A 144,179-nucleotide genomic window follows, 5' to 3' on the forward strand; every position below is an offset into this window, starting at 1 on the left:
AACAGCAAATTCAGACAGGATGCAGTACAGACAATATACTGGCCTGCTACGTTTGCAGCCGGATGTTTATAGCTTTTGCAAATTTCAATGCTACAGCTCTTTTGCACAATGTCTATAGCTCAAATGTATATTGACTGTATAATGTGGGGGTGACTTATGTCTGTCAGCTCTCTGCTTTTCTCTTTTAGAGAAATTGCCAGGGGTTTATAGCGGAGTTTATAGCTCTTATAAGTCTAGCTCTTGGTAATGCTTTTTATGTTTAAGAGAGCTAGTGTTTATAGCTTTGGTGTGACTGGGGAAAAAGAATATGTTTATACCTCTGAGTTGTTTGTGAGGGGTGTGATGCAAATGGAGTATTTTCAGGGTTTGCACTAGTGATCTAATGCAGCTGCGGGTTGTATGTGTGAGTGGGATATGCCCGGTGGTGTGTGTATCGGGTGAGTAGAAACGTTCTTTGTGCAAGTTGCTCTTGGGTAGATTGTAGGTTTGTAGGTCTTACACCAACGCGTTTCATCAGGAGACTTCCTCAGGGATATGGCTGTAGTGCTGGGTGCTTGTCTTTATAGTCCCTGGATGTGGTTCATTGTCCAATAGGATAGGGATGGGAGGGGAAATGGGAGTGGAGAGGGAAGGGGCGGTGGACATTGAATGATCTTTATGTCGGGGGGGTGTAATCTCATACTGAGTTTAACGGGCAAACTATAATATATATGAGAATGTATGGGCATGTTTTACTTTGTGGACAGTGGGCAATATGTTGTTGCTGACTGAGGGGGATGGAAATAATCTAATTACAGCATGGATTTCCCACAGGTTTTGCAACAGTTTAGTTGGTACGTGGTTTAGATGCCTTTGTGGCAGGGAAATATGATGTGACTATAGGTATTTTGCAGGGATACGGGGCGGGATATTAGGGGCATATTGATTCGTAAGGTTATTTATTTTTGGGGGTGGGAGGTGGGGATGGGGGGGTGTTGGGGGCGAGATGTATATTTATTTTATTTTATTATTATATAGACTAACACGGATTTGATTAGGTGGGACTTGGTATAGATTATGGATATTTGTTTTAAAGTTGCGAGTGATTTCTGTTTTGTTTAGTTATTGGGTTTCGATGTAGGGGGGGCTGGGGGGTGAGATAGGATTTGTATTATGGCGCTATTATTTTGTGGATTTTTTTATGTGTTTGTTTTTGCGGGGTGGTTGTGGTGCTTGTAGCTTGCCATCTAATTTTGATTTTAGCGGACATCTGATTTTAATTGGATTTATAGATTTTAGGAGCATAGGGTATTCTGTGTGGTTTTAAGGATGCAAGGGGTTTGTTAGGATTTTGAGGGGTTTTTGGGGGGACTGAATTGAGTTGGGGTTGAGTTAGACTAATTAGAGTTATATATCCAGGACTTGGTATAGATTATGGATAAAATGGTAAAGGATTGTTGGTATTGTTAGGGTGACTCTTTTATTTTTAGGGGATTTTTATGGGTAATATATGTGGGGGTGGGCGGGTTGGGGGGTGGGGGTTATATAGGATGCCTTTTATGGCACTGGGGTTTCGTGGTTTTTGGGTTAGCTCTTTTTAGCAGGGTAATAGGTTAAAGGTTAGGGTGTTTGTTATTAATGGCGGACAAATGATATTTATTGAAATTAGGGACATTGGTTTTGGCGGTTTATTGGAGGGGGGGAGGGAGGGGTATATACTTACTTAAAGGAATGTTCCAAGGTCAAAGTCTATGTTGAGGCCTTTAGGGGTTAGGGTTCCCATTGTGTGTATCCATTTGGCTTCTTCTTTTGAGATGAGTTTGATGAAGTCACCTCCTCTCCATGGTTTTGGAACTTGTTTGATGCCTGTAAATGTCATTCCTGTGGGGTCTTGGTTATGGTTTGCCCTGAAATGTTCTGAGATGCTGTGATTCTGTACTCCTTTCTTTATGTTTCTTATGTGTTCTGGAATCCTGGTCTGATCAGATCATCTCTGATGAAGTTGTTTGCTAGAACGAAACGCGTAAGATAGGCTGCCTTTGTCTTAGTGTGACTGTGACTGGATCACTGATAAATAACTTTTGTTAAAAATGTATTTAAAGGAAATAGCGCAGGGCGCATATTTATGTAATTGCATTTGCACTTATTCTTGTTTAGTGTAAGATAGGAAGTCGTTATTTCTGAGACCAGGGAAGAAATTTGTCCTTGCTAAAGGATATGCCTTATTTCTGATGCATATATCTGATACAATAGGCCTTTGTGGATGGAGGTCTTGTGTGTATTTGGATGTATTTAGTATGGAAGTGTCTTTGTTTAGGATTTGTAAGGTTGCTTGTGGAAACCTGCAATTAGGACATGGGCAAGGAAGTCTGATAGCAGAAAGTGCTAATGAAGTTTTGTGATGAAGTGTCATGCCTGCTCTGGCCAAAGACCTCATCAGGGGGTCGTTACTGTGTGGACTTTGCCAGAGTGAATTTAATAGATAAGTGTAAATTTTGTTAGCCTTGAAATGTATGTAAATTCATGTTTGTGTCAATAGAGTATATCCTGTTTCTAAAAATAGACTATTTCTGAACTGTATAAAAGAGGAACTCTGTGAACATGTTAGTGTTCTTCTGAATTGTCATCTGACCTGATCACACTGGGACCTTCCACCAGTGTGTGTGAACAAATAAACCATCTTGCTTGAAAGACCTGCTTGGAATCATCTTCAATATTGCTGTTTTCCTGTGATCTACAGATTAGACCCTAAAATCGAATCCTTTCTCCGGCTGTCTCTGCGGTTTGGACCCAAGCTATTCCAGTGCCAACGCTCTGCGCTACCTAGCAGCCCTGGTTAGTGTGATAGGCCAGGGGGGATCCATTCACAGCAATCCGGATCCATAGTAAGAGGTCCGGAGTTACCAGCCAGGTACACCATCAAGGAGACACGCTAGCAGCGTCAGTTACGCAGAAAAAACCTGGTTCTGGGTGCCGGTATAGGAGCCCAGTGGTGGAAGCAGCTTAAGCCCCTCCTACTGCGGCAAGAGGGCGCTTTTTGGATAACGAAAGGGAACGGTGGAAAAGTAAGTCCAGCCGGTTCCCAGCAACAACAGACAGGGTGGAATAGGCAGTCCATCCTGTCACAGTGACCGATACTCATATGCTGTCTACATGATCGGAGAGTTCACATGTTTATTGCAGCCGGAATTGCCTGCATGAGCATTTTTTAATAGGTCTCGAATTGGAGACCAGCGAATACTATTACTGCCGCAGGAGGTTTCAATCATCTATCTTAAGGCTACAGCACTGGCCGATAGGAATCCGTGAGGAAGACTCTTGGTACACTTACATGTATAGGAACCTGGATTCAGGCTATTCATTATTGGAGGAGGACTTTCGCTGCAACACCTACTGTCAGCACGTATACAACGAATAAAGAAGCATTGATCGGGTGACACACCGCATATTCTAGCATCTGGTAAGCAAGTGCTTTTTATCGCGGACTGCCTATACCTCCTTAATAACTGCCTACAAATATACTCTGTGTTGAGTAAGATTACATTAACAACAGACAACGAATTGTACCAAAAAAAATATAAATACTGGGCGAAAGACTGTCTAGCCCAGGTGTTGGGGATCTAAAGTGATTGCTATACTGACACTTTGCGGACTGTTTAAATCTCCGCTATCAATTACCCCATTGAGTCGGAATCCTTCACGATATTATAAGGATATATTGACGTGAGCTCTGCTTTCACGATATTATAAGGATATATTGATGTGAGCTCTGCCTTGAGTCTTTCTTGGACCAGGAATACTTGAATTAGACACAGTCTATACCATCATTATCTTTGGTGGAGCTTATTTAATTGGATTAAAAAAAGTTTTTTATTATAGGTGTACCTATTTAATACTGTTTCTCCTCTTATAGATGGCAACTTATGTGCATGCATATTGAATATTATATATATTTTATGATATTTGTTTTAATAAAAGGTTTTTTATACATTTCAATACCAGTTTTGTGGATGACCTGAAGAACTACTGCAATTTGCTTATTCTTTTCCTAGCAGTAGTTTACTGCAGTATATACATGTCACTTTTGCTTGATAGGGGTTATTCCGTTTACATGAGGTACATACAGGGCTGCCAAGAGGAATTCAGGGCCCGGGTACAACAAATTCATGATTCATGCCCCCCCCCTCATAGTCGAGTGAGCCCCCCAAAAATTTTCGGCGCCACAAAAAATTCCGGGGTTGTCGACATACATTCAGGGGCGTGGCAATGTGCCGTTGGGGTGTAGCTAGCCTAAGGGCGGTGCAAAAATTTTCGAGGGTGTGGTCATACATTTGGGGGCATGGCAATGCGCCGTTGGGGCGTGGCTAGCACATCAAAATCACTAGGTCCTGAGTGTCACATATGTCCCAGCACTCCTGACTTTTAAGACATCTAGCACCACAGTGTGTACACAAAGAGTTCAGTCTTTGCCTGCACCTTACATTGGGCACAACACTCACCAAAAAGTGGCATTGTCCCTACTAGAATCACAACATTTCACACACTCTGCTGCTCTTTCCTACCTGTTCTTCTCACTTTCACCACCTGTGACTGCTGCTTTCTTTAGTTGCGGCTTGTCCGGATCCTGGAATGTTGAAGGACCTATTTGGAAAAAAAAATGGCTACATTTAGAAAATTACAGCCAGCCCCGGCGTTAAATCAATAGCACCCACGATTAATAATTAAGCCTTCCTCCAGCCCCAACATTAAAATAATAGTATTCACATTTAATAAATAAACCTATTCCCTTCCTGCAAACAACAATACCTATTTTCCGCAATCATTATTACTGCCATTAAATAACTCATTCTCCCTAAACTCACCCCCATATTCAATAGATCCCAAACCACCCCATCTTAAATTAATAGTCCCCACTATTAAATTGCCCCACCATCACCCTACAAACAAAATAGCGCCCATTAATTAGTGCTTCTCTCCCCTTTTTTAAAAAAAAAATAGTGCTTCTCTCCCCCTTTTTTTTTAATTAGTGCTTCTCTCCCCTTTTTTTTTAATTAGTGCTTCTCTCCCCTTTTTTTTAATTAGTGCTTCTCTCCCCTTTTTTTTTAATTAGTGCTTCTTTCCCCTTTTTATTTTAATTAGTGTTTCTCTCCCCTTTTTATTTTAATTAGTGTTTCTCTCCCCTTTTTTTTAATTAGTGTTTCTCTCCCCTTTTTTTTTTAGTGTTTCTCTCCCCCTTTTTTTTTTAGTGTTTCTCTCCCTTTTTTTAAATTAGTGTTTCTCTCCCCTTTTTTTTTAGTTTGTCTCTCCCCTTTTTTTTTAGTGTTTCTCTCCCTTTTTTTAATTAGTGTTTCTCTCCTTTTTTTTTTTTTACTCTCTGCCTCTCTCCACTGTTTTTTACTTGCTCTTCTTTATAGCACTGTCCCTTTCTGTTTCCCTCCCCTTGCCTCTCTGCTTCTTTACTTACCTTCTTTCTTTTCTTCTCTTCTTTCTTCTGTCTGCTCTGCTTTCTTCTGGTCTTGTCTGGTGCTCCTCACTGATTGCCAAGTGTGACTTGATGACGTCACGCCCGGCAGTCAGTGTGAATGAAGAAGAGAGGAAAGAGGGACGCAGTGCCGATCACGTGAGTATGAATCATTTTTATTTTTTTTCTCTCCAGCTCCCCTCACCAACAACGGACCCCCCCTCCCCCCCGCGGAAAAATAAAATAAAAAAAATAAATAAAAAAAATCACCAAACAGAAAAAAAAAAAAATATTTTTTTTTACAAATTAGGACGCGAGGGCCGGGTAAAATGTACCCGCTCCCCCCCCCCCCTCTCGGCGGCCCTGGGTACATACTTTTGGAGCTTGATTAACCATTTTTTCTAAACTTACAGGACAAATAACAATTCCACAAAATCATCAGAATCAAAACCACTATTATTACCAATATTGGATGGAGCATTACCCTAAAAATACCTGTTGCAGTGGGGCAGTTACCTGTGAACACATCCCACCAATGGTGTTGCAGGTTATCTTTTAATTGATGAGCTACATATTTTAATTCCTGTGCTTCTATTATTGTCTGCATTTGTGCATGATTAGCTGAATAGTTTACCTGTGCCAAATGATCTGCCAGGCACTGGGTGTTGTTTATAGCATTGATTATCCCCTGAAGATTATTAGTCAAGTTATGGGAGCGTAGTTTAATTGGGATAAATTGCTGATATATATTGTCTTTCCTATCCTTGTAGAATATATAGGTCTCATTTCTCCATATTAGATGAGTAACATTTTGGATGTATCCTGAGAATGGATTAGTCAAGTTATACATTTCTGTAGTTTGTTTATCATGAGTTACTAAGCACACTATTTGTGGTGCTAATTCTATAAACATATCAATTCTCCTGTTATGGAACTCCCAATTACAGACGCTTAGTCGGATGTTCTAACTTTCAAGGTTCAAAAACTAGAGCGTTTTGAGAGCATGCTATTCCATTATCTGTATTTGAACACAATCCTAACTTATGTGTGTTGTTATTATCATCTTTATATAGCCCTTTTATCTGTGGGGCCATAATTGTGTTCCACCGATCTTGGCATAAAGTGGGACAGGGTAATATGAGGAATTTACACAATATCTCGGTCCTCAGTATAGTGTATGTCTGAAAACCTCCCGTGCACCAGTTTTCTGTACACTTCACACCCATTCCATTGATATATAACTGTGTAGCTACATTAAACATATTTCTATATACCAGTTTGTTGTTAGTCATTTACTGTTACTAGTGCTATGCACATTATCACAAGAAAAGAATTCTTGGTGCTTCAATTTTCACCATAATTTTTTTTGCAGTGAGACGCGTGGACCCAGGTGTCTCTTTATCCTAACTTAACAGAAGTGGGAGTGGTCAAGACCACTTGATATGGACCGTCAAATCTGGGTTCCAAAGTTTTCATCACATGCCTTTTTAGGTAGACCCAATCTGGTTGCAAGGAATTGGTTCCTGTATCGTTATGTGGATCTGGAATGGAGGGGAAAACTTGAGAGTGCACATTAGTCATTATCTTTGTATTCTGTATTAAATAATCAGTTAGATCTGCATGATTATGTTGCAATTGCTGAGGAACATATATTTCATAAGGGGACAATATTTCATAAGGGGACTACTTATGCTTCTTTCCTGGTGTTGTTCTAACTGAATATAGAGCTAAAGGTAAACAATCTACCCAGGATTTTCCTGTTTCTGCAATCATTTTCTGAATTTTTTTACTTTAATGTGCAATTCAATCTTTCCACTTTTCCATTTGCCTGAGGCCTATACAGAGTATGAAAGGTTTGCTGTATCCCCTATTAAAGTAATTCTATCATTTTCAAATAAGCATTGCATAGGCGATTGTATGTGTTTCTAACGCACAAAGTGATTTATTTTAGCAGATGTAAATAGTCAACAATTCAATACATTATTATATTATGATACAGTACAGTACAGCCAATACCAAAAGATAAATACATACCGCTGCTATCGCATGCGCTCGCTGCGCTCCCACGGGAATATCTGTTAGAATACTGTGGTCAGTGAAGACTGAGGACTGGGTGCGCAGCTATGATCATATATACACATTCAGTGTTACAGAGAACAATGCAAATTACGTGGCTTGCTTCTATAGGTCCAGACATCAGATGGGTCCGGGCTAAACAAGTCATAGGCTGATTCAATCTAAGGAATCCAAAGGTGGGGGTCGTCTCTCCAGAGGATGAGCTCCTTTCTTCCCGCCAATGCTCCAGTTACATCTTAGTCAATTAGCATTTCATAGCCAGCATGTCACGGGCACTAGGAGTCTTGCTCAGGATTTCACCAGATGACTGGGCTTACCAGAGTAGTGAAGTTCTCACAACAGTTCTCTGGTAGCGGGGTGACTAGCGGAACAGATATCACAGCAGATGGAGAGAGAATGCCAGTAAATAATAGGAAAGTCAGTGACTTGCAGCAATATATGGTTAATGAATCAGCCTCTAGCTGATATAGTGGAAAGGCAGATTTGAACACGGAGATCAGGATGGACGTGAGTAGATGCAGGGAGGTGCAGGGAAGTCAGTGGTCTGCGTACAGCAAGTTGTACCACTGCTTATGGTGAAGAGATTTGTCCAGGTGCAGGTAGGTAGCAGGGAAGTCAGTGGTCTGCGTATAGCAAGTTGTACCACTGCTTATGGTGAGAAGACATGTCCGGGTGCAGGTAGGTAGCGGGGAAGTCAGTGGTCTGCGTATAGCAAGTTGTACCACTGCTTATGGTGAGAAGACTTGTCCAGGTGCAGGTAGGTAGCGGGGAAGTCAGTGGTCTGCGTATAGCAAGTTGTACCACTGCTTAATAGGTGAGGATGTGTACAAGTGTAGATGAGTGGAAGCATACAAAGATAATAGGATGCAGGCACTGAGAGCATAGAGGAACTTGATCCCAATAGGTATGCAGCGTATCAAACAAATTCTATATAATGGTATGTGTGGCGCTGCGTGGTAGAGATTTGCTCAGCACAGATATAGGGAGAGGTAGAAGGTCGGATAAATCCTCGCTGGAGGTTCTCCTTAATGTACTCAGATGTTGCTTGAGTCTCAGGTAATGAAAGTGGATACACACGGCCCCTAGGAGGACTCTTGCCAGGTTGTAAGTCAATCGGACAATCCCATGCCCGATGAGGAGGAGGGCGTTCAGAACCTTATCGAACACATCCGCAAAGGAAGCATACTGAGGAGGGAGGCCCGGTGGACATGGTGAAATGGACGACTGCTGTATTTTGAGTGGAACAACATGAGAGAGACAACGATGACGACATTCGGGACCCCAAGAATTGACTTGAGGAGTGCTCCAGTCAATCTGAGGGGAATGAAGTTGAAGCCATGGAAGGCCTAGTACGATGGGACTGGTAGTAACAGGAAGGATCAATAAAGAAATTTTTTCTTGGTGTAAGGCTCCAATTTGAAGAGTCAGTGGAGACGTACTTTGAGTAATGAGGCCATTAATTATACGTGATCCATCAATAGCAGTAACGGCAATGGGAACCTTTAAGGAAATCACTGGTAGAGACCATTGATTCACTAGGGAACTAGAGATAAAATTTCCAGCAGCTCCAGAGTCTATAAGTGCTTGAGAGACAAAAGATTTGGTAGCAAAGGAAACGGTGACATCAAAAGCACAAACTTTCACATTCGTAGAACATGGAGAGGACTCCAGGGACCCTAACCTTACCTCTCCAGAACTGGTTAGGGGTCTGGCATTTCCCGATTTCCTAGGGCATGAGTTAAACATGTGAGTAGAGTCAGCGCAATAGATACAGAGTCTATTTTTCACTCTTCGTTCTCTCTCCTCAGATGTTAGTTTAGAGCGACCTAGCTCCATAGGTTCTACTGGAGGTGGAGAATGACGAACTTGAGATACTGAGCGAAGAGGCGCTTTGCAGGAAGTTATTCTCTCGGAATCTCTCTCACAAAATCTCATGTCTACACGATGGCAAAGGGAAATCAAATAATCCAAGGAGGAGGGTAACTCTTGAGAGGTCAGTGCGTCTTTAATTTTATCGGAAAGCCCCTGCCAGAAGGCGGCGATCAGAGCCTCAGTGTTCCACTGAAGTTCAGAGGCAATTATCCGAAATTGAATGACATACTAAGCCACAGTCCAAGATCCTTGGCGTAGTCGGAGGATACTGGAAGCTGCAGAGATAACACGACCAGGTTCGTCAAAAATACTTCGAAACGTAGAAATAAACAAGGCACTATCTTGCAATAAAAGGTCATTTCTTTCCCACAGAGTGGAGGCCCATGCGAGAGCCTGTCTGGAAAACAAAGAGATGAGGTAGGCCACTTTGGAAAGATGAGTAGAGAAGTTATGAGGTTGAAGTTCAAAATGAACGGAGCATTGATTAAGAAAGCCCCGACAGGTTTTGGGATCTCCATCAGATTTAGAAGGAGTAGGCAGGTGTAGCGTGGAAGCTATGGACACCTGGGATGGCACTGGGGAAGGAGATGGAGATACTGGAGGCTCAACGGTTGCTGCTACATTTTGCACAGGGGTTTCTTGGGAGGCTAGAGCCTGACAAAATTGCAACAACTGTTGTTGACGAACATCTTGTTGTTCGATGCGGGTGACCAGATACTGCAGCATCTCTATAGCTGTTGGTTTCGATCCTGGGTCTGTCATTGCCTGATCTTACTGTCACGGGCACTAGGAGTCTTGCCCAGGATTTCACCAGATGACTGGGCTTACCAGAGTAGTGAAGTTCTCACAACGGTCCTCTGGTAGCGGGGTGACTAGCGGAACAGATATCACAGCAGATGGAGAGAGAATGCCAGTAAATAATAGGAAAGTCAGTGACTTGCAGCAATATATGGTCAATGAATCAGCCTCTAGCTGATATAGTGGAAAGGCAGATTTGAACACGGAGATCAGGATGGACGTGAGTAGATGCAGGGAGGTACAGGGAAGTCAGTGGTCTGCGTACAGCAAGTTGTACCACTGCTTATGGTGAGAAGACTTGTCCAGGTGCAGGTAGGTAGCGGGGAAGTCAGTGGTCTGCGTATAGCAAGTTGTACCACTGCTTAATAGGTGAGGATGAGTACAAGTGTAGATGAGTGGAAGCATACAAAGATAATAGGATGCAGGCACTGAGAGCACAGAGGAACTTGATCCCAATAGGTATGCAACGTATCAAACAAAGTCTATATAACGGTATGTGTGGCGCTGCGTGGTAGAGACTTGCTCAGCACAGATATGCAGGCCAATAATGGATAGTCAATCACAGTTATGCATATAACGACTGAGTAGTATGGTAATTCCAAACAGGTATGCAGCGTAACAATAACAGTCTATAGCCGGTATGGATACCGCTGCTGAGCGTGGAGACTTGTCCTAGCGGATATGCAGAGTAAACATAGAAAGTCAATAACAGATAGGCATGCCGCTATTCAGTAGAACAGTCTGTCCACAGGGAGATGCAGGAACTGCAGAGACGCTGGACGGCAGAGACGAGTGTAGGAACCACAGGTGAGTAGATCCAGTAATCAGAGTCCAGCTGAGGACACAGGCAGGAAAATGGAGACTGTAGCAGGTATGGAAACCAGCGATGAGTAGCACAGGGAATCCACAGGAACTGAAGACACTAGTAGTACACAGGAGATAGTAGCGGGTATGGAAACCAGTGATGAGTAGCACAGGGAATCCACAGGAACTGAAGACACTAGTAGTACACAGGAGATAGTAGCGGGTATGGAAACCAGCGATGAGTAGATCAGGAATCAGCAGGAAACTGGAGACACTAGTAGAACACAGGGAACACCTTCAGAGACTCACAGGGAATGAGACTCCAAGATCAGGCCATGAGGTAATGCACACAGGTGCCTTAAATAGGGAGTTGCCTGATCAACCAATTTGGATTAAAAGCAACAGTCACAAGAGTTCTTGGGAGCTGCGCATGCGCAGTCCATTAAGATGGCGGACGGCCGCGGTTTAGGACAGGTGCCGGCAGGAAGACTAGGGAGCCACGCACCAGCGCAGAGGCACTCACAGTCCGGTGAGTGACACAGCATCATACAAAGGTTTATTCCGTAACATCAATAATCAATAACTAGAGTATGCAATATGCGATCTCTTCGGCGATGGAACCGGACAGCTGCTGATGAATAGGGTTTTAATATGATACTAGGCATGACACCTTTCCTATAACCTGAACCTTGAATATCACTGAAGTGTACATATAATCATAATATATATAGACTAAATACTATCTGCTCATAAATTACAGTGTAACGGAACCAATATGAATATGAATTACATAAATGACTAAATGTTGTAATGCGAGTGTGTACGTGCGTATTTTACCGTGCGATCGTACCATGCCACGCGTTACGTGACGTACGGATCTGTGTTACGTGGCGTACGGATCGCAATCGCACGGCAAAACAATATTAACCAATATACTTTCGCTCATCCAATTATACGACTTCGACACCCCACAGGGGCAAACACAGGATTTGTAGAGGAAGGTTTCCATGCCACGCCACCAGTGGGCGTGGCCAGCATGCATGGGGGGCATGGATATAATATTAAACAGTGCTTGGCTGCTCTCCAACTCTTCCTATCCTTATAATATACATGGGCAATGCTGCGTGCACTGCAGAGCCGTATGAAGCTGGGGCTGGGTCCAACCACCTCAATTATACAGTGCCCCAGGCTTGAAGGAGGGTTTCCAGGCACTAGGGAACCCCCCTCGGTTTGCCTATGCCTCATATCCTTTACTATACTTTGCATTACTTCCCCTGTAAAGTGCGATCCTTGGTCTAATTCGATTGTTTCAGGTATTCCATACCTGCAAATTTCTTCACTTATCAGTGTCTTGGCAGTGTTTTTAGCTGTTGCCTTAGCCTTTCGCCAATTTGAGAATAGATCTGTACACACAATGACATACTCATATGTTCCTACCCTAGGTAGCTGTGATGATGTTAAAAGAGACCGTATGCAGTCTGCATTTTTTATGGGGTTATCCGCAGAGCCTACAAAGTCCCTGCTTTTCGCTATAGGGCCGGAGTTGTAAGCGACCCCAAAAGTATAACGTGAGTCAGTGTACATGATGATCATCTGCGTGAATACTAGCTGAGGTCAGAGCTGCCAGTTTGGCCTGTTGGGCTGAACAGGCTGCAGGAAGTGGTTCCTGTATTAGTATGTCTGTTTCTGTGGTGACTGCATAACCTGTGTGTGGGGTGCCTTTTGTGTATTACCATGAACCATCCACAAATAGCTGCAAGTCAGCCTCAGGTATAGGAACATCACGTATGTGGGGAGTACTGGCTGTTTCTTGATTCACTAACTCAGACAATAATGACTGTCACAAAAAGAAGAAAGAGAGATTATTTTCGGTTTCTGCATCTTCTCCTGTGACCTCTAATTTAATCTCAAAATCCTCCCCATCATATGTCCACCCTGTCACTGTTCTCCCCTCCTTTTAACTCATCGATAATGATATAGCTGTGTTAAAAGTAGTAGACCCTTTGATTGTGACATTGGAGGGTGTTAGCAAAAGCTACCTTATACTTAGTTAGTCTAGTAGCAGGAAAGAAGTTCATGTGGTGTACGTGGCCATTCACTTTCAGTTATGGATTTTTTTCCTATCTGTTGTCAAACGTTTTTTTTCCCTTCAGAAATGCAGTGTCCTAGGAAGTGCATTTTAGTCTGTACTAACTGTAACTTATCTTTGCTGGCCTTGCAGCGAGCTTGTCCTAAAAACTTTAAAAGAGAGATTGTGTCTTCCACACATTAAAACTCACTGTCACAACACAGTAGTAAATCTTTTACATCCTGCAAGAGTGTTTTGTTTTTATTCAACAGCTGCTGGAGCCAGTTCTATTAATTGTATACAATGTATTAAACATCTCTGTAGCCACAAGTTCCCAGAATCTACAGTTTTTTGTTCTGCTACTCCAGCGGAACCAGCTACTTCATTTATTTGAATCTGTGAAATAGCCTGTGTCAATGAATCTGCTGCTGCTACATCCGACATATTGTTGTATGCGGGAAGGGCAGGAGGTTCTTTTGTTTTCAATTCACCTGGTCTACGGGTCTCTCACTAAATCACACACAAAGGCTAAACTAACTGTCAACAGAATATACTTTCAGCAGGCATACATTTATCCATAGAAGCAACACCAAAAAATAAATAATTTACACCTACAATAGAACTAAACGACCTAGCTGGAATCCTAACACTGTATCACAAGTCAAATTACTAACAAAAATCCCTCAAATCAATATCCAGAAATGTAGTAAATTTATACTAATACAAGTTTAAAAATAGAAAAGCAAAAAACAAAGATTGTTCTTTCAGTAATCCACAAAACACTCTCTTTCTTGCAAAAATAGGAATAAAAATAAAAATATAACTGATATGTTACAGCATACAGTTATGGAACTACAAGTCCCAGCATTCAATTAGCTTTAATGTGTTGCTACCACTCCAGAGATATTTCAATTATTCTTGAATTCCCGGAGAATCGCTGTTTTTGGCAAGAGTTGGCAAGTATGCATATATATTGTCAAATAAGTCCTTCTCTTTCACACTGAGCAAACTGGGGAGAGAATCTGCAACTTCATTCCCCCTCTGCTCATAGTCCCCCTCCCTATCTCAACACACTGAAGTCTTTTACACAGAAGAGAAGTGTGTCCATTAGACTAAACGCAGTTAAAATCATGCGGATGAGTGACTTGCCAAAGAACCTATGATCTGTGGATTCCTGGAATTTCAGCCAATGGGAGCAGGAAGGGGTTGGGACTTATACACAGTTATAAGTCAGTGCTCAGAGGTTACCGTTCTTCCTGCTTCCGGATTCGTGAGAGAATCAGGCTGAGTAGTTATATTCTCCTTTGCACTGTAATACTGTGATTGAGGGTTCTGTACTTTCTTTTCTTTTCATTCATTTTATCAGTTATTCCCTGGTTTTACCTGTATTTTGTCTCCTTTTTTACCATCCCTTCTTCCCTCTTCTCTTTTCCTTCCTCCAGCAGCGCGGGGCTCCGTGTGTAACCACCCCCTCCCCCTCTCCCATCTCCGATATCCTTCCAGCCTCCTCCCTCCTTTCTTTCCCCCTTCTTTAGCTTTTACCTTGGGTGGCTATGTCTCGTCCTGCCCGTGTTAGGAGTGCCCCTGCTAGGTACAAAGATTCTGTCCCGGTCGTCAAGTCCCTCCCTTCCTCCACCTCGGCTCACGGGGAGACAACGCTGTCTCTTTCTTCCGCGGTGTGTCCGCTGGAGGTTCCAGGAGTGCTTCCCCATTCAAATGGCCGCGGGGCAGATCTGCCTCGGCCGGGCGGCGGGCTGGGAGCTCCGTTCTTCCGCCAGCGGGGGGTGGGGGCGTTACACCCGCGGCGGCTAGCGCGCGCGGGGGGGGGTGAATGGTTATCTGGCATCGGGGCATGCAGGAGTCTCCTGCCGTTCAGCAGGCATCACTGCCCGCTGCTCGCAGCCTGTCAGCCGCTGGTCTTTTCAGAGGGTGGGAGTCTGTGGGAGGTGCGGCGGTCGGCAGCACTGTATCCACGGGTGGGTCTGTGGCGGTTTCCTCCCCTTACAGGGGGTTAGGGCCTGTCATTTGGGACCCCTTGGTCCCGGGGGGGGGGGGGGGGGGCTGGTTTCTTCCCTGCATCCAGGGAGCCTTGGGCATAGGGGGGTTGGGTTTGAGGGGTTTAACATTTCTCCTCTCATTCATGGGATGGGCACGGTTAAGGGGGATAGTTTTTCCGTGTTGGCCCCCAATCAAGGGGTTTCTGCTGGGCCAAGTGGGGGAAGTGGGTTGGATTTGGGGGGGGCCTGTTTTTTCATCGCAACCACCCCTGAGTCATGTTTCGGGCTCTCTCTCCCAGTTGCCATTTGGGTTAGGCATACACCGCAAGATTCCACGTTTTGCGTCTGTCCCTGTGGATAGTCTTCCGGGTGATCACCAGCCTCGTGGTAATGCCAACATACTAGGTGGCGGAGTGGGGTGGAGTTTGCCTTATCCCCCGTGGGGGGAGTTCTGCCCACAGGGAGATCGGTTCCTGCTTCCCCACTCTACCCCATCCCATCAGGATCTTATACCCATTATTATGCGGTCCCGGGCCTTCAGGAAGGAGCTAGTGGCGCGGGCCATCAGGTTTCACCTTTGTTTAGTCCTCCTCCTACGGGAGTTGTCGGATCAGGTCCCAGTCACGTGAGGGGCGGCGCAGGAGGGGCAGGGTGCGGTCTCCCTACTGGTGTAGATCAGGTTGTTTCCGTGTCTAACGTGCTATGGTTACAGATTCCCAAGCGGCAAAGGAAGTGTCATCTGTGCAGCCTTTGAATCTGGTCAGGAGCACAGACAGAGCCGCAGACCGGGCTGAGGTGGCAGAGGAGAGTCAGCGGTCGACTGCAGCAGGGTCGGCGGGATTTTTGACGGGTCTGGAGTCGCAACAGGCGGGCATTATGGAGGCTTCATCGATGCCAGGACCTTCCAGGGAGGCAGGAGCCGGGCAGCAAGCTGTGGCGAGCGCAGGCGGTGAGTTATTGGATGTTAATATGCCACACGAGATTACACTTCACCCACCTATGTCGTCCACTGACGAGGACTCCCCCTCTTCATCGGGGGATGGTCCTCGGAAGTTGATTAAGATTCTTAACACTCATTTTGGTAGATCTAGATCAAAAGGGGATAGACGAGGAGCAGCAGTCAAACCGTCAGCAGTTAGAGCCCCTATGGTACAATGTGAGAACACCGCCCTCTTAGCGGGCATACGCCCTTGCATTAGAGACAGGATAAGGAAAGGCTGGTTCGTAGACATGTTTCAGATCACAAAAGCGAGTAAGAAGGCGTTAGAAGCGGCCTGCGGGAGAGGAGGTATAGGGGAAGATGCCTATAAAACCTTCCCTAACTGGCTGTCGGGTTATTGTTCCTTCGCGGCATGCTATATTGAGACGAGACCGCAGGCCACCGAAGAAGTCTGGAAATACTTACATATGATAAATAGGATGTTTATTAACGATCGTCCAGGAACGTGGCGCAAATACGACGAATTGTTTCGGGAGAGAGTAGACGGGCGAGTGGACATGCCTTTAGGTGTTAAAGATGTTGAAATTTGGATGCAACTGAACCGGGCTAGCTTAGCCTTCAGTTCAGGGGCACAGTGGAATCGGTTTCCGCAAGGGGGGAGACGTGGAGCTCCCCAGTTTGCAAAAAACAGGTGCTTCGCTTTCAACAACGGGGCGTACGGCAGAGGTGAGTCTTGCAGATACAAGCACATCTGCTCCTATTGCCGTGGCGCGCACACAGGCAGAGAGTGTCCGAGGAGTGCCCCCGGCCTCTCCAGAAACCACGGCAACGATAACAGCGCTCTGTAAAGCCCAGTCCCCTATATGTAATGATGCACTGGAAAGATGGGTTAGACTGTACCCAAATGCGGATCAGGCTTCCTTTCTAAGCGAAGGTTTTCATCACGGGTTTAGGCTCCCTATCAGCACATCAGTTAGTGCCAGGGCCTCTAGGAACTTAAAATCAGCATACGTATTCCCTGATATCCTGGACGAGAAAATTCGTGGTGAGATAAGCCTGGGCCGCATGATTGGCCCATTTGATTCCCCCCCCCCCCCTTTAGTCGTATCCCCAGTAGGTATAGTCCCTAAAAAAGTACCAGGTAAATTTAGATTAATTCAGCACATGTCACATCCCGCAGGCAATTCCGTCAATGATGCCATAGACCAAGACATAAGTTCAGTGGTATACCAGTCATTCGGAGGTTTAGGCCAGGGGCACTTATGGCCAAATTAGATATCGAGTCGGCTTTCAGGTTACTTCCCCTGCACCCAGAATCATTCCGTTACATGGGTTTTAAGATCAAAGGCAAATATTATATTGACAGATTGAATTCTTGCTTTTTCCGTGGCGCAACCTGGGATGGAGAGAAGGAGGGGGAAAGAAGAAGGGGGGGGAGAGCGAGACAGTATACACAGTACAGCCAAACTTAGTGCCGTTTTGTTTATAGCTAAATTTGCAGATTTGGTCTATAGCTCTTTTGCTATGTTTATAGCTCTAATGCGGTGTATACTGGGGTGGTATGTGTGTATAGCGCTTTGGATGAGGGCGGGCAGAGGGGGGAGGGGGTTAAGGTTAGCTCTGTGTTTATAGATCACATACTTAAATGCTTACGCTCTTGGGCTTTGTAGTTTTACACTACACGATGGTAAGCTTATAGCTTACAGCTGAGGGTGTATGGTAGTGCAAACGTTTTATAGCTCAGAATGTTTAGCTCAACAGCTTGCAGTTTATGGTGTATGGTACTGTAGGGAATTTAATGTGTTAATGGTGTGGTATACAATTTATGGGGATAAATGCTGTACTTCCTGGATTATGTGCAGTTTACAGCTAGGTGGTGTGTGATAGTTGGTGCAGAATGTAAATGAGCTGATATAGGGACATCTGTGTTTAGCGTGGTGTGTTGGTAATATTAATAAATACCGTTTTGTGCTCTCTTGCTCTTAGAAGAGCAGTTGTGGAGTGGCAATGCTTTTGATGGATTCCTTATCCAGATGCCGTGGGTTGGCGGGTGTGTGTTGGATAAATCTTGTAGGTTTGTAGCGCTGGACAAGCGGTCTTAGTGGCTGCGGCCGAGCGGCTAAACCCCTGCTGTACTTCCGGGTGACAGGTGGAGCGCACAGGCGCCTGTGCGTTCCACTTCAGAGTCGGGGTCTCTCTCCTGTCTTGCTTGCCTTTGGGTGAGCGGGATCTTTCTCGTGGTGACTCGTTAATCGGTGGGTGTCTTGTAGGTATACCAGCGCGTTTCGTCCGGAGACTTCCTCAGGGATGTTACTGGATTGTACGTATCTTGGTCTTCTTATCCTGGTTTCCCGGTGTAATGTCCAATGGGATTGGGGGTGGGAGGGAAGGAGAGGGGGCGTGGTGGGGTAGGATCTATATATTATTATTATTTTTGCATTATTTTAGAGGCTCTATTAAATTGGTGTGTGTGGTGTTTATATAGGGGAATGGGACTATAATTATGATTAGGGGGATCTAATGATATATTGGGTGGCGGATCCCATATATTGAATATCGCCGGGGAGCCTGACACGGGCTAATTATGGGGTTATAAATTGGGCGTGCGGAGATAACTCTGGTAAAATGTGGGTTTTATTTATTATTATTATTTTTGGTTAGAAGGGGGAGGGGGGGTTATATTATTTTTGAAATTGATTATTATATTATTTCTTTTTATCAGGTCTAAATGCAGTATGGGGAATGGGTTGCGGGCATATGGAGAGCCCCGCTGCTGATCTTTGGTTTAGAGGCTGAATGTGGATCTACTTTGTAGATAATGGATCTATTTATTGTTGGTGCCGGTTAAAAGGGATGCTGGTGAGACAGGGTTAAAGGGGGCGAGATGCTTAAAGTTATCTCTAACCTAGTTTGAGCACTGGATGTGTAGTTGATCTGTGTCTGTGGGGGCTGGGGAGGGGGGAGGAGGGATTTAGCTAAAATGGCTTTGATTGGTGAAACGGGAGATGGGGCTTATATATGTGGCAGGGGCAAATGTGTTTGAAGAAATTCTTCAACAAATGCAACAAGGAAAGAAAAGAAGAAACAACAAAAGAAGATTTTGAAAACGTCTCCCAATACGTCCACACCGACCTAAACATCAAGTCAAATTTCTTTCTGCAACACATGAAAGGATTATACATTAAGACCTTCGAAACCCTAGTCGAGAAAGACCTCGGTAAGTTGGAAGATAAAAAGGTAAGACCACCTAACCTCTCTCTACAGGAAAAACAAGCTCTCAAAAACCTTAAAAGAAATAAGGACATCGTTCTGAAACCAGCTAATAAGGGAGGAGGAATAGTCATCCTGAACAAATCAGACTACCTAGAAGAGGCTAAGAGACTCCTCGACGGCAAATTTAGCTATAAACAAAACGGCACTAAGTTTGGCTGTACTGTGTATACTGTCTCGCTCTCCCCCCCCTTCTTCTTTCCCCCTCCTTCTCTCCATCCCAGGTTGCGCCACGGAAAAAACAAGAATTCAACCAAAAAGCACGGGAACTGGAACACCCGAACAATCCATCACGGCAGCACCAACTACCAAAATACAAAAACCAAGCTCAGACGCCCAAGGTAAGCCCTCCCAGAAGGGTCACTGCCACCTACTCCATTATATTGACAGATGCCTTCCCATGGGGTGTTCCTTGTCATGTGCCTACTTTGAAGCCTTTAGTTCATTTCTTCACTGGGCTCATTACCTGGATGATTTTCTGTTCGTAGACCCGGCTAGCTCTTCAGTATGCTCGGATATGCTGTATTCAGCTCAGGCTCTGTTCTTGGTTATGGGGGTACCGGTAGCCAAGGATAAGACAGAAGGCCCAACATCTTGCTTGTCGTTCCCGGGGATAGAAATAGACTCCATGGCAGGCTGCTGTCGCTTGCCAGCTGATAAAATAGAAAAAATGGAGTTTGATATCCAGCACTCTGGCCTCTCCTTCTCGTACACTTAGGCAGATGCCCTTGGTTTATCATCATCAGAATTCGGAACTCATTCGTTTCGGATTGGAGCAGCCACGGCGGCTGCAGCAAGTGGGGCTTCTGTAGCTTCTATACAAAGGCTAGGAAGATGGAAGTCTGACTGTTATAAATCGTATATTCGTCCTGATGTTTAACATGTGTTTTTTTCCCTTTACGCAGCTTTTCTCTACCTCTTTTCTCCCTCTAAGCAAGTTAACCCAGGGCACTAGGCTGCTCGACGCTATTTGTGGGGGCGTTGAAGGGCTTTTTCCTTACAGGTTTTCACCTTCACCTGGGTTGCTGCTTTTCCTTTCATTCTGTTAGGTTTAAGGTTGGAATTAATGTTTTATCCCAGTATTCACCTCACTCCCCCCTCCTACTAATTATAAATAGGTGTTTTTTGTTATTGTGGATAATATCTTTATTTCATGGGTCCTTGAGTCATTTCAAGATAGGTTATAATGTGTTTCTTCCGTTCCTTGTTGATTTTCGTGGTCCCTTGCTTATCCCCCCCTTTTTATTATCTTGTTTTAGGATTGAATTCTTCTAAGATCTCCGTTTGGGTGTTGGGTCACTCCTACATTTTCTGGGCTAACAGACACTCTTTATCCCGTATGTGTCCCTGGTTATCGGATAACGTTGCCATTAGATGGATAGGGAAGCGAGGTTTAAAATGGGTAGATTTTCTCCCTGTCCTGTCAGAAGAAATTGTCTTACATGGTGTTCCTGATGTGTTGGTCGTTCACGCTGGTGGGAATGATGTGGGTCAAATTAAAACCCTGGAACTCATAATTAGAATTCGGGAGGACATGTCTGTTATTACCAGTAGATGGCCTAATCTTAAATTATGCTGGTCTTGTATTGTTCCTAGACGTCATTGGAGATCAGATATGTCCGCTGTTAACATTGCGGCGGCTGTCCGCAAAATAAATCAGGTGGTTAGTAAAATCTTTCGTTCTGTGGGTGGTTCTGTTATAAAGCACCCTTTGTTGAAAGCAGAGTTCCCTTTCTTATACAGATTGGACGGTGTTCACTTGTCAGATGAAGGGGTTCGTTATTTTATTGACCAGTTGTGTTGGAGATTAAGAGGAGTTGTTAGGTCTATAGTTGGCGGGCCGCATGTATAAGTTCATGCGGCGTGGTAGGAGAGCAGTGCAGTCTGTAACTGTACATATGGTGCTCGGGTGATCTTGTCATAGGTCACTACCCCTCTGTGGTTATGGCGTCATACCATGGTTGGTCCGTATGTTAGGAGTACCATTGGGCCAGTTTTGTATGGTTTATACTGGCGGAGTTAATAGGGGGCGTAGTCTTGCCGTTGGACTTGATCTTTGCATCGGCCAATAGATAAGGTATGATCCTGGGTTGGTGGTACTATGGTCTGACCTTTCCACCTTTATTGGTTTTGCGTTCCTGACTGCCCTGCTCTCGTCCGCCTTACAGTCCTATTAGTTTAATATTAATAAATACCGTCATTCATTCCAACTTTAATTTGGTGTCCGTGTCTTTATTTGGTTTGTTAAAGGTTATGTCACAGGTTGTGTTATTTGGGGAAAACTTCCCCGCTATGCATTTTATAGGGGGAAGACATTCCATTCTCTGTCTCTCACTCACAGGTTTCAAAACAAAAACAAAAAAAAATAGAATATGCACAATGTATAATGTTCATTTTGTACAACCAATAGCCAAAAAGAATGACCCTCTGATTTTAAAAGGCTTTCTCCAGTTTCTACCAGCACAAATACTGTTAACTCTAAATTCTTCAGTAGTTAATTTAAATATTATTGCACACTTTTCTTAAACAACATACATTTAAAGCAATATGACAAAATATAACAAATACAAACAATGAATCTTACCAGAACCAGAAGGGTGAGTATTCTTGAACCTTCACATCAAACTGATGAATCTTAGAAGACACAGAAATAACAACAACCTTTTTAGAGCAGAATAAAACTTCTAGCCACCGCGGTTTTGTCGTTCCTTGTTTTGTTTCTCCTTGACTCCTTCGCAGTTTTCAGGAAGATTTTCAAATCTCCATGGGACCCTCCAAGTATGTTAAAGGCAATAGACATTTTGCCACCAGTAAAATCCCTTCTAATACAGTGCACACTGGAGAATTGATCTGAGACACACACAGTTGTCTGGAATAATCAGTTCTGTTTTACTGAAACTGGTATACTTATATTTATACAGAAAACATGGCATACCCAAGAGGGTATACATAGTATAATAATTAACACAATCCTTTACATTGTAGTTATGCCCTTCAATCAATTGTACAAAGACATCTGTAAATCTTTCTTACTTAGAGCAGGACCCGACAGCTTATCTTGCTTATCTTTACTGAAAGTGAGTTATATCTAAGTTTTTGAAGCATAACCACTCATCCTTAAAACAGTTAATCTAAATGGAATTTCTTTAGCTGTGAAGGTTTGTAGTTAGTCATTTTTAACTAATTGGCTTCTACATTAACTATTTCTATGAAAGTTATATATTGCTTAATTAAAAAGATCATAATTTCTTTTACAGGGAATAATTGTCCTGACGTCCCTTCTAATGGGTGATTATGGGGGTCTGATAGTGCACTTAGGGGTGGCTGAGGAGGCGGGTTTACAGTTGTATGTCCCTGGATGTCTCCTAACATCTCCTCCTTTACCATTTGTTCTTGTTCTATTTGTCTACATGCCCTTACCCATGCTTGGTGTTCTTTCTTATTCCTAGTAATCCATATACTATGTTTTTTCTGAAAAGTCTCCCAACTTCTAGGATCCAAAAACCCTATATCTGGCATTCCTGCCTTCCTGAAGATGATATGGATTCCTCTAAAAGCCACATTACCTTCTCTTTCCTTTACTAGATCCACAGGAGTGTATGATGTCTGTACCATCATACCTTTACTGCCCTGGGCCCCCATTATTGCAGTTTTGGGAATACCAGCCCCTAGTGTGCCTGAGAAGTGACTGTTATTCTAATTTTATACACCTTTACAATTAAATCCTGTTTGTATGGATTGCTTGATCAACTTGGGTACATTGTTTCCTGGTATTTTATTTATTAATGGATATGTAAGTGGCCCTATCCTTCTAATGTTTCTGGTTAAAAATGATTTTTTACCATCCCAATCCTATTTGGGTTTTCAGATAATCTGGACAACCATGACTTCCAACTATTGCTGTATATATTGTAGGATTATAAATTCCCACCTTATGTTTACCATATGTTACTGAACAATTAGTGTCAGTTCCTATCACCGCTATCAATTTACTAGTTTGTTTTGTCAGTGTCTTTTGAATTATAACAACACATTTACAGTCTGGACAACTAAGATTACTTTCTGACATTTATACTCCCCACAGCATGTCTCTGATTACCTCCACTCCCCTTGATGTTCTTATGAAACAATATATTAAAATGAGTACAATTATTACTATTACAATAATTCCACCAATATACTCAGTTATTTCTTTTGAAGGTGCAATTTAGTTTTTCTTAAGACAATAGAAAGACAGTAGACAGACCTATCCTCCGACCTCAGGGGCCCCTCAACAGGGGTACCTCCAAGGCACTGCGAAGTACCCTTTCCAGAATCAGTGAGCAACCTTTCTACACTTATACCGTGTTACTCAGTTGTTACTTCTTTCAACTTCTAAGAGAGCTGAGGACCCTTGTAGACTGACAGCTGGCCCAGTGATCGCACATTACTCAGGACAAGGTCAAGCCTCAGTAGCGGGTGCAAGGCACAGTCCTTGATCAGGTCAGTCTTTTCAAGGTTATGTAGTCCCCTTATACATCTCTTATCAGTACAATATCACTCAGTCTTTACAAGAGCGAAGGATTTCTTATAATGACCTCTGAAACCCAGGGATAAACATCTAAACAGAACAAGGTCAGCAGCGAGTATAGAGGTATGCCCTTGATTATCAAGGTCAATTAATAAGTTATGTATTTGTATCCTTTTATTTATATCCTGTATAGACACAAACACATGCATTCACTCTTATCTATTTTTCACCAAAACAATTAATTGATAAGTCACAAAAACAGGTTATTCAGTAATTGTTCAAATACCCATTATACCATCCCCTACATTATACCATCCCCTACTGAACCCCACCTTATATCTTACAGGAAGAGCAGACAGAGAGGTGCAAATGCACAAAACTTCAGCTCCTCACCGTACGGATTTGTCTGCTGTTCCCAAAAATTGAGAAGATATCCGGCCAGTCCTGGGCTGGTATTTTGGGTATCCCGGACGAAGTCCCCAGTAAATGCCGGGGTACCGAGGCTTGGTGCCCCTATTATCGATCTCTGATAACCTGATTTCCTTTTAGCATACCTCTGTCGACTAGCTATAAGTGTCTCTGATCACTTCCCGACCTTTTGGCTAAGATGAAGTGCAGTATTTTCTTCCTTTAGTCCTTGTAAGGACTATAAACATAAACATGAGAGAAAAAAGAAATGATCTAAGTGGGGCACTCAAATGGACAGAAATTCTTTAATTTATATACATAATATTCTGTTAAATACTCCTTTATTGATTCATTGTTAAAACATTCCATTAGCGAAATATAAAACTTGTATATGAATAACACCATGAATAAAGATAACTGTTAAAAAGACAAATGCTAGTTTGTCTAACCGCGACACTGCTCTGAATAGGAATCTACTTTGATAGTTTATTGTGTAACATATATAATAAATGTTCTATTCATACCATATCCCTCTGGAAAGACTTGGTGTAACATAAAATAGTCTTTATTCTTACATCTTATTAACCAGAAACAAAGGTGGAATGAACTAATGAGGATTATAGAGGAGCTGCTGGTATTACACACTATTATGTGTTGAATATATTTCTTCTATCCACTGTGTGCCAGCTTATTCCCTCTAAAACAGCTAGAGGTCATACCCCTGAATTAACCTAAATAACGGGTTAGCTATTTTCTAGATAGGTTTTCTATTAGATTTTGGTGGGGTAATAGTTACTAGGACCATCCCGCTAAATATTCAGTGTATATCAGGATTGTCACTGCTAGCTATTACTATCCTTCCATCTGGCTGTCTCGCTTCTCTCAATTTCTCACTCAGCGAGCAGCATAAAAGGATTCCTAACTAAACAACCTCTATATCGCTAAATAGCTTAAATTTAATTTGACAGAGCAGTGAGCGCGGCGTCCGCCGACGCGCGTTTCGCTAAGGCTTTTACTAAGGCAAGCCGAGGGTATGGCCAGATCTATTATTTATAGAGGAGAGCCCTCCCCTATGATGACATCATCGTTAGCAACGTTATGGCAACAACAGTTGCCATGTCTACCGCTGGGTAAGTAGCGTGAATTGTCGATCCAAACAGTGGATTATCCCCTCTGACTTTTCAAATGGATCCTATACACGATTCTAACTACAGGTAAGTTGAAAAATATACAGGAAGCTCCCTCATTTAAATATTAAAGACCCATGGGGAGATTTGAGGTTCGAGATGTGTTTATTAAATGTTTATAAGATACATGTATCACTAAAATCAATTTGACTCATCTTACATATTGCCAATCTGAGATTTCTAAGAGTAATAACGATAAGGCCATCTTACATATTATAAGCCAGGTCTCTTAGATACAAGGGGCTTACATTGGTGAAGACAAAAAACAGGTTATGTTGATGTTGGACACACACACTGATGCCTCATATCCATTGTATTTTACCACAGACCCAGATTCAATTAACTAAACATTCATATTAAGTGTCATTGGTGTAAAAGATCCTAATTATTAACCAAGTAACAATATAGTAAATTTTATACCTAATATAAGTGAAGCAAAGTGAAAAACTACCTGTGCTAATCTCTTCAATTTTTTGGTACTAGAGATTCTAAATCAGTTTTGTCTGATTAAATTATTCTTCATTCATAAATTGGAGTGCATAAACATAAAACCAAAATTATTGGATCAATCTGGTCCATATTCACTATATTCGATATACGAATCTAAAGAAAACCACCATTCAATTATTATTATGTTTATGCACTCCAATTTATGAATGAAGAATAATTTAATCAGACAAAACTGATTTAGAATCTCTAGTACCAAAAAATTGAAGAGATTAGCACAGGTAGTTTTTCACTTTGCTTCACTTATATTAGGTATAAAATTTACTATATTGTTACTTGGTTAATAATTAGGATCTTTCACACCAATGACACTTAATATGAATGTTTAGTTAATTGAATCTGGGTCTGTGGTAAAATACAATGGATATGAGGCATCAGTGTGTGTGTCCAACATCAACATAACCTGTTTTTTGTCTTCACCAATGTAAGCCCCTTGTATCTAAGAGACCTGGCTTATAATATGTAAGATGGCCTTATCGTTATTACTCTTAGAAATCTCAGATTGGCAATATGTAAGATGAGTCAAATTGATTTTAGTGATACATGTATCTTATAAACATTTAATAAACACATCTCGAACCTCAAATCTCCCCATGGGTCTTTAATATTTAAATGAGGGAGCTTCCTGTATATTTTTCAACTTACCTGTAGTTAGAATCGTGTATAGGATCCATTTGAAAAGTCAGAGGGGATAATCCACTGTTTGGATCGACAATTCACGCTACTTACCCAGCGGTAGACATGGCAACTGTTGTTGCCATAACGTTGCTAACGATGATGTCATCATAGGGGAGGGCTCTCCTCTATAAATAATAGATCTGGCCATACCCTCGGCTTGCCTTAGTAAAAGCCTTGGCGAAACGCGCGTCGGCGGACGCCGCGCTCGCTGCTCTGTCAAATTAAATTTAAGCTATTTAGCGATATAGAGGTTGTTTAGTTAGGAATCCTTTTATGCTGCTCGCTGAGTGAGAAATTGAGAGAAGCGAGACAGCCAGATGGAAGGATAGTAATAGCTAGCAGTGACAATCCTGATATACACTGAATATTTAGCGGGATGGTCCTAGTAACTATTACCCCACCAAAATCTAATAGAAAACCTATCTAGAAAATAGCTAACCCGTTATTTAGGTTAATTCAGGGGTATGACCACTAGCTGTTTTAGAGGGAATAAGCTGGCACACAGTGGATAGAAGAAATATATTCAACACATAATAGTGTGTAATACCAGCAGCTCCTCTATAATCCTCATTAGTTCATTCCACCTTTGTTTCTGGTTAATAAGATGTAAGAATAAAGACTATTTTATGTTACACCAAGTCTTTCCAGAGGGATATGGTATGAATAGAACATTTATTATATATGTTACACAATAAACTATCAAAGTAGATTCCTAATCAGAGCAGTGTCGCGGTTAGACAAACTAGCATTTGTCTTTTTAACAGTTATCTTTATTCATGGTGTTATTCATATACGAGTTTTATATTTCGCTAATGGAATGTTTTAACAATGAATCAATAAAGGAGTATTTAACAGAATATTATGTATATAAATTAAAGAATTTCTGTCCATTTGAGTGCCCCACTTAGATCATTTCTTTTTTCTCTCATGTTTATGTTTCTAGTAAGCCTATGATCGGGTGCACCTAACCTCAGGTGGTATAGTCAATGCTATGTAGCCAGACTGATATATATATACCTAGAGGAATTATATGGACCACCTGGTGCGGTCTTTTTTCTAGTTGTAAGGACTATAAACATCCTGCTGCGAATGCAGAGGAGTTTTACAAGGAATCGAACAGTTATTCTCCAAGGCTGAAATACTCATTGTACAGAGCTACCTGAAGGGAATCTTTTGCATCAACTTTGTTTCCATTGCAATCTGCAAGAGGAAGATAAAGCAGTTAGACCTGAATAATTTTCCTCTTGCTTTGTTGCTCTGACCTCAGCATGTTCTAAATCTTTGTTTTGCATCTCTACAAGAACTAACCTAGCCTATTTTATAATTATGTCTCAAATTACTGCCAACATCTGTTCTGGGGCTATTATTCTTGACTTTGGATCTTGCCTCTAGCATCCTCAGTGTCGCTGCATTGTCCCTGTCTTTATCCTGCTCCCAGTTGATTTCCTGTTGTGTTCTGTCCACACCCTCAAATTCCCTAAGCTGATAAGCCCCTACTATTGCTGGTGAAGTCCTAGAGGCAACAGAGTATTTGCAAACAGATAGTAATCTATAAGAAAGAGGGCTGCTAAAAATGAAGGCCCTGAAAAGAGGTTCTAGGGGTCTTATCAGCATGCCATGGTTTCCTGCTTCTTCCTAAACCACAGGGCCATTCTCTTTCAAGGAATCCTTGGCAATGGTTTTCCTCCTTTGACAGAAATGGAGACATTTGTGAGGGAGCATTATCATCTGGAGGGAGGTGTGGAAACCAAAGACTATCCATTAGAACTAAGGGCTCCCTGCTGCAACAGCAAAGTTTGTCTGGAAGACACAAAGAATTTGCATGGATATTATCCAGGGGGTTTGTCCTTCAGGACCTTCATGCACTCCTGGCACGTAGGCAGATATAGACACTGTGCTTGGTGCCCCATTAACGAGAAAATATCTAAGCACCTCTTTTGGGACTGTGCCTCTGCACAGTGTGTCCAGGAACTGTCTATCACATGAGTCTGTACTTTATATATAAGTATACATTTTTCAATCAAATATAAATGTCTGTGATCGGAGAAATACACCTAGCACGATGTGTGTCTCTGATCTGAGATGCTCAAATTTTTAGACAAGTTATGTGTGGCAGAGATCTTGCACTGCTAGGAAAAGGTCATTGATGAATGATTGTGCAAAAAGTTGGGAGGAATTTTTATTCTGGGTAAATAGATTTGCTCTCTGTTAAAAAAAAGTTGGGGTGAGTCTCAGCAATGCAGCTTCTTTTACCAGCTGAGACCCAGGCTGCATTATAGACTGGATTCTGGCATAGGAACAGATGGCATGGGAGAGAGGTCAGAGCTCTGATCATGCCTTTTGAATTTTTCTTAAATGTAAGAAATCTTCACATAACATAATGTGTACAGACAGGATGTCTTCTGATAATGAATAGAAGCAACCCTTCATCATCATCATCATCATTATCATCTATTTATATAGCACCAGTAATTACGCAGCGCTGTACAGAGAACTCATTCACATCAGTCCCTGCGCTATTGGAGCTTACAAGCTAAATCCCCTAACATACACACAACAGACTGAGAGAGACTAAGGGCAATTTAATAGCAGCCAATTAACCTATCAGTATGTTTTTGGAATGTGGGAGGAAACCGAAGTGCCCGGAGGAAACCCACGCAAACATGGGGAGAACATACAAGGACATGGTTGGGAATTGAACTCATGACCCCATTGCTCTAGGGCAGAAGTGCTAACCACTAAGCCACCATGCTGCCCTTCAAGGTAAACAACATACTTGTTGTTTCAAGGCATAGTATATTGATAAGGTAAATTTAACAAAAGCCTGTCAAAACTCTGATTTTTCTTCCCCCATCCAAAAAAATAAGACTACCCTGTGTAGTGTGTAACATTGTAAAGATAAATAAGACATAAATAAAGTTGTTTTGTTGATACATTGTATCCTAAAACTAGAATCAAAGATACTCTCGTGTTTTGCAAAGATATACATATGCGTGCTCATTAATGTTTTAAAGCAGTTCTGGCCTTGTACAGTCATGGCCAAAAGATTTGAGAATGACACAAGTATTGGTTTTCACAAAGTTTGCTGCTTCAGTGTTTATAGACCTTTTTGTCAGATGTTGCTATGGTATACTGAAATAAAATTACAAGCATTTCATAAGTGTCAAATGATTTTATTGACAATTACATTAAATTTATCCAAATAGGCAATATTTGCAGTGTTGATCTTTCTTTGAAGACCTCTCCAATTCACCCTGGCATACTGTCAACTTCTGGGCCACATACTGACTGATGGTTGTCCATTTTTGCCTAATTAATACTTGGAGTTTGTCAGAATTTGTGGGTTTTTGTTTGTCCACCCACCTCGTGAGGATTAACCACAAATTCTCAATGGGATTAAGGTCTGAGGAGTTTGGGTCCATGGCCAGGAATATCCCCAGACCTTAATCCCATTGAGAATTTGTGGTCAATCCTCAAGAGGCATAAGGACAAACAAAAAACCACAAATTCTGACAAACTCCATGAATATTGTGAAAACTGACTCTTTGTAGAAACTTAATGTAGTTGTCAATAAAAGCCTTTGACACTTATGAAATGCTTGAAATTTTACTTCATTACACCATAGCAACATCTGGCAAAAAGGTCTAAAAACACCAAAGCTGCAAATTTTGTGAAAACAAATACTTGTGTCGTTCTGAAAACTTTTGGCCATGACTGTAACCTCACATAACTTGACTTTTCAACCATTATATTTGAAGCTGCAGGTGTTCTAATAGTTGGCATTGAAATAAGCTTTTCTAATTAAATGACTCTAAAGTCAATACATTATAATCTAAATGCAAGATATTACAAAAGCATGTGCATTTAATTAAATTTAAAATTGTTATTTAACAAACATGAAGAATTTGTGTAATTTGAGTGGAAGGAATTTCCACTAAATTATTTTATTTTTTATGTTTTATGTTTTTACGCAAAAGTAGCAATGCTTTATATTAAGAACCACAAACTGTAAATGTATTTATAACATGGAATTCTGACACCTTTTATACTGATGTGGTTTGTTGCCCCAAATAGCGAAAAATTATGGTTCTAAACCCAATGCGCCTCTATTCAAAAGCATTTGGGCAGTGTCGTAACTAGACATTTTAGTGTCCCGGGCGAGACAGGGCACCTGCGCCCCAAATCTAAGTGGGAGTGACATTTGCAAAGTGGGTGTGGCCACCGTAATGTGGGGGTGTGACTAGCACTTTACTGAAAGAATTCCGTTACACATATTTGCTAAAGCAAGATGTGTGTGTATATATATATATATATATATATATATATATATATACACAGTGGTGGGATTCAAATAAACTCTGGTGTGTCTCACACTAGTTACCGTGTATGAGGCAAGGAAAAGGAGAGTCCAGGAATTACTCTGGTGCTCCCTTGTGTATTTTTTCTTAATGAAAAGCTATAAATCAATACTTTACAAAGTAGGTTATGCAGAAGTCAATTCTCAATATTTCTCACCTAATGAGAGTTGGGGCTGAGATCAACTAACACGATTGAATACATATATTTACGTTAGAATAGAAGAAATATTATTGCATAAATTGTGTTAACCTTGCACCCTTTTGCTTTTTACATTAATAAATCCATGAAAAGCTATTTAAAAATAGGATATATAACAATCAGGTGCCGTACACATATATGAGCTGTGATAATGGGTAAAAAGGCATGTAAAGTAATGTGTATTTTAGATGCCTAGTAGACATTTTCTACGCACTGTGTTTTTCAATGAGAGAGAGAGACTAAATAGCTCTTCAGAGCGCTCTGCATGGCATACCTATGTACACAGAGAACCTTTTAAATGTACACAGTATGTCATCTCTGCCGGCAGAAAAGCTAGAGAAGGAAATAAGAAAAATAAAGCAATGTATTTAGTAAATATTGCAAGAGCCTATATAAAAGGTACAGGTAAAACAAATTGTATAAAGGTGGGATTTCGCTTAAAACTACAATTATATATTTAAAGCCTATGTGTAAATAACAGCCCGCGTACCAATAGTTTTACATGGATATATATAATATATTCAGGCTGTGAGAATTAATAAACAGCGTAATCGCAGGGTTCCCCTTTAAGATTTAATACATTCTGCATACATACTTCTAGGGAGCAGGACTTCTAAGCTACAAAATCAGGCTTGGACACCAATGCTTTCACATTGCACATTGTGGTCAATAGGCAGATTGAGAAAGATGAAGCCCAGGTCCCTAATGATATAATGATGTAATCCCGATTATTCAGGACATTTTAACTTTTTTTGCAACCTGTGGTTTATTGACATATATCATATTACAAATGTTAAAATTGGTATCTATAGGGGCATAGCAACAATGCATGCTTGTTTTATGCTAAAACAAGCAAATGTATACTGTCCATTTTAATAGGATTCTTATCTTGCACAAGAAAAGCAAAATATATCATTTATATATACACATGAAACTAGATCATGGCATTATATAGTGTCATTATATACTGTCATATCCATACAATGAAAACCTTAGTTATGTAAAATTTTATCTAGTGTATATAGTTAAAAGAACCAAAAACACCTACAAGGAACAATATAATTGATTAGATTTGTGCAGAACCAGGCACAGTATAGAGTATTTATCGACCATTTCAATGCTTTACGAGAGAGAGAGAGAAGAGAGGAGAGAGAGAGAGGAGAGAAAGGAGAGAGAGAGGAGGGGAGAGAGACAGAGAGAGAGAGACAGAGGAGGGACAGAGAGCAGGAGAAAAAAAGAGAAGGAGAGACAGAGAGCACTAGAGAGAGGGGAGAGAGAGAGGCAGAGACGGAGAGACAGAGAGCAGGAGAGAGAGAGAGAAGGAGAATATATGTGACAGGGAGAAGCTGTAAGTGCTTTGGTTTCTGTTGCCCGCTGTGTGTGCGCAAGTACATTACTTATTGGTGTCATGCCTGTAGGTTGCTGCATAATGTAGGTCACCTCTGCCCTCATGATGTGCTGTGCTGTGGGGCGAGGGCAGCGAGACTCCCAGCAGATGACATAGCGTTCCAAATGCCAAACTTTCTGTCAGTGGAACGCACATGCGTTCCACTGCGGAAGTATAAGGCAGAAGATACAGAGCCAGGTAGCGGGCGACTGCTGCACCCCCTTGGGCTTGCACCTTGGGCAACGGCACCGCCCGCACATGCCTAGTTACGGCTCTGCAGTTGGGAAGTAACTTATTATGTTTTTTGTTTTTTATGCACTACTTGTGAGTCTGAGAATGTTTTCAGCAGTACCTGACACTATACCGTCACCATGGCTAGCTGGCTACTGTGGTTGTTATGTTTATTATGTTTATAGGTAATTGAAATTAAAGAGAAAGAAGCATGGCACCCTTGTGTGTTTTTATAAAATAGGCTAAGGATAAAATTATAAGGAAACATCAAATCTCAAAATTCATGTAATATGGCAACCCCTGGGTAAATAAGTAAAATTTAGCAAGGGCTTCTATACAAGTGTGGCTCATGTATTAATTAGCCAAATAATATTTCACCCTTGGCACATTTGCTAGTGCAAAGAGCACAGACAAATGACTGCTGAGCAGTGGAGGAAGGTTATTTTGTTGGATGAATCATCCTTCACAATGTTTTCAAAACAAAGACGAATGCACATATGGCAACCAACAACCTAAAGAACTCTACAGCCCTGAGTGCCCATTTCAAAAAGTAGGTACCGTGGTTCTAGTATGTTAAGGGATGCATTTTCCTTCAATGATTTGGGTTCAGTAATTCCCTTAGAAAGCAATATTAGTGTAAATTTCAAATTGTTGAGCTATAATCTTTACCCCATTGTCAGGTTACCAGGGTGTTAGGGCAGGAGTCCACCTTTTAACCCTGGTACCTTAGTATCACACAGGCATAGAGAGAAGAAAATAAGAACTTTATTTCATAAGGATTTATACAACTGTAAACAACAGCAAATAATAACAAAGGATAGTTAAAACAACACTCAAGTGATCACCAAGCTTCAAACATCACCCAACAGCATCCCAGTGTTCAACATTTTTTTGCCATTATATACTTAGAGCTATAGTTCTTAACCAGGCAATGTTGTACAATACAGTTCTCAGGCCAAGTTTTAGTTTTCTAGTAGTCCTGATGTAGAACAAACACAAGTGGTTTATTTTAATACTATATTTTAATAGGACTCACTATACCTGATACATTATTAAAGTCAATTGGAGACTATGTATGGCTAAGTTGTGGTCATCAGTGGTGATGATGCAGTTTCTATGGAAATCCAACAATGGTACACCAACATGAAGAGAGTCTACATTCCAGTCACCCTGCTCTTTCAGGTACGTCAGGTGGGCAGACCCATGAGCAGCTCTCGATGGAGCAGTTTCCCCATTGCAAGTTGTTCTGATGAATATGTGACTAAGAAGCAGGAACTATGATTGAACTGATAAGAAACAGAATTCTAACATCAGAATCAGTAGAACCTTGAACATCTCTGGGTGCCCTCTGCAAGGCCATCTTAAACAGTCCAGATTTCCCACAGTGGAAATGTCACTCTACAAGGTTAGCCCAAGTTCAACATAGATGCCTTTGTCCCTAAATCCTTATGTGATGGAGATTGAAGACGAGATTGGTCCTCTCCTTGTGGTTTCTCTTCTGCTGATTTGGTGGCTGGGAGTTTGGTGCAGTCCCAGAGAGAACAATAGCTGCTCAAATCAGTTGTTGATAGACTTAATCCTGGTTGAGTAAAGCTAGGCAAAAGCAATTGAAAATTACTTCAGATACAATTTCTGTAACAGTTTTGCCAACGACTGAAAGTCCCAATGAGCATGCAGATTCATGTGTACACACCTACATGATTTACCATCAGATCGGTGATTTTCATTTATTATAACTATCTGCTGAAATGATTGTGACTACATACACACTCTACAGATATCTGAGATCCCTGCAGCAATATGCAAACCTAATTTAAATAATGGGCAGCAACTCAGGCACAGAAATACACACACAAACGTCCAGGAAGAGGAAATAGCATCATCACCATTTATTGCTTTGTTTAACTTTCTGTATAGTGTACTTATGGTTAGCTCCCTTCAGAACTGTACACAAGCTAGGATTTATTATTATATAATGAGCCTGGCAACTGAAAGAAAATCTTTTGCTTATTTGCTTACCACCACTGCAACAAAATTGCAAACAATAAACAGAAGAGAAAGGAGAAGAAAAAATTGCAGTTGTTGACCCCACATATACACACATGACAAAGTAATATACATTTCACATGGGAAGTGAAATGTATATTTCAGAAGTGATCAGGGGAGAGGAGATTTGGAGGTCCAAGGCAGATTGGAGTGTATCTCATGACTAGAGATGTAGGGAGTAGCATCAATGAGTGCTTTCAAGGTTAGGGTGAACAGTTTGAAGTGGATTATGGAGGGAATAGGGAGCCAGTGCAGAGCTTTACAGAGAGGTGCAGTGGAAGTGGAGTGACAGGAGAGGAAAAAAAGATATGCTTCAGTATTGAAGACAGATTTATGAGGGGAGAGACAGGTGAGTGGTAGGGCAGTTAGTAGATTACAGTAGTCAAGATGGGAAATGGTCGAATTCAAGCAATGTTACTAAGGTGTAGGTGTCAGGATTGCAGAGTCGAGGAGGACTCCAAATCAGAGTATCTGGGAAACAGGAGAGAAAGTGAAGTTGTCCACCATGAGAGAGAGGGAAGTAGGTGAGGAAATCCCAGGAAGGAGGAAGATGATAACTTTGGTTTTGGAAAGGTTCAATTTGAGATATTGTTGGCACATGGTAAAGAGGAAGTTGGAAGCCTGGGAAAATAGAGAAGGGGAAAGATCAGTGGTAGGAAAGGCCGATTTGAGTATCATTGGTGTAGAATTTGTAGTTGAGGCCCAAGTAACGAATGAGTTTGTCTTGACAGGAGATGTAAAGAGAGAAAAGCAGTGGACCAAGAACTGAGCCCTGTGGAACCTCAACAGAGAGCGGAAGTTGAGGGGAGTGTTATTCAGAAATAAACAAGAGTGTCCAGAGGTAGGAGGTGATTCAGGAGAGAATAGTGCTGAGGTGTGAAGGGTGGTGGTGAGAAGAGGATATTCAAGCTTGTCAAAGGTAGCACAGAAGTATGCGCAGGGAGAAGTAAACGTCCAGTTTAGCCCTAATTAAGACATCACTTTGGTGGTCGGTTTCAGAGGAATGAGGAGGGCAGAAACATAATTTAAGTGGGTCGAGTGAGTGGAGAGAATGTGGGTCAGCAGATTGTAGACAAGGTGTTAGAGGAGTTTGGACGCAAAATAAAGCAGAGAAATGCGGTGGTATATAGAGAGGAGAAAGTATCAAGAATAGGATTTTCGAGAATAGGAAAGATGAGTGCATGTTTGAAGTCATAGGGGAGGGTTCTACTGGAGCGTGAATGGATAAGGTCGGCTAGGCATTGGCAAACATTAGAGAAAAGGAAATGGAGAAGGGAGGTAGCAGGGTCAAAGGGACAGATAGAGGGGAAAGTGGAAAGGAGCAAGAAAACCTCAGATGTGCTGATAGGGGTTAACGAGATAAGGATGTGGGGGTGGGAGGGAGGAAATCAGGGCAGGTGGAGAGTACCTTTCTTGTCACATGAGCAGGCAGGGAATGAGGCATGGGTGGGAGGGAATGTAGAGAAGTGAGTTGACGGTGCTGAAGAGGTGATGAGGGTTGTTGCACTGAGTAAAGAAGTTTGAAATAAGATTTCTTTGCAAGAGAAAGACATTGGCAAAGTAAGAAGACAGCAAAAATTTGTGGATGAAGGCAGCAACAGAGCATGATTTCCTCCATTGGCGCTCAGCAGGATAGGTGCATTTTTGCAGGAGGTGAATTTGAATAGCATGACAGGATTGTAGTTTTGATCTCTGAAGGCAAAGTGTGGTTACTGCGGCTGTCTCATCTAGGGCTCTGCAGAGTGTAATGTTGTGAAGAGTAACAGCAACAGTGGGGCAGCACCTGTTAAATATAGGAGAGTGGAATGGCTAGAGAGGAGAAGAGGACTTGGAGGTAGTAAGTGAAATAAGTAAGGAGGTGGCAGAGCACAATGGGATGTCAATGGGGATCTAGAAGTTCCCCGATAGAGAGGGTTTATCAAAGGATAAGAAGTGGAATAGCCTGTTGAAAAAGATGGGAGGGGGCAAGGGGTGATAGATGATGGCAATGCAAAGTTGGATAGGATAGAAGATATGTATAAATAAACCTCAAAGGAGAAGGAAACAGAGGGTTCAGGAAGTTCGCTCTGAATGAGCAAGTAAGTGACAGAAGGCAGATAACTTCTCCACCTTGGTGGTCATCAGACTGTTGAGTGTAGGTTGAGAGACCGCTGGACAAGAGGGTAGCAGGGAAAGTGGTGTAAATTAATTTTTTGCTAATGGCACGTTAACTGAAGGAATAAGAGAGGAATAGGTTATGGATGGAAGAGTTTATGGCAGAGAAACTGAGCATTCCAGAGTGCACATGAAAAAGGTAAGCGAGTGGAAGGATGGTGATAAGGTTAAAGGGTTAGAGGTGCTGTTTTGTAGGGATTAGAGTGACGGATGAGTGTGAGTGGATGATGGATATTGCAGAAGGGCCAAGATTGGAGTAGATGTCACAGGAGTGTGGGGAGGATTGGAGAAGGAGGGGAAAGTCTGAAAAGCTGGGGAGAAGGTGAGACAATAAAGGGTAGAGAAAATAAAAGTGTGAAGAATGGGAAGGGAGTGAAGGACATGCAATGGGGTGAAGAAGCTGAGACAATGATGGAGCAGGGAGCTGACACAGGAGAACAATGGGGGGGGGGTTTGGGAGCAAGGAGGTGGTAATTAGATAATATATGGATTGTCATTCAGGCACAAGCAGGTGTTAAGGTAGTGGGGAGAGACAGATGGAGGGGATAGGGAAAAAAGGATTGATGTACAGTATGAGGAATCAAGTAAGGCAACATGTTCATTGCAAGTAATGGCACTTTTAAGCGAGGCAGGTATGTTATGTTGAAGTCAGCAAATTGGATAAAGTCATTTCAATTAATATCGAGCAAACTTGGTTGTCTTTGTCTGAAAATATGCGTAGAGCACGCTACGGCATGGAAGGGCGTGTCCAACCGCAACACGTGGCAATAACAGTTTTTACACTTTTGTATACATTCCCACAATCACACACATTTGTAAATAGTACACATTAATTGTAGCTGCAACACATAGTTATTTATGTCAAAATATAGTAGTGTTTATGTGTAATACTATAAGTTATATGCATATTAGTAATACATATGGTACAGGTTAAAGGAAAGGTGTCATGTCTGGTATCATTAATCCCCTTTACATCAGCAGCTGTCCGGTTAATTCGGCAAATAGATCGCACATTGCATACTCAAGTTATTGATGTTAGGGAATAAACCTTTAATGCTGACTATAAAATGCTAATGGACTAGTTGTAACTGGAGTCTTGGCGGGAAGAAAGGAGCACATCCCGTGGAGAGATGACCCCCACCTTTGGATTCTTTAGTTTGAACTAGCCTATGATCTGCAACCCCCTGGACCGTCCTGAAGCCTGGATTAATAGAAGCAAGCCACACCATCTGCATTGTTTTACTGTATTTCTGTTTGCATATAAGCAGGAGCTTTTCATCTAGTGTTCAGTCATATTGACCACAGACTTCAGACCTGAATGACTGTTCACTGGATCCAGAGCGCCTGCGATAAGTAACGGCTGTACTTATTATTATTTCGCTTGAATTATTCTGCTACTTTTTGAGAATAAATATTTGTGCGTTGGAAACACAAATCGAGATTCGACAATCGTTATTGGATAGCGACAAAACGTGCATAACAATTTGGGGGCTTGAGCGGAGGTTACGTTACCGGACGACACGCAAGACAAACGGATTTCAGTTCCGCAACAAAGGGTGGAGACGCGTCATATACGGGTAAGAACGCAATGTGTTCAAAACCTGATTTTTACTCTGGGATGTGAAACCGAATGTCCGTTTTGCATAATCTGAAGGTGCGCTAACTTGAATATAGGGACAAAAGAGAAAACTGTTTCTTTTTATTGTCATATTGCGTTTTAATATATTGTATTGCTTGGCGTTTGTTTACTACCTGCCTAGCGTATGTGAACTTCCGGTAGATTTTCCACGTGTTCAAACAATCGTATTGATAGCTATTATACATGCATAGTATAATCAATTGTGAAAGTCTCTGAAACGTTATTACTATTGTTGGGAACTTTGCGCAGAAAAGGTGTATATTGTGTGATTTTGTAACGTAGATACACTGTTTTATTGTGGATTGTGCAGGTTGCCCAACTGAAGGATGGTATATGGGGCAGGTATACCGAATGCGAAAACAAACAGGGTGTAACAAAAGGAGGCATTTAGCTGGCAATATGCAGAGAAAACAGGGAAGTAAAGTAAAACATTTGTGCAGCAATGCACCTAGATTGAATGTAAAGACCTATGTGTAACAAACAATAGTTTAAGTTTGGTTAACTTACATGATAGAGAAATCCTTCCTCTCAGCAAACAGACAGGGTGGGTCTGTTTAGTGCAAACAAAGCCAGTGATGGGGCGTTTCCTTTTAAAGAGAAGGTTGGTGTGTCACTTGTCCATCAAGCTAAGGCTGGGGGAGGAGTATCAGGTATAAAAGCTTGTTTGTATCATTTGTGCACTGAGACCAACGCTGGGTAAGTTGGCTGGTCCTGAGAGAGAGATGGTCTATGTATAGCTAGCGTTTAGGGTCTCCAAGTATTGCTGTGAAATCTGTACGGTGTCAAAACATTTACCATCCTGACAATAAAACTACATAAAAAGGAAGAATTTGTTCGCGTGTGCTTCTGCAGTAGCGGGCTCTTTCCACAAGGGTTTTCGCAAAGCGCCACCAATAGATCGCAAGGTTTACTGATAATTAGTATTAGTAAGCGGTGCGATCTAACCGCACAGTGAGGACAACCGTGAGTGCGAATTGGGAGAGCAGCTTGGAGGAATTATATTAGAAAGGCTGGTTGATTGTATCGACTTTGTGCTACCAGTGATAATGAACTCAACAGATTTTTCTTGGCTGCAGCAGCTCCTACTAACTTGCTGGGAAGAGACTTGTTATGTAAAATGGGATGTGTCATATACTGTACCTCAGATGGTGTATTCCTAGACATACCAGAGAAGGTTGCGCATGAGGTACAGGATATATTGGACACCCCACAAATGTTAATGTTGCACTCTACCGTTATAGAACAAAGTCCATCTCAAGTAAAGGGGATGTTGCTGGAAATACCGGGGTCCCTATGGACCAGAGATGGACAGGACACTGGATTGATGGCAAATGTAGCTCCTGTGATGGTACATCTAAAAAGTTGTAGGATAGCTCTAAAAATCCCACAGTATATATTAAAACCGGAGGTGGAACTAGGGGTATATCCTGTTATTGAGAGGCTGTTGCAACAAAGGATTTTAATTCGTATATCCAGCACAGCAAATAGTACCATTTTCCCTGTGAAGAAGAGTGGTGGGAGGGGCTATAGATTAGTCCAGGACTCAAGGGGAATTAATAAAGATGTTGAGAGCCAATTCCCCCTAGTGCCCAATCCAGCTGTCATCCTCATGCAGATTCCACCGTCTGCTAGTCATTTTACTGTCATTGATCTATGTTCTGCTTTCTTCTCAGTCCCTCTTCACCCTGACTGCCAATACCTTTTTGCATTCTCCTACCGGGGGGGATGCAATATACATGGACCAGACTGCCCCAGGGGTTCATTGACAGCCCCAGTATTTTCTCTCAAGCCTTACATGACTGTTTACAATCCATCCAACCAAGCAATGGGTCTGTTCTAATTCAATATGTGGACGATTTGTTGTTGTGCTCTGATTCTTTTATGTCATGCTTACATGATACTAAATTGTTGTTGCTCCATCTCTCGCAAACAGGGCACAAAGTGGCAAAGGACAAGTTACAGCCATGTCAGACTAAGGTCAAATACTTAGGACACTGTCTCACCCAGGGGCTAAGACACTTGACGACCGACAGAATTAAGGCCATACAACACATGACTCTGCCGCAGAGCCAGAAGCAAATTCATACCTTCTTGGGGATGTGTGGATGCTGTAGATCCTGGATCCCAGGTTTTTCTATTCTGGCATTTCCATTGCAGGAGCTAGTCTCTTCCTCAAAACCAGAACGTGTCGTACACACAGAGGAGTCAGAGCAAGCGTTCTTTAATCTTAAAGATAGTCTGACTAAAGCACCTGCATTAGGAATACCTGATTATGAAAAGCCTTTTGAGCTATATTGTACGGAAACTGATGGTTGTGCAGCAGGTGTCCTCACACCGAAACCTGATGACGCTTGCAGACCGGTAGCTTACTACACTGCACAATTGGACACTGTGGCAAGATCACTCCCAACATGTCTCAGAAGTGTAGCAGCAACTGCTCTTCTGGTAAGAAAGAGCGAGGACGTAGTATTAGGACATGATTCAACTGTCTATACACCCCATGCTGTATCAGCTGTTAAATTCAGCTCGAACCAGACATGTTTCTTCAGCTACATTCGCAAAATGGGAACTAGCTCTGATGGCACCCTCAAACATCACCATCAAACAATGTAGCACCTTAAATCCAGCTACATACCTTCCATATGTGTCTCAAGAGACACAAAGGGTGGGAGGTGAGGAGACACTGTGTGGTGATGAGTTTGGCAAGAGTACTGATACGCATGATTGTATGGAATACCTGAACCAGACCTATACTGCCAGGCCCGACATACGTGACACCCCCTTAGAAAATGTAGATTTTACGTTTTATACAGATGGGAGTTGTCATAGACAGACAGAGACGGGAGAACTATGTACTGGTTATGCTGTTGTAGACGATCAGGATGTTGTAGAATCTAGACTCCTTGGCCCACCTCACTCAACCTAGTAGCATTAAGGAGAGCTTGTGAGTTTGCAAAGGGTAAGTCAGCTAATATATATACTGACTCTAGGTACGCCTTCGGGGTAGTGCGCGATTTTGGGGCCCTTTGGCATATTAGAAACTTTACGACAGCAGCAGGCATGCCAGTAGCACACTCACAACACATAAAAGGACTTTTGACAGCGATACAGTTACCCAGGACAGTAGCTGTCATAAAGTGTAAAGCCCATACCTCTGAAGAAGACCCGGTGTCATTGGGCAACAACAGGGCAGACGAAGCTGCTAAATGGGCAGCAGGGCAACCTATGACTGTATCGACCGACACTATGATGGTTTTTCAGACATTAGACATGCAGAAATTAATTGAAATGCAAGATTTGTGTTCCCTGCAGGAGAAGGCTGTCTGGAAGGCAAAGGGATGTGGGCAAGAGTCCTCAGGACTCTGGAGAGATGGACAAGGTAAGCCTGTAGCTCCCAGAAAATACTATCCAAGCCTGGCTGAAGCAGCACACGGTCTGACTCACCTGGGTAAAGAAGGTATGTGTCATCTAGTGAGAGCATACTTGTGTGCTCCTGGATTTTCCTCTCAGGCTGGTAAGAAGGCAATGTCATGTCTTACTTGTTTGAGGAAAAATGTCAGGAAAACTATTCCAACTGAGCCATCACACATCCCTCCTACAGAGGGACCTTTTCAGGTAATACAAATTGGCTATATCCAATTACCACCTTGCAGGAATGTAAAGTATGTGTTATTATGTCTTGATGTGTTTTCAGGTTGGGTAAAAGCATATCCGGCAGCCACTAATACTGCTGTGTTCACGGCAAAGAAAATTGTACAGGAGTTTGTGTGTAGGTTCGGTATCCCTAGAATCATCGAAAGTGATAGGGGTACCCACTTTACTGGTGATATCTTCCAAAATATGTGTAAGCTCATGGGAATCAGTAGCAGACTTCACACCCCTTACCGACCACAAGCCAGTGGTAAGGGGGAAAGAGTAAATGGTACTATTAAGAACAAGCTTGGTAAGATAATGGCTGAAACTGGGTTGGCGTGGCCTGAAGCTTTGCCACTAGTCCTCCATAGCATCCGAACCACTCCTAGACCTTCTCTTAATCTGTCCCCCTTTGAGATACTGTTTGGGCCGACAACCTCATTTGATCGTAAGTCCGCAAGACGACTTAATAGTGTAATAATGAAGTGACTGTACAATATCTTATAAAAATGAGCAGACAGCTAAAACAACAACAAAAACTAAAAATGCTGTCACCTGGTATGCCAGAAACAAACTGTCATGATGTTGAACCTGGGGACTATGTTATGATCCGCAATTTCCTATGCTCAGGTTGTTTAACAGACCGTTGGGAAGCCTGTACCAAGTGCTGCTGACCAGTACCACATAACTGAAGGTTGCAGAGAGAGACACTTGGGTCCATTCCACCCACTGCAGGAAAGTCAGTAACCCGGAGAAAGTGCGAGATAAAACTGAGACCAACGACACCGATCTGTCACTCGTAAACCTGTTCCGGGAGACCTAAAGCCTTCAGTCAAGACACCTGAACCAGAGACGTTGCCTCAGAAATATCTTTCCAGCGATGGAGTGGCGGTTTTTGTTTTTCTTTTGTTCCAGGATTTTCCTTGTTTTTACTTTTTCTAGGACACTCTATTTTTGTGAAGGAGGATGGAGGACAGAGACAGGTTCTGGTAGTGATACCGATGAGATGGAGATCGAGGAAAAGTTACTAGAGTACTCAGAGCAGCCCATTATCAAGCTTGGTCCAGGGGTTATGAAAAGGTCTGCTAGTCACGGAACGCGGAGACAGTGTGAGGGGCTATTGTCTGATGAGTATTGTATCTGCAAGTTCTGTGACTCCCTAGTTGAAGAGAAGTGCATCCAGCGATGCCAGTCCACTAGTAATCTGGACGTGGGCGGGCATCCTCTGGAGGATTATCACTTAGTGGGTAAGGTTCTAAACCAAACTGAGTGCTGGGTGTGCTCGCATGTCCCTCAGGGACAGCATAACATAGGACTAGTGCCATTCCCACTAAACATCTCTGAGGTACTAAAATTAAGGGGAGGGAGGCCCATAGAAGGGAGGTACAATAACACTATGTCCCCTAGTCTGAAGCTTCGACAATACTCCTTAGACAGATCTTTACTGTGCCTAAACATCTCTTATGCAAAGCGTCTGGAGAATTGGGAAGCTAACCTATCAGATCAGACAATGGCTCGCCACACTCATTTTGGAGGAAGACTTGCAAGGTCACCAATAGGTAGGACTGTTGATGGACACCACAAATTAGGGTGTGTAACTAAACATAAGAAAGTATCCATTGGAAAGGTCTCTATAGGTAATTGTAAGAATGTCATACATGCTGACACGTGTCTTGAACAAATGGAGGCACTAGGCATGGGTAGTTTGTCAAAACCTTATGTGATATAATTAATGGGCATTCTGTTCCTTATGTTCTCCCTGATGATGTGTACTTGGTTTGTGGGAGAAAAGCTTATTCCTGGGTGACTCCGAGTTCCAAGGGCTTGTGTTTCTTAGGTAAACTGGTTCCTGAAATCATGACTATTACTCATGAAGCAACAGTTGGTATTCACAAGACTACATCACCACCATACATACACACACAGTATGAACACCGTGGCAAGAGAAATATGATTCCTGGTGAGGAACCCATAGCTAAAACATTGATTAGTGAAACCGCTGGTTTTCAAGTTATGGTTGCTCTAGACCTCACCAGGACCGCTCGGGGAACTTTAAATATATTCAAGACCTAGCTAAATTGATAGACAATATCACTGAGATGTATGATGACACTTTCAGGTATACTGGAAGGGAGCTACAAGCGTACAAGAAGGAGTTGGTGCAACATAGGTTGGTACTGAATTATCTCACCTCTATTACTGGTGGATACTGTGTGACTTTGGCCACCCAGTATGGTGTAAAATGTTGCACATACATCACCAATAATACAGATGACCCCAAAGAGGTTAGAGCCCGGAAGATGGATAAAATTCTGCAACTGAAATGGGAATTTCGAAGGAACCATAATTCTTCATTATATGAGGTCGGGGAAAAGGTGACAGCTTGGTTCTCGTGGTTGAACCCTGTGAAATAGTTCTCTGGTCTGGGGGAGTGGGTACAGGAAATGGTTGCTAGTGTAGGTAAGCTCCTTCTCCTTATACTGGGTGTCATCTTAGCAATTGGTTTATGTGTCAAATGTGTTCCTACTGTGTTGAAGTGTGGAAAACAGTTTTCTGGGAGAAACACTGAAAACGAGACTAAAAGGGTGGTGAGAGATGCCGAGATCATGGTCTGTGAAGAAGTGCTGTATAATCCTGAACTTGAAACGGTGATTATGTGATAGTTTATTACACTATCAAAGGGTGGAGCTGTCGAAGTCAGCAAATTGGATAAAGTCATTTCAATTAATATCCAGCAAACTTGGTTGACTTTGTCTGAAAATATGCGTAGAGCACTCTACGGTGTGGAAGGGTGTGTCCAGCCGCAACACGTGGCAATAACAGTTTTTACACTTTTGTATACATTCGCAAAATCACACACATCTGTGAATAGTACACATTAATTGTAGTTGCAACACAGTTATTTATGTCAAAATATAGTAGTGTTTATGTGTAATACTATAAGTTATATGCATATTAGAAATACATATGGTACAGGTTAAAGGAAAGGTGTCATATCTGGTATCATATTGATCCCCTTTACATCAGCAGCTGTCCGGTTCATTCGGCGAAGGGATCGCACATTGCATACTCAAGTTATTGATGTTAGGGAATAAACCTTTAATATGATGCGGACTATAAAATGCTAATGGACTAGTTGTAACTGGAGTCTTGGCAGGAAGAAAGGAGCACAGGGATGACCCCCACCTTTGGATTCTTTCGTTTGAACTAGCCTATGATCTGCAATCCCCTGGACTTTCCTGAAGCCTGGACCAATAGAAGCAAGCCACACCATCTGCATTGTTTTACTGTATTTCTGTTTGCATATAAGCAGGAGCTTTTCATCTAGTGTTCAGTCATATTGACCACAGACTTCAGACCTGAATGACTCTTCACTGGATCCAGAGCGCCTGCGATAAGGAGCGGCTGTACTTATTATTATTTCAGTTGAATTATTCTGCTACTTTTTGAGAATAAATCTTTGTGCGTTGGAACCACAAATCGATAATCGTTATTGGATAGCGACAAAATGTGCATAACAGTTACAGCACTAAATGTGAGGTACAGACTAAATGTGGGGTACAGGACTAAATGTAACAATGGTTTAGCACAAAGGTTTTGTCTATTATGACCTATGACAAATGCTGTAGTATGGGGGTAGTGGGCACTTCAGATAAGGATTCCAGACAGAGAAAAGTAGGATAGGTGGCTCATACTTCATGTAGTTTAAAAGTCCCAAGAGCAGCAGGTGGAGTTCAACAGTAGATTGCGGTAACATAGAGTAGGTAGCGGTGGCAGCAGGGGGCTTATTGTATAGTATGTGGAGTTGATTGAGAAGTAGCATCCAGGTGAATTGCAGTTGTGGGAGGGTTGCTTGAAGAGGCAGCAGAGTAGCAGGAGGGATGAATGAGAATGTAGAAGAGCAGCAAGAAAGAAATGGCAGGATAAGTGGCGGGGAGGATAAGTGGTGGAAAGAAAGGGGGGCTTGGCAATCAGAGTGGGCAGTGGAGGCAGGGACCCGGAGATGGCAGGTTTGAGGCCGCAGCGACAGGGTGGTCATTGACTGAGTAGTGTGGTGCAGGGTGATGGAATTGCACTGGTTTACGGAGGTCCAAGTGATAGGCTACAGGCAGTAATCCAGGAAGACAATCACCAAGTCCAGGTTGGAGAGGGAGATCACACCAACAGTATGTGACTATGGAACAGATCCAGCAAGAGGAATCACTTGCTGTGCAGCACAGGGAACCCCAAGTATCAAGGCAAGCACTGGCTGCAGTCTGAGTTCTGGGAGCCAAGTGTCGGTAGAAGCCATAATCAGGTTTGGGTGCCTGGTGTCATAACGTGTTGAATGGACTGGGCAGTAGCCGGGAGGGATGGAGAGTTGTGAAGGCCGCAAGTGATAGTTAGTGATGGGTAAGGTAGGTAGATGTAGTACATCTGGCACAATTCGTGTTCAAATTCCGATGCGGTGGCCAGATGCAAAAATAGCGCAAATTCAGTAGTTTGGAGGTTGGAGGACACCAAGTCCATGTCAGGTTGCAGGATCAGCAAAGCAGCAAGTAAAAAGACCAGTGATCTTGTAAAGGGGAGAGGGGAGGCACGGTGCATATGTATTGGCCAGCTCGAGGGAGGGAACGGGTAGAAACATGTCTGCTTTCGGGTGCCATCATCCTTGTGTCCTGATCCTCTGCATTATAGAATGGAGGAGTCCCAGGATTAAAAGGTGTCTGGAACTGCCCCTGGGGCCCTGAGTTTGGTACGACGGTATGGTGACAGTAAATTTGTCGATGGTTGACTCCAAAATGGTGAGATTCATTCTGCCGACATGTTTAAAATGATGACATTACAGCTGGCGGTCCCGCCACTAAATAGTTAATGTTATAAAACAAAACAAAAAAAATTAACCCCATACCTCCCCCCCTAAAAAAACACATAAACCCTACTGCTGCCGACGCAATCCAGCCGTCAACCCGCCAGCACAATAATACAAGGACGTAAATTTTTAAAAAAAGCATGCTAATTTGCACCCCTTGCATTGTAACATGGTTTTGTCCAGGAGACTGAAATAAGAAGTCTCTCAAGTTAAGATCCTTAATAAATCAGGCCCCATGTTACTACTTCTTTAAGCATGCCTGCTTTTGATGTTATTTTTGAACCTTCTAAATGTCACAAGACATATGTTGATATACATCATCGATCAGCATCCTTTTTGTATCCAGGAGCAGTGGAGGGCTGGCACATTTTAGCCTGGGGGACAAGACTCAACTCAGCAGCCTATTTTATTGGAAAAAAATGCAGGTGGCCCAGTGACCCAGCCCAAGGTAGCCCACTATGGGACCGGCCCAGCCTGCCCCTGTCCAGGAGTATATCTCCCCCAAGCACATCAAACTCAAAGTACTTTCTATCAAACATGCTTCTATTTTTTATTTGACCCATATGAAATTATGGAATTTATTAGACATCTGACCTATTTTGATCTCTGTGTCAACATATAAATACCATCCGTATCTCTCTCCTCAAGCATTTTGTGATAAATCACAAGAAATCTCCTCACAAGCTATTTCTCATTGGCAGTCAACAACAGATTAGTGGAACAAATTTCTATTTTTACGGAAGATTGTTTAATTTGGTTGATTGGAAAGCCTGTATAATTCTGAAGAGAAATCATGGGTCAGCGTTTTGATGTACATACTCTGTTTCTGCTTAAAAAGTTTTCACATATGTAATTCCATAAAGCATGATCTATGCTTCTATGTGCTTATCTTAGTTACTGGCCTGGCTATTTCATGACTCTTTCTATGCACAGTCTGCTTGTGACCCTGACATATTACTAGCATTCACACTTCAAACCTGTACTACATGTCCATTTTCCTGGCCTGTCTCTAACTATCTGTTTCCTATCATAATGTCACCTCATAGTGAATCCCATAAACTTTTTGTGTGTACTATAGTGAAGACCAGACATTCATTGAACCCTGCACACCATAGGAACCAGTGCTAACCTCTAGTAACAAGGTGCATCCACTGATAGCATAACAAGTTTTTCACAGGTAACTACACTGTTTATTTGATGAAGTTCTGCCACATCTAGTATACCCAGTCATACCACCTCTTTCCAGATTGTGATACCTGAATGTTGATGGGATTGTGCCATATTTGGTGATTATGGCACTTTTTGGCAAGAAACATGCTTCAATAGAGCATGCTTCTAAAAAGTTGGTCTTTGACAATAGCCATCCCTGTCCTTTTGGAAGTGGTGAAGCATAAAGTGTTGTTCACTTCTAATACTATTGCAAATGTAGTAAAAGTACACCATATTCTGCTAATCCTGTCAGCCATACACATTTACAGGTGACCACTAGTTCCTGAGTCCCTCAGTGTTAAAAGACAAATTAATTTCCAAACTAGTGTCACAGACAGATAAAACAGTAAATAGGGCATTTGCAACCCCTCCCCCACCCTGTAAAAAAATTGCTTTATCATACACCCTACATCCAAGAGTACGCCACCAATTAAAAATGGTAATAAGAACTTGACTTTTTAATATATGGTAACAAAAAGCAGTTCAAAAGACCTATTTGCCAAAAATGTTATATTTATTAAATACTGTAAAAAGAGATGGGATTGTGATATTTTTCTATTACAACATATATGGCACATAGAAAGCTTTTAAAATATGTTAAGAAACATATGTGAAAAATTACCTGTATAAAAGTGCTTACACAATCATCAATGCCGTTACCCCATAAAAAGTAAATACAGAAGGTGATTACTGTAAAGTTACTGATTCGATTTCTATCAATTTCATGTGAATTTCAATCTATTCTCCTTGTTTGAGCCTGGATAGGATTTGAAATTATTATAAAAAAATGTAGATTTTGACCTGTAAAAATGTACACCATCCACACCCACAGTTGTATGTTTGTAAGTAAATACAGCTTTCCCAGAAACATGCCATTACATTTTTTTTCCTATTTAAGACCAGCTTTGTCGAGTATTACTTTAGGTGTTCTACAAGTCTAGTACAGTTTGCTTGAATATCCGTTTACATCAGATTAAGTGAAAAAAATGACAATGAAGATTACCATGAAGTTAGGTCTCATTTACAAAGGATATGGACCATGCATTTAACGGTTAATAATACACCATTATGGAAATGTCTACTATTTTTTTTATTGGCAACCAAATCAATGTGGTTTTACAGGGAACAGTGTTGCCCATTCATTAAAATGTCACACTCGGGGCCATTCTGTCACTTTGCAAACCAGCCATTTCCTGAGCAGAAAACCATGGTATTTAAGTTCCCTTGTGGCAACTGTAATGCAAACACTTTCAACAGAATATTTTCTGTGGTACATGGAACTCACAAATAGAGGCTTTTTGTTAAAAAAGTACAACATATAATTTACCTTTATTAAGGATTATTTACCTCACCATCTTTCATACTCCATCTAACCCACTTTTGCTTCAACCCCTCCTTTCTGATTTTTAGATCCCCTTACACTAACTCATCCCCATGTCCCAACTATTTCTTTGCCCCTTTCCATTTAGATAATTAGCTCTCTTGAACATGGCCCTCTTCCTCCTGTTCCTCATCTTTTCATTATCTATGGCTTCAGCTCACCAGCTACACTTTGCAACTCTCTGCCCCTTGATTCCATTTCTCCATTGTCTTCACACCTCTGTAAGTGGCTCTGGTCATGTAAGTCATGCCCAAGCTCATGGGCACAGGTTTCAGCTTGAACCCCATTGGCCATTTAGGTTATTATTAGCTGTGCTGAGAGTGGTATTGTTATTTGTTAACTGTATTGTCCAGTAATACTATGTATTGTTTTGTTGCCTTTGTTGCTTATCAACTGTACAACATTGCAGACCATTTGTTGCACCCTATAAACGATTATAATAATATTTATTTGGACCACACTTCTTTTTTTTATCTCTGAAAGTGTGCATACCTGTCTGCCGATTGTATTTAGACCAGAAAACATCACTTCATATTCCACTCTCTTTCAACTTTTTCTTTTTTTTCTTTTAAATACTGCTTAGTTTATCACATTTATATTGTACCTTAATTTAGGAAAGTGAGAGGATATTATATGTATCACTTTTGTGTCTTTTTTTACAGTTTATTACATTGGTTAAACTATGCCTAGAAGCGCTCTTTTCAACAAAAGTTCAACAGGAAACTGGAAAATGCATCCCATTAAAATTATTACATGAATAATAATATCAGTCACTTGAGGTGGTGGAAAACTCATTTAAATACTTCTGTTCCACAAAAATAGTTGGGTTTTGCACTTGGCTGCATAAGTGTGGCAACTAATCCAAACTCGACAGCAAACTCCCACAATCCTCCTATTAGGTGGTGCACACTTTTGCACCTCTGCAGACGTGCAGGCCTGCAACTCCGTTTGTTTACACATAAACATTATTATTATTGTTTATTTATAAAGTGGCACAAAAATCTGCAGTGCCAGTGGGAAGTAGAGCATATGAAAGTTGTAGAGGACCAATAGGCAAAATACTGGAAATTCAGGAAGCATAAAACTGTGCATATGACATAATAGACAGGGTACATTACAGTGTTGTAGAACACATGCAGGAGGCAAGAAACAAGGACACACAGGTGGATGAGATGTGAAAGGAGGGTATTTGAACAGACTTGTGACACCACAATAGCATTTGCACTGTGGATTTGAAAATGTTAATATTTAACTTGCTAGAATAATCAAAACAAATTGTCAACAGGTTTTTATCGGTTACAGCACAGTTAAACATTTGCACTTATAATATGTAATATTATGCATACTTGCCAACTCTCCCGGAATGTCCGGGAGACTCCCGCATTTTGGGGGAGTCTCACGGACTCCCGGGAGAGTATGGCAATCTCCCGCATCTGCAGAATTAGGGCCAAAATACCGCGATTCTCCGGGAATCGCTGCATTTGCCCCCCCCCCCCCACTGTACAATGACACATTTGCGTCATTACGTCATGGGGGGCGGCTCCAAAATGAAGCAATTTTGGAACCCCGCCCCCCGCACGCCCACCTCCCCCACGTCAGCTCCCGGAAAGCAATCGCAGAAAGTTGGTAAGTATGACATTATGGTTAATAAATATATTAGAATGTATAAAGTGAGTTCACTTGTTTGTGGAATAATGCAATCTAACATTTTAAATGTAAAAGTATAACTCATGTTACCATACATAATGTTAAGCATTTGAAAGTTGAAGCTTTACTAACAGTCATATTGTTGTTCCTCAAAGATCCAAATAATTTTCTATAATATAATGAACCATCATATATAATATAATGAACCAACCAGCATAAAATAAAACATAATTTTTAAACAACAAAAAACCACATGTTACATGTTGATATTTTTTTTACATTATGAGTTCTTTGGCTTAGTGAATCCGTTTTAATCTACATGATGTGCATTTTGTTTTTTTAAGGCTTGGCAGCGAAAGAACAGGATATACATAAGAACAGAAATGGATTACTGATTGAAAAATAGCAGAGCCCATTCACACAAGCACCTTTACACCATGCATGATGGAACTAAGAGGCACACATAAAGACATTAACAGCACAAAGCAAAACAAAACTTCAATGTAAAGAGGCATTGGAAGACAAACTTACATCTATAATTATTATATATAGACATAACTATGCCTATAACTGTGACCATTGAGGCTTTGTTATAAAATTCCCATTATCTGTCTCACTGAATCTCTTCTGTACTTTACATAGACATTAACACAGCACAAGCTAATCAAAGGTTACTTAACATAATGCCAATTTAAATAACGGAGGCAATTCCATGTTCCTGATCACTGTGCACTGTTTTCTGGTCAGAGGAAGGGCAAGAAAACAGTTTCTTTTGTAGATTTTTGTAAGCGTATCGAAAATACATCATGTGACCCATGGCAACAAAAGACACCGACAGAAGAACAAGCAAACCAAAAGCCTCTGGGTTAGGCCCTAAGATCACCATAATGAAATGCAGAAGGTCAAGCAGATAATTCATGGAATTCTGGACACCATTTATAATGCCTCTTTCAGACTCAATGACATTTTCTTGAAGGAGTTGTGTTACAGTCAGATCAAAGGACCAAAGGCCTGAAAAAAAATGTTTATTTATAATACATTAAAAGATCATTAAACATAGTACACAAATGTGTCAAATATGAAAATGTTTTGTTTAATCTTGTTATTAAGCCAATTACAAGTTGTTGTACTCTTAAGGAGCCAAGCTTCATACAAACAGGAAGTCTGATGCATAGAAAAAAAGGCATATCTGAAATATGAGTAATTCTATTCCAATACTCTAATTCTACTTATGTATTGTATGGGCAGCATAATGTTTAGGTCAACAACACAAAAATGTTTAATTCAATTGACAAAAAATAAAAGCTTCATTGTATAAGCCAGTGGTTCCCAAACTTTTGCAGTTCGCGGCACCCCTAGAGTCTCCATAATTTTTTCAAGGCACCCCTCCAAAATAATTACCGAGCAGTCCTGTTTTAGAAGTAGTTGGGTCAAAAAAATGTAATAAGTATTTAGGTCAGGACAGAAATACTTATTTAGTTGTATACAAAAATGCCCCCTCTGTATCAAGACACTCTGCCCCCTCTGCATCCAGACACTCTGCCCCTTCTGCCCTCTCTCATGCTGCCCTCTCTGCCCTCTCACGCTGCCCCCTCTGCCCTCTCACGCTGCCCCCTCCTCTGCCATGCTGTCCCCCTCCTCTGCCACGCTGTCCCCCTCCTCTGCCCTCTGCCACGCTGTCCCCCCCCCTCTGCCCTCTACCACGCTGTACCCCTCCTCTGCCCTCTGCCATGCTGTCCCCCTCCTCTGCCACGCTGTCTCCCTCCTCTGCCACGCTGTCCCCCTCCTCTGCCCTCTGCCATGCTGTCCCCCTTCTCTGCCAAGCTGTCCCCCTCCTCTGCCACGCTGTCCCCCTCCTTTGCCTCTGTCACGCTGCCCCCCTCCTCTGCCACGCTGTTGCGCTGTCCCCCTCCTCTGCCACAGGGATGCCGCGGGCCAGCCAGGGAAAAAACAACAAAACAAAAACTTACAAATCCGCGGGGCGCTGGGACCCAGCATCCTCCTCTCTCATGTAGCTTGTCAATGTACAAATCCGCGCGGCGCCGGGACCCAGCATCCTCCTCTCTCACGCTGCGTGAGAGAGGAGGATGCTGGGTCCCGGCGCCCGGCGGATTTGTAAGTTTTTGTTTTGTTTTTTCCATGGCTGGCCCGCGGAACCCCTGTTAGCCATGGCGCACAGTTTGGGAACCGCCGGTATAAGCAATGTTTCAATCCTAGACTGCTATCTTTCAATGTATTATGGAAAAATAAGTGCAAAATGTCAGCCAGCAGGCTAATAAAGCAGGCATTGTGCCCTAATAGTATCAAAGTGACATAGAGATGTGGTCGCACACAGGTGGGACTCGTTATCTATTTATTTATGACAAAATTAGTCCAAAGATAGATATGGTGCACTCTCAATAATTTTAAACATAGAGCATATAGAGAGAGAAAAGAGAAAACATAAGAGGCACTCCAGTCCCTTATCAGTAAATTCCATATATGAATAAAACTTGACTTTTATTGTATACATAAAAAAATTCCTTGTTAAGACATCAAGAGAAAATTCCCTTCATTATTAATCTCCTAATAGGATATCAAAATCTCTTGATGTAGTATATACTGATACAACTAATCTCCAAAGTAGTTCTGAAAGATAAAGAGGTGATCTCAATAAGAATCAATAGTGACCCCATTCCCCTTCCATATACGTACGTCGGGGTTTAGTGACGTCATTAGGACGCCACTCACACCCGACAACACAGACAGGCACTGATCTCCTGTCCCAAGTGAACGCTCCAACCGCTCATTAACGGCACGTCTTGTGCGCTACACTGTTATTATACACACCTATATGGAAGGGGAATGGGGGTCACTATAACTTTATAGGCAGTCCAAGGGAATGATAGAAATATATCTATGGACTAAGCACACGCGAGTAGCGCTATTACACGCTCATGCAATACTGAGGCTATGTGACATACCTATGACCCTGTATGTTTGGGAGAAGTCTCCTTTACGTTAAGAGAGTGTGGGACTCATATGAGTAGTGATGATATATTCAAGATAAAGTTATACAGCGCTTTATATATATTTATCAGAGAAATCTATAATATAGGTTTTTAGACTGTGAGATGTGATTCAGTTAAATCTATACTATACAGCAATTGATGCTTATTGAGATCACCTCTTTATCTTTCAGAACTACTTTGGAAATTAGTTGTATCAGTATATACTACATCAAGAGATTTTGATATCGTATTAGGAGATTAATAATGAAGGGAATTTTCTCTTGATGTCTTAACAAGGAATTTTTTTCCCTGTACTGTTGTCGGGTGTTTGTTTTAACACAATACATACACACAATTTACCACTTTTTAATATTTTGCACTTTTAAATGTATACAATAAAAGTCAAGTTTTATTCATATATGGAATTTACTGATAAGGGACTGGAGTGCCTCTTATGTTTTCTCTTTTCTCTCTCTATATGCATTGTGCCCTAATAGCATGATTATTCTTTCACTTAAGTGGATCCTTGAAATATTATTATATACCAAAATGTGAAACAAAAATAACTTGGTCATTGACTGGTGTGAAATGTATTAGCAATATTAACATAAAAAGAATGGGGATCATGTCTGTGTTTGATTACAAATAAACTTTACAAAAATTTGCAAAAATAATTTCCTTTTTTTTTTACTTTCTTAATAAGGGGTTTCCAGATAAGAGGTCACATACCTGTATTCATGTTTAGAAGCATATATATGTGTATCATCATGTGTTTGTGCACTTCTCTATACTTATGCATCCTTCTTTGCCCATTACTGTATATTCAGGTGTTGTACAAAATAAAATTAAAAAAAATGCAAGCATATCTTGTGTATGCTGTGTTTGTGTATGGTGCACAGACTACAAAAACACTGGTGTACTGCTTCCAATTAACTGTGCACCAGCAATATGTGACTTTTCCTGTTGTACTGAACCTATTCCAATCTGAGGTCAGAGGATTTTCGCCTCTTTGTGACTAGATCTTTTTTGTTATTACTTTGGACTACACAAGCGGAAATGTTATATCATATTGGAGCAGCTAAGGTTTTTTATTGATAGCATATTATAAATGTATAAGCCATTGCTATATAAAGTTCATGTAACAGGGCCAGATTCATTAAGAAAAGTTACGCAAAAGTAAGCAAGTAAGGCAAAAACCATGTTGCATTGGAGGGGGAGGTAAATTTAAAATGTGATGGCAGATTTATATTTGGGGTAGGGCATGTACTAGATCAACTATAAATTTCAGTGTACAAATAAACTATCAAGTATTTCTGTGCTACATGAAAAAAAGAAAATTTTTACTCACCGTAAAATCGATTTCTCTTACTCCATTGGGGGACACTGCGAGACATTGGGGTATAGTAGGTGGGACTAGGAGTTTAGGCACTTAGACTTGTTTGATCCACCCGCTCCTCCCCTACTATGCCCCTCCTCTCCTGTAGATACCTCAGTTTTGTATAACCAAGCGTATAAGGAAGGGGAGCCCCATAGGGCAACAAAAATAATAACTATAAACATTTACACAACAGAACTAAATACAGAGCAAGGGAGGGTGCGCAGTGTCCCCCAAAGGAGTAAGGGAAATCGATTTTACAGTGAGTAATAATCTTATTTTCTCTTTCCTACCATTGGGGGACACTGCGAGACATTGGGGACATACCAAAGCTGCCCCTAAGGAAGGGAATGCTCTTGAATGGCTGCACGCAATACTCTGCGCCCAAAAGTCGCATCAGAGGATGCAAAGCACTGCAACCTGTAGAATTTGGAAAATGTGTGGACAGATGACCATGTTGATGCTCTGCATAACTGCTCTGCCGAAGCTCCATGAGGTGCGCCCAAGAAGCGGCAACAGCCCTGGTAGAGTGAGCTTTTAGCGATACTGGGACAGGTGGCGACGCCCAAACATAATCCAGTCTAATAGTTGAAGTGATCCAGCAGGCGAGAGACTGCTTGAAAGTCGGCCAACCCCGATTTTGAGCACCGTAAAGAACATAAAGGTCCTTAGTCATGTGGACAGAAGCTGTGCGGTCGACATATTTCCGAAGAGCACGAACCACATCCAGCAACCGTAACTCATCATCTGAAGAGGAAGAGGTAGAAGAAGGACGGAAAGCCGAGACCACAATCTCTTGATTTAAGTGCAACCTGGAGACTACCTTTGTAACAAAGGCGGGTTTGGTACGAAGTACCACTCTATCCTCGTGGAAAATTAAAAAAGGAGAGGTGCAGAAGAGCGCTGCTAACTCCAACACTCTACGAGCTGAAGAGATAACCAAAAGAAACATTGTCTTCCAAGTGAGATGCCGTAAGTTCACCGAACTCAGAGGCTCAAATGGAGTCTGCGTAAGTGCATTGAGCACTAAATTGAGGTCCCAAGGTGCTACTGAATGAACGAAAGGGGGCTGCACATAAAGCACCCCCTGCAAGAAGGTCTGAACATCCCTGTACGCCGCTAGCTTGCTCTGAGACCTAAACCTAAAGGGACCCAAGACGGAGTCCCTTATCCAGACCGGCCTGCAGAAAGGCCAACAGTCGAGGAAGATTAAACTTGGATGTGTGGAGGCCCTGGGCCTCACCCCAAAGAATGTATGCCTTCCAGACCCGATGATATATGCCTGAGGAGGACAATTTCCTGGCATTGATTAGAGTACCAATAATCTCCCATGAAAAACCCCTGGCCCTGAGAAATAGCAGTTCAACAGCCTCGCCCCCAAAGCTAGACGATCTAAAGAGTGGCAGAGAAGAGGACCCTTGAACTAGAAGGTCTGGTCGCATTGGCAGATGGAAGGGGGGTGCCGCTGCCAGATTCAGGATGTATGAGATCCATGCCCTGTGTGGCCATTAAGGGGCTCTCTTTTTATCTTTTTTAGCACCCGCGCAAGCAGGGGTATTGGCCGGGAATGGTATACTAACCGGAAGTGCCATGAGACTGTCATGTGTCATGTGACTGTCACTGTCTGTGAATAGCACTTGAGGGTCTCGAGACTTTGAGCAGTATAGGGGAACCTGATAGTTTAGTCTGGAGGCCATGAGATCGATCTCCGACCTGCCCCAGCATTCCACCATAAGAGCAAAGATCTGCTTGTTGAGGGAACATTCGCCTGGGTGAACCCTCTGTCTTTTGAGGAAGTCAGCCTCCAAATTTTCCACGGCGGGAATGCACACGGCTATCCTGGGAATATGACGCTCCGCCCATAACATGATCCTGGCCATCTCCCGCATGGCCCCTACACTGCGAGTTCCCCCTTGGTGATTTATATACGCCACGGCTGTGACATTGTCTCACTGAAGATGCAGAGGCTTCCCTGACAAAAACTGTGCCTGCGTCAATGTTCTGTCCACCGCTCTGAGTTCCAGGACGTTGATTGAGAGTGTGGCTTCCTGGTGGAGACCCTGGAATCTCAGGGATTCTACCCAACCCAACAGACTTGCATCTGTCGTACCTAAGGTCCATGAGCTGGCCCTAAGGGACTGAACCTTCTCAAGATTTTGTTTGGGAAAGGCGAGTCGGTTCTGAAAGGCAGATGAACTGCCTGTCTAAATGCTCATGGGAACCTGACCATTTCTGAAGAATCTCCCGTTGAAGAGGGCGAGAGTGGAACTGTCCGAAAGGCACTGCCTCAGATACTGATACCATCGTTCCCAGGAGTTTCATGCAGCTTAGGAGAGAGACCACTCTTCGCACCAGGAGTGCTTTGGTTTTGCGCAAAGTGCAAGGACCTTGTTTTCTGGTAAGTATACTCTCTGGGTCACTGTGTCAAACATGAGTCCCAGAAAGCGTATTCGCTTTGCCGGGATGTTTGATGACTTGGGTAAATTCAGAATCTACACGTGTGCTTTCAAAAACCACATAGTGATTTGGATGTTATGAGATAATAGCAAAGCAGACGGCGCTTTCAAAAGGAGGTCGTCTAGATAGGGAACTATTGTGACTCCCTTCTGGCGCACGATTTACGCCATGATCGCCAAGATCTTGGTGAACACTCAAGGAGCGGTCTCTAGACCGAAAGGTAGGGCCCTGAACTGGAAGTCAGAGTTTCCTACCGCAAAACAGAGAAGACAATGGTGTCCCCTCCATATAGGAACATGCAGATAGGCATCCCTGATGTCTATGGAGCCAGGAACTCTCCCTGCTCCATTCTGGCGATGACAGCCTGAAGGGACTCCATCCGGAACTTTTGAACCTGTTTAGAGACTGCAGATTTAAGATTGGACATAATGACCCATCCAGTTTTGGCACCAGGAAGAGGCTGGAGTAAAACCCCTGTCCTCTTTCCTGCACTGGAACGGAAACAATAACCCCGGCTGCCAGCAACTTCTGGATTTCCTCCTGAAGTGCCTTGTGCCTGAGGGGACAAAGGGGGACTGCTGTAGGTAGGAACCTTCGTAATGGGAACTGGACTAGTAACTCGTAATCTAGGGGTGGGGAAACTTGCCGGACGCCATCGGACGGGGTGTCGCTGCAGCTTCCCTCCCACGCGACTAAAGTTAACTGTGGCTGAATAAGCAGCCCGATTTCTTCAGTTTGGCACTGAAAGCCCTAATGGCAAACAAAGTATGGCCCCAACTGTTCATTTCTTGGGGAGGACTGCCGGCAAAGAGGTGCAAGGTAAGTGAGCCAGACTGCTGCTTACCTTCGCAGGGACCCAGGGTGAATAGAGCCAACCTATTCACGTCTTTTAGGATCGATCACTGTGCTGGAAGGGAAAATAAAAACAAAAACATATACCAACGTGACCTATCTCCTAGGCACTTTAAAAAACCTGAGGTATCTACAAGAGAGGAGGGGCATAGTAGGGAAGGAGCGAGTGGATCAAACAAGTTTAGGGGCTAGATTTACTAACGGGCGGATTGCTCAAACCGCCACTTTCAGCTAGTTTTCCAGCGGTGATTTACTAAAGCCCAAACCGCCGTCAAAACGGTCAGAAATTACATTTTTTCAAAACCACCACTTTACAAACCGGCATCTCGATTTGACAATAATGAACATACAAACAGTTGGATTTACTAAGCTGGGGTTTTCAAAACCGCCGCAAAAACAGCCATCCAAACGGCCAAAATGAAAGAGGTGGTTGCAATAGGCGAGATTGATCAAATTGCATGCTGTTTGAGCTATTTTGCCATTCAGAACATAAGAGAAAGCACCATTAATATTTTAATCATTTGGAAAATCATTATTTATTTCTAAAGGGACAAAATAAATGTAATAGTAATTTATGAGAGAATTTAATATTTTTTTTTAAAGGGACACTATTATAGCATTATATTATGTAGAAAATGTGAAAATATAATATTATTAACTGATTGTTAATGGTGGATATAATTATTTATGTTGCACAATTTGTCATGACATATTGTCCAAATAATATAATAATTAAATAATTTTATCCCCTTAATATAATGAAAATGTTTTATTCCCTCATAAGTTAATATTTAATTAATTTTGCCCCTTAATCAATAAATAATGATTGCCAACATAATTTAAATGTCAATGGTGCTTTCTCTAATGTTCTGAATGGCAAAATAGTTCAAACAGCATATTTAAGCTATCAAGCCATTCTGAGGCAGGTATTAAAACTGTCCTGTCCTGTCTTTTGGATGGCGGTTTTGATAGCGGTTTCATCCAAACCACCGGCGGTTTAGCTTTATCAATCCGCCATACATCTCCAGTCATTTTAAATTGAAGCCTCAAGCCGCCCTATAGTAAATGCGGCGGTTTGAACCACTAAACCGCCGGCGATGGGTGGTAAACATGATTCTTAGTAAATCTAGCATTAAGTGCTTAAACTCCTAGTCCCACCTACTATACCCCAATGTCTTGCAGTGTCCACCAATAGTAGGAAAAGAAACAGACAGTATTTTCCTTATGTGCAAAATAATAAATTAATTTGCACCCCTTGCATTGCAACATGGTTTTGTCCAGAAAACTTAAGCAAGAAAACTTACTCAATGTTTTGCTTATTTTTCCTTAATGAATCAGATCCTATGAGTTTATTTTAATATAATGTAGACATCCACAGAAACTGATGATCATAAATGACCGAATATGTCATATATCATTTACTTGGATCTATACATATTCTGTATAAGTTTTATGAGCATTTCAGAATGATTGATATATTTTTACATTCAGTGACTGTATCTGATTTTTTCCCATTCTTCTTTTGTAAAGGTAAAATTTAAATAAGTTTTGTCCAGAAAACTTAAGTAAGAAAACTTTTTTGCTTAACTTTCCTTAGTGAATCAGACCCAGTGTGTAAAATACACTAACAAAAACTAGAGGTACTGTAAGGAGAGTTCTCTAGGACTAAGACCCAGTGAGTTATCTAGGTTCAATACCTAGTTCTACTTGCTACAGCCTTGTGAGCTGTGAACACCTAAAGTAATGTTACCTGTAGTAATATCAATATTACCAATAGCTTGTTTAAATCTATGTTAATTTACAAAATCACAAATATATTTGATTTCACTTACCAACTCTGGCTGCAATAACTCCAGCAAAGAGCAAACTGATGGAGATCAAGGGTGGTGAAACATCAGGGTTACTGCTTGTTGAGCTGGAGTTGCTCAGAAGGTTTTGCATGTTGGTTGTGAAGAACTTCTCAGGACTGCCGACTGGAGAAATTGTGGGTAAGGGTTCATCCTCAAGGAAGTGAATACCAATATCTTGAAAAGGAGAGATAGTAAGATCCAATGGACTTCCAGGCATAAAGACCGAGACCACACAAAGAACAAGGCTGCTGAGCTGAGCTACTCCCGAGATGAATCCAGTACGAATCAAACCACATTTTCGTCTCAGCCAGGTGAAAGCTACAGTTCCCATAATTCCTGAAATGGCAGATGCACCCATGAGGATGCTGAGAACAGAGCCACTCAAACCTTGTGTGTAGGCATACCCAGTGGTGATGCAGTCAAAGCCAAGGACAGTCATATAGAGAAAAGCAAGACCCATGCCAGCCCAAAACACTGACTGATTGTAGTATGCAACCCACCCATCTCGGAAGGTGCGTAAGGGCTCTGCCATCTTTTCAATGCAGCTGGACTCTTTAGGAGGCTCAACTTGAACTACAGCATTCTCTCCCATAAGATGCACATCTTCAGTGGGTTTTTCAGTGTTTGTATCTATAACTAAACAAATCACACATTCACAATAAGCAGATATGAAGCAAACATAAAATCCAATAGGTATAACTTATTTTGACATGTTGATTTCAGTCTCAATTAAAAATCAAAGAGAAGAGTATTTTGCCTTTTTGTAAATTTATAATGCACAGTATTTTAGATGCATTTAAAATGGGTCAGAGCACATACAGCATTCATTTTTCAAAACTGGGGACACAGATGTACGTAAGCTGAAGTGGGTTGGCTAGAACAACCTGCAGTCGATCAATAATTTTGAAATTTAATAGCAGTTCAGATTTTTCAGCTCTTCTAGCCACAGCTTTTTTATGTGTAGGCCACTTTGAAGTGTAACGGCATAGGTCAATATGCAGACAATATAAGTATCTAAGTACTAACAACAATATGATTTAATTATGTGAAACATCTGTAAAACTAGTGCAGAAATACTGTATTTATATATACACTGATCAGCCACAGTATTAAAACCACCTGCCTAATATTGTGTAGGTCCCACTCATGCTGCCAAAACAGCTTTGACCCTTGAGGTATGGACTCCACAAGACCTCTGAAGGTATATGTGGTATGTGGCACCAAAACGCCAGCAACAGATCCTTTAACTCATGTAAGTTGCGAGGTGGGGCCTCCATGGCTCGGACTTATTTATCTAGCTCATCCCACAGATTGAGATCTGGGGAATTTGGAGGCCAAGTCAACGCCCTGATCTCTTTGTAATGTCATCAAACCATTCCTGAACAATTCTTGCAGTGTGGCAAGGTGCATTATCCTGCTGAAAGAGGCCACTGCCATCAGGGGATACTGTTGCCATGAAGGGGTGTACTAGCTCTGAAAAAATGTTTAGGTAGGTGGTACGGTTGAAAGAAATCGCAACATTAACGCCAGGTCCTGATGTTTTCCACAAGAACATTGCCCAGAGCATCAAGCTGCCTCCACCTTCTTCCTATAGTGCATCCTGGTGCCATCTCTTCCCCAGGTAAACGACGCACATCCACCCATCCTTCCACATGATGTAAAAGAAATAGTGATTCAGCAGACCAGACCACCTTCTTTCATTGCTCCATGGTCCAATTCTGGAGTTCACAAGCCCATTGTCGGCACTTTCGGTGGTGGATAGGGGTAAGCATGAGCACTCTGACCAATTTGCAGCCTCATATGCAGCAAACTGTGATGCACTATGTGTTTTGACACCTTTCTATCATAGTCAGCATTAACTTTTTCAGCAATCTTTGCTTCAGTATGTCAGCAGCTGCGGGCACCGCCGCAACTCTCTTACCCAGTGGTAGTCAGTTTCACGGTACCGATTACTCCGACAGATGACAGCACGACATGAGTAGTCCGACTGAAGAGTAGTCCGACCTGCAAAAAGAAGTACTTACCGGAATGCAGATGTCTTTAGATGACGACTCGCTGTGTTGCCGGCTCCCCCAAATGACGTCATCCTCAAGCGCGACTTGCCTTTAAGGCGGCAATGGATGGAGCCGTCTGTCATTTATGACATGAAAGTACTATTTTCGGGGTTAGGGGTGTTAGGGATATTAGGGTTAATCCTAATGGCCTGCCCCTACTCCGTGTATTACCTCCTGTACCTGAGCGCTACTGTGTGACCATAAACTTGTACTACACTGAGTGTAAGTCCTGGGGGCATCCGAGTACCTGTGAGCATAACCAGTCTCTATGGGAAAGGCGGCTGCTATTGGTGAAGACCTCTTCTGCTAAGTGCTACAAGTTTATGCCGCACTGGTTACCATAACATGATAACCGACCCATGAAGATCGGAGGTAAATTCTATCATGGAGGACAGCGGGTTGAATCTTTACTCGGTCCAGGTCCTGTCTAATCAGATCCAGACCTTGTCACAGGTTGTACAGAGTTTGTCTCATCACTTGTCAGTACAAGAGGAATCCTCCAGGAATTCGCAGGTCGCCTGTTTTTCTGCCCAGCGCGTCTGGTTGCTTAGCAACCAGACACATCACTTCCGGCTACTCAGCATCACAAGATTTTTGCAGACCGTCATTGTAGGTCCACTCCCCTCCTGAAAGTAGGGGACCAAGTATGGCTATCCACCCGGGACCTGAAACTAAAAGTTCCTTCTTTGAAGATGGCTCCACGATTTATTGGCCCTTACACCATCCTGCAAGTAATCAATCCTGTGTGCTTTGAATTGAGACTTCCTCCTTCTCTGAAATGTCATAATACTTTCCATGTCTCATTACTACGACCATTGGTACTCAATAAATTCTTTCGACGTCCCTGTCGTCCGCCACCAATACAAACCTCTTCTGGAACAGAATTCGAGGTCAATCGGATCTTGGCCTCCCGCATTCTTCATGGCAAACAGCAATATCTTGTCCATTGGAAAGGATACGGCCCAGAGGAGAGATCATGGGTGGACAAGCAGGACCTTCACGCTCCTAGAGTTCTTAAGAGATTCCTTCAAACAGGAGGAGGAAGAAGAGGAGGGTATACTGTCAGGCGCCATCCCGTGATCCCTCCAGGACGGCCGCCTGTTCTTCTGGCCAGCGCGTTTGGTTGCTTAGCAACCAGACGCATCACTTCCGGCCACTCGGCCACCCGACCTCTGCAAGACAGCGCACCCTGTTGCTAGGCAAAGGGACGCTATGAGCGATTTCCCCGGCGCTGGGTATGACAGCGCTGCAGCGCTGATTCTGATTGGGGCACTACAGTATTTAAACATCCGCTGGCCATCCTACCAGTGCCAGAGTATCAGGTCTTCCTGCCTCCAGCGTTAGTGTGTGTTCCAGTCTTCTGCATTTGTTCCTGACTATCCTTGTGCTGCTTGTGACCCTTTGACCCGGACCGTTTGACCACCCCTATTCGGATTCTCCCTTTGTACTGCGCTTCCTGAACGTTATTGTCCCGACTTGTCTCACCATTCTTCTGGATATCCTTGTGTACCTCGTACTACCAAAACGTTACGGACCCGGCCTGTCTGACACCTCTTTGTGTCTCGCTGTTGACTCGTGGGAGGACCGCGACCTGTCTGTCTCTGCAGCGGATACTTCCTTGCGCGGGTTCCTGGTGAATACCAGGGGCACATTAGATTCCGCACCTTCCTCTGAGTTGCGCCAACAATAGCAGGTACACATATAGTTGTGACAACAAGTCTGAGCCATGGAGGCCCCACCTCGAAACTTACAGGACTTAAAGGATTTGCTGCCACATCTTGGTGCCAGATACCACAGGACACCTTCAGAGGTCTTGTGGAATCTATGCCTCGACGTGTCAGAGCTGTTTTGGCGCCGCGAGGAGGACCTAAGCAATATTAGGCAGGTGGTTGTAATGTTGTGGGTGATCGGTGTACATTCCCTATGCAAAATTAAGCAAATAACTATGTTGGAGTTATTTGTCCCTCTAAACAGTCGACTGACAGGGAAATCAAAAGGGAAATAAAAAAGCAGACAGTATAAATGAGTGCAATAGTTAGTCAGTGCTTTGGTCTAAACAAAAATCTTTCAAACAACTAAAATTACTAATATATATGAAATTACTAAAGTAAAAATGTTTCTTTGTGTAGTACCTTACTTTGGGAGTATTGATTATCAGAAATACAATAACAAATTGTGTCCAATAGGTATTAGGTACTATGCTTGCATACCTTCCAACTTTTGAATTCAGCACACGCATATGAATGTAGAGTGACCACGTATCACAGGGCATAGTGCTTCCGAGCCTAAAAACACCCCTTTAATTCCATGTGTAATGAAGAGGTACTAGCTGGCAGCAGTGAACATTACAGACATTCCCTCAGAAAGTTGGGAGGATATGGGTTTGAATTGCTTATTGTTTCTTTTTCATTGCATGTCTGCAAGTTTCAAGCGGGCAAAACTAGAATCAACCTGTAGCCTGACAATTAGAATCTTTGTGTGGATGGGTTCTATAAAGGATACATGCCACTACATTTTTTTTCTACTAATATTTGCATAGATAAAAAATATTGTTTCATATAGGTCTACTCGTACTGTGTTTGAACTGATGCTCTGTAAGCCTAACACATATAAACCATGAAAATTATTACATAATGTAAAAAATGTCAAATGCCCCTAAATGGGTGTTAGAACTTTCGTTATGATTTCAAATGGTCTGCAACAAATAAGACATTCACAGTAGAAATTACACTGGCGAATCTGTCTTGGACACAAAACAAAAATATTTTCACAATAATTATTCAGTGGAAAATTAAGGGCCTGATTCATTAAAGAAATGAAAGCAAAAAAATTAGTAACTTTGCACCTTGACAAAACCATGTTGCATTGAAGGGGAGCTAAATTTAAAATGTGGGACAGATTTATATTTGAGTATGGCATGTCCTAGATCAACTTTAAATTTCAGTGTACAAATAAGCTATCAAGTATTTGTGTGCTACATGAAAAAACAGCCAGTAATTTCCTTATGTGTAAAATAATAAACTAATTTGCACCCCTTGCATTGCAACATGGTTTTGTCCAGAAAACTTAAGTAAGAAAAGTTACTCAATTTTTTTCTTACCTTCCCATAATGAATCAGGCCCTATGAGTTTATTTGAATATAATGTAAACATCCGCAGAAACCAATGATCATAAACAGTGAACACAACTTTCTACTGATTTGAGACTGAATATGTCATATCTCATTTACTTGGAGTTATACATATTCTGTATAAGTTTTGATATTCAGTGACTGTATCTGATTTCTTCCCATTATTCTTTTGTAAAGGTAGTATTTAAATCTACTTTCCACTTAATTTGAGAAGAGGATTTGCTGGGTTGTTTGCATGTTAAGATGAATTTATATCAAAATGAATTCCTCCTTTATGGTTTTAGGAGGAATATTGACATAATTAATTGAGGAAGTAGGCTAATTTGGGCTTCAGAGGCAGTGTGTGGCATTGGATACAAATTCTCATCTAGAGGAATCTATAAAAATCTTATAGTGGGATTTGGAATTTGTTTTGTATTTAAGTGCATTACATAAGGTTTCTATCTTCATATATATCATTAAACGTTATAAATATATATTAATGCCGTTGTTGTGCCAATAGTTTACATTTAAAGTCAACTTAGCTTGTCTATTGTGGATTTAGGTGTGTCTAACAACTGCTCTGCCTTGGATGTTACAAATAATAACCTTTCATCAACATCATTCTATTCATACTGTGCTTCAGTCTGACCCATGGTTTTTGGGGGTGTGGTGAATTGCCTAGATTTTATTACTCCATACAAATGCTGCACGGTGGCTAAGTGGTTAGCACTTCTACCTCACAGTGCTGGGGTCATGAGTTCAATTCCTGACCATGGCCTTATCTGTGCGGAGTTTGTATGTTCTCCCCGTGTTTGCATGGATTTCCTCCGGGTGCTCCGGTTTCCTCCCACACTCCAAAAACAAACTAGTAGGTTAATTGGCTGCTATCATAATTGACCCTAGCCTCTCTCTGTCTGTGTGTGTATGTTAGGGAATTTAGACTGTAAGCTCCAATGGAGCAGGGACTGATGTGAATGGGTTTTCTGTACAACGCTGCGGAATCAGTGGCGCTATATAAATAAATAGTGATGGTGATGAAAGGCTGTCATACAAGTGTAAAATTTATTGATACTTTTAGTTGTTAGTAGATGTGGGATGGTCCTAAATAGGTACAATGCTTTAGGTAGCAATATCATCTTTATAGCCGCTATTCGGACCAGCCATGAGACCTTGTAATTTATCCATTCCTTAGTTAGGTTAGTAATATTAGTTAATAATGGAAGATACCATTTATAATTTCTTCTTCTTTGGCTTGAATTTGGATACCTAATGTATATTTAAATTTATGTTTAAGCTCCTTAAGAAGGTTAGATGAGATATTAACAGAAAACACATCTGTTTTTGTTATATTGAGTTTATAAAAGAAAGCAGCTGTATATGCATCTAAAGTTGAATGGAGAGCTAGCAAAAGTGTCTCATGGGGCCTGATTCATTAAGGATCTTAAATGAGGAGGATACTTATTTCAGTCTCCTAGGCAAAACCATGTTACATTGCAAAGGGTCAAATGAGTGTTCTGTTTTGCACATAAGTTAAATACTGCCTGTTTTTTCATGTAACACACACACATATCAACTTTAAATTTCAGTGTACAAAGAGGCTATCAAGTATTTGTGTGCTACATGAAAAAACAGGCAGTATTTAACTTATGTGCAAAACAGAACACTCATTTTCACCCCTTGCAATGTAACATGGTTTTGTCTAGGAGACTGAAATAAGAATCCTCTTCATTTAAGATCCTTACTGAATCAGGCCCATGGTGATTACAAAAATGAGGATATCACCAGCAAATAGAGTACTGAAAGGTGTCAGGAGCCGCGGCGGCCTCGGGCACCGCCGCGACTCACTTCCTGTTCCTAGTGATTGTCCCGGCCGTCTCCATGACGACCGGGGCGTCACTTCCGGTTCTCAGGCCCAACCGTTGCCAAGGCAACGGCCGGACGCTGAGTGTAACAAGCGGTGCGCCCCGGCAAGTGAGGTAGCCGGGCGCATGCGCTAAGATAGCCTGTGGGCTAATTAATGTCGGGGCATGGGCTGTGATGTGTTGCAGGGCGAAGCCCCGATTGGCCAAAGTCTGTATATAAGGCAGGAAGGGCTTAGCCTCCCTGCCGGTTATAGCGTCCAGTCTGCCTGTCAGCTAACCTGCTCCTGTTCCTGCTTAGTATTGGTGAAAACCTGTTTGGCCTGATTACCTGTGTATGACCCCTTGCCTGGATTTTGACCCTGCCTGTGTATCCTGTGACCCTGACCTTCTTGCCTGTATCTGGACCTTGCTACCGTGCTTGTGACCCTTGACCCCGGATCGTGTATTGGATTCCCTGTCTGCTGCCGGCCCTTGACCCTTGCCTGGACTTCACTCCGCTTATCTGGGTTCCCCCTAGTCAGTACGCACTTCACAACCCTCTGCTAGTCTGCGGCCAAGTCTGTCCCCACCACTAGGGGCTCCAGTGAACACCTGACTGGCAGAGCAGACTCCGGGTTGTGCTGTACCGACTAGAGGGGTTCCTAACATTATAACCGGCCCACACATTTCGGAGACGAAGTTGGTATGGAAGAAAGCGGAACCAAATCGTCTCCTATTCAAGCCCTGGCGGGTCATGTTGAGACCCTCTACCAGATGATCCGGGAACTGTCCCAGCGTTTGTCCTCCCCAGACGGGGTCCCCCGGACTACACTGCTCAGTTCTGGTTCAGTTGATGAACCCAAGTTAAATTTGCCGGACCGGTTCTCCGGAAATAGAGCCCTGTTCCGGAATTTTAAAGAAAGCTGCAAACTCTACTTTCGGCTGAAGCCTCGGTCTTCTGGTTCAGAACAGCAGAGAGTTGGAATTGTCATCTCCCTCCTGCAGGATGACCCCCGGTCCTGGGCCTTCACCCTACCACAGTCGAGTCCTATCATGCAATCGTTGGAAGCTTTCTTTAATGCACTAGGCCTCCTTTACGATGATCCAGATCGAGTTGCCTCTGTTGAGGCTCATCTACGGGCCTTAAAGCAAGGCCGGCGCTCGGCAGAAAAATACTGCACTGAATTCCGCAGATGGTCGCCTGACAGTGAGTGGAATGATCCAGCGTTACGCAGCCAGTTTCGCTTAGGACTGTCAGAGGAGATTAAGGATTCACTTGTGTAGTATCCTTCCCCCTCCTCATTGGAGATCCTTATGCAACTCGCCATTAAAATTAACAGGAGGATCGAAGAGAGAAGGACAGAGAAAGAGGCGTCTTCTTGTTTGTCTACAATTATTTCAGCCTCCACGGATGTTGAGAAGTCTACGCAGTCAGGGGCGTTTCACCTCCCTCCGGAGGAAAGACACAAGAGACGGTCACAAGGCCTATGTCTTTATTGTGGCAATAAGGGCCACTTTTCCTGTTCTTGTCCATACAAACCTGAAAAGGGAGCATGTCTGGGAAAAGTCCACTTGGGGTTGCAAATCGTTTCCCAAAAGAATGCTGTCTTGATTCCTGCACAAGTTACTTTCGGTGCCAGTTCCGTGGCCCTGTCTGCCTTCATTGATAGTGGAGCGGCCAGCAACTTCCTTGACATCGGGTTTGCCTATTCTGCTGGGATTCCTATGGTGAAGCTTCGTTCTGCAGCTACAGTTTGTGGTCTAGATGGGAGTCCATTGCCTGGAGGTAAAATTGTTTGCGAGACTCCATCACTACAACTGAACATAGGAGCTCTCCATTCCGAGGCCATAACCCTCCTCCTTATCGACTGTCCATCAGTCCCGCTGATCCTGGGCCATCTGTGGCTTTCCCGTCACAAACCTGTCGTGGATTGGGAAAAGGTAAAAGAAATTGTCCAGTGGAGCTCGTATTGTACACAGTCCTGCTTGACTCTGCCTCTGCGTGTAATTGTCACGAGCCATGGCGGTACTCACAGCCGCCGCAGCTCGCTTCTGGCTCCCTCTGGCGTCCCGGCGGTCACCTTGACGACCGGGACGTCATTTCCTCCCTCTGCCCGGCCGTCACCAAGGCAACGGCCAGACACTACCACACAAGCGCTGCGTCCCGGCGGTGCTGGTAGCCGGGCGCATGCGCATAGCAGGCAGCCGGTGGGCTGATTTCACTAAGCATTAACAGGCATTAGCCTGCAACTGTGTAGGGCAGGGGCAAGCCTTGATTGGCTCTGCTGGATATTAGGAAATTAACCTGCAGGAGTATGTTCAACTGCTGATTGGTCTGTGTCTGTATTTAAGGCAATGAGGTCTGCTGCCTCATTGCCAGTTATAGCTTCTGTGCTCCAGTCTGCTGACCTGCTTGTTCCAGTTCCTGTATCCTGTTATCTACGTTTTGACTTCCCGTGTTTGACCCTTGGCTTGTATTGGACTTCGCTTGTGTTTCCTGTGACCCTGATCCTTGGTTCGTTTACCCGTTCCGCTACTTTGCCTGTGACATCTGACCTCAGCTTGTTCATCGATACTGATACCTGCTGCCGGCCGGCCTTTGACTCTTCTTGCCTGGGTTCTCCCCAGCCGGTACACACTTCACGACCCTCTGTCAGTCTGCGGCCCAGTCTGTCCCCACTATCAGGGGCTCCAGTGAACACCTGACTGGCAGAGTAGACTCCGGGTTGTGTTGTGCCGGCTGGAAGGGATCCTAACATTATAACCGGCCCACTCACGGAGACGAGATTGGAATGGATGCAAGTGGATCCACACCGTCTCCGGCACAAACCCTAGCAGGCCATGTTGAGTCTTTGTATCAGATGATGCAGGGATTGGCTGAGCGTATGTCTGTTCAGGAAGAAGCCACAAAAGCTTCACAACCTCCTCCAGATCCCAAAATGAATTTACCGGATCGGTTCTCCGGAAATAGAACCCTGTTTCGGAACTTCAGGGAGAGCTGCAAGCTCTATTTTCGGATGAGACCCCACTCCTCCGGTTCAGAGCAGCAACGAGTTGGGATTATTATTTCCCTTTTACAGGGTGACCCCCAGTCCTGGGCGTTTTCTTTGCCACAGACCAGTCCTGCCATGCAGTCCGTAGACTCCTTCTTTGAGGCATTGGGTCTACTGTATGATGACCCGGATCGAGTGGCCTCCACGGAAGCTCATCTACGGTCCTTGAAACAAGGCCGACGGTCGGCAGAAGAATACTGCGCTGAATTCCGTAGATGGTCACCTGATAGTGGATGGAACGACCCTGCCCTACGTAGTCAGTTCCGTGTCGGCCTATCCGAACAGATTAAAGATTCTCTGGTGCAATACCCGTCTCCTAGCTCTCTGGAGGATCTGATGCACCTCTCCATTAAAATTGACAGGAGATATAAGGAGCGGAAAACTGAAAAGGAAACGTCATCACCTCCATCCGCCTTCGTTCCTATCTCCCAGGATGGTGAGGAACCAATGCAATTGGGAGCATATCGTCTTTTCTCTGAGGAAAGAGACAGGAGACGGTCACAAGACTTATGTTTATATTGTGGCACAAGGGGCCATTTCTCCCGTTCTTGCCCAAACAAGTCGGGAAACGAGCATGCCTAGGGAACGAGGGGAAAGTTCACTTAGGTCTGCAAATTGTCTGCCCAAAAAATGCGGTATTGATTCCTGCACAGCTCACGTTCAGTGCTTGTTCTGTGGGTCTGTCGGCCTTCATTGATAGTGGAGCTGCAGGTAACTTCTTGGACTTCGAGTTTGCCCGCTCTGCTGGAATTCCGCGGGTTAAACTCAAATCCGCCATCACGGTATGTGGCCTAGATGGTGCTCCATTGCCAGGTGGTAAGGTTACCTGGGAGACCCCGCTACTACAATTGAGGATTGGGGCTCTCCACTCCGAATCTATAGCCTTTCGTCTCATCGAATGCCCGTCAGTGCTTTTGATTCTAGGTTACCCTTGGCTATCCCGTCATAACCCTGTCATAGATTGGGCAAAAGGAGAGATTGTCCAGTGGAGCTCTCATTGTTCACAGTCCTGTTTGACATTACCTCTACGTGTGGTTCGGTCCATTCCGGAGCAGCTTCCCTCCCAGTATCATGACTTCTGGGATGTCTTCTCTAAAAAGACTGCTGATACTCTACCACCGCACCGGGAGTTCGACTGTGCCATCGAGTTAATTCCTAGTACTAAACTACCCAAGGGATGTTTGTACTCTCTCTCCGGTCCAGAGACCAAATCCATGCAGGAGTACATTGATGAAAATCTGGAGAAAGGCTTTATAAGGCCATCCAAGTCTCCAGTAGGGGCTGGGTGCTTCTTTGTGTCCAAGAAGGACGGTGGACTCAGACCCTGTATCGATTATCGGGGACTGAATATGATTACGGTTAAAAACACCTACCCTCTTCCTCTCATCTCTGTACTCTTTGATTAATTAAGAGGAGCAACGGTCTTCACAAAAATTGACCTTCGTGGTGCTTATAACCTCATACGCATTAGAGCAGGTGTTGAGTGGAAGACGGCGTTCAACACGCTCTCGGGCCACTCGAATACTTGGTCATGCCGTTTGGCCTTAGTAACGCTCCTGCTGTGTTCCAGGATTTGATTAATGAGGTGTTACGTGAGTTTCTAGGACACTTTGTTGTTGTCTACTTAGATGACATTCTCATATATTCCAATTCATTGCCGGAACATCGGAGTCATGTCAGACAAGTCCTTCAGAAACTACGGGAACATCATCTCTACGCTAAACTCAAAAAATGTGAGTTTAAGGTTAAGAAGGTATCCTTTCTTGGCTATATAATCTCTTCAGAGGGTTTCTCCATGGACCCCACCAAGGTCCAGGCAATCCTGGATTGGGTACAACCCAATAACCTCAAGGCGGTCCAGAGATTCCTAGGATTCGCCACTTACTACAGGAGATTTATTGGCGGTTTTGCTGACATCGTGGCTCCTATCGTCTCCTTGACTCGCAAAGGAGGTGATCCGGCTGTTTGGTCACAGCAAGCAATAAATGCATTCAAAACCCTAAAGGAAGCTTTTGTGTCCGCTCAGGTCCTCAGACACCCGGACCCGAAGGTACCGTTTATTCTCGAGGTAGATGCTTCTGACGTCGGTGCTGGAGCTATCTTGTCACAAAAAGATCCTCAGACTCACCGCTTGCATCCATGTGCCTTTTTTTCCCGCCAATTCTGCTCAGCGGAGACCAACTATGACGTGGGAAATCGAGAATTGCTAGCAATCAAATGGGCCTTTGAGGAATGGCGACACTGGTTGGAAGGCGCTGCACACCAGATCTCCATTATAACGGATCATAAGAATCTGCAGTATATTCAGTCAGCTAAACGTCTAAACCCCTGTCAGGCTCGGTGGTCACTGTTCTTCACCCGATTTAACTTTATTATCACTTATCGTCCTGGTTCTAAAAATATTCAAGCGGACGCCCTGTCCAGAAGTTTTCTGGCACATCATGCTCCAGTCACTAACCCAGAGCCTATTGTTCCTGTATCAATGGTCCATGCCGGATTAACTCAAGATCTGAGCTGTACCTTACAAAGGTTTTAGAGGTTGGCTCCTGACATAACACTCCGGTAGGACGTTTGTTTGTCCCAGTTATCTCAGGAAGACAGTTCTTGCTGAAGCACACAACAGTCGGACTGCTGGACATCCTGGCATCTACAAAACACTAGAGATACTTTCCCGTACCATATGGTGGCCGTCTCTGTCTGCTGACGTCAAAAGTCACGTCCTGTCCTGTGAAGTTTGTGCCAGGAACAAAGTTCCCAGGACTCGCCCGGTAGGGCAGTTAGTTCCGTTAGCCGCCCCTGCTAAACCTTGGACACATCTGTCCATGGACTTTATAGTTGATCTACCACCCTCTGCGGGAAACAATACCATTTGGGTCGTGGTAGACCGGTTCAGCAAGATGGCGCATTTTATTCCACTAGTCAGGCTTCCTACTGCTCGAGATTTGGCCGTCCTATTCATTCAACACATTTTCCGCCTCCATGGACTCCCTACGGACATCGTCTCTGATCGGGGTTCTCAGTTCATAGCGCAGTTCTGGAGATCATTCTGTACCCTCCTGGGAATCAAGATTAGTTTGTCATCAGCATACCACCCTCAGTCAAATGGGCAGACTGAAAGGGTTAACCAGTCCTTGGAGAAGTTCTTGCGATGCTACACGTCGGAGTTCCATGACAACTGGTCCTCCTTGTTGCCCTGGGCGGAATTTGCCTGTAAGAACTCCTGTCACTCGTCCACCAAACCTCTCCGTTTTTTTGCAATTATGGTTTTTACCCCAGATCGAACTCTTTGTATTCTCTCCAGTCCGTTGGTATCCAGGAGATCCGTTCCACTGCCAGGGATCTCAGAGTTATCTGGAAGAAAGTGCACTTATCTTTAAGACAAGCCTCACTTGTTGCAAAAAAAAATTCGGACCGGCACCGTACCACCTGCTCTCTTAAGGTTGGCCAGAAAGTCTGGCTGTCTACAAAAAATATCAGGTTGAAGCAACCTTGCAAGAAGTTGGGCCCTAAGTTCATCGGGCCGTTTTTCATCATCAAGCAGGTCAATTCGGTTGCATTCAGGCTAAAAATTCCGCGCTCCTTGAGAATCCCCAACACGTTTCATTGTTCTCTATTGAAACCAGTACTTTATCCAAATCAAGTCCAGTCTTCGAGTTTGTCTGGGAGTAAGGCAAGCAAGCCACGAAGATACGTGGTTCAGAAAATCCTGGATTCTAAAAAAGTGCAAGGACAGGTGCACTTCTTAGTGCAGTGGAGGAATCGCGGGTAAGAAGAACGGTCTCGGATCCCTCGGAGACAACTTCATGCCCCTAAACAGCTGAAGGAGTTCTTCAAGAAATTTCCAAGAAAACCTGGATGTCGGGGTGCCTTGACCCCTCCTCAAGGGGGGGGGGGGTACTTTAACGAGCCGCGGCGGTACTCACAGCCGCCGCGGCTCGCTTCTGGCTCCCTCTGGCGTCCCGGCGGTCACCTTGACAACCGGGACGTCATTTCCTCCCTCTGCCCGGCCGTCACCAAGGCAACGGCCAGACGCTACCACACAAGCGCTGCGTCCCGGCGGTGCTGGTAGCCGGGCGCATGCGCATAGCAGGCAGCCGGTGGGCTGATTTCACTAAGCATTAACAGGCATTAGCTTGCAACTGTGTAGGGCAGGGGCAAGCCTTGATTGGCTCTGCTGGATATTAGGAAATTAACCTGCAGGAGTGTGTTCAACTGCTGATTGGTCTGTGTCTGTATTTAAGGCAATGAGGTCTGCTGCCTCATTGCCGGTTATAGCTTCTGTGCTCCAGTCTGCTGTCCTGCTTGTTCCAGTTCCTGTATCCTGTTATCTACGTTTTGACTTCCCGTGTTTGACCCTTGGCTTGTATTGGACTTCGCTTGTGTTTCCTGTGACCCTGATCATTGGCTCGCTTACCCGTTCCGCTACTTTGCCTGTGACCTCTGACCTCAGCTTGTTCATCGATACTGATACCTGCTGCCGGCCTTTGCCCTCTGCGTGGACCTGACTCTTCTTGCCTGGGTTCTCCCCAGCTGGTACACACTTCACGACCCTCTGTCAGTCTGCGGCCCAGTCTGTCCCCACCATCAGGGGCTCCAGTGAACACCTGACTGGCAGAGTAGACTCCGGGTTGTGTTGTGCCGGCTGGAAGGGATCCTAACAGTAATCCAGTCTATTCCGGAGCAACTTCCCGCACAATATCATGAGTACTGGGATGTGTTCTCCAAAAAGGCTGCCGACACCTTACCGCCTCATCGAGACTTCGACTGTGCTATTGAGCTGATTCCTGGTTCCAAGTTACCTAAGGGGCGCTTATATTCTCTCTCTGGTCCCGAGACCAAGTCCATGCAAGCTTATATTGAGGAGAATCTTGAGAAGCGGTTCATCAGGCCATCTAAATCTCCTGTAGGTGCCGGATGCTTCTTTGTGTCAAAAAAAGATAGTGGACTACGGCCCTGCATTGACTAACGGGGTCTCAATCAAATTACAGTCAAGAACACCTATCCTCTCCCTCTCATCTCTGTGTTATTCGATCAGTTAAGAGGTGCCACGGTCTTCACTAAAATCGATCTCCGTGGCGCATACAACCTCATCCGCATCAGAGAGGGAGATGAATGGAAGACGGCATTCAATACACACTCCGGCCACTACGAGTATCTGGTCATGCTGTTTGGCCTCAGTAATGCACCTGCTGTGTTTCAAGATCTGATTAACGAAGTGCTACGAGAGTTCCTTGATTATTTCGTGGTCGTCTATTTAGACGACATTCTCATCTATTCTAAGTCATTAACTATACATCGGGGCCACGTCAAACAGGTCCTACAGAAATTGCGAGAACACCACCTTTATGCCAAATTAGAAAAGTGCGAGTTTGAGGTGCAGAAGGTATCTTTCCTAGGCTACGTAATTTCTTCGGAAGGGTTCTCCATGGATCCAACCAAGGTCCTGGATTGGGTGCAACCAAATAATCTCAAAGCGGTGCAGAGGTTCTTGGGCTTCGCCAATTATTATAGAAGGTTCATTCGTGGCTTTGGTGATATTGTGGCTCCTATTGTCACCCTGACTCGCAAAGGAATGGATTCCACTAATTGGTCGCCTCAAGCAATAGCTGCATTTGAAAGCCTGAAAAAAGCCTTTGTATCCGATCAGGTCCTTAGACACCCAGATCCTAAAAAAAATTTGTTCTTGAGGTTGACACCACTGATGTCGGTGCTGGTGCTATATTGTCTCAGAAGGACTCTCATACTCACCGTCTGCACCCATGTGCCTACTTTTCTCGTAAATTCTCTTCGCCGGAAGCCAACTATGACGTGGGGAACCGAGAACTATTGGCAATTAAGTGGGCCTTTGAAGAGTGGCGTCATTGGCTGGAGAGTGCCACGCATCAGATTTCCGTTATTACGGATCATAAAAACTTACAATATATTCAGTCAGCCAAACGTCTGAACCCCAGACAAGCCCGTTGGTCGCTATTTTTCACTCAATTCGATTTTGTAATCACCTACCGACCAGGTTCTAAGAATGTCCGAGCAGATGCTCTGTCTAGAAGCTTCCTGGCAAATCATGTTCCCATTATGAATCCGGAACCTATCATTCCCCCTTCCATAATCCACGCTGGGCTGACCCAAGACCTGAGCATTACACTCCAAAGGTTTCAAAGGATAGCCCCGAATAATAACCCGGACGGATGTTTATTTGTGCCGGTTCATTTAAGGAAGGCAGTTCTTGCAGAAGCTCACAATAGTAAGACTGCTGGACATCCCGGAATCCGGAAAACGTTGGAAGTCTTATCCCGTACTGTATGGTGGCCATCATTACCTACTGATGTCAGGAGTTATGTTCTCTCTTGCGAGGGTTGTGCCAGGAATAAAGTTCCCAGGAATCGTCCGGTAGGTCAATTGATTCCATTGCCCGTTCCTGCAAAACCCTGGAATCATTTGTCCATGGACTTTATAGTCGATCTGCCACTCTCTGCAGGACACAACACCATATGGGTTGTAGTAGATCGATTCAGCAAGATGTCTCATTTCATACCACTAACCAGGCTCCTTAGTGCTCGAAATCTGGCTGTCCTGTTCATCCAGCACATATTCCGCCTCCATGGACTTCCTGTTGACATTGTTTCTGATCGTGGGTCACAATTTCTAGCACAATTTTGGAAATCCTTTTGTACCCTGCTTGGAATCAAGATTAGCCTGTCGTCTGCATACCACCCTCAGTCTAATGGGCAGACTGAAAGGGTTAATCAGTCCTTGGAGCAGTTCTTACGATGCTACACTTCCGAATTTCACGACAACTGGTCGTCCTTATTGCCCTGGGAAGAATTCGCTTATAACAATTCATATCATTCATCTACGCAAATCTCGCCATTCTATTGCAACTTTGGTTTCCATCCCAGATCCAATTCCTTGTATTCCCTCAGATCCGCTGGTATTCCGGAGATTCGTTCCACAGCTGCTGACCTCCAGTCATTTGGAAAAAAGTGCAATTCGCTTTAATACGGGCCTCATTATCTGCAAAAAAAAATTCTGATCGCCACCGTACCACCTGCTCCCTTAAAGTGGGCCAGAAAGTGTGGCTTTCTACACGAAATATTAGGCTCAGACAGCCTTGCAGGAAATTGGGTCCTAAATTCATCGGTCCGTTTCTCATTATTAAGAAGATCAATGCCGTGGCATTCAGGTTGAAAATTCCTGGGTCATTAAGGATACCAAACACATCTCATTGCTCTTTGCTTAAACCTGTACTATACCCAAGTCAATCCCAGTACCGGCCGTCTCCATGACGACCGGGGCGTCACTTCCGGTTCTTGGGCCCAACCGTTGCCAAGGCAACGGCCGGACACCGAGTGTAACAAGCGGTGCGCCCCGGCAAGTGAGGCAGCCGGGCACATGCGCTAAGATAGCCTGTGGGCTAATTAATGTCGGGGCATGGGCTGTGATGTGTTGCAGGGCTAAGCCCTGATTGGCCAAAGTCTGTATATAAGGCAGGGAGGGCTTAGCCTCCCTGCCGGTTATAGCGTCCAGTCTGCCTGTCAGCTAACCTGCTCCTGTTCCTGCTTAGTATTGGTGAAAACCTGTTTGGCCTGATTACCTGTGTATGACCCCTTGCCTAGATTTTGACCCTGCCTGTGTATCCTGTGACCCTGACCTTCTTGCCTGTATCTGGACCTTGCTACCGTGCTTGTGACCCTTGACCCCGGATCGTGTATTGGATTCCCTGTCTGCTGCCAGCCCTTGACCCTTGCCTGGACTTCACTCCGCTTATCTGGGTTCCCCCTAGTCAGTAAGCACTTCACGTCCCTCTGCTAGTCTGCGGCCAAGTCTGTCCCCACCACTAGGGGCTCCAGTAAACACCTGACTGGCAGAGCAGACTCCGGGTTGTGCTGTACCGGCTAGAGGGGTTCCTAACAAAAGGATCGTCTTTCATCATTTGAACTTTTGTCCCATTTCTCTCTTCCCCTTTACTTCAGAAAAAAACGCTTTCTCTCTCTACTCACTCCTTCATTGACTCTCTGCCCTGAGACTGCTCACTTTTCACTATTCATCTTTAACCTATCTATCTTTTCAATACAGTCAACAACCCTTTTCTCCTGTAATTCTGTCACTCCTTTGGCCTTTGTGTTAGGGCTGACGGCAAATATCATAAACTCGTAGAACAGGCAGAAGTGGTCTTCACCTATAGCAGCCGCCTTTCCCGTAGAGCTGAACGCACTCACAGGTACTCAGATGCCCCTAGGTCTTAAACTCAGAGTGGTACAAGTTTATAACATTACCGTAGCGCAGGCGAGGGCCTGGTGGTAGAAAGAAGCGAAGTCCAAAACAGGCCGGGGTCAAAGGGCAGCAGCAGGAAGCGGAGTGAGGTCCAGGCAGAGGTCAGGGCCGGCAGAAAACAGTGTATCCAGAGAGCAGGCAGAGATCAAGGTCACAAGCAATCCAACAGAGTCCAATAAGCAAGCCAGGGTTCAATCCAAACAACAAAGGAGCAGAGGAGCAGAGAAAAAGAGCAGGTCAGCAGATAGAAACAGAGATCTATAACCGGCAGTGAGGCTAAGCCCTCCCTGCCTTATATACCTGGAAGGGCCAATAGCAATTGAGGGGCATGGCAGACAATCATTCCCCAGCTGGGAATGAATTAATTCCTGATGTTTTCGCATGTGCCCAGCTGCCCGGGTTGCGGCATTAATGTGAGGTGCCTCGGTCATCATGATGACGGCCAAGACACGTCTGAGGGGCTAGAGTTAGTCGCGACGGTGCCTTGCCGCCGTGGCTTGTAACACTTTGCGACACTGTTCTCTCCTGGTTTACTTCCTAGATTTCTAAATGCACCTTCAGTAACTCTACATCTTGCACTCCCTCCTGTCCAATCCTTAAATCTGTTGGGGCGCCTCAAGACTCTGTTCTCTTTATACCGCTTATCTTAGTGAACTAATACACTCCTTCGACCTCCACTCCCACCATTATGCAGAGAACACCTAAATCTACCTCTCCTACCCTGACCTCTCTCCTTCTCTTTATCCCATGTGTACAACATTCTCTCCACCATGACCGTTATTTGTGAAATCACCATCTAAAGCATGTTAGAAACATAGCTTCTCCCAGTATTACTTCCCCACTTTAGTCTTAATCAGCACCGACAACATCTACACTGTCCTCAGGCTCCCATGCCCACTGCCTTGGTGCCTTCTTTAATATGACCTCAGTTTTACTCAACAAATACTATACACCAACTTTAAATACGAACATAAAATAGCATGAAAAAATATGCAGCAAACTATAGCTTTGCCTGCAAAATATAACAAGAAAAAATAATGTTTCCCAATACCTTTAATGTTCAACTGCTTCAATTCTTGATCATCATCTTTTTTACCCGCTTTGATAGCCAAGGCTGGTGTCTTCTGGTAGACCTTCCATAGCAGTAAGTATTCTACACACATTGACACCAAGTTCCACCCAGCAATGAATCCACAGCCAATAACAGGAGAGCCAAAGGTCATGATCTGTCCAACAGCCATTGGAGCCAATATGTTTGTCAGCTGGTCAATTCGTCTCACTGTTGCATTCATGTCTGTCATTAAAGCATAACACACAAAAAACAATTTCAATACAATAAGCCTGAATACATATCAGTTTCACAAGGTTACTTAACTCTTTTGGGGCAGCATAACATAGGAGCTATGACATGCAGGCATTCCCACATTGAGAGTTACTTTATCTGGGGGATGGTGATCTTTTGCCCACCTCCAACACAGGAACCAAGTTATCACAGCCAGCGTCTCGCTCCAGCGCACTGGCAAAGAACCATTTCAAATGGCTCTCGACATTACAAACAGTTTCCTATTGCTGAGCTAAAATAATTAACAGCCATGGACAGTTGTATGTTGATGCTATTATTTAGAAAGCTACCTTGCCATTTTTTATTGTACGTCTTCTATCATTTAGATTATATAGTCATGTTTTTTTTCTGCTGTACATGGTACTCCCATTTTATACTGTTTGAATCTTGTAATTTTAGGCACTCTCTTATTACATACATTCAGTGATGTTATATCAGTACACATAGAGTAGTTTGCACAAATAAATATTGCATAAAAGATATACTTATATTCCACAACAAAGCCGACTGAAAAGTGCTGTTTTACAAAGCGCCACATTCAAAATCGCTGTACAGAGTTTTCCCATGGAAAACTCACAAAGCACTATGTTTATCAATGTGTTCTTTGTCAAACCTATTTTGAATCTCAGTAGTAAATAAATACTTAAATAAATAAACAAAACATTAAAATAAAATGCTTTTCTACCCTTCAGTAATGGCTCATGCTTTTCAGTATTGCTCACACCCCCACCTAGAGACACACAGCCCAATGGTAATGGTATTATCAAATACAAGGGGGCACTATTGTATCATGTAGTACTATTATGTATTTAAAAATACAAAGGGACATTATTATGTATTTAGTAATACAAAAGGGCATAGGAGAGGGGCTTGCTACATAGCTTTGGTCATCATAAGCAAAATACAGAATGCACACATTACTTTTATGTGCACAGTCATCACATAATAGGAATAATGTAATCTGCAAACACAGTTCCACTTCTGCTGAAAAGGATCCCAGAGAAATTGTAGTTTCTTATAGTGTTATGCTATGACAATTAAGCATTATATGTGTAAACGGAGCAAAAAAAACAACCTGATGTCATACTTACTTACTTTCAGTAGGCGACGTCCGGGAGAGGGGCGTGACTAATGGGCGGAAGTAAAATGACGTTTTGTAAAATGACGGGGTGGGACCAAATTCACAGAGAATCGCGTCATTTTAACAAGGAAATTCCGTGATGCAGGAGAAATGCCAGCTCTCGTGGGAGCCCGGGAGACTGACCCAGACAAAAAATATTGTACTGCCATTTCATGCATAAAAAGAATAGTAATTCATCATTCAGGATTGTAATCATTACCTGCTAGTTTGCTCCTGTCACTTCCTGCAACAACAACAATCCAGTCCCTCTGAATTGTGATGGCTGTAGCTGTGCTGGCCAGATTTGCAATATTTGCTATAGTGATAACCAGGATATAGCATAGAGTCTGTAGAATCACAATGTAAAACGAAAGTCAGTTATGAGTAAATTAGAATGTTGAATGTAGTAAATTAGAACGGATTAGAGTGGATGCATATGGTCAAACACGGAACAACCCAGTAATTTGGGAAACAACCAATTTTTTTAATTTTTGAAAAACATTTCAAACATTGTTCTTACTGTTGTGAATAAATCCCCAGAGTTGTAATTTTTTGGTCATAATGGGATCATCTGCTTCAAGAGCTTTCACTTTGGACTGTTTGTTCAAATAATGATAATGAGAACTATCTAGGCCTATTCATTTCTTTTAATTTATCTCCTTAAACAATCCCTTTGATGTATATCATGTACTATTTTTTGAAGCGATCATCTATAAATATTGCTGTCTCAATATATTCTTCTTGTGTTGAGAAAGTAAAATGCAGTCCTGTAACGATTTCCTCTGCCCAGTCAAAAAGTTGTTGTGGGGTAAGAATCTGATTATCATATGGACGTTACAAACTTGCTTTAGATGCTAACCTTTTCACTGTGCCACCTACACCATCGCAAGGCCCTTTGCAGTCACTGAAAAATGCTTATTTGCTTCTATAACAAAATCATATTTATGTGAGCATAACTTGGAAAAGTTGTTCTTGTTCTTAAATTGTGCGTCTGAACCTTCACAGACAGTGTCAGACTGGCCCAGCGGTCTACTGGTAAAATCACCAATAGGCCCGGCTACCTTATGGCCACACCCCCTTTTCGCAGTGGGCGGAGCTTACCTGGAGGCACGTTGTCCTCACCAGGGTGCCCGCAGTCCTCTCTGGTGTCCCCGCTGCTTCAGATGTCAGTGACAGTCAGTCATCTTTCAAATACGATCGCAGCTGCGATCATGTGACCTGCCCCCCCCCCCCCTGTCAGCTGATGTTCCCGCCGCCGCCAAAGGGAGAAGGAGCAGAGAGGCTGCATCAACATATGGGTGAGTAGACTTTAACCCCTTATTTTGTGCTATCTAATATATAAAAGCCTAGCGGCGTGTATTAGTGTGTGTGTGGAAAAAAGTACCGGGTGACAGAGTGCTCAAGCTGCAGCGCCACCTGCTGGGCGGAGTTATATACTACATTGACCTACTAAATTCTTAGCGTTATCTAATATATAAAAGCCTAGCGGCGTGTGTGTGTGGCGATGAAGATGACAAGAACCTTTTTAACACCTTAAGTAGCTTGATTTGACTAGAATGCATGAGTATCATGCACGGGTTAACTTGTCACTATATATATATATATATATATATATATACACATATATATATATATATATATATATATATATATATATATATATATACTCACAAGTTAACCCGTGCATGATACTCATGCATTCTAGTCAAATCAAGCTACTTAAGGTCTTAAAAACATTCTCGTCATGCATTTGGGCCTAGCCCAGGACTCATCAGGGGAAGAGCGTTACTTCAACACAAATCAACACAAAATTGTGTTGATTTGATTTGGAATGACCACCCTTTGTCTTTTTAAAATGTGTCTACATGATAGAACAGGGCAGAATGAAAGAGGAATTTTGTTTAATGGCCACTAAAGCTAAAATATAATCTACAGTTGTAGAAAATGTAGTTACATAGCATTCCCGAATTGTCTGCAAATATTTATTAACATAGTAGCTTAAAAACTTACACAGTGAAGTATGATGGTATTATGCCCCCCTATAATTTACCTTATCTAGTCCTTATTTGCGCAATGCCCTTAAAAGAAGATGTTTCCTTCAACTGGATTGTCAGGAAGAAATGTGTTTATTACAAAAAATCCCTCTTTAAGAAAACAACTCTTCAATTCAGATGAGCTCCTGCAACTTTCACATATATATTTGTGAATGTTATTAATAGAGCTAAAATAATACCTCTTATATTTTAGGTTTAGGAGCCCTCTAAATAGTAAAATCAGTTATTTCAAGTACATTGCCGATGCATATCAATGTCCAAGAGAAGCTTTAAAAACAATTTTTAATTCATAATATGAACTGTTTATTTGTTATACAAATTGCAATAAAATTGTGCTAAAATAACAATGTGATCAATATTAGGAACTAACCAATAGCCATCCTTGATACATTGATAAAAGTTCTGCCTTGTACAAGAAGACCACCATCAGGATGATGCCGCAGATAATAACAGAGACATTTTGCACAATCAAGGAAGTCTGTGCCACTATAAGAGTTTGAGAGAAGAAACAATTAGACTAGGTCCAAAGCATTAAAGTTACTAAAAGTTAGAGCAGTTAAGTGAAAACCAACTACAAAATACACATTATTCAAATATAAGAGCAAATATTATATTGTAGATTATTTTAAGAAGCAGTTGAGAAACTTTCAAATGGGCAAATCTCACCAGCTGTATATACACACACGAACCAAGCAACAAATTAATTGACATTTACTTAAAATATGAATATTCAAATAATTTAAAAATATGAATTATGGTACAGTGTTTTCTTGGGTTGGGTACTAAATTTCGATGCTGATAACACTGAAGAAAGTGGCATTCCCGACATGTTTATCTCCCCAACTGTTGTAAAAGCAAACACTACTGTTGATGCTGTTAAGGGGGCAATGGAAGTATTCAGCGGCTGGACAATGTAGAAGGATTAGTAAAAAGCACTATCCAGTTGCATTGCCCCTTTAACAACACCAACAATAGTGTCGCATTTGCAATTGACGTCATTTTCTGTGCCGGCCACTCGATCTGAGGAATTTCTTTTAAGTCAGCTTTTTCAACAGTCGGGGAGATAAACATGTCGGAAATGCCACTTTCATCAACACACTGTTGGAGTAAGTAATGTTGGTGTAAAGTATGTCGGGAAACTGACTACCACCAGTCTTTGGGTGGTGTAATAATGACAATTGTGCATAAAAATATATATACATACAATGAGAGATGTTGAAAGGTTTAAAGTTTCCTTATAGGACAGAGGTGGATGGGTGGCCATCTCTCTACTATATATGAGGCATCATTGTTCAGCACGTTGAGTTCCACAGCACAATATATTACAGGCATACTTGCCAACTCTCCCGGAATGTCCGGGAGACTCTCGCAATCCGGATCAGTCTCCCAGACTCCCGGGAGAGCAGGTAAGTCTACCGCGTCCTGCAATTTGCTGGGCAAAATAACGCGATTTGCGGTGAATCGCGTAATTTTTGCCCTGCCCCTCGCGACAAAAGGACAATTGCGCAGCGGAGGCGGGACCAAAATGACGCGGTTGACCGCACCCCACCCCCTCCTGCCCTCTAGTCACGCCCCCTGTATGGGATCTCCCAGACAGGGGGCATGTAATCATACTTGCCTGAAAGTAAGCAAGTATGATTACAGGACCTTCCTAAACATTCATTCACATTGCCTGGAATTCACAAGATTTATACTAAATATATGCCAATATGTGTGTATGTATAAATTACCTCTCAGCCTTGGGTTTTTATCTACCCAGTCTCCAATTAGGGCTCCAAGCAAGAGGACAGAGCCTGCCACCACCAGACCATAGACAGCAGTTAGGAGTAAGCTGTTCCCGTAGAGTTCTACCAAAAACAGAGAGACTGCAAAATGCCACATACGATCGCCCTGTAAGAAGGGAACAATTTATCACAATGTTTCTGTAAGTGTCATTAGATTTCAAATAGTGTAGTTGATATAGAAATTAAATGTGTCACTGCAAAACCGTTGTGTTTAGGTAATTTCTAAGCCATAATTTACATACAGTGCATCTGGAAAGTATTCACAGCGCTTCACTTTTTCCACATTTTGTTATGTTACAGCCTTAATCCAAAATGGAATAAATTCCTTTTTTTTCCCCTCATAATTCTACACACAATAAATACCCCGTAATGACAAAGTGAAAAAAGTTTTTTTGAGATTTTTGCAAATTTAATAAAAATAAAAAACTGAGAAATCAAATGTAAATAAGTATTCACAGCCTTCGCTCAATACTTTGTTGATGCACCTTTGGCCCAATTACAGACTCAAGTCTTTTTGAATATGATGCCACAAGCTTGGCACATCTATCTTATGGGCACTTTCACCCATTCCTCTTTGCAGCACCTCTCAAGCTCCATCAGGTTAGATGGGAAGCGTCGGTGCACAGCCATTTTCAGATCTCTCCAGAGATGTTCAATCGGATTCAAGTCTGGGCTTAGGCTGGGCCACTCAAGGACATTCACAGAGTTGTCCTGAAGTCATTCCTATTTGATATCTTGGCTGTGTGCTTAGGGTTGTTGTCCTGCTGAAAGATGAACCGTCGCCCCAATCTGAGGTAAAGAGCGCTCTGGAGCAGGTTTTCATCCAAGATGTCTCTGTATATTGCTGTATTCATCTTTCCCTCTATACTGACTAGTCTCCCAGTTCCTGCCACTGAAAAACATTCCCACAGCATGATGCTGCCACCTACATGCTTCACTGTAGGGATGGTTATGAGCGGTGCCTGGTTTCCTCCAAACATAACGCCTTCACGCCAAAGTTCAATCTTTGACTCATCAGACCAGAGAATTTTGTTTCTCATGGTCTGAGAGTCCTTCGGTGCATTTTGGCAAAGTTCAGGTGGCCTGCCATGTGCTTTTTACTAAGGAGTGGCTTCCGTCTGGCTACTCTACCATACAGGCCTGATTGGTGGATTACTGCAGAGATGGTTGTCCTTCTGAAAGGTTCTCCTCTCTCCACAGAGGAATGCTGTAGCTCTGACAGAGTGACCATCAGGTTCTTGGTCACCTCCCTGACTAGGGCTCTTCTCCTCCGATCGCTCATTTTAGACGGCCGGCCAGCTCTATGAAGAGTCCTGGTGGTTCCGAACTTCTTCCATTTACGGATGATGGAGGACAATGTGCTCATTGGGACCTTCAAAGAAGCAGTTATTTTTCTGTAACCTTCCCAAGATTTGTGCCTCGAGACAATCCTTTCTCAGAGGTCTACAGACAATTCCTTTGACTTCATGCTTGGTTTGTGCTCTGACATGCACTGCCAACTGTGGGACCTTATATAAACAGGTGTGTGCCTTTGCAAATCATGTCCAATCAACTGAATTTACAACAGGTGGACTCCAATTAAGCTGTAGGAACATCTCAAGGATGATCAGTGGAAACAGGATGTACCTGAGCTCAATTTTGAGCTTCATGGCAAAGGCTGTGAATACTTATGTACATGTGATTTCTTAGTTTTTTATTTTTAGTAATTTTGCAAAAATCTCAAAAAAAAAATTTCACGTTGTCATTATGGGGTATTGTGTGTAGAATTTTGAAGGAAAAAAAGAATTTATTCCATTTTGGAATAAGGCTGAAACTTAACAAAATGTGGAAAAAGTGAAGCGCTGTGAATACTTTCCGGATGCACTGTAAATTTTAGTCAGTTTTCCACAAATAACTTATGTAATACAGAAATAATAATTTATATTTTGTCTTTCACAAAGTTTCTATGCCCTTAGCTGCTCTGTTTTGTTCATTGGAAAACCACTTTCAGGGCATTAAATAATTATTTTATATTTGGTCATTTAGAAATACAAGGCAATCACATTGCAGCAAGCACATGAAAGACTTCATTGCTTCTTCTTAAAGCTTTACATTTTTAACTTTACTGTTAAAGTTAAAATTTCTATCATCCTGTATGAAACACACTGTGTAAAACTGTCCCACTTTTATGATAGACATGCATCTTTTGTAGCATTATGGATATAGTGTTCTTATTGTACTTCTTGTCAGCGATCAATTGAGATTTATACCAACACAATGTGTTGATTAACATGAATGTTAATCAACACATTAAAAATTATTAAGTAATTTTACAAATACTTGTGACTATCAGGTCTTGTGTAAAGATATGCTTACTTTTCCCGTATAACAAAAAGTGACGATTATTTGTGTGCAAGGCAAGTTACGTTTTAAGGGTAGAATCACCAGAAAATGTACAGAATACAATTTGTTAGACCAGGCTTAAAAATACAATTACAAAGAATATTGAATTTGTTGGTACGGTCAACATTTGGTGCAAACAACATTAATCCCTTGGATCCATCCTGCCTTATATCAATGGTGCAGGCTGGCGGTATGTGGTGGATCGGTAATGTTTTCTTGGCACACATTGGGCCCTTTAATATAAATTGAGCATTGTTTAAATGCCACAGCCTACCTTGGTATTGTTTCTGATCATGTGCATCCATTTATGGCTACAGCCTACTCATCTTATAATGTCTATAGTCAGTATATCTAGACTATGGGATAATAAATTAAACAGTGGTCTAGAAGCTTTTCCTATGTTGTTTGTAACCCTGCAACCGATGAAGCCTTATGTTTATGTAATTCTACATAATAATTAAAATTTAATGTCCCATTTTTAATGCATTCCAAGAGACAATTTAACTTTTTAGGGAATTATCTAATTAACATGACATTCTGGGCCTGATTCATTAGTGAACGTAAATGCCGATACATGGCATATTTTGCCTTAAATTGCTCTGCGCTTGCCCAGAATCGGACAATACGACAGAGAACGCAAATGTATGCAATTCATCTTCAAGCACAAAGGATATTTACAACAGCCTACGAATTTCATGTGTGGAATAGGGAGGGGAATGGGTGTATGCACGTAGTCAATTTACAGTAAGAGCGTGCCAAGTTCAAGTACACAAAGCAGTGCCCAATTCAAACTTTGGGCATCTCTAAAGTACGTGTTTCTCTGTCGTATCACTTGCACCAGCTACAGAGGAGGTGTAAGTGCCGGGTGATAGTGATGATAGCATATGCATGCTAAACCATGTGTATGCAATCAAGAGCAGCTGTAAAAATGCATTTTATGTACAGTAGACATTAACAACATCATGATAAATGTATTTCAGGGGGGGATACACTCTTTTTTATGTTTTTACATTAATGACAATATTATTAACAGGTGACAATAATTGAATACTTTTTTATTCTGTGCGGTACGCTTGTAGTTCAATACAAAAAAAACGGGCGTATGCCCGAATTACGTGCTTTATAAAAAATTTTCAAACGTGCAATACGTTTCTTTTGTGTGCCTTAATGAAGCAGGCCCTCTGTGTACACTATTTGGGGCTGCTGGAGAGCTGAACGCGATTTTTACGTAATTTACGGCCCAAAAATGTGCACGCAAAAAATGCATATTTCAGCAGGTATGCTGAGTCGGACACATCTCAGCACACGTCCAGCTCTGTAGCATACACCCTAGGTTTCTGGGAGTTCTCTCGGACTCCCGGGAGAGAAGGACAACCTCCCGGATCCCGTCCGTTTTGTAAATTAAATGGAGGGGGTGGGGCTTAATGACGCAATACAAGGCGTTATCGTTGCCCTGATGCGATTATCTGAGCCCCGCCCCCACACCTTCCCACCCGGAAAATGATTTGCCAAAGGTGGCAAGTATGGTTCGTCTGTGTTTAAATCTGCATTGGCTCACAATTCCACAAATGTGTCCTTACTGTTCTCGGTCAAAATAAAAAAGCACATTCATTCCATCAAGGTAGGCATAAGTGTCAGGATCATGCAAGTTTGCATTATTTATTCACCGCTAGCTATGGCAGTTTTTAAGACGAAAGACTTCACAGCAGATGTACACTGCTAAATCACACAAAGAGGTAAATGTATCAAGCTGCGAGTTTCTGGCAGGTTTGAAAAGTGGAGTTGTTGCCTATAGTAACCAGATTGTAGTTCTCTTTTATTTAGTACATTCTACAAAATGATAGCTAGAATCTGATTGGTTGTTATAGGCAACTTCACCACTTTTCAAGTCCACCAGAAACTTGCAGCTTGATACATTTACCCCTAAATCTGTCTCTTGTAATCCCTTATGCGTGCACCAAGATAAAACTATTAGGGGGTAATCAATTGTTGGCGGAAACGCTGAATATCTCGCGGTCCACGCATTATTACCGCTATTACGGTAATAATGCACATAAATACGGTAATTTTCTCGCTGGTTTTCAGCTCACAGCTCCCTGAGCCGCGAGCCAGCTTAGTTTTACGTGCCACGGAAACAGCACAATTGAATATGCCCCTTAGAATATGCATTGTGCAAACAGATATTACTGCTTATGTATGTGACAAAGAGGCACGTTTAAAAAAGTAAAATAATATCAATTTGATGTGTTGTTTAAACATTGTCATTCACTTTTGGATACAGTATATAAATTTCAAGCAGCCCTTTAAGCACAACTAAACTGTTTCAAATGATCTGTGGCATAGAGTATACACCTTAGGGCCATAAACATACAAACATTATTTAGAGTAGGGATTATTTATGTCAACACAGAAAGAGTAAAAGCTATGCCCGCTTGACCATGCCATGGTTTGTAAACCAACTGTTAGAGCAGTGAATCCCAAAGTGTCTCAGTCTGTGGCACCCTTAGGGTCGACATAATTTTTTCAAGGCATGCCTAAGCCAAAATAATGACCAAGCAGTCCCCGCGTTGCTTATCAATGGCCCTGGCCACATCACGTCTCTGCAGTACCCCAGGGAGCCGCAGCACACAGTTTGGGAACCACTGTCTTAAAGTGATTTAAAAAACAAGCAGTTGTGTCAAGCTCTTGAAACCTTTATGGGTATATGTTGATGCTACATCGCTCACTGATAGCGATTTCAGAAATCTTTTTCCTTCAAGAAAGTCACGTAAAGTAGTTACACTGCAAGATTCTATTCCGTTTTATGGCTTCATAAACAGAATGCAAACTATTGCACAAGAAACACTTGACCTGCTTATTTGCTTATCACAGACTTTCTTATCAGTAGTTAAGGTTAATATATTTAGAATACAGCATTTTGTGTTTAAATATCATTATGCATTGTCAAAAAACAAGCTTTATTTTAAAACACAGTCCCTATAAAATGCTATTTTTATTATTTTTAAAAAGTACAGGACATATCCATAAAATCTCAATGCATGACAAGGCAATTTCATAACGTATGTCGGTGTAATGTAATAAAAAATATGGCATTGGAGAAATGAGGCCACATTTAAGTGTGCTTTGCTCACAAAAAAGAAACCCTTAACTTTCTAAAAATGCCATAGATATCATAGGAAGGCCCAAAATGTTCATACTGGACCACCATAGCATGTCATTTGTTTTACTATATATTATGTCCCATATGTCATAGATTTAAAAACAAAATCTAAAGCTTAATATTCCTGAATTGCTGAGGACATTCTAGATTGTTATGACAAACAATCTAGCTCTCTGTAGAAGTACTTACAGTGTATGATCAGTAGCATAGTTTTATACTCAAATTACAGCTATTTTCTACATGCAAAAAAAATGTTTTAAAGGTTAATTAGGGTGTTCAAGTTTATCCATGTGTGTCAGCAAAATTCACTGAAACTCTATTTACATAGCTTCCTGAGGCTACTATGATTTGTGTTAACTGACTGGTCAGACTAAGATTTCTGAGACAGATCTTGCTTACTTTTCAATAGTAAAACTTATCCTGGTCATTTAAAGGGTCATTAATATTCCTCATTAGAATGGTCTGATTGAGACAAAACAAGGGATGGATGTAATGCATATAGGAGATAATGTACGCCCTATTGTGAAAAATAAGGATATCAGAAGCGATTGTGTCTGATCATATGAGGTTAAAGAATCCCAATGTAATCATTGGCATTTCACAGTAGAGGGTGTATTATTAGTTTTATGGCAAAAAAAAATGAAAACATTTTAGGATTTTAATTATCACTGTATTACATTATGTTTTAGCAAACTTATTTTTTTAATGACGTACAGTATTTTTTTTAACAAAAGAAAATAATCTGTCAGCATGTCACACAGCTATGTATGTCATTTAAGATGATTCTGTCTTTGCTGCATGGGGGAAGGGCATTTGTGAACAGTGTAGTGTCTGACAAAGGTAAATTTAAAGGAGAAAGACAGGAATGAGAATAAGTAAGAAGCTGTAAGTATTGCTCAAAGACAATGTACAAATGTAAAGAACAAATTTATAGTATATCTAACAGGGATAAGTAATGTCCTAATATAAACACCACAGTGAAAGACTAGATCTTCAATGATGTCAGAGATTGGAAAAGTAATTTCAGAGAGAAAACCTACCAGGTTTTGCCTTTTATAAAATTGTTGTTTTAAAACTGGCTGGAGAAAATGCTGAAACTCTGAGATTTGACCTAACCAGAGTTTAATACTATGAAGTAAAAAAGTTATTCCCAGTGAAAACAGCACAACTCAACATGAAATAATAGTGTGTAATCAAGGTCCAAATTCCGTCTAGTTACTTTTTGTATCTTATTGACTTCAGTGTTCTAGCAGCTGAATTTGGCAACTCCTTTTGAAATGACAGCAGTTGGAGCACTCCCATCCCCCTCACTTCCCTAACCCCTACAATAAAGCTTGGCAGACAGCCAGGACTTCTAGATTTCTAGAAAACAGTTAACCCTTAGTGCTGCAGAACAGCTAAGTCAGAAGTCTTTTTCCAGCCATAAGGCAGCAGTAGAAAAAAAAATTAAACAAAAATGTGATTGTCCATAGACAATAATTTCAGATGATATTTTTATGTTGCACAATATTTTGCAGGATGTGTACTGTGACTGAAGTTTGCTATCTGCAAAGTGCCCTCTCAACTAGCACCTATCATCATCATCATCATCATCATCATTTATTTATATAGTGATAGCAAATTTTATTTGGGGAAAACCTATCTGTGTGCAGCGTAGTAAAACAGGTGCGATTGCACGGGGGAAAAAATTTAGCTTGCGGTACAATGGTGAAAACTGTCACACATACATACTGTGCAAAAAAGATAAAAGGGCAAATATAGAAAGCACAAAGAAGAGGATAAGGAAGATGTTATGTCCTCTCCCTTGTATACTTATAGAAACACATATACAGTCATGGGCAAAAGTTTTGAGAATGACACAAGTATTGGTTTTCACAAAGTTTGATGTTTCAGTGTTTTTAAACCGTTTGGTCAGATGTTCCTAAAGTAAAATTACAAGCATTTCATAAGTGTCAAAGGATTTTATTGACAATTACATTAAGTTTATGCAAGGAGTCAATATTTGAAGTGTTGACCCTTCTTTTTGAAGACCTCTGCAATTCGCCCTGACATGATGTCAATCAACTTCTGGGCCACATTCTGACTAATGGCCGCCTATTCTTACTTAATCAAGGCTTGGAGATTGTCAAAATTTGTGGGTTTTTGTTTGTCTACCCGCCTTTTGAGGATTGACCACACGTTCTCGATGGGATTAAGGTCTGGGGAGTTTCCTGGCCATAGACCCAAATTTTTGATGTTTTGATCCTCAAGCCACTTAGTTATCACTTTTGCCTTATGGGAAGGCGCTCCATCATGCTGGGAAAGGCATTGTCACCAAACTGTTCTTGGATGGTTGGGAGAAGCTGCTCTTGGAGGATGTTTTGGTACCATTCTTTATTTATGGCTGTGTTCTTAGGCAAAATTGTGAGTGAGCCCACTCCCTTGGCTGGGAAGCAACGCCACACATGACTGGTCTCAGGATGCTTTACTGTTGGCATGACACAGGACGGATGGTAGCGCTCACCTTTCCTTCTTCGGACAAGAGTTTTTCTAGATGCCCCAAACAATCTGAAAGGGGATTCATCAGAGAAAATGACTTTACCCCAGTCCGCAGAAGTCCAATCCCTGTACCTTTTGCAGACTATCAGTCTGTCCCTGATGTTTTTCCTGGAGAGAAGTGGCTTCTTTGCTGGCCTTCTTGACACCAGGCCGTCCTCCAAAAGTCTTCGCCTCACTGTGCATGCAGATGCACTCACACCTGTCTGCTGCCATTTCTGAGCAAGCACTGCCTTGGTGGTGCCCCGATCCCGCAGCTGAATCAACTTTAGGAGACAGTCCTGGCGCTTGCTGGACGTTCTTAGGCGCCCGGAAGCCATCTTTACAACTATTGAATCACTCTCCTTGAAGTTCTTGATGATCCGATAAATGGTTGATCTAGCAGCAATATCCTTGCCTGTAAAGACCTTTTTGTGCAAAGCAATGATGACTACACGTGTTTCCTTGCAGATAACCATGGTTAACAGAGGAAGAACAATGATTTCAAGCACCACACTCCTTTTAAAGCTTCCAGTCTATTTATTCTAACTCAATCAGCATGACAGAGTAATCGCTACCCTTGTCCTTGTCAGCACTCTCACCTGTGTTAACCAGAGAATCACTGACCTGATGTCAGCTGGTCCTTTTGTGGCAGGGCTGAAATGCAGTGGCAATGTTGTTTGTGGGATAAAGTTCATTGTCATGGTAAAGAGGGACATTGAAATTAATTGCAATTCATCTGATCACTCTTCATGACATTCTGGAGTTTATGCAATTACCATCATAAAAACGAAGGTAACAGACTTTGTGAAAAATAATATCTGTGTCATTGTCAAAACTTTTGGCCATGACTGTAGATTTGGAATATGTATTAACATCTTCCTTATCAGCAGAGTAACAGTCAGCTTTTTAAATGATACAACTGTTTTAATATTTATCCATGTCACTCCTCAAACATATACGGCTTTAGATCAAAGGGCTTTACATCAATGGTATTGTCATCTCCATAATTTTGTACGTTTGCCTGGACTGGATTGGTAAGCAAAATCAATGGTATGCCACCCTCAATGTCAGTGAATGCCCACTTCCACTATCAAATGTTTCCCAACAATAGACATTGAAGCAGGGGGATGAACAACCCCTCTAATTGAGGTTTCCTCCGGTTGCTCAGGTTTCCTCCCACACTCCAAAAACATACTAGTAGGTTAATTGGCTGCTATCAAAATTGACCATAGTCTCTCTCTCTCTCTGTCTGTGTGTGTGTGTATGTTAGGACATTTAGACTGTAAGCTCTAATGGGGAAGGGACTGATGTGAATGAGTTCTCTGTACGGCGCTGCGGAATCGGTGGCGCTATATAAATAAACGGTGATGATGATGTAAATCATTGGATTTTTCAAAATACATACTTTTACAAAACAGGTACATATACCTGAATGTTATTAATACAATACACTACAATATTGCACATTAGTAACTAAATGAATTGGCAAAGGTACTCTACATAATGGATTAAGATTGGCCACAATATCCAGGAGTGCCATAGAGCCATTAAGATAAATAAGGCAATATACTTTCCCTTAAAAGTAACTTAATTCCAGGATTTCAACTCAGATTAATGCTGTTGAATCAATTATTCAAGTTCACTACCATACAGTTTTAATTAACATCTCTCCTACATTCAGTGAAATGTGCAGAATGTGTAACCGACAATATTAATTTGAAAGATGTTTTGGTAATCATGACTGGTAGGGGCTGATTAAATTAGCCACAAGGTTCTGTCGTAGCCTTGCGTGCAGTGTTTTTGTGCACATCACCGGCAATTACAGTAATGAAAGCTTTGCTCATTTTTGCTTGATCCTCTATTATGTACAAGCAAAAAATGTGCTTAGACGATTGAGGAGGTCCAACTTCTACAGCAAATTGAAAAAGCTACACAACTAGGTCAAATTTTAATTATGGGGGATTTTAATTATCCGGACATTGATTGGAGTACTGAGACCTGCGGTACAGCTAGGGGAAATAGGTTTCTGAGCACGCTAAAAGACCATTACATGTCCCAATTAGTTGAGGAACCAACTAGGAACCGGACTATACTGGACCTAGTAATAACAAACAATGTAGACGTAATATCAAATATTCAAGTAAAGGAGCACTTGGGAAACAGTGATCATAATATGGTCTCATTTGAAATTAGTTTCCAGAAACAACAGTATAAGGGATCAACTAGGGCTTTAAACTTTAAAAAGGCAAATTTTAATATGCTAAAGGAGTCTATAAGGAGCATAGACTGGGACAAAGCCTTTGAAGGAAAAAATACGGAAGAAATGTGGGCTGTCTTTAAAATGTTGTTGGAAACATACATGTATAAGTTCATTCCTATGGGAAATAAATGTAAAAGAATTAAGTCTAAACCAATGTGGCTAAATAAAAAGGTAAGGGAAGAAATGCAAAGGAAGAAGCGTGCATTTAAATTATTTAAGTCTGAAGGGTCAGAGGAGTCCTTCCATAGGTACAAGGAATGTAATAAAACATGCAAAAAGAAAATTAGATTGGCTAAATTAGAAAATGAAAGGCACGTTGCAGAAGAAATTAAGACAAACCCCAAAAAGTTTTTTAAGTATATAAATGCCAAAAGGATTAAAAAAGATAATATAGGACCCCTAAGAAGTGAGATGGGTGAATTGATAAATGATACTAAGGAAAAAGCAGAGATATTAAACACGTTCTTTTCTTCAGTATTTACCAGAGAGGAACAAATGGCAGGAGTAATACATAAAAATGGAAATGAAACCATGCCATTAATTAATACTTGGTTGTCAGAGGAAGAAGTCCAAAGGCGACTGAAGAATATTAAGATAAATAAAGCTCCAGGTCCAGATGGCATACACCCAAGGGTCCTTATGGAGTTAAACTCGGAAATAGCTAGACCGCTACTCTTAATTTTCAGAGATTCAATCTCATCAGGCTCAGTACCAAGGGATTGGCGAATAGCAGATGTGGTGCCGTTGTTTAAAGAGGGGACGAGATCACAACCAGAGAATTATAGACCTGTAAGCCTGACATCAATAGTGGGGAAACTACTGGAAGGTATTTTAAGGGACAGTATTCAGGATTACTTGGTACGCAATAAAATTATTAGTGGGAATCAACATGGATTTGTGAAGGATAGGTCATGTCAAACTAATCTAATTAGTTTCTACGAGGAAGTTAGTGGGAACTTAGACCAGGGCAGGACAGTAGATGTGGTCTACTTAGATTTTGCAAAGGCCTTTGATACAGTGCCACACAAGAGGTTGGTTTACAAAATAAGGGAACTGGGTCTAGAAATCAAAATTTGTACTTGGATCGAAAACTAGTTAGAGAATAGGGAACAGAGAGTTGTGATAAATGGAACATTTTCTAATTGGTCAAAGGTCTTAAGTGGTGTACCTCAAGGTTCCATGCTGGGGCCACTCCTTTTTAATATATTTATTAATGACCTTGGTGATGGTTTAGAGAGTAAAGATTCTATTTTTGCAGATGACACTAAACTCTGTAAGGCAATAAAATCAGAGCAAGATGTAGCTTCTCTACAGAGGGACTTAAATAAACTGGAGGATTGGGCGGCTAAATGGAATATGAGGTTTAACACAGATAAATGTAAGGTTATGCATTCAGGGATCAAAAACAAGAACTCAATCTATAAATTAAATGGAATTAATTTGGGAGAATCTATAATGGAAAAGGATTTGGGAGTGCTCGTAGACAGTAGACTTAGCAATAGTGCTCAATGTCAAGCAGCAGCTGCAAGGGCAAACAAAGTATTGGCATGCATAAAAAGGGGCATAGATGCAAGGGAAGACAGTGTAATTTTGCCACTGTATAAATCGTTGGTAAGACCTCATCTTGAATATGCAGTACAGTTCTGGGCACCACTCTATAAAAAAGATAATTTGGAACTAAAAAGGGTTCAGAGAAGGGCGACAAAATTGATAAAGGGTATGGAGTCATTAAGTTATGAGGAAAGGTTAGCCAGTTTAGGCATGTTTACTTTAGAAAAGAGGCGTCTAAGGGGAGATATGATTACTATGTACAAATACATTAGGGGTTAATACAAAGAGCTTTCATGGGAACTTTTTACCCCAAGGACCATACACAGGACACGTGGTCATCCCCTAAGGTTAGAGGAGAGGAAATTTAACAACCAGCAAAGGAAGGGGTTCTTTACAGTAAGGGCAGTCAAGATATGGAATTCATTGCCAGGGAAGTGTCACAAATTGCCTTTAAGTGACACAGGGCTTGGGAACGTACAGCAGAGTGGCTGGTGATTGGGAACAGAAGAGAACGCGCAACAGTTCAGGGATAGGAGAGGAAACAGAGGTTTACCAGAAGCGGCTGATAAAGCACAAGAGTCAGCAGTTGTTCAGGACAGAATAGATTGGAGTTGCAACTGGACCTAAGAAACTAAGGTAACTAGTCCAGGGAGTGGAGGGGTAGTTGTTTAGTTGTTAGTCAGGAGGAGGGAGAGAAGGGCAGACAGAAGCCTAAAGCTGGATATACACTACAGACTTTTCACCCAATTATCGTGCTAATCGGTAAACGACTGTTAGGTCTGATATCACATTAGTGTGTACGCTCCTACGATCATGTTTTATCGTACAAAAGCACATGGTTTCATTTGATTTGATTTTATAACCGGACTAAAAATCTCTATAAACAATGGAACATTGTCGGGCATGTATGCACTCACGACCAGAAGTGTAGGCAGATCTCCATAATTTACAGAGTCACAATCACAAAAAAGCAGATGGTTATGACAGATGAAGAGCACAGATCTGAAGGTTAATCGTTTAAAATCGTGTACATGTGTACGCATGAATCGGCATGCTGACCAGGACTTTCAGTTGTTGGTAAAATCGTTAAAGATATTGCATCACTATTTTCTGTAGTGTGTACACAGCTTTAATCAGGGAATTTAGAGCTGTAAACTGTACAATAACACTAATGAACACTTTATGACACCAAACTTTGTGATTAGCAGTGTACTACAGAACTGCATACAACATTGATCTTTAAATTATTGTATACAAAACAAAGTGGTATTGTTTAATATCAAGGTTATATATTATTTTATAGAGAAAAGTTAAATAAATAACAGATCACTTAGATAGGTCATAGGGATCAATCTCTGTGTCCACCTGAATTTTCCATGTGGTTCATCTTGTTCTACAGCATAATAATCTGGTAATATGCAATGTGCAAAAAAGTCCTAATGAACACAAATTCCTATATATGATCATCATCATCATTTATTTATATAGCGCCAACATATTCCATATCGCTTAACAATTGGGGACAAACATAGTAAACTAATAAACAAACTGGGTAAAACAGACAAAGAGGTGAGAAGGCCCTGCTCGCAAGCTTACAATCTATGGGCCAATTGGAGATTGACACATGAGGCTAAGGCTAAGTATACATTTTGCATTTTGGCCCAGCCAGGCTGCAAAGGTAAAAGTGACTCATAGGCTAAATGATCCTGTCACACAGCAATGTTGGTCAGGGGGTAGTTGTCTTGTGTGAAATTGTGTAACAGGTGGTAATAGGCTAAGGTAGTGAGGTTAAGAGGATGGTTTAAGGAATATTATAAGCTTGTCTGAAGAGGTAGGTTTTCAGAGAATGCTTGAAAGTTTGTAGACCAGAAGAGAGCCTTATTGTGCGAGGGAGAGAATTCCATAAAGTAGGTGCAGTCCGAAAAAAGTCCTGTAACCGGGAATGGGAGGATGTAATGAGGGTGGATGAGAGACGCAGATCTTGTGCAGAACTGAGTTGCTAAGGGTGGATGAAAGACGCAGATCTTGTGCAGAACTGAGTTGCTGAGTTGGGAGATATTTTGAGACAAGAGAGGAGATGTATGTTGGTGCAGCTTTGCTGATGGCCTTGTAGGTTAGTAAAAGTATTTTATATTGGTTTCGGTAGAAAACAGGCAGCCAGTGTAGAGACATACAGAGTGATTCAACAGAGGAATGACGATTTGCAAGGAAAATCAGTCTTGCAGCAGTGTGCAAAATAGATTGTAGGGGTTTGAGTCTGTTTTTGGGAAGACCAGTAAGGAGGGAATTCCAATAGTCAATGCGGGAGATGATAAGTGCATGAATTAAGGTTTCTGCAGTGTCTTGCGTGAGCTATGTGCAAATTCTGGAAATGTTCTTTAGATGTATATAACATGATTTAGGGGAACAAAGGATAGATGTGAGTCAAGGATTACACCTAGGCAGCAAGCTTGTGGGGTGGGATTTATGGTCATGTTATCAACAGAGATAGAAATGTCAGGTATGCTCTTGTTGGTGGGTGGGAATATTATTAACTCTGTTTTAGAAAGATTAAGTTTGAGTTGGCGAGAGGACATCCAAGATGATATGGCAGAAAGACAGTCAGTTACACGGGACAACACAGATGTTGAGATATCAGGAGAGGATAGATTTGGGCATCATCCGCATAGAGATGATACTGAAAGCCAAAGAAACTTATTAGATTTCCAAGAGAAGCGGTATAGATAGAGAACAGCAGAGGACCTAGCACTGAGCCTTGCGGTACTCCAACTGATAAAGGAAGAAGAGCAGAGGTGGCCCCAGAGAAATTAACAGTGAACAAGCAATTAGAGAGGTAGGATGAAAACCAGGATAGAACAGTGTCTTGAAGACCTAGGGATTGCAGCGTTTGTATGAGTAGAGAGTGGTCAACAGTGTCAAATGCAGCTAAGAGATCCAGGAGAATTAGGAGAGAGTAATGGCGTTTAGTTTTAGCAGTGATCAGATCACTGACAACCTTAGTCAACCCAGTCTCTGTGGAGTGTTGAGAACGAAAGCCAGACTGAAGAGGATCCAACAGGTTGTTTGCGAATAGAAAGCGTGTGTGGCGAGTGTAGGCAAGTCTCTCTAGAAGCTTGGAGGGGCAAGGGAGAGATGGGACGGTAATTTGAGAGACAGTTTGGGTCGGAATTTTGTTTTTTAGAATAGGAGTATTCACTGCGTGCTTGTATAGTGATGGAAAGATGCCAGTAGAGAGTGAGAGATTACAGATTTTAGTTAGAGGTGAAATGAGCACAGGAGACTAGTATCTACCAATTTGCGAAGGAATAGGATCAAGAGGACAGAAGGTAGAGTAGGAAGCTAAAAAGAGAGTAGAAATTTCCTCTTCATTTGTGGGATCAAATGAAGAGAGGGTGTGGGAAGGAATTGAGCTGATTGCTTGTCGAGGAAGAGGATACCATTTCTAGTCTGATCTTATCAATCTTGTCCTTGAAGTAGGAAGCAAGATCCTGAGCACTGATAGTAGATGGAGGGTTCGGAGTGGGAGGATTGAGAAGAGATTTAAATGTATTGAAAAGGCGTTTGGTGTTAGAAGCCTGAGCATAGATAAGAGATTGGAAGTATGTTTGTTTAGCAGTTTCCAGAGCATTTCGATAGGAGCGGTAGACAGAAGTATATGTGAAGAAGTCATTAGAGGTGCGAGATATATGCCAGTGACGTTCTGCTTTACAGGACAGTTTTTGAAGATTTCGTGTTGCTTTAGTGTGCCACGGTTGACATCGAAGTCGACGTGTAGTAGGTAGTGTCGCTGGAGCCACTTGATCAAGGGCCGTTGCTAAGGTTTGATGAAAATATATTGAGCTGCGTTGTACAAAACAGGTATAATATTGCTCATATAAGGCTGAATAACATTCCACTTATTGTGGATGAAAAAAATACAGGCGAGGGTTGTTTGGCAAGAACAGGTTTCTGAGCCATACTTCTGACTTCATATGTAAAATGATGGGTTTCTTTTAACCATTAAAATATACAACATGTCACTGCCCTGTATGTACATAACTATCTCATTGGTTTCTATTGTGCAAAGTCACTGGTCTACACTATACATTTTTACGATTCCTCAAACTCTCACCAGGTTTGATTTAAACACTAGGGATTAAATGTATCAAGCTGAGAGTTTTTCGGCGGGTTTGAAAAACAAATCAGATTCCAGCTATCATTTATTTAGTACATTCTACAAAATGCTAGCTAGAATCTGATTGGTTGCTATAGGCAACATCTCCACTTTTCAAACCCGCCGGAAAACTCTCAGCTTGATACATTTACCCCTAAATGTGTATTTGGTAATAGTAAAATTTGTTAAGGTTGATGCATTCCTATATTGTGGTGGAGGTAATTATGAAATAATTTGCAATAGTACATTTTACACAGAAAAACGTGAGTTCTAAAAGTTTTTTTTTTTCCTTTTTCTAGTAATAGGATTATGTAGAACAAGAACACCTGAAGAGTGGCTGCCTGCAAATACCATATATACAATGGAAATTACCATTTTTCTTTTTCAGACAGAGATTTTATATATTATTCTCAACATATTAACTTTTATGAATAAATATGATTGATAATAGGCTAAATGCTTTTTGCCAGTGTAATCAAATATGCAGAAAATTAAGCATGCAAAGAAATACAAAATACAAATATATTCAAGACATGATCACAGCCAGGCACAGAGGTTAATGACATGACAGTTATACAGGCAGTGCTAAACAGTCAGACTGTCGTGTTATACCTACGACGACAGGCTACATTCAAATAAGTATAAGCGATCTTATTATAATTACAATATACTTACCCAGGTGGACAGAGAGTGTCCAAGGTACATGAGAAACTTTGCAGATGTAAAATAGTTGACACAGGATACTACAATAGAAAGCATATGTCATTGTTAAACTGTGGAAAATAAACACAGATCTCAAGATGACATATTACAAAACATGTTTATCTGTCGGCGTTCCGAAATGCATATATTCACTGCTATCTAGTATCTAATGCACACTGGATGGCTGTAATAATAAGAAAACTCATTATTGCAGAATTCCAGCTCCAATATATAGACATAGAAATCATTAGAGCACTCACCACAACATCCTGTATCTCTTTGATCCACTGCTTTTGACATTATTCCTAATTTAATATTCGTTCCAATTACTTTCTTCTTTTTGCATAGATACCTAGTCTTCCGAGGATGATTTTAGATCAAAACTAACCATGCCTTTTAAAAAAAATCGACTTCTCCTTTACCTTCTTTCCAAACTTAGCTATCACTGTAGCTGAAGTCGGAAAGTAATTGCCTTATGCCAAGCTTGATATAAAAGGTATCAGGTGAATTTGGAGGATCCCTCCAACCCCTTTTTTGACGTCCCTTTCTTTCGAGCTCTAAATTCCGGACTTTACTGATATGTTTACAGCTTTGCTGTGCCCATTTTATACCGCTCACCCACCCTTACATAGATAGCTTGCACACGACTACCAAAGACCCAATCCCAATCTAGAGATCTGCATAGAACCGCCCACTTAAGCCTGCCCTTCTTTGCAGTGTACGAATTGCATTGTGTGCAATTCATATACTTAGACGTGACCACAGTCATGCATATTTTGTCTTTAATTGCGTCGTAACATGAGTATAAAGGATAGCAATAAATTGGTTTCTTACTCAGGTATAAATTATTTTGAAGGGTTTATGTGAGACGATGGTTAGCTGAGTTGTATTACAATACTGGGGCCGTGGGTTCAATTTCAATTATGGTGCTAGCTTTGTGCAATTTTCATATCGCTGATGTCTATGTGACCATCCTTTTTGTGCTCTTCATTCTTTGCAGTCTATTTAGGGGCACATTTATCAATATTCCCAGAAAATGAAAAATAGTTTTCAATCCTTATCGCATTGATAAGGATTGAACTATTTCTCAAATTTATTAAAAAACCAACACAGGAACAGCAGTTCCGATAAACTGCTGTTCCTGTGAAAAAAAAAAAGAATCACTCCATCTTCGCAATGTGATCCTGGGTGGTTTCTTCGTTCCTCCTGTCAAATCCATACGCCGATTGATAACTCGGGCATGCGCACAGGCAGGGCCTGATCAACCACTAGGCTGACCAGGCTGCAGCCTGGGGCTCTGGGTCCCGGGGGGCGCGGCACTGTGGGTATTTTTTTTTTTTTTTAATTTTTATTTATTTTTATTTTTTTTTTATTTTTTTTTTTCTTCATTCATTTTTTTTTTCAGGGGTGGGGGAGGGGGGGTCGCCGCGGGGGGGTGGAGGGCTCGACGATCAAAAGCATTGGTGGTCAGTGGTTAGCAACACACAGTCAATCGCCAGGCTGCCTGTTGCTGTGCAGCAGACAGGAAGCAGGACGTCTTCACTTCCTATCTGAGGAGAGGAGCGACGCTGGCACAACTACAGGTAAGTGAAGGGGGGAACTGCCCTGCATATCTATAGGGAGGGGGGGGGGGGGAAACTGCCCTGCATATCTATAGGGAGGGGGGAACTACCCTGCATATCTATAGGGAGGGGGGGGGAACTACCCTGCATATCTATAGGGAGGGGGGGGGACTACCCTGCATATCTATAGGGAGGGGGGGAACTGCCCTGCATATCTATAGGGAGGGGGGGGGACTGCCCTGCATATCTATAGGGAGGGGGGGAACTGCCCTGCATATCTATAGGGAGGGGGGGGAACTGCCCTGCATATCTATAGGGAGGGGGAACTGCCCTGCATATCTATAGGAAGGGGGGGGGAACTGCCCTGCATATCTATAGGGAGGGGGGAACTACCCTGCATATCTATAGGGAGGGGGGGGAACTACCCTGCATATCTATAGGGAGGGGGGGGGACTACCCTGCATATCTATAGGGAGGGGGGGAACTGCCCTGCATATCTATAGGGAGGGGGGGGGACTGCCCTGCATATCTATAGGGAGGGGGGGAACTGCCCTGCATATCTATAGGGAGGGGGGGGAACTGCCCTGCATATCTATAGGGAGGTGGGGGGAACTGCCCTGCATATCTATAGGGAGGGGGAGGGAACTGCCCTGCATATCTATAGGGAGGGGGAGAACTGCCCTGCATATCTATAGGGAGGGGGAACTGCCCTGCATATCTATAGGAAGGGGGGGGGGAACTGCCCTGCATATCTATAGGGAGGGGGGAACTACCCTGCATATCTATAGGGAGGGGGGGGGAACTACCCTGCATATCTATAGGGAGGGGGGGGGACTACCCTGCATATCTATAGGGAGGGGGGGAACTGCCCTGCATATCTATAGGGAGGGGGGGGGACTGCCCTGCATATCTATAGGGAGGGGGGGAACTGCCCTGCATATCTATAGGGAGGGGGGGGAACTGCCCTGCATATCTATAGGGAGGTGGGGGGAACTGCCCTGCATATCTATAGGGAGGGGGAGGGAACTGCCCTGCATATCTATAGGGAGGGGGAGAACTGCCCTGCATATCTATAGGGAGGGGGAACTGCCCTGCATATCTATAGGAAGGGGGGGGGGGGGGGAACTGCCCTGCATATCTATAGGGAGGGGGGAACTACCCTGCATATCTATAGGGAGGGGGAGAACTGCCCTGCATATCTATAGGGAGGGGGGGGAACTGCCCTGCATATCTATATGGAGGGGGGGGAACTGCCCTGCATATCTATAGGGAGGGGGGGGAACTGCCCTGCATATCTATAGGGAGGGGGGGGAACTGCCCTGCATATCTATAGGGAGGGGGGGGGGGGAACTGCCCTGCATATCTATAGGGAGGGGGGGGGAACTGCCCTGCATATCTATAGGGAGGGGGAGAACTGCCCTGCATATCTATAGGGAGGGGGAACTGCCCTGCATATCTATAGGAAGGGGGGGGGAACTGCCCTGCATATCTATAGGGAGGGGGGGGAACTGCCCTGCATATCTATAGGGAGGGGGGGAACTGCCCTGCATATCTATAGGGAGGGGGGGGGGGAACTGCCCTGCATATCTATAGGGAGGGGGGGGGAACTGCCCTGCATATCTATAGGGAGGGGGAGAACTGCCCTGCATATCTATAGGGAGGGGGAACTGCCCTGCATATCTATAGGAAGGGGGGGGGAACTGCCCTGCATATCTATAGGGAGGGGGGAACTACCCTGCATATCTATAGGGAGGGGGGGAACTGCCCTGCATATCTATAGGGAGGGGGGGGGACTGCCCTGCATATCTATAGGGAGGGGGGGAACTGCCCTGCATATCTATAGGGAGGGGGGGGGAACTGCCCTGCATATCTATAGGGAGGTGGGGGGAACTGCCCTGCATATCTATAGGGAGGGGGAGGGAACTGCCCTGCATATCTATAGGGAGGGGGAGAACTGCCCTGCATATCTATAGGGAGGGGGAACTGCCCTGCATATCTATAGGAAGGGGGGGGGAACTGCCCTGCATATCTATAGGGAGGGGGGAACTACCCTGCATATCTATAGGGAGGGGGGGGAACTACCCTGCATATCTATAGGGAGGGGGGGGGACTACCCTGCATATCTATAGGGAGGGGGGAACTGCCCTGCATATCTATAGGGAGGGGGGGGGACTGCCCTGCATATCTATAGGGAGGGGGGGAACTGCCCTGCATATCTATAGGGAGGGGGGGGAACTGCCCTGCATATCTATAGGGAGGTGGGGGGAACTGCCCTGCATATCTATAGGGAGGGGGAGGGAACTGCCCTGCATATCTATAGGGAGGGGGAGAACTGCCCTGCATATCTATAGGGAGGGGGAACTGCCCTGCATATCTATAGGAAGGGGGGGGGGGAACTGCCCTGCATATCTATAGGGAGGGGGGAACTACCCTGCATATCTATAGGGAGGGGGAGAACTGCCCTGCATATCTATAGGGAGGGGGGGGAACTGCCCTGCATATCTATATGGAGGGGGGGGGAACTGCCCTGCATATCTATAGGGAGGGGGGGGAACTGCCCTGCATATCTATAGGGAGGGGGGGAACTGCCCTGCATATCTATAGGGAGGGGGGGGGGAACTGCCCTGCATATCTATAGGGAGGGGGGGGGAACTGCCCTGCATATCTATAGGGAGGGGGAGGGAACTGCCCTGCATATCTATAGGGAGGGGGACAACTGCCCTGCATATCTATAGGGAGGGGGAACTGCCCTGCATATCTATAGGAAGGGGGGGGGAACTGCCCTGCATATCTATAGGGAGGGGGGAACTACCCTGCATATCTATAGGGAGGGGGGGAACTACCCTGCATATCTATAGGGAGGGGGGGGGACTACCCTGCATATCTATAGGGAGGGGGGGAACTGCCCTGCATATCTATAGGGAGGGGGGGGGGACTGCCCTGCATATCTATAGGGAGGGGGGGAACTGCCCTGCATATCTATAGGGAGGGGGGGGAACTGCCCTGCATATCTATAGGGAGGTGGGGGGAACTGCCCTGCATATCTATAGGGAGGGGGAGGGAACTGCCCTGCATATCTATAGGGAGGGGGAGAACTGCCCTGCATATCTATAGGGAGGGGGAACTGCCCTGCATATCTATAGGAAGGGGGGGGGGAACTGCCCTGCATATCTATAGGGAGGGGGGAACTACCCTGCATATCTATAGGGAGGGGGGGGAACTACCCTGCATATCTATAGGGAGGGGGGGGGGACTACCCTGCATATCTATAGGGAGGGGGGGGGACTACCCTGCATATCTATAGGGAGGGGGGGAACTGCCCTGCATATCTATAGGGAGGGGGGGGACTGCCCTGCATATCTATAGGGAGGGGGAGGGAACTGCCCTGCATATCTATAGGGAGGGGGAGAACTGCCCTGCATATCTATAGGGAGGGTAACTGCCCTGCATATCTATAGGAAGGGGGGGGGGGAACTACCCTGCATATCTATAGGGAGGGGGGGGAACTACCCTGCATATCTATAGGGAGGGGGGGGAACTACCCTGCATATCTATAGGGAGGGGGGGGGACTACCCTGCATATCTATAGGGAGGGGGGAACTACCCTGCATATCTATAGGGAGGGGGGGAACTGCCCTGCATATCTATAGGAAAGGGGGGGGGAACTGCCCTGCATATCTATAGGGAGGGGGGAACTACCCTGCATATCTATAGGGAGGGGGGGAACTACCCTGCATATCTATAGGGAGGGGGGGGGACTACCCTGCATATCTATAGGGAGGGGGGGGAACTGCCCTGCATATCTATAGGGAGGGGGGGGGACTTCCCTGCATATCTATAGGGAGGGGGAGGGAACTGCCCTGCATATCTATAGGGAGGGGGAGAACTGCCCTGCATATCTATAGGGAGGGTAACTGCCCTGCATATCTATAGGGAGGGGGAGGGAACTGCCCTGCATATCTATAGGGAGGGGGAGAACTGCCCTGCATATCTATAGGGAGGGGGAACTGCCCTGCATATCTATAGGAAGGGGGGGGGGGGAACTGCCCTGCATATCTATAGGGAGGGGGGAACTACCCTGCATATCTATAGGGAGGGGGGGGGAACTACCCTGCATATCTATAGGGGGGGGGACTACCCTGCATATCTATAGGGAGGGGGGAACTGCCCTGCATATCTATAGGGAGGGGGGGGGGACTGCCCTGCATATCTATAGGGAGGGGGAGGGAACTGCCCTGCATATCTATAGGGAGGGGGAGAACTGCCCTGCATATCTATAGGGAGGGTAACTGCCCTGCATATCTATAGGAAGGGGGGGGAACTACCCTGCATATCTATAGGGAGGGGGGGGAACTACCCTGCATATCTATAGGGAGGGGGGGGGACTACCCTGCATATCTATAGGGAGGGAGAGGAGGCACTGTCATGCATATGTATAGGCATATGTATGACAAACTACCTCTTGGATATCCATCACTAGGTGATGTAGATAATGTGGTGTCTACTTAATTGGATGAGAGGGTGTGTTTATTTTGCAGAGTAAACCATAATCAAACTGCCATGTTTTTAGTGTCCTTCTTACATGTTTCATGTTCTTGACGATTGGCAAATATAGCAGGGGAATGACCAGTCTGTAAATGTGGTCATAAACTCTGCTTTTGTAATGCAGGCCAGAACACTGGAGCCAAGACCTATCCTCTGGAGAGAAGTGTGTTGTTCGGCCAATGAACAGATCACAGCAGCAGATTTAAATAGGGTGTCCGAAACAACTATTGGCTGATCAGTAAATGGTATCAGAGCTGGTGATTCTGGTTGATCTGTAATGATCACCTGACTGCATCCAAGATGGCCACACCCATGCAGCAGAACAAACAGTGTGTGTTTGTTTTCAAATGGAGGTGTGGAGGACGGGAATGTTGCAGACGACCAGAAAAGACCCAGGTAGCCGTGATATCACAGCAGGTGGATGTGGTAAGTGCGCCTAAGATCCCAATTTGAGTCACTAACTATATGTGCTTAGTGCAATAAGGACATTAAGTAACATTTAAACACGCATTATGCTAGAGGGTGACCGGTGTACCACACACTGTGCATTAGCACTATTCTTAAAGGCAAATCCCTTATTAGATATTTAGGCAAAATCAACATTCTGGAAGGTTCTGATTAGTAGTTAACAATACTTCCCCTGTGGCATTATGTCAAAAATTGTTAGGAGTATTTAGGTGCCATTAGGACCTGTTTTTTGTGGCTCCTTTGTGTCAGGTTACAGTTTACAAATGCAATACTTCCTTTACAGGATGATTTTGGCTACCTATAGAGGGGCAATGTAGTAGTTGCAGGCTTGTTTTCAAAACATTGACTCACACAAAGAAAGAAACACTGAGGCGAATTCATTCATAAGCTTACCTTGATAAACTTGTTGTTTAAGTCTTCTTGACCAAACCATGGGCATGAATCATTCTGGAAAGTTACGGCAAAGTAAATAAGTCAGGCAAAACCATGTGGCATTGTAGTGGTATGTTTAAAAAAAACCAAAAACTTGCAGTTTGTATTTGGGGGTAGGAGAGGTCCTAGATGAACTTAACATTTCAGTGTTCAAATAAGCTAACAAGTATTGGTGGGCTATATTCGGATACAGACAGTATTTAACTTTTGCAATAAACCGTTTCCAAATTTACTCCCCCTTGCATTTTTACATGGTTTCTCCCAGATTATTGTAATAAGGATCCTCTTCATTATTACCCTTAATCAATCTGGTCCTTCCTTTTGGACACCACACTAAAATTAGATCCTTATTCCTTAAAGAACCTTAATGAATCAGGGCGTGTGTTCTGAGAAAATACTTTGCTTAGACTTGATAACAAGTATTGCTTTAAAAAAAACCATAATAGATTATGCAATCGCAAATAAAGAAACACATAATTTCATTAGTAAATAACACTTTAATTGTTACACAAAAATACATATTTTTTTATTCAATATATTAAATTGTAAGCTTTAATTCCAAAAAGCAAAATCATTTTTTTTCCGGCTTTTTATATGTGGTGTGGGACTGGACTGTGTCCAACTCCTACTTCTTGTCACACGTGATGTAGAGGAGTCAGAGGAACCAGCCAAACTTGCACGGGAAACGGATTGTGTCCGACGATGTGAAGGTGCAGGCTCATGGACAGGGGGTTGGGAAGGGACCACGACAGGGGATTGGGAAGGGACCACGACAGGGGATTGGGAAGGGACCATGACAGGGGGGGAGGCAAAGCCACGGGCAAATGCCAAACACATAAGACGACATAGGCTTGGGTTAAGGAGGGAGGAGTCAGACACAACAGGGAGGGTGGATGCACCAGAAACAACAGGGAGGGAGGAGTCAGACACAACAGGCAGGGTAGACGCACCAGAAACAACAGGGAGGGAGGAGTCAGACACAACAGGGGTGGGGGACGCACCAGAAACAGGGAGGGAGGAGTCAGACAGAACAGGGGTGGGGGACGCACCAGAAACAGGGAGGGAGGAGTCAGACACAATAGGGAGGTTTGAGGCACCAGTCAACTGGGTATGGGGGCTGGTGAACAAATAATCAGAAAATAAACGCACAAATTGTCCTGGCGCAATGTACTTCTTGAGACTCCACGGGTCTTTTCAGCAGCGGGTGTGTTTTGGCTGTTTCCTCATAAAGTGATAATCGGTTGGTTGTTGGAGATCTTTTCCATTGCGCCAGGACAATTTGTGCGTTTATTTTCTGTTTGAAATAAGTGGGTCCCGGCTGCAGGGAGTATGATCTTCAAAAACTATGAAGAAAGACTACATAGGAGGAAAATGTTCTTAGAGCAAGATGTTTTAGTTTCTCACACTGACATTCCCACGAGAGATCCAAAGATACATCATTGCTTTTCAAAGTTAGAGCAATTGTTAAAAGCCGAGACAAGACACTGGTGGGACAGTGTCAGCCTACAAAAGTATATAGATGCCAAAATAGTTCCTCGAGGTTTGAGGCTTTTTAAGACCTTTGTATTTTCTGAGGATGTTGATTTACTAGAGGAGTGGAATCAAACTTTAGAGGCTTGTTCTCTTACCCTCATGAAAATTCTAGTTAAATATAGAGAAAAGAAAATTAAACAGATTGAAAGTGAAATTGATGATCTTAAAGCCGAATTGGATCTATATAAAGATGATGCATTGTTTGAAGAAAAAGATCGTATTATAAATAAGAGAGTCCAAGACTTTGAAAATGAGATAATTAATAAGAAGACAAAGAAATTAAATAGAGACAAGGAGGACTATAGGTTAGACAGAGTTAGAAACTTTCGGAGTTTTCGGAACGAAAACAGCGCAGTTCCACATAAATTTCATTCACAGAAGTTTGACACTAGATCACGTATTAGATCTAGGACTAATACCATGCACATGTCAAAATCACATGAGCACAAGGGACATTTTAGGAATGTTCCAAAATCACGTGATTATAAGGGACAGTATAAGAAAGATGAAAGATATATAGAAGAGAGAGAATCAACCCCTAGAATTGGATCAGCAAGGGATGAGTCCTTTAAAGATACTAATTTGGGGGCTAGACCAAAAAGGATTAGAAACGTTTCTCCGCACCAGCATCCATCGGAGGATGTTTTTTTGGGGAAACGTCAGAATGTAGAGGAGAGGAATATCTTTCATCCCAACCCTTACCAAACGTTAAGAGAAAGAACACCCAAACGAGCAAGGGATGCCCCAGAGGCAAGAGAGGAGGGAGAAGATTTGGACAGAAGGATAAGGAGGAGATAAATCCGAGAGGGATTTATAATCTCTCCTCCAGAGAACTTACTGATTACGAAAGGTCGTTATTATCTAAGGGTTTAAATTTTGCCCCCTCAACAGCACCGAATATGTTTGAGCTGTTTGTTGAACTGAACCCTTAAACCCGCACTCTGTGTAGAAAGAAATACTTTGCTAATAAGGCTTTTAAAAGAGAGATATTGATTGTGATCCGATTCTGCTAGATGGCCAAGATAAGGAGTGTTTGCAGATGTTAGAAGATCTCAAAAGTGAGAATTCTGAATTAGAGCCCCTGGAAATCCCCCCAATTTATAATCATTGTAATTTGGTCAAAAAACATCCAACTTATAATAAATTTAAATGTAAATCTGAATTTTTTCCTACGTCATATAAGGGTCCGTTTGTGGACTGCTTTTATCAAGATACATTACAAGATTTTAAAGAATTATGTGATAAACCAACAGCCAAATATTCTAATCTCACTTTTCATGAGAAACAAGCATTAAAAGTATTGAGTAAGGATTCCTCTATTGTGATCAGGGCTGCCGACAAAGGTGGGGGAGTTGTGGTGCAGAATTTGGACGATTACATGAAAGAAGCCTATAGGCAGGTCACAAATATTGATTTTTATGTTGATCTTAAATATAATCCTGCTGTAGAATTTCAGAAAGAACTTAGGTCATTATTGGATGGGGCCCTAGAAGATGGGGTTCTCACCAAGGATGAATTCAGTTTTCTCTTTCCTATGCACCCTATCTCGGCCATCTACTACCATCTACCCAAGTTGCATAAAAATCCCATTGTTCCTCCTGGACGACCGATAATATCGGGAATAGGTTCATTAACTTCATCACTTTCTTTTTATGTTGATACTTTTCTTCAGCCGATGGTGGTTAAGTTAAAATCATATATTCGTGACTCCACCCATTTATTGAATTTGTTGAAGAACCTTGAATGGAAGGATGAATAGGCCTTCCTAACTCTAGATTTAGAGGCATTATATAGCCACATACTACACTCTAGAGGTATTGAAGTGATGGCACAACTTTTAGCAGATGACCCCACAGTTAATATCAATATGAGTCGGTTTATTGTTGATTCCATCCAATTCATTCTGTCCCATAACTACTTTTTGTTTGATGAGCATTATTATCTTCAAATCATGGGTATGGCCATGGGGACCAGGTTCGCGCCGAGTTATGCCAACCTATACATGGGCGCCTTTGAAGACGCCCATGTGTGGGGGAGCGGATTCGGTGCGGACCTGGTCCTTTATGGCCGGTATATTGATGATCTCTTTATTGTCTGGAGGGGAGGTGAGTCACGAGCCTTATCCTTTGTATCTTCCTTAAACACAAACAATTACAATCTTAAGTTTGTGAGTAGATATCATCCGACAATTATGGATTTTTTAGATCTACAATTGGCAGTTATAGATGGTAAAATAGAAACTTCTACATTTAAGAAGAAAGTAGACGTAGCCAGCTATCTGCACTTTAAGAGCTCGCATTACAAAAAGTGGAAACAAAATATTCCTAAGGGCCAGTTAATGCGCCTTAAAAGGAACTGCTCCTCCCCGACAAAGTTTGATCTACAAGCAAGGGACATGTTGAATGATTTTATAAGGAAAGGATATCCCAAAGACCTTCTTGATAGAGCATTTGATGAAGTTAGAGGATTGGATAGGGAGGTACTTCTTAAAGGCAAAGACCCTAATCAGCAGGTTTTTTGTGGGATCGAACAGGGGGATTCATCAGCCTTTGTTGCTTTCATTTCGAAATATAATCAATCAGGAGCCATTAAGAGAATTATTAAGAAGAACTATGGTATTCTCCAACAAGATAGCTCACTTAGAAAATTATTACCTAATAACCCTACAGTGATTTTTTAAGAGAAATATTAACTTGAAAAATATCCTTGCACTGAGCTTTATCAGGGATACATCTAAAAAGATAGTACAACCAACAAGCATTTCTAGCTGGATTCCAACACGTTTAGAGGGTTGTTATAGATGTGGGTTGAAGAAGTGTATGACATGTCGATTCATAAATAACAAATTGACAGAATTTAGGTGTGGAGATAAAGGATATAAAATTAGGGGTCTAATTAATTGCTCCACATGTTTTGTTATATATATTTTAAAGTGTAGTTGTGACCTAATTTATGTGGGCAGAACCACAAGAGCCCTTAAAGAAAGATTCATGGAACATCGGTGAAACATTCTGAATCGTACAACTAATCATAGTGTTTCACGTCATTTTGATCAAGTGCATAATGGTAAAGATGAAGGTCTCACGGTTTGTGGGATTGAACATATTACACATACCGCGAGGGGGGGCGACCGCTTCAAATGGTTATGCACACAAGAGGTGTTTTGGATACATCAGCTGAACGCCCTGAGACTCAATGAAGCTCTTGAATTGAATGATGTTCTTTCGTAACATCAATCTCTCAATGTTAGGTCTTACAGTTTGGGTTGGTCTGTGCATTCATTTGCATGTAATTAGGTATTTTTGGATACCACTGGTGGAAGACCACTTTTTATTAGACATCAGTTTAGATTCATGTCAGTAATATACCTCAGTATTAATGTGGGGAATATAAGATCAAAGTGGTCATAAGTATCGATATATTGTTTTGTTTTATTATTATTATCATTATTATTTTTATCTGTTGAGAAATATATAAGATGGGTAATCTCAGGACATGATACTGGTTTAAGTCCCTGCTCCTTGAGTAGGATAGGGTTTATGAATGATTTAATTCTAACTGTCAGTGTGAGAGAAAATCAAGCTCTTTATCTATATGTATATATATATATATATATATATATATATATATATATATATATAGAATATAACAAATGTAAAAAATGTGATGGATTTGGGAAGGGTGTCTCCTATGTAGTCTTCTTCTGTATTAGAAGGTTAAACATATGTATTCCGTTTATGGGTTTAATGTATATACATGGATTTAATGGGATGTTATATGTGTATATATGCATGTATTTGTAATTATATGTATATATATATATCTGTATGTGTACATGTTATATATTTTTAATATTAGTTTCTTATGTGCATTTTATAGATATGTGTTCAGTGGTTATACTGCAGATTAAAACAGGATTAAAATCTGTCTGACTTTGCAGCAAGAACTTGTCATCTATATTAGATCAAGAAAAATTTCGATCACCAATTGAGTAATAAATTAATCAGATTGTATTTAAGAACAAACCACAGGAAACTATCTAGTACCTCTGATGAAATCACCATCTGGTGATGAAACGCGTCAGTTCACGTAACCAGCTGTATTGACTCACTCGTGAAGTGACTATCGAGCGGTGTGCTGTTAGTAACGAGAGACCGGGGTACCTCCAACTTGCTGTTCTCATGGATGAGTTATAATATCAACACTTACGGATCGGGACCAACATTATACTTCCATGAAGGTTTGCGACCGAGACATCTGAACTTCTATTGTCCGGTGGTGAAGTAATTACACAACCCTATAGGATCAATCTTGGGGATTCATCTTAACACGGTATCGTACTGCATGTTTGCTAATTACCGGATAAAGTTGTCACGCTATTTTCACTTTTAGCGAATGATTTGATTTTGATGAAGTGGTGATTCTATTGATTCTTTTTGTTCATTTATACATCGGACGAATTGTAACAACACCTATATGCAGTAAATATTACAAGTATCTATCTTGGTGAGCAACTTCAGCCAGTTGCTTTGAATAACTACCATCACTGGCTCGTCTAGTTATCTGGTTGATTCGTATTAGAAGACTTACCATCAATCTAACAGGCACACCTGCTTTACAGACCTTTTGATCATTACTAGCTCGAGTTCGAGCATCTGAGACATTTTTGACACAGAGTCTATCTAGGAGTGTTATATTGGCCATTATATATATTTTTTATCCACTCTGTGTTGGACTATTACCGAACGCTGACTCATTAGAGATAATTGTTATATTGTACCAGCTGGTCTTTTTAGGGTTAATGTGATATCTGTTTTTCACACATGCCTAATAAATGTTATTTTAATCATTAAATCCATGTGATATTGGTGCAGGGTTGCCGAATCATACTCAGCGCTGATTATTTATTTTAGTTAACAAATAATCAGAACTGGGTGAAGGAAATGTGCCGGAGGTGCGTTGGGAGTGGGCATGCAAGAGATCACCCAGGAGTGTTGCGATATTTGACAATGTGGTATTTAACGTATCCATTTGGGTGGTGTGTGTGGTCATTAAAGAGGTGTGTGTGCTCATGAAAGTGGAGAGTGTGCTATTCAGACTGGTAATTTCTTGATCCGTGTGTTGGACAGTGCTCGCTATAAGTGCCAGGTGAACATTCTGTGCTTCAGTGGCGTTTTCAAGTCTTTGTGATGCGAGTGAGAGTGACCGCTGCCATACATATCCAGCTGGATCCATCGGAGCCGCCTCCACATCATGGGCAACTTCCGCAACGGGTGCAGCGGGCTGCTGCTCAGAATCTGTAGAGAGAATAAATACACTAAGATATTCAATAAAAACTTTACGGTACAATAATGTCTTTTTTACACATATTGAAGTACGCCTGATGTAGCATAGGTCAAGTCTGAAATGACATTTAATGTGCTTGCAGCCCTTCACAGTCACCAAAAGCAGACATTACCAAATTTTTTTTTTTACTTACGCACAAAACTATACATATAGAGACATTTTTTCTTCAGTGTCTACATTACATTTCCTCCAATCTGATAGGCTAAGACATTGTGCAATCAAAGTTATCCTTCAGACACATCCTGATGGTTTACACATTTGCTCAGACAGATAGAAACCTTTACAGACATTAACTAAGCAAACTCATCATGTACCTAGTGGACCGGCATCTCCTGTTTGGGGTGGGCTATAGCCAGTGTCTATGTCGCCCACCCCAACAATCTCCACCAGAGCAATTGCTGCCCATGCACGCTCCTCTAGGGGTGTTAATTGAATATCTAGTGGAGGACCACCACCAGTTCCTAATGCATGCCTATGCATTTTTGAAAGTTTTAATTTCAGGCGCGTTTTATAGTCAGCCCATCTGTGGAATAGACAAACATTATTGCCTCACATAGCAGCTTAAAATCCAAATAAGACACAATTTAAAAGAAAACATTGCATGTTTACAAATCACCCCAATTTCTATTACACATACACGAATACAGATTTTGGCCTTTTCAAGCGTGGATAATGTGGGAAACATGTTATGTAAATGTGACCAAGGCCCATGCTGTTAGTTTCTGAAATCAAAGGCCCTGATCAACAAATGTTTTCGAGACACAAGGTGGTTTCACCTCACATTTGCCTAATACTACTATGTCACAATATCCATATTTATCTATATCGATATCTATATATATATATATTTTCAACTAGACACAGTCAGACAAGTTAAATTGGGGTATTGTTTCTAATTGGGATTAGTACCTTTTCTGTACTTCAATCTTTGTACGCACATATGGAGATATGTCATTTATGAGGTTGGTAATTTGGTGCCAATGAGTTTGGCGCTCGTGTCCTGTGATTGGGCGCTGGTCAGTGGGAAATCTCCTCAGCACTTCTTCTACCAGGACTTCAAGCTCCTGCTCATTAAAATTATGCTTGCGCCTACTTGGCACACCTGGTGCCTGCTCACCACTGGTGCCAGCATCAGACATATTCCTATTTGAAAGATAAGTAGTGTCTTCATAACCAATGCAAACAGTCAGGTGCTAATACAGATTCTAAGGCCATCCACCCCCTAAATAAGTTAGCATTTCACAAACTTCTAACTATGTATAAAACACATGGCCCTTATTATAATAAACATTGTGGCTTGTATATTTAACGAACATTGAGTTTGTCCACTGCATTTTGTCTGATATATTCGACAAATACTATTGCCACATTCTCCTACTACTACTACCACTCGTCACTTTTAAAAGCATAACCTTGGTTAACAGGTTATAAACACACCAAAATGAAGGATATCACACTCAGAGTTGCAGAGTGGCAAAGCCTATATTGTGCTTTAAATATTAATCTTTGGGTACAAATCAGCCAGCAACACACTTAAGTATGTACTCCAAATGCAATTTGTTAGTTATGCCCCAAAATAAGTGTATACATTTGGAGGCATGTGTCCATCAATGCAATGAGCTATTTATTAGTGTGTTGAATATGGATAAGGTAAAATTCCTTAGCATAGTGTAGGCTACTATTGCATTCTTTCCATGTTAAATGTGAGGGCCAGGCCCATTTATATAGCACTTTAATTACAGCTAGGACACACATATTTCATACAAAACAGTTGGCTACATTAGGAGATACAAACAATTGGGATATACTCCAAGATATGTTAAATAGTTATACTTACTTTTTCAAAGGTTTTCACAAAAAAGCCAAATTTAATTTCAATGTAAAGTGGCTTATGCGTGGTGTGGCCTGGCAAAATAAATAAACACAATATTTTCAAAACAAGGAAAGGTAATGTGTTCAACAAAGCTACCATCCATATATTATTGAGTGCAATATGGATAAGGTAAAATACCTTAGCATAGTGTAGGCTATTATTGCATTCTTTCCATGTTAAATGTGAGGGCCAGGCCCATTTATATAGCACTTTAATTACAGCTAGGACACACATATTTCATACCAAACAGATGGCTACGTTAGGAGATAGAAACAATTGTGAAATTTTACAATCTCTGATTTAGTTTTGTACTTACTGTTTGTTGTTTGCTTATTAGGCAAAGCAACAAAATAATTTGAAATCTTGAATGTGTCGTGTCCTGTCCTGGCAATGAACAGGTACTAAAGCAAAGCACAGGTGGGTTTAAATGGAGGGTTGGTTTAATAAATCAGGTGTACACTCTTCTTCCTAATTGCAGCGCACAGAGTACTCATCTCATCGTAGGGGGCCGCCATGTTCTTGGTGGGAGAGACAACCATTACACACACAGATGTCTTAAAGATCCACGTGTGTCGTGTTCACGCCCATACGTGCTCTGAGAACCAATCGGAGCGCAGAGCCCTCCATTTTGAGTGAGAGATAGCATTTCAAAATGAGGGCTTCAATTTTCAGTCGCTGCGAGTTAAGAGTATTCACAGAGGCCATGGATAATGTGCCCTCTTGGGGTACGTCTCGAACGAGATTAAAATGCAGGCCTACCAAAGGGTCCGCAGATACCTCCGCGTGCGGCTGAGCCAAAATCGGAGCATCGTCCAGCTGCAGCGCCGCTGGAGCGACCTCCGCCGGCGTCAGCCCCAGCTGCTCCGAGAACTCAGGGCGGAAATTATAAGAAGTGAGTTCTCTATTATTCGGCAAAAACACGTGTACACATATATATTTGCTATATGTTTGTAAATATGTTCACCCTAATCACCTGACATGGCCTACATAACAATGTGCAAGCACACTATAAAGGTCATGCCCCTTCCAGTGCACCCAAAATGCTTTGCCTCCTGTCTCCTACATTTGTCTGCTGACAATTTACTGACCTAAATGTTTTATTGTGAAAAAACTGACCATTAAGGGTGGTTTTTGAAATCAGGCATTCTAACTCTTGACCCGAGTGCTGTAACTTGCTGGTCTAACCTTAAAAATATTTTGGAGTGGCAGATGTGTTGTCATTATTGAGCAAAGATTTAAAAGGCAGGTTTCAAATTCCAAACACCTTAGCGTATAGACTAATTTTTAAAAGCTCCCATAAGATGCAAGCAGATTACAGAGTGTAGTAGATATAGCTAATCAATCATTATTTAACTGCCTATTTAGACTATTTTAGACTATGAGGTAGTCCCAACAAAGGGTGATTTCCAAAGTATACTCAACATTCAATGATTTTGAGATCCATCCACTAATTCAGTGGTCCTGTAAAGAGAGAACTAATTGACATCATTACCAGGCCCATGGGAGTTTGCAGACGTAAATTTACCAACATTAAAAAACATACTGCTGGGGCGTGGCTAGGACACCATACTGACTGGACGCACATCTCCGAGCTCCTCTCTCACGAGACCCTAATCCCGCTAATCTTTGGGCTACACGGGTCATATACCCCCTCTCCACATAGCCCCCTGTTTGCGGTGCCTGCCAGCTTCCACCCGACACCCGACATACTGGCTGGGACCTCGGGAGACCAACTTTGAGCCCTCCTGTAGACAGCTGGACATCCTGACCCGGGGGGCCCTTTCAGAGCTGGATCCGCTGCCCTCTCACTGGCGGTTCTGCATCCAGACCCCCCAGCCTCCTGTGTCTAGCCGCTGGCTCGATCGGCTGAACTCGGTGGCCTACTTCCGGTTGAGGCCCCGGACTAAAGTTTCAGCCTCCCCGCGGACCCCTCACTTCCGGTATCGCCGCGGCGCTTCCGGCGAAGATGGCCAGGACTTCTGACCCAGGTGAGAGCTGAACCCGCTGCACCTTCCCCACCTCCGCTTGCCACACGTGGAGTCTGCCTGGAGGGCACCCCTGCCTCACTGTTAGGACCTCTAGAGGAGTTGTGGGCAAAGACCTCAGACCACCAGCACTGCAAAACTTCCCCATCTCCTCTCACCCAGTCTGAAGCTGTCTACTCTGCCAGCAGATTTGTCTCGATTCCCTGTGGGGCTGGAGCTCTGCCTCCCTGGCCCATACACTGTTAGAGTCACACGGCTAACCCTGCACCTCCTACCATGAGACTTGTGCTTGCTTGTATTACCCAGCAGAATTAACTACAAAATTTCCCAATATTTCTAAGACGCAGGCAGCGGCTACGCTTCTCCACACCCCTGCATCTCTCTCTTAAGTGAAACCTGCTACACGCACCCTGGAGTAGGGTAAGAGGCAGTTAACCTGTATCACATTTGCAAGTGTGTATAAAGTCTCGTTTCCCTAGTGCTGAGCTCGCTCCACTAGAATCGTGAGCTTGATTACAAGATATAGCTCCTATCATACAGTGTTTCTTCAATAGCTACAGGCTCTGACTACAGCTCCTTCTCATCAAGTTGTCTTTCCGCCTGCATACCAGGTTCGGGGCTGGGCTGAAATGACTGGGTTCTAATTATGCCTCTGTGCCCCTCTGGTCCCTGAGCTGTGCCCTGTGGAACAACCGGGTTTTCTCCATATCCCCTGCCTCCCCACCCGTTCCCTTTTTGCCTTACAACTCCAAAATGCCTAAAGGGGGGAAAAAATCTACAGGAGGGGACCTCCTCCCCTATCTTTCCAAGCAAAAGAACCAAGCTAGAACGGTGATTCGGGGTCTGAGGAAGAGGACTGCTCCCCCATCACCCGCCGAGATTTCCTATCCCTCCTCAAAGAAGTGAAAGACGTCAAAGCCTCTGTGCAGGCCCTCCACTCACTAAAGACGGATATCGCGACCATTGGGAACAGAACAGACCATCTCGAGCAACGTGTCGAAGAGGTGGTGACGTACCAGCAAACACATAATACAGATCTGGACCAAATCCGCCAGGATATTCTTCAACTATAAGAAGGCCAAGAGGACCAAGACAATAGAGCCAGACGCAACAACATGAGAATTCGGGGAGTACCGGAACATGTCGAGTCTGCCCACTTGGAACTCTACCTTAAGAAGCTTTTCACCCAGCTTTCCCCCCAGACCCTGGAGGATCAACTCTTATTGGATCGTGCCCATCGTGCACTCAGACCTCGCTCTCAGAACCCAACTCAACCCAGGGACGTTATCCTTGGAATGCACTATTTTACAGCAAAGGAAGCCGTCATGCAGGAGGCACGTCGACTTCCTTCGATCACCTACGATAACGCCACCCTGCAGATTTTCTAAGACCTCTCCTCACTCACCCTAGCCAAAAGAAGGGACTTCAAGCCGATTACTACACTTCTCCGCCAAAGGGAAATTAAGTATCGCTGGGGTTTTCCTTTTCGTCTCCTAATCTGGCACCAAGGCTCTATGCTCATTGCCAGAACCATCTCTGAGGCACAGGCTCTGCTTCCCAAATTTGGCATTACCACAGGTTTTCCCGTTCTCCCTGAACCCTCCCCCCTTCCTCAGAGGCCGTCTACACAGTCGACGCGTCAAGCCCCCAGGACCGAGTGGAATACGATCCCATCAAGGTCATCATCCTCTCCGCGATCCACTGAACCTTCTGGAACTTGACTTGCTACACCAGGTTTACATTTGGTGATCTTTTTCCCCTTTTATTCCTCCCCCCATAGGGTTCTTTTGCTGAGAGTTGGTCCTCGACCATGCTCCCAGTGAAACTTCTGTCAGCTCCTATTGGTTGTTGTCTCCAAACTCCCGTATGCTAACGCTGCTTGGGTGTGTCATGCGAAAGCCCTACTGAGCCTAGTTGCACTGTTTTACAGGTTATCATGTGTGTATTACTTACCTGTTGCTCTGTTCCTGATGTTTGGAGTTCCTTTTTAACTGTATTGTTGGATCCCGGCTCCTTTTGGCGGCTCCCCCTACTAGGGGGCGCATCCTCTGGCATCTGGGATCCCCAGTTTACACCATGTTAGGCTATAATACACAATGTTAAGCCTTTCTAGTTACTTATTTTTTACTATTTCTTTATTCATTCTTTGCATATTTACTTATTTTTTTTACTTATCTCACTCTCCTCCTGGCTATCCCCGGTTTGTGGACACCACCTCCAGTGGCCATCTAGGCCACTCCTACGGTTTTAGCCGGACCATTACTCCTTTCACACCCACGTTGGGGTGACCGTGGAACTGCAACCGGAGATACCTCACTTAAGCTGAGAGTTTGTTGTTCTAGGTAATTGTTGAATTCTGATATTTTTTTATCTTATTTTATTTTATTTTTTTATTATTTTCTATATTTACCTCCCACCACCCAATTTGGTATCTCTTTTGTTTTACTAAGTACTCATCCTACTTTTTCCCCTCTCATATACGCCTCTCAAAGGCCTTCCCCCACTCCCTGATGCCATACCTTCCCGTCCTCAGAATCGTATCTCCTACCTTTTACTCTCCCTTGGGACTACCTCACTCTCCCTAAACTCCCCCCACCCATACTCGCCCACCCGTTTTTTTTTTGTTTGGTTTTTTTCACTCCTATATCTCTGCTACTTTCGCTATACTTACAATGTCTCAGGTGACCCAGAGGGGCGCACACTTGGAGCCTAGCTCTTTGCCCTCCAGTGATGTACCCTCTCGCGGCCTCGCCGCTCCTCCCTAGAGCCCATGGCTCTTTTGCTGACCTATGTGCTTTTCCAGCGCATAGTTTTCTTTCCCATTGTCGGCACAACAGGTCCCGGCCTATTTCGCCGAGTGACCACTTCCCCCCCCCCCTAACTCCCTCACCTCCCCCCTAAACCCCCCCCTCCTTATTTGACCACCCTGTGTTAGGTCTTCTCCTGATATCTCTCCCCCTCGCTGCACATGGGTCTTAGAGTACTTTCTTTTAATGTTAAAGGGCTAAATAGCCCCCAGAAAAGAGGTAAGCTTTTCGCTACCCTAAAACTTCATATGGGCGATTTGATTTTTCTACAAGAGACACATTTTCTACATAACTCCCACCCAGAGCTCCGCTCCAAAGCATACCCCGTTTCATGCCATGCTTGCGATCTCTCAACCAAAAAACGAGGGATAGCGATTTTATTTGCCCGCCATTTGTCTTTCGAACTCATTGACTCCCTTGCAGACAAATAGGGCCGATACCTCATCTTGATAGGTAAACTAAATAATAAACTCTGCACGCTGGTTAATCTTTATGCTCCCAACCAACATCAGAATCGCTTTTTTTCCAAAATAGATGTTTTGTTGTCCCGTTGTCGTCAGGGAGACCTTATAGTAGCGGGAGATTTCAATACTGTCTTGAACCGGGCTTTGGATCGTTCCCCCCCTGTGGCCACGCCCCCTACTACTTCTGACCCATTATCCCCTAAGTCGCTCCTCAGTCTCATGAAATCCCAGCTCCTCTACGATTCCTGGCGAGTGAAAGAACCGACCTCTCGGGACTATACATATTACTCCCCACCACACCATTCATACTCACGCATTGATATGATCCTGCTCAGCCACAACTTTGCGTTAAACCTCCAGGCTGCCCAAATTCACCCGATGATTTGGTCTGATCACTCCCCTATATCTATAGACCTCTCTGGCCTCTCAGACCGCCCCCGCCCCATGACCTGGCGTCTTAATGACTCGTTGCTCCATAATGCGGATATAATTTCCCAGCTCGGGGCTCGCCTCGAAGACTATTTCGAGCTTAACGACCACCCAGATATTTCTAGGGCCACTCTATGGACCGCACACAAGGCGGTCCTGAGGGGACATCTGCTTAACATTGCTTCCAGGAGGAAAAAAGAAACTCTGACCACGACTAACAAATTATCTCTTAAACTACAATCTCTAGAAGCCCAACACAAGGCTACTCCGGACCCCTCCATCCTGCTAGCCCTCCGCGAGACTAAGGCCCAATTAGATCTTCTTCTCTCCAAACAGGCAGCCAAACGCCTTAAGTGGCTCCGTCAATTCTTTTACGAAAAGGGGGATAAGGCGGACAAAATCCTCGCTGCGCGGCTTCGCTCAGAAAGGGCCCACAAAAACATTATATTGATTCGTGATTCTAATAACCAGCTCCTCCATGACCCTGCTACCATCAGAGAGGCTTTCCAGCAATATTACTCCGCCCTTTATAATCTCCTCTCTCCCCCAATCTCTATCCCGCAGCAATCTAACCCCTCGTTGATTTCAGACTTCCTTGCTAAATCTAAACTTCCTAAATTGTCCCCGCAGGCCCTCCAATCCCTCAACGAAGCAATTACACTAGAGGAAATTCTGCTTACTATTAAATCACAAAAAAGTGGAAAATCTCCGGGCCCAGATCGTTTTACGGCAGCTTATTATAAAAAGTTTTCGAGTGTCCTTGCCCCTCACCTGCTCTCCCTGTACAATGGTGTCCTCCAGGGAACCCCCTTCCCGCCCGAAATGCTCGAAGCTAGAATTGTAGTGATCCCAAAAGAAGGGAAGGACCCACTTCACTGTGCCAGCTACAGACCCATCTCCCTTCTTAATCTGGATCTGAAGATTTTTGCTAAGATTCTGGCAAATCGTCTAAACGCATTCCTTCCCTCATTGATCCATTACGACCAGGTGGGATTCATTCCGGGGCGCCAGGCGAGAGACAACACCAGAAGGGCCATTGATATTATACATATTGCAAACACCAGGAGATCTCCCACTATAATCCTCTCTCTGGACGCTGAAAAAGCGTTTGATAGGATCTCTTGGGGTTTTATGAAAGCCACTCTTGAGGCCTTTGGCTTCGCTGGCGACTTTCTCACTGGCGTCCTGGCATTGTACTCCTCGCCTTCAGCTAAAGTCCTCAAACTCGCTAGCCATCCAAAATGGCACGAGGCAGGGATGCCCCCTCTCTCCCCTTATTTTTGCTTTGCTGATTGAGCCATTGGCCTCTCAAATCCGTTACAACTCTAATATTTGTGGTGTACAGGTGGGGGACATCGACTCTAAAATTTCGCTCTTTGCGGACGATGTCCTGCTTTCACTTTCCCAACCAGTGATCTCCCTCCCCAACCTGTACAATGTTCTCCAGGCCTATGGTGACGTTTCTAGCTATAAAATAAATTATACAAAATCAGAGGCCCTGTTGCTCCATGTCTCCCCCCAGGAAGCCGATGTGTTACGGTCCTCTTTCAAATTTAAGTGGCAGACTAAGAAAATAAAATATCTGGGGGTCTATCTCACATCCCGTTATGATCTCCTCTACCAAGAGAACTTCCCACCTCTCTTCTCCAAAACTCAGTCTGATTTGGCTTCTTGGAACCGCCATATTATCTCGTGGCTGGGTAGGATCATTGCAGTGAAGATGAATATCATACCCAAGTGGCTGTACCTCTTCCAAACCCTATCAGTTGCTGTCCCTGCTACTCTCCTATCAAATATCCAGAAGGCCCTTACCCGGTTTATCTGGAATCATAGGCCTCCAAGGGTTTCGGTTGCTGTCCTAAAGAAACCTATCCCCAGTGGTGGTAGATGTCTACCCGATATTAAGATTTACTACCTGGCTTCCCACTTCTCCCAAATTGTTGCATCCTATGCCCCCTCAGGTTCCATGTCATGGCTGGACCTGGAGGCGGCGCATACTGCCCTTCCTGACCTGACTCCACTTTGGGGCCTACCCCCTTTACATCGCCCCTCGCCCTCTAAACTCCTTCCCACCATTAAATTTGACATTAAGATTTGGGACTCCTACTCCTTTAAATTAAAACTCACATCTACCCTCTCTCCCCTGACCCCCATCTGGTTTAATCCTATATTTCCTCCTGGCCTCTCTAGATTGAGGCACCGTCTCTGGACTCAGGCTGGCCTCAAATTCCCATAAGACTTCTCGAAACGAGGTCAATGGCTTCCACTGGCTGAACTTCAGTCTCACTCCCCAGACTGGACGCTTAGCCCCTTCGAGTTTTTCCAAATCAGCCATTTTTTGCGATCTCTTCCACCCAAATTTATACTGCGCCCCCTCACTCCATTTGAAATTCTATGTAAATCTCACCCAATGTCTAAAGGTATGATATCACAGCTCTATGGTATCTTTCTTGATTCCACCCTTCACCCTCAGCTCCCCTATGAGGTTGAATGGGAGAGAGATCTTGGCCCTCCGCCGGATGAAGAGGCCTGGGAGGACATGAGACTGGGGATAGCCAAAAGCTCCATATCGACCAGACTAAAAGAAACATCCTATAAAATTTACTATCGCTGGTACTATACCCCCACCCGACTTCATGCAATGTTCCCCTCCTCGTCGCCTGACTGCTGGCGGGGATGTGGCCACAGGGGATCTATGACACATATCTGGTGGACCTGTCCAATTATCGCTCCCTTCTGGGATGCGATCCATGGCTTTATCAATACATTATTTGAGACTCCTGTTGCAAAGGACCCTTGGATCTTTCTCCTTTGCTACCCTCCCCCTGATCTTGATAAATTCTCCAAAAAACTGATAGCACACATCCTCACAGCAGCCAAATCCCTTATTGCCCTCAACTGGAAACGTTGTTCCCCTCCATCTTTCTCAGCCCTTAAAAAACAAATCTGGCATGTGGCAGCAATGGAAGAGATTACTTACCACCTACATGACAGAGGTCACGCTTTCAGCCAAGTTTGGGCTCCATGGCAAATGGCGGCGAGCGCGTTCCCCTCTGACACTTAATACCCTTGTGCCAACCCATGTGTGGCGAGCAGGACCCTGTCCCTGCTCTACCAGCCCTTGACCTTCTAACACATTCTCATTATCTTCTTTCTGACCGCACTGCTGCCTAGCTTTTGTGGTCTTCCTTCTCCCCTCCCCCCTTTCATCCCCCCTTCACCCCCCCCCCAAATTACGTTTATATTGTTGGTTCTACATAAAGTAAAGCAAGAAATAATTTAAAAACTGGTCAGCTTACATCTTAAGTTCCCTGTGGACGTCTCTCCTTGATATCATCACAATGCAAATGTCTTTTTATGTACCCACTGTAACTTTCAGATTTCGTACTTTGTATGCCTTGTTTTGCTTGACCATTTAAAATAAAGAATTATAAAAAAAAACAAAAAACATACTGCTGGCAATATCTCCAAACAACAAATTACCCGGCCAGTAGTATGTTTGGGGAGTGTGGTAGACAACACATGCAAATATGGAGCAAGCCGGCAAACTCCACACATATGAAACAATAATCAGGGACTTGAACTCCTGACCCCAGTGCTGTGAGAGCAAAGTGCTGACCACTAGGCCACTGCAAATTTCCACATCCCTATGGAAAAGAAAAACATTTGTAACAGGTCATGTGAAATACTTTGTGTTCATCATGTTTAGCTCCTTGCTTTGGTAGTAACTAATATTTCTGTCTGCTGCCAATGCAAAGTTTATTAAACATGTATGATCACCTGATTGCCATAATACTATCAGTTTTTTAAGCTGGTGATTGTGTTGACATGCCCTTTTTTTTAAATTTCCTTCTTTCCAACAGACCGGGCACGCTGGGAACGCCGGCAACTCCGTGGTGGAGGCGCAGGCAGCGGAGGAGGCAGTGGAGGAGGAGGCAGTGGAGGAGGAGGCGGAGGAGGAGCAGGAGGAGGCAGAGGAGGAGGCAGAGGAGCAGGAGGAGGTGGTGGAGGAGGAGCAGGAGGAGGCAGTGGCGGTGGTGGAGGCAGAGGCAGAGGAGGAGGAGCAGGAGGACGACCAGCTGCGTCTGCCGGTGGTGGTGCTGGAGGAGGAGAGTCGGCAGGAGGCAGCATCGGCTAGCCAAGAGCCAGAGGCCTTTGGAGATAGTAAGTATTTGCTATAAGTGCTGGACATAATTGGATAATTTTTGAGATGTCCATTATCCTTGAAAAAAAACCCTGCTTTCGCACATGTTGATTTAATGGTAACCTAAATGTCACACGTTTAAATGGCCCTACAAATGTCAATGTCTTTAACCACTCAAACCACAGACAGAGCCATCATAACACATGGCCACGCAGGGCAGGGCAACACAAATGTGCCCGATAGCATTGTCAACATGTCAGTATATGAATGTTTTTAGATTTACTTCTAATGTAAACCAAATTATTGTAACTTCCTGTAAGTGGTTGTGTAGATAGTGGGCCACTGTAGTGCTTTGCCTTGGGGCCTATAATGCTGTTAAGACCACCCTGTCCACGGGCCTCTCCCCGGGCTACAGCAGAATGCAGAACATCTATCCAAATGCAACACCAAAGCCTTGTCAACGTCTATTGTGTGGCAAAATGCATTTGTACCTAGAGCCCTAACATTTGAAAGTAATGGAACAGTAGGCATCTCTAGTAAATACTGTCTGTTTGTCAAAATAGGTATACATGTATGTAATGTTTTTTTTCTGATTTGTTTCAGCACACATGGAGGAAGCTCACAATTGGCCTCCCCCCTACCAACCTTGGCAGAGATGCGGGCCGAAATTGCTGCATCCTTCGAGAGAATAAAGCATCACCAAAAGGAGCAGCAAAAATGCATGGAGGAGCTGGAGCAGAAAATGGCCTATTGGTCGACCTTGTATGATTAGGTGTTTTTTTTGCGCTTAAATGTTAAATGTAAATAGTTTTAAACATTCATGTAAATATGTAATTTTTTTTTATTATATCCACATTTATATACATTTAAGAAAAAAAATCCTTGGTTTGTGTGTCTTTATTCATCTAATTCTCCTACATGTGGGTGAAAGGACAAAAGAGATTGTATATAATAATCCAAAAAGATTAACATTTAAATAAGATGGTTTGTTTTGAAGTCCATCATAATTTCACTAGCATAAAAGATTGTGATTTGCTCTTTGCATGTAATCCAAAATAAACATGTGCCCTCCACGAACAAGCCACTCCTATAAGAGGTATAGCATCTGTAGGCCCTGTGTGCAAGAAAAAAATCCAAAAGGTCAAACGCCCTAGCTAGTTACCAATTCCCCCAAATACATATGTCATTGTAGTGATAGTCCAAGGTAACGTGCAAGTATCAGAGCAAAGCCAGTCACACATTGAAGAGAACCTCGAAAGTGTACCCAGAAGTGGCGTCAATGGTGTAAGGCAGAAGTGCAAGCGAAGCAAAGGACCATGGTACTGGAGTGTGGAGAGCGGCCTGTTTGGATAAAGCTGAGTACATGACATAACGTGTACGCCGTGGATCCAGATGAAAGTCTGTTTGCTGACAATGTTGCATTTAACTCCGAGGAAGCTGTCCCCTACAACCACCCCCCCTCTTAGTCCATTCAGAATAATCAATGTCAGCATGCACCTAATAATGTGCATGTGATGTGTAGGCTGTGAGGCTTCTCGGATTTTCCATCCAAATAAAGATTTACTTTCAATACAGTATAAATCGGAGGGCATATTTTACAATATGGTTGAGTGTGTATAACAAATCCAAAATAACCAAATAAAGCATGGTCTCACATTTCTTGTTAGGATAACTATTCCCGTCCACACATTAGTTATCTGTATGCTTGGTATTTGAACTCATGTCTGCTGTGTTGTGAGTTCAAAGTGCTAAGCAGTGAGCTACCTGTGAGATGGGTATTTTGTGAGTAATTTGTGAGTAATTTGTGTGAATAATGAAGAGTAGTATTAAGTGTGAGGTGTCTGTGTAGCATGCATGCTGTATTGCTGGTGTTGTCTGTGTTTTATTATATCTGAGGTTGGGCTAGTGGGTAGCTGTCCCACTTTCCATACAGTCATTCACGAGTTCTAATTCAGACGAAAACCCTTTATGGACAAGTATGCTATGCATTTTGCTGAAAAGGCAAGATGTATTTACACCACATACATTTTGATATATTCGTTAGTCATGTGTTTTTAATGTAGCCATGTCCATGCATTTTGCGTACTATACGGCGACTTGAAATCCTAAAACACAAAAAGATTGAGAGCAATGTGTTTGTTAAGTGTGTATTACGCTAATTAGTAGCAAAGGAAAAACAACGTTGAGAGTGTCTCACATCATTGTTATTTGTCATTGATTATGTCATTTGTGTTGTGTTGTGTATAAACAAACTGTTGGTCCCTCCCACAGTGGGCGTGAAGTATACATTGCTTAGCTTGCCGTCAATCAGTTGAGAGCTGTCGCTTGTGCTTGTAGCATGTTTAAAGATCCGCAGGTGGGTGTGTTTTCTAACGTTTGCATTGCTTATTTCCATCCCTTAAGTGTAGTGGACCACAAGAGGGTGTGTTTTTGCTGTTTGAGATGCTTATTTCACTCGCATATCGGTTTGCGTTACTCAAAGTATGCAACGCAGATGCGTGTGCGTTTGCGTTCCTTGATGAATCGGGCCCAAGGTGATTAGGTGGGGAATGTAGATACAACAGACAGTAATGCAATAGTAAAACAGTACAGCAGTTGACAATATAACAGTATAACAGTATTTCAGTATAGAGGTACGACCATGTATGATAAGTGGTGTATTCAGATGGTGTGGCCAATTTAGCAGTTCACAGATGGATTATGACATAGATGGTGGGGTGTCTACAGTGTCCGTGGTGGCTATGACCGCTGGTATATGCCAGAAGGGGCTGTGTCAACAGCTGATGCCTCTGATATCCTCTGTGTGTATACAGTGATTTCAATTACGAAACGCGTCAGTGTGTACCTCACGCATTTCGTCCTCATGGACTTTCTCAAGGAGTCCATGAGGACAAAACACGTCGGAGCTATCCACACCAGCTTATTTGCTCATCATCTGTTTCACGTGCTTGTTATCCAGCAATTTACTGTAAGTGCAGTTCATGTCATCAATCATAATAAATTGTTCTGCAATACTTCACCATGTAGTCTCATCTCTTCTTTGCTAGTATCTTCTACTATGCATGCATGGTTCGCAACACCACACAGACACCTGGCAGCAAAGATAGCCACGGAGCGCATAGCGCTCTCCTACCACGGGAATCTGGCTTACACCCCAAGCCAGCACACGCAGAGGTCCCAAGCATATTCTCAGCTACTTCGGGCACTACAAACAGCTGACGACGCAACTTACCTTATCCCCCGCAAGAAGCAGCCATAGGCACGCATCGGGTCCCACCGAGACCAGACATCAGAATCAACAGTCTCTACACCAGAGCCAGCTGTTAAGCGCACTCACCACCGCATCAAGGTAATTGCAACCACTGTATACACACACAGAGGATAACAGAGGCATCAGCTGTAGATACAACAGAAAGTAATGCAATAGTAAAACAGTACAGCAGTTGACAATATAACAGTATGACAGTATAACAGTATAGAGGTACGACAATGTATGATCAGTGGTGTATTCAGATGGTGTGGCCAATTTAGCAGTTCACAGATGGACTATGCATAGATGGTGGAGTGTCTATAGTGTCCGTGGTGGCTATGACCGGTGGTATATGCCAGGAGGCATATACCACTTAACCACCTTTTTACCACTGGTGGTACACAGAAGTACTTTATACAACAGTTATTATTTATTACATTGTACTTGAGCGCCCAGTGGACCACTTCCATTTAGCTATAGTTAAATACAGCTGGGAACTGGTACACAGGCTGTCAGCTGAAATGGAAGAACCCAGAGGGGGTGATTACAGGGGAGAAAGGATGCAGGCAGAATACACAAGCAATGGGAGTCAGACAAGCGAAGGAACTTGTTGCTCTGACAATGCTGAAGTGGCAGAGCGAGTTTAAGTATTGAAGGATATTTGAATTCCCAGCCTCCAGATGCGGTCACGTGACGCCAATACACTAAAGCATTAGGGCGCCTGCACTCACAGTGGGGTGGACAACGCTGGAGCGAGAAAATGGTTAGTGCATCACAGTACCCCCTCCCATCAGGGGGGACCCCGAACACCCTAAAAGGATCTGTCAGGAAACCTTTTGTGGAATTGCTTGAGAAGCCGTTTCTCAGGGCTGTAACCTTTCCAATCTACCAAAAAATGTAAGGAACCTCTGGAGATGCGTGACTCTAAGATTTGTCTGACCTTGTATTCCTGCTGATTTTGGACCCACACTAGTGATGAAGGTTTAGTTATAGTGGAAAATTGGTTGGTAATCACCGGCTTCAAAAAGGAAACGTGAAATACATTAGTTATTCATAAAGAGGACGGTAGTTCCAAACTAAAAGCTACTGAGTTGATGATCTCTATAATTTTAAAGGGGCCAAAAAATCAAGTTGCTAATTTCTTACTCAGTACCCACAACTGAAGGTTATAGGGTGGACAACCAGACTCGGCTCTGAGATTCAATTAAGGAACGGATCATCTCTTTATCCAAAACTTCTTTATAATGGGCAGATGTTTTACTAAGAATTTCCTTTACTAGGTAACAAATGGTGGAACAGTCTCTGAGGATAGAATCCACTGCAGGAAGCTCAGAAGATGGAACCTGCCTTTAGATACATGCTTTAGATAGTGCTTCCTATTGTTTACTTATGCCAACAGAGTAAGTCTATGTGTATTCTAGGTCTGCAGAAATAATACATAAAAAATTATATTATCAGGTAGACCAGACTATTGTTTAACAGAAGCTATCTTTCTTTACCTAAACAGGAGATCTAGCTAGGGGTAGTGTCCCCTCCTCTGTTAAAATCTAGTCAGGTAAGTGTTATGTTTAAAACACAATGGAGTGAATAGTCACCATTACATTATACTGTAACCATTTATATAGATTGTGTATATTTGGCCCTGCTATTTACATTGCTAGTTAACCACACCTTACAGGCTACAAATGAGAAAATGTAATATTGTGCTGTAGGCAAATGAGATAATGTTTAATAATGCATTCACAAGCAGACATGGTGGCTTTCTGTGTCTGATTTAAGCACCTTAATTAGGAAATGTGTATTATTTTCCTATGCCTTAATATCCTAAGGCACAGCAGACAGTCAACACTAGTTACTAGGGGTAGCAGAGGGAGGAAGAGGCAGGCCAGTTCTGAGCTAGGCAATCCCAGCAGATTTGCCAGATTAGATGAAGATACTGTGGAAGGCAGTTCAGAATTGGTAGACTTGGATGACACTGTTTCCTCTAGCAACCAGGGGAATGGTCTCTCCAGCACAGAAGGGACCAAAGTTACTCAGGGACCCAGGCAGATTGTGGTGGTAGGGGATTCAATTATTAGGAAGGTAGATAGGGCAATCTGTTACCGGGACCGTGCATGACGAACAGTGTGTTGTCTCCCGGGTGCTCGGGCTCGGCATATTGCGGATCGGGTGGACAGATTGTTGGGAGGGGCTGGGAATGACCCAGCGGTTTTGGTGCATGTTGGCACCAATGACCGAGTTAGAGGAAGAAGGGGTGTCCTAAAGAATGATTTCAGGGACATAGGTCGCAAACTTAAGGCAAGGACATCCAAGGTAGTATTTTCGGAAATACTACCTGTGCCACGCGCTAGTCCAGGGAGGCAGCGGGAGATTAGGGAGGTTAATGCGTGGCTAAAAGATTGGTGTAGGAAGGAGGGTTTTGGATTCTTAGAGCACTGGGCTGATTTCTCGGTCAGTTGCCATCTTTATTGTCGTGATGGATTGCACCTGAATGAGGAGGGGGCTGCAGTGCTAGGGGAGAGGATGGTTAGAAGGTTGGAGGAGATTTTAAACTAGTCTCCGGGGGGGAGGGGCAAGCAAGTATTTATGGGATAGACATTGAGAGTAGTAAGGAGGAATTTAACAAGAGTAAAGGGGGTGGAGAGGGGGTAAAGGGAAGCATAGCCGATAAGGAGCGGCCCTTTTTAAAGCAAAAAGAAATACCTAAGGGAGGCAATAGACTTAAGTGTATGCTTGCAAATGCAAGAAGCCTGACAGGTAAAATGGGGGAGTTAGAACTAGTAGCAATGAATGAGCAGTATGATATTATAGGTATTACTGAGACCTGGTGGGATGATACACATGACTGGGCAGTCAACTTGGAAGGCTATTCTCTCTTCAGGAGGGATAGGGTAAATAAAAGGGGAGGAGGAGTATGTCTTTATATTAAGCCAGAATTAAAACCAAGTATTCAGGAAGTTATATACGAGAATATTGGTGATAATATAGAGGCATTGTGGGTGGAAATATCCAGCGGAGGACAAAGTTCAGAGAAGTTTCTGATAGGGATATGCTATAAACCGCCAGATATTAGTACGATTGAGGAAGCCCAACTTCTACAGCAAATTGAAAAGGCTACACAACTAGGTCAACTTTTAATAATGGGGGATTTTAATTATCCGGACATTGATTGGAGTACTGAGACCTGCGGTACAGCTAGGGGAAATAGGTTTCTGAGCACGCTAAAAGACCATTACATGTCCCAATTAGTTGAGGAACCAACTAGGAACCGGACTATACTGGACCTAGTAATAACAAACAATGTAGACGTAATATCAAATATTCAAGTAAAGGAGCACTTGGGAAACAGTGATCATAATATGGTCTCATTTGAAATTAGTTTCCAGAAACAACAGTATAAGGGATCAACTAGGACTTTAAACTTTAAAAAGGCAAATTTTAATATGCTAAAGGAGTCTATAAAGAGCATAGACTGGGACAAAGCCTTTGAAGGAAAAAATACGGAAGAAATGTGGGCTGTCTTTAAAATGTTGTTGGAAACATACACGTATAAGTTCATTCCTATGGGAAATAAATGTAAAAGAATTAAGTCTAAACCAATGTGGCTAAATAAAAAGGTAAGGGAAGAAATGCAAAGGAAGAAGCGTGCATTTAAATTGTTTAAGTCTGAAGGGTCAGAGGAGTCCTTCCATAGGTACAAGGAATGTAATAAAACATGCAAAAAGGAAATTAGATTGGCTAAATTAGAAAATGAAAGGCACGTTGCAAAAGAAAGTAAGACAAACCCCAAAAAGTTTTTTAAGTATATAAATGGCAAAAGGATTAAAAAAGATAATATAGGACCCCTAAGAAGTGAGATGGGTGAATTGATAAATGATACTAAGGAAAAAGCAGAGATATTAAACACGTTCTTTTCTTCAGTATTTACCAGAGAGGAACAAATGGCAGGAGTAATACATAAAAATGGAAATGAAACCATGCCATTAATTAATACTTGGTTGTCATAGGAAGAAGTCCAAAGGCGACTGAAGAATATTAAGATAAATAAAGCTCCAGGTCCAGATGGCATACACCCAAGGGTCCTTATGGAGTTAAACTCGGAAATAGCTAGACCGCTATTCTTAATTTTCAGAGATTCAATCTCATCAGGCTCAGTACCAAGGGATTGGCGAATAGCAGATGTGGTGCCGTTGTTTAAAAAGGGGACGAGATCACAACCAGAGAATTATAGACCTGTAAGCCTGACATCAATAGTGGGGAAACTACTGGAAGGTATTTTAAGGGACAGTATTCAGGATTACTTGGTACGCAATAAAATTATTAGTGGGAATCAACATGGATTTGTGAGGGATAGGTCATGTCAAACTAATCTAATTAGTTTCTACGAGGAAGTTAGTGGGAACTTAGACCAGGGCAGGACAGTAGATGTGGTCTACTTAGATTTTGCAAAGGCCTTTGATACAGTGCCACACAAGAGGTTGGTTTACAAAATAAGGGAACTGGGTCTAGAAATCAAAATTTGTACTTGGATCGAAAACTGGTTAGAGAATAGGGAACAGAGAGTTGTGATAAATGGAACATTTTCTAATTGGTCAAAGGTCTTAAGTGGAGTACCTCAAGGTTCCGTGCTGGGACCACTCCTTTTTAATATATTTATTAATGACCTTGGTGATGGTTTAGAGAGTAAAGTTTCTATTTTTGCAGATGACACTAAACTCTGTAAGGTAATAAAATCAGAGCAAGATGTAGCTTCTCTACAGAGGGACTTAAATAAACTGGAGGATTGGGCGGCTAAATGGAATATGAGGTTTAACACAGATAAATGTAAGGTTATGCATTCAGGGATCAAAAACAAGAACGCAATCTATAAATTAAATGGAATTAATTTGGGAGAATCTATAATGGAAAAGGATTTGGGAGTGCTCGTAGACAGTAGACTTAGCAATAGTGCTCAATGTCAAGCAGCAGCTGCAAGGGCAAACAAAGTATTGGCATGCATAAAAAGGGGCATAGATGCAAGGGAAGACAGTGTAATTTTGCCACTGTATAAATCATTGGTAAGACCTCATCTTGAATATGCAGTACAGTTCTGGGCACCACTCTATAAAAAAGATAATTTGGAACTAGAAAGGGTTCAGAGAAGGGCGACAAAATTGATAAAGGGTATGGAGTCATTAAGTTATGAGGAAAGGTTAGCCAGTTTAGGCATGTTTACTTTAGAAAAGAGGCGTCTAAGGGGAGATATGATTACTATGTACAAATACATTAGGGGTCAATACAGAGAGCTTTCATGGGAACTTTTTACCCCAAGGACCATACACAGGACACGTGGTCATCCCCTAAGGTTAGAGGAGAGGAAATTTCACAACCAGCAAAGGAAGGGGTTCTTTACAGTAAGGGCAGTCAAGATATGGAATTCATTGCCAGGGAAGGTTGTGATGGCAGATTCAATAGATATGTTTAAGAAAGGGTTAGACAAATTTTTAGCGGAAAGGTGTAACCAGGGATACGACCGTTAATTTAAAATAAAGGATAGTAGTGGATATAGGGTAAAATTGGATTGCAATATTGAGTCTGGGGGGATTTTCAAAATTGAAACAGGCAGTTGCCTACTCTGGATTAATTTCAAATATAAGTGCAGGATCGCAGGAGATCCAAAATAGGTTGAACTTGATGGACTGGTGTCTTTTTTCAACCTCATCAACTATGTTACTATGTTACTAACACACCCCTACAGCCTGAGGCTATTCTGTGGGTATAAGAAAGAGCAGTGGAGTGTCAGGGGGTTTGATGGAGGAAAGATCAGCTGTACTCTGGCCTGCCTTTCGTTGTAACACTGTGGTAGCGAAGGATTGAGGATAGGTTGCACCTAGCGATAAAATGAGCCAGGGACTGGTTGACAGACGGTCATCGTGGTACAATTCAGGAGACAGCAGCGAAGTCAAATGGATATTTTACTGGCACATGTGCAGAAGAGCAACAGGAAGTCAAAGAAAGTAGAACCATTGCATAAGACCATTGTGTCTGTGTAAGGAGCAATGCGAAGCTTCATCCTCTGTTTCAGAGGAGAGGGACTTTTGCATTGCAAACAAGGCAAGTAGCTGCAATATAATATAACACAACGCAACGTTATGCTGTGATAATGTTAGATCCCATACTCCCTGGTGTGTTATTGTGGAAAATCGATTGGAAATTTCACTTGGGCACGTATTCATACAGTGATATAGATCATGTTGGGTGGATTATATGTTGATATATATATATATATATATATATATATATATATATATTGTGAGAAAGTACAGCATTTACAGGAATCCAACACAGGGTATGCTGAACCATTTAACTGTTTACTAGCAGTTGTCAGGATGGTAAACAGTTCCCACGCTGGTTCAGCAATCATAGCCAGTAACAGTATACAAAAATCCCCACCACCTATATCTGGCTAGACATTACTTCCCTGTCTGCAAGCCGGCCACTTACTGGCATTGGTGGTCCCTCCCACACATACAGACAGTGTCTTTATCCTCCACCCCAAGCACTACAACAAATCACAGCAAACCAATCACACCCATGTGGAACACCTGTGTGTGTGTGTGCTGAAAGAGAATTCCAGGGAACCTTTAACCCTGTCTGCAGCCTGCTGCTGCAGACTGCTGTGTTGTTAACAGTTCCCTTATAGTGGAACTGTGGCAAATATGCCTCTTTGCCACATACCCCTCCCCTTAGCATCACCAACCTTGGTGACGCTGACACTGCGGAGAGCACGTCCCCGCCCTAGGGACAGATCGTCCCTTATGTGAACTTTGTTTCCCTGCACAACTGCGTTTACCAGCTTGTGGCTCCTCCCTATCATGCCAAGATTTCAGCAAATTGACATGATATTTCTGAATAGGTTTTCTCCTGCCTTCCTGCCTGACTTTATAATTAACAGGCCCCACAGCCTCATCACCTCATATGGCCCCTGCCAATGGGTGAAGAGCTTACTCTGCTGTGTGGGTACCAGGACCAGAACTTTGTCATCTGGTTGGAAAGCCCTAACTACAGCTGACTTATCTAATGGGCCTACCAGATCCATACCAATACGCTCAAACGGGGTCTGCACTACAGGGATGGGAACTAGCGGGCTCGGTAGTCTGGCTTTGGATATGTTCTCTGACATACTGGACACGCCTGGCAAAACCTTTTTATTGCCTCGTACACTCCTGGCCAATAGAACCTGAGCAATACCCGCTCCCGTGTTTTATCTTCCCCCAAGTGCCCCTCACACTGATGTGTATGTGCAGCTTTGAGAACAAGTGATGTATGGATTTGTGGCACTAACAATTGCTCTACAGTTCTACCCTATACATTAGCAACTCTATACAACAGATCATTGTTTACCATATAATAGGCAATACCTTCTGCAGGCTTGTTAGCCTTCTCTACCCCAATAATCTCAACCACATTCTTATAGACATTAGCTAAGGCAACATCTCCAAGTTGGTCTTGGCCACAGTCTCTTAGTGGAAACAAGTTGGTCCTGCCCAGTCTGAGTCCTCATTGGGAGGCATAGCCTCTTCACCCGAGGTCTCGCCAATAAACAATGCCAGGGTCTGGTATTGCATTGGTACTTGTGCAGCTCTCCTTTGTCTATGATTCCACCTTTTGGGAGGTGTATTTCCTGAATTGTCTGGTTCAGGTTTCGTATTAGATCCTGGCGCTTTCCATATCCTGTTCTCTCAAGCTCCTCTATCAACGCTGGACATTCGGCCAATGCTTCAATTGCCGACGTGTCCAGCTGGATTCGCTCCCGGGGGATCTGCTTGAACAGCGGAAAGTCTCTACCCAGGATTAAAGGGTATGGCAGTTTTGGGGCAACGGCCACTACCACTGTTAGTGTCTGTCCATTCACAGTAATAGGCAAAAGAGTCCTGTCATATTCCTCGGCAGTCCCATGGACACAGAGTACCTTCACTTTGGGCAGATTATGCGTCAGTTTCTCTGGTAAAATGGAGCTGGAAACCAAGGACAGTTCACTACCCGAATCTACCAGAGCCAGCACCAGATGGTGATTCACATACACAGTCACGCGGAACAAGCAGGACTTCCCAGTAACCGGACTCATTGTACAGCAGCTCGGATAGCTTGTTTGTGTGTGCACTTGTGAACAATCCATAGGTTCTACTAATGTTGGGCACTGAGCCCTCAAGTGTCCAGGCTCTTTGCACTCGAAGCAGATTGGACTTAATGCAAGTTTGGCTGCCTTTCCATCAAGCAACCTCTCCTCACTAATATCCGATCCATTGTTCCATATGCCAGATTTTGACCGAGGCACAAATTTTAGAGCGGGCATCGGAGGTTTGGGCATATGCTGTAAGGCGCTGTGTCTCTATACGACAGCAGCCAAATCCTCATACGACTGAGGATCCGCCTGCAGTGCCCACCTTTGGAGCCCTCGGTCCATACCCCGGATACAATGGTCAATGGCCAGAATTTCGATCATTCTGCCAGCAGTGTTCTTTTCTGGCTGTAACCACTTCTTTAGTGTTCTACCAAGTTCAGCAAGCTGAGACCGAACCGGTAAATCTTTGGAGAGTCTCCAGTCATGATATCGTTGGGCCTCCCCTGCTCTGGGGACTCCAACCCTTGCTAAGATGGTGGTTTTCAGCCGCTGATAATCGCCAGCCTGTTCTTCATCTAGGTTTATATAGGTTCGCTGTGCTTCTCCTGAAAGATAGGGAGCCAGGTATTCGGACCAAGACCCAGGTGGCCACTTGGCTCGGGTGGCAGCATGCTCAAAGACTATTAGCTATGCCTCCACGTCATCATCAGAAGTTAATTTCCGTAGCGTGGCGGTAGCTGGAGCCTCTCTATCTCTTCTCCCTTGAGCGATCTCCTCACAGAGAAGTCGGGTATTTTCCTCCTGCACTTCTTCCACATGCACTAGGGTTCTTAAAATATCTTCCATTCCCACAGGAGTTTGTGCTGGGCAATGAAACCTAGCTTTTCTCAGCATTCAGGTAAACAGAGTGACCCACAAGGTGTGGTACTACAATTACCAGAAAATAAATTTGTTTTTGTTTGTTTTTAACCCCCCTTTTTCCAGCTGACATGTGCTTTAAAACCTTCACTGGTAACTAGCAAACAAACCAGAAAAAAAATGTTGGTTTTTTTGGACCACCCCAACTCACAGTTTGAATCTTTAATAAGTGTGGCACTACAATGACCAGCAGTGTTTAACTTCTGTTTTCTTTTGCAACCAAAACAGCTGCTAATCAGTTCCCAGTACAAAGGTTTGTCTCTTCACAGCAACACATTTTAAACATAGCATTACAACAGTTTGGTGTATTATAGTGGTTTTTAACAGACTCCACTCACCACCCTTGCGTCTGGAGGCTAGGAGGATGGCTGTGTCTTAGCTGTCCTACAGATCCCCCTTCTGACACCACTTGTGAGAAAGTACAGCATTCACAGGAATTCGATACAGGTATGCTGAACCATTTAACTGTTTATTAGCAGTTGTCAGGATGGTAAACAGTTCCAACGCTGGTTCAGCAATTATATCCAGTAACAGTACACAAAAATCCCCACCACCTACATCTGGCTAGACATTACTTCCCTGTCTGCAAGCCGGCAACTTACTGGCATCGGTGATCCCACCCACACATACAGTGTCTTTATCACCCACCCCAAGCACTACAACAAATCACAGCAAACCAATCATACCCATGTGGAACACCTGTGTGTGTGTGTGTGCTAATGGAGGATCCCAGGGAACCATTAACCTTGTCTGCAACCTGCTGCTGCAGAGACTGGCTGTGTTTTTAACAGTTCCCCTATAGGGGAACTGTGGTAAATATTCCTCTTTGCCACAATATATATATATATATATCGTATTTACTGTATATATACACCAATCAGCCACATTAAAACCACCTGCCAGAGTGCATTATCCTGCTGAAAAAAGCACCGCCATCAGGGAATACTGTTGCCATGAAGGGGTGTGCTTGGTCTGCAACAATGATTAGGTAGGTTGCATGTGTCAAAATAACATCCACATGAATGCCAGGACCCAAGATTGCTCCGCTGAACATTGCCCAGAGCATCACATTGCCTCCACCGGTTTATTTTCTTCCCATAGTGCATCCTGGTGTCATCTCTTCTCCAAATAAACGCAGCACATGCACACAACCATCCACATGATGTAAAAGAAAACATGATCATCAGACCAGGCCACCTCCTTCCATTGCTCCATGGTCCTGTTATAGTGCTTACATGCCCATTGTAGGACCTTCCAGTGGTTGTCAGGGGTCAGCATGGGCACACTGACCGGACTGCTGCTTCGCAGCCCCATGCACAAACCCCAAGACCTGCCGTTTTTAGAGATGCTCGGACCCAGTTTTCTAGCTATCACAATTTGGCCCTTGTCAAAGCTGCTGACATCCTTCCGCTTGCCTATTTTTTCTGCTACCAACAAATCAACTTCAAGAACTGACTGCTCACTTGCTGGCTAATATACCCCAGCCCTTAACAGGTAACGTAACAAGATAATCAATGTTATTCACTTTGCTTGTGTAATGAACCACAAGTGTTAATCTAGAGTGGTGCTGCCCGACCAGGGGTGTGGATTTATATATATATATATATATATATATATATATATAGTCATAGGATCAGATTAGGGGTGCTGTCTCCAAGGGTTAAACGGCAGCACATCCCATGAAGCAGCCAAATAGCAGCAGTCCAATGCCTCGATACAAGTGGTCGCAGCTACTTGTACCGAGGCATTGGACTGCTGTTAATTGGCTGCTTCATCGTACTTGTACCCGTGTGGATCACCATACCTACCCTGGCCAGGTGGACTCGAGAGATCCCCATTTATCATCTGGAAAATCTACAGATAAGCCTATTATGTTTTTTTATCATGTACGGGCACATCTTTTACCCTTGTTATTAAATTTGTATTTTGGATATAATATGCTTATGAGTTTATTATGGTTCCCACTCCAATCATCTATACTCAGTTTATTTGAAATATACTGCACTATGATAGTTTTTCTCTGAGCCCTTTAGCCCTTTAAAGAGGCCAGAAGGATCAAGATATGAGAGGACTTTTATCATACAGGAAGCTGTCTTTTGGTACAAGGCTAATCTACTTGTTCACATAATTAGAGATTCATCTCTTTTTTTACATGATTACACTATGCGTGGCACTTCTATTTTATTTTCTATATATATATATATATATATAAATATATATATATATACACACATATATATGCTATCTCCTGGGGTAGACAGGGCACTTTTTTCCACAGCATTCCTAAAAAGTCACGGCAGTCCGATGTTCTGGTACAACTAGCCAGAGAAAGTTTTATTAGGAATGAAATACAAAATAAAACAAGAAAATAAATTGTGAAAGAATCTAGGGCCCGATTCATCAAAGTTCGCAAACGCATACGCATCTGCCTTGCATACTTTGAGTGACGTAAACCGAAATAAGCACCTCAAACAGCAAAAACACACCCCCATGTGGTCTAAGTGACGGAAATAAGCAGTGCAAACGTTAGAAAACACACCCACCTGTGGATCTTTAAACATGCTACACGCATAAGCGACGGTTCTCAACTGATTGACGGCAAGCCAAGCAATGCAAACCTCACGCCCTTACTCATTAATCACTGACAAATAACAATGATGTGCAACACTCTGGACGGTTGTTTTTCCTTTGCTACTAATTAGCCTAATACACACTTGTAACAAACACATTGCTCACGATCTTTCTGTGTTTAGGATTTCGATTTCAAGTCGCCGTATAGTATGCAAAATGCATGCACATGGCTACATTAAAAACACATGAATAACGAATGTATTAAAATGTATGTGGTGTGAATACATCTTTGCCTTTTCAGCAAAATGAATGCATAGCATACTCTTCCATAAAGGATACACACAAGAGTGTATACAACTTCCACACAGAGGAAGGGTTTCTGTTTCTGTCTGGATTAGAACGCATGAGTGACTGTATGGAAAGTGGGACAGCTACCCACTAGGCCAACCTGATATTTGAAAAAACCCAGACAACCCCAACCATACAGCATGCGTGCTACACAGGAAACTGACACTTAATACTACTCTTCATTATTCACACAAATTATTCACAAAAATATCCATCTCACAGGTAGCTCACTGGTTAGCACTTTGGACTCACAACTCAGCAGACATGAGTTCAAATACAAAGCTTACCCACAACTATTGTGTGGATTGGAAACATGATGCTAACAAGAAACGCAATGGTTTTATTTTGTAGATTTGATTTGTACTACATTGTTAGAAATGCTCTCCTAATTATCCTGTATTGTAATAAAATGTATTTTTGGTGGGAATTTTCAACAATGGCTCAGGGCCCACAGTTCACAGGCACATTATTATGTGCATGCTGACATTTATTACTACAAATGGACTAAGAGGGGGGGGATTTGTAGGGGACAGCCTTCTTTGAGTTAAATGCTACATTGGCTGCCATCCAACTTGCGACTTTCATCTGGATCCACGCCGTACACGTTATGTCATGTACTTAGCTGTTTCAAAACACAACAGACTGCTTACCACACTCCAGTACCATGAAGATTAGCTTCGCTTGCACTTCTGCCTTACACCACTTACGCCACTTCTGGGTACAGTTTCCATATGTTCTCTTCAATGTGTGACTGGCTTTGTTCTGACACTTGAACGTAACTTTGGACTATCACTACAATGACACATGATTTAGGGAAATTGTAAACTAGCTAGGGCATTTGACCTTTGGGAATTTATCTTGCACACAGGGCCTACAGATGCCATACCTTTTAGAGTGGTGGCTTGTTGGTGGAGGGCACATATTCCTTTTGGATGAAATGCCTACAGAAAATCAACATCTTTTCTGCTAGAGAAATTATTTTAGCCAAAAACCAGCTTGCTGAAATGTTACTCTTTTCGCTTATTAGATATATTCTATTTTATCCTTACAACCACATGTAGGATAAATAGATGAATAAACACACACACACACACACCAAGGTTTTTTTACTTAAACTTATATATTTTTAACATATTTACAAACAGAAAAATCTTTGTACATTTATTATTTTAAACTATTTACATAAAAAATTTAAATAAAAAATAAAACAAAAACTATTGATACAAAGC

At 42.8% G+C, this 144,179-nt stretch overlaps 1 protein-coding gene across 2 annotated transcripts; it reads right to left on the minus strand.

Moving 5' to 3' along the window:
• Window positions 1-33,473: 33,473 nt before the first annotated feature.
• On the minus strand, window positions 33,474-102,806 carry SLC40A1 (solute carrier family 40 member 1). 2 transcript variants are annotated; one of them, XM_075180019.1, is made up of 8 exons: window positions 102,432-102,806; window positions 102,145-102,212; window positions 85,393-85,552; window positions 84,033-84,148; window positions 81,829-81,955; window positions 80,198-80,440; window positions 60,798-61,451; window positions 33,474-34,323 (listed from the first exon to the last, which is right to left on the minus strand). In XM_075180019.1, exons 1-8 carry the CDS (start codon window positions 102,469-102,471, stop codon window positions 34,304-34,306), a joined length of 1,428 nt encoding a protein of 475 aa, XP_075036120.1. In that variant the 5' UTR covers window positions 102,472-102,806; the 3' UTR covers window positions 33,474-34,303. The 2 variants fall into 2 exon arrangements, with proteins under 2 accessions (XP_075036120.1, XP_075036119.1); XM_075180018.1 differs by lacking the exon at window positions 33,474-34,323 and adding an exon at window positions 48,759-52,302.
• Window positions 102,807-144,179: the final 41,373 nt, after the last annotated feature.

Source organism: Mixophyes fleayi, chromosome 7 (assembly GCF_038048845.1).
Source record: "Mixophyes fleayi isolate aMixFle1 chromosome 7, aMixFle1.hap1, whole genome shotgun sequence".
In the NCBI taxonomy this organism is placed as follows: Eukaryota; Metazoa; Chordata; class Amphibia; order Anura; family Limnodynastidae; genus Mixophyes; species Mixophyes fleayi.

Excerpts from the sequence above, each read along its gene's own strand:
- SLC40A1 (XM_075180018.1), bottom strand. The coding sequence starts at position 102,471 with ATGTCAAAAGCAGTGGATCAAAGAGATACAGGATGTTGTG. Across the intron at positions 102,213-102,431 it reads AAGAGATACAGGATGTTGTG|TATCCTGTGTCAACTATTTT; the intron begins GTGAGTGCTCTA and ends TTTCTATTGTAG. Across the intron at positions 52,303-60,797 it reads AGTTATTGCAGCCAGAGTTG|GCCTTTGGTCCTTTGATCTG; the intron begins GTAAGTGAAATC and ends ATTTTTTTTCAG.